A 144,179-nucleotide genomic window follows, 5' to 3' on the forward strand; every position below is an offset into this window, starting at 1 on the left:
CACTCTCTACCCTCATCTTACCAGACGTAGCTGTCCTGTCCTGCCGATGAATGGAAAACCCAGCCAGCTATATATTATCCATGTCGTCGTTCAGCCACGACTCGGTGAAACAAGATATTACCATTTTTAATGTCCAGTTGGTCGGATAGTCTCGAACGGAGATCATCCAGTTTATTCTCCAGTGATTGCACGTTGGCCAATAGAACAGATGGTAGAGGCGGGTTACCCACTCGCCGAGGAATTCTCACAAGGCACCCCGATCTCCGCCCCCTGTATTTCCCTATTTACTTCACGCGAATGACGGGGATTTGGGCCTGGTCTAGGAGAAGAAGTATATCCTTCGCGTCGGACTCATTGAAGAAAAATATCTTTGTCCAGTTCAAGGTGAGTAATCGCTGTTCTGATATCCAGAAGTTATTTTCGGTCATAAGAGACGGTAGCAGCAACAGTATATACTAAATAAGTAACAAATAATGCGAAAAAACACACAAAATAGCCCAGTTGGCCATTCACCACAGATCTACTGCTACAAGGAGTTCCAGTGCAGAGCATACCAGAAGACTGGACATTTGGAGAGGACCTGTCGGGGGAGAGCACCGACAGCAGCAGCAGCAGCTAACAGTTCACTTCCAAAGCAATGTTCTAAAACAGCGCACCCTAATCCAGTGAAGGGGACAGGCTACTTGATGACAGATCAAAATGAGGATACAGAACTTCTACTGCCGGAAGGGAACAGCATAGCCAAAAATAACCAGCCAGGAAGGGACTTTGGAATTTTCACTGTGTGTAGTGATCATGAGTACTGCGACTGTACATGGTCATGGTGAGTTGTAACGGGATAACAATGGAGGTAGATACTGGGGCAGCCATGTGTATTATCTCAGAGAAGCTGTTCAACAGCAGGTTTAAAAAGTGTAAACGACAGCCATGTGATGTTTTTAGAAAATACTCAGCTCAGGCTATTCAGTTGTTGGGAAACTGGAGGTTGTTGGGTGTGGGCATCAGGTGTTACCACTAACGCTACTGGTGTCAAAGGGAAACTGGATTCAGCACTTCAAACTAGACTGGTCAAGAGTGAACTATGTGTCATTCCCAGTTGAGCAGCTATGTGAAAAATATGCTGAGGTGTTTCGTGGTGAAATGGGTGTGGTAAAGGGAGTTAAAGCAAAAATCCAATTGTCAGAAAAAGCTGTGCCAAAGTTCTGTAAGGCTAGACCAGTGCCTTATGCACTCACAGAGGGGGTAGACAAACATCTGACAGAGCTAGAAAAACTAAGATTAATCACGCCCATTGAATACAGTGAATGGGTAGCACCTATAGTGTGTTTTCCCAAGACCATCAGGGATGTCAGAATATGTCATGACTATAAGGTGACTGTCAATACATGGGTAGATGTTGTTCAGTATCCCCTACCCAAGACCTAGATCTTACACAGGCTTACCAGCAGGTGGAGGTTGATCAGGAGTCAAAACTTTTCTTGACTACAAACACGCAGAAGGGTTTGTATTGGATGAACAGATTGCCTTATGGGATATCTAGTGCTCCTGCTATTTTCCAGCGCATCATGGACCAGGTTTTACAGGGTTTACCTGGGGTGGTGTGTTTTCTGGACAACATTATCATGGGAAAATCAGCAGTGGATCACTGGCAGAACGTAGAAGCAGTGTTTAAATAGGCTGCAGGAGCGTGGGTTAAAAGTAAACAGGAACAAGTGTGCATTTTTTCAGTCAAGTGTCACTTAGATCACAGGATAGATGAGCAGGGTCTGCACCAGGTGCAAGATAAGACAGAGACCATAGCTAAGGCTCCAGTGCTAACCAATGTGACAGAGCTCAGAGCATAACTAGCTATGCTTACCTACTATGGCAAGTTCATGGGGAATCTCTCCACTCTCACAAAAGCTATGACAGAGTTCTTACAGAAAGATAAACCTTGGCCTCCCGAGTAGTGCAGTGGTCTAAGGCACTGCATGACCTTCACCTCTCCCAAGCCTGTTTGGGAATTGCAGCAATGAGATAAGATCGTAATCACTAAAATTGGGGAGAACACTTGAAAAAAGAAAAAGAAAAGAAAGATAAACCTTGGGTGTGGTCAGAATAATGTCAGCAGATATTTGAGAAAAGTAAGACGCTGCTGTCTTCCTCTTTAGTGTTAGTACACTATGACCCACACTTGTCTGTAGTTTTGGCTTGTGATGCGCACCTTATGGGGTCGGTGCCATCATCGCTCATATGATGCCAGACGGTAGTGAAAGACCAATTGCATATGCTTCACGCACAATCAACAAGACAGAGGTGAAGTATGCTCAAATAGAGAAGGAGGCTCTTGGAATCGTATTTGGGGTGATGAAGTTCCATGATTACCTCTATGGTCGCAAGTTTACATTACTGACAGACTATCGGCCTCTTGTAAAAACACTTGGACCAAAAACAGGAGTACCAGCCATAGCAGCAGCTAGACTACAGAGGTGGGTGCTTATATTGGCTGCATATCAGTATGACATAGAGTACAAGTCTTCTCAGCAACATGCAACTGGGTTGTCTAGGCTCCCTATGACAGAGCAGGGCTCAGAGAGCAATCCAAACTACAGTGTCATTTTTGGATGTACTACCTATTTCAACTAAAGACATAGCCCGGGAAATGACCACAGACCAGGTCCTAGCTAAGGTGGAGCACTTCACGGTTACAGCGTGGCCTAACAACATTACAGACTCATAAATAAAGCCTTTTTGGGTAAGAAGGGATGAGCTCACAGTGGAAAGTGACTGCGTATTATGGGGCATGAGAGCTGTAGTGCCAGCGACTTTACAGAGTAATGAAGGAGTTACATGAGAACCACTGAGAAATGGTAAAAATGAAAGCTCTTGCAAGAAGCCATTCCATTTTTGTTGGCCCAGGTTAGACTTAGAGGACATGGTAAAGAGTTGTCAGATGTGTCCGTTTAATAGACATATGCCAAAAGCTGCACCAGTGCATCCTTGGAAATGGCCTGAGAACCACTGGCAGCGCATTCATATAGATTTCACACAAAAGGGGAAATTCCTAGTAGTGATAGATGCATACTCTCCCTGACCAGAAGTAAAGTGTATTGGTAATACTTCAGCTACAGCCACTGTAGAGGCAGAGAGAGAAATGGGTACCTGGGGTGATGAAAAAGGTACTTGGTCCTATAACTTATCTTGTGCAGATTAAGGGGAAACTGTCTCAGAAACATGATCAAGTGATTGTGCAACATCATTGAAAGACGAATGTGTCAGATTGGAACATCTCTGGTTGGGACTGGGACATTGCAACTGTGCCAGACAAACATTCGGAGCCATAGATTGTGCCAGGCCTTGAGCCTGAGTGCCCAGACCTTAGTGAGAGGCCTAAGAGGTTGAGAAGGCCTCCTGAGAGATTGACCCTGTAACCAGGAGAGTGATCCTGCAACATTCTAAATGGGTTGTAGAATTGTTATTGTTAGACAGATGAAGTTCAATAAAAATGTTGTTTTTGTGTTAAAGGGAAGTTGAGCGTTTCTGGGGAGGAGTGTGGTGTATTGGAAACATTATTATTCAGAATAAATGATCATATTAATTCCAAAGAGCGTTATGGTTTGAATGAACAAATAGTCATTGGGTTACTGCCCCTCAAAGAGTGTGATTGGTTAATAAGGGGCAAGGGAGTCACCTGGGAAGGCAGAAGCAGCAAAGAGTGATGGCTAGTTGTGTTACCTGTGTGAATGTGAAATAAACATATGCGTTGTTTTACAAATTAGCAAAGCCTTGGAGTCATCAGTAAAGAACCTAGCACCTAAGATGCAACAGCCATTGATAAAATGCAATTGTGTTCATTGTCCATAGCTCATGCCTACCCCCATACTATAACCCCATGCCACCATGGGGCACTCTGTTGATGTCAGCAAACCACTCGTCCACACAATGACAGACATGTGGTCTGAGGTTCTGAGGCCGGTTGGACGTACTGCCAAATTCTCTAAAATGACGTTGGATGCGGCTTAGGGTAAAGAAATTAACATTCACTTCTCTGGCAACAGTTCTGGTGGACATCCTTGCAGTCGGCATGCCAATTGCATGTTCCCTCAAAACTTGAGACATCTGTAGCATTGTGTTGTGTTACAAAACTGCACATTTTAGAGTGGCCTTTTATTATCCCCAGCACAAGGTTCAGTCGTGTAATGATCACTATGTTTAACTAATCCGTTTCTTGATATGCCACACATGTCATGTGGATGGATTATCTTGGCAAAGGAGAAATGCTTACTAACAGGGATATACAAAAAATTGTGCACAAAATTTGATAGAAATAAGCATGTTGTGCGTATGAAACGTTTATGGGTTGTTTTATTTCAGCTCATCAAACATGGGACAACATTTTACAAGTTTTGTTCATATTTTTGTTCAGTGTAGTTCTGAAATAACCAACCTAACGACTTGGAATGGGCAGGGCAGGCCACGGTGTGTCATTTGTTTATTACAAGATTATGGAATTGTCAATCCCCTGAAGCATTCTTACATTTGAGGTCTGTAATAAGCACACTCTTGGCAGCAGGTGTCCATCATGGTAACCCAGGGGGCTGAGAGACAACATCCTTCACAGGTGCTCAGACACTCATATCAAGAAATGTCAAGTTTAATGCAGACCACCAAAGGTTGATATCAGCACATGGCAAACTGCACTTATTGGAAAATAATATCCAGATAACCTCATTGAAATAAATTACGCATTTCTCTTGTGGTACTTTTCAGTCACCATATACAATGGTCAGCGGCCTTACCACCCTTTATTCCTCTGCTGACTTTTATTTGAAGCAATCCTGGACGTTTAGATGATACCAAGACCAGATGCTGTGGGAAGTAGTGCTGGAGGGCTAGAAGGGCATAACTAATGATGTATATAAACCCTGGTATACTTTAAGGGCTTGTAAGTAAGCATTTCATGGTAAAGTCTACACTTGTTGTATTCTGCGCATGTGGCAAATAAAGTTTGATTTTATCTGATTTGAGATAAAGGAGAGAAGTTGCAGAGGAGAAAGGACAGAAGAGACAGGAGAGGAGTGATGGAGAGGAGAGGAGCGATAGAGACAGAGGACATAATTTAACATCCTTATGACTTTGCCCAATGACGGATGAGATCCACACCAATATATATGTAGATATCCGACAGTATGGGTGATGTCATTTTATGTAATGGATGGGAAGGTTTTCTGTAAGGTTTTATAAACTAGACAATGCATACAATGTCTTCTAAAGCCTGATGACATCCAAGTTGTTACATAGGCCACAATGTCACAGCGCATGTGTTTTGTATGCATTGTCTATTTAAAAACATTATGGCAAACCATACAGCATGTAAAACGTCCTGATGCAATGTGTGTACTGACTCAAACCGTATGAGACTGCATTGTGCAGGAGATGAGGCCTCCTTTGACCTGAGCGTTGTCATTAGCCCCGTGCTGAAGGAGGGCAGCCTCTCCTTCCAGCAGGTCCTGGATGCCCGTGTCTTCCTCCTGTTGCCGTCAAAGTTCTTCTTGGTGGGGATACACACAGACAGATAGATGTGTCATTAAAATGTATGAGAAGAATTTTACGTAAAAAGTCATCATTATACATATTGCACAGTAGGCTACTGATTCTTTAAAAAAGTTGTCACACTCTAATGAAGGAATTAGAAAATTCCATCCCTGTTTACTTGAGTAGCTAGTGGAGTGTGAAGGGTTGTCTTTCTTGAAGCTAAAGGTGCAGTAGTGGTGGCAGCATTGCTTCAGGGGTCAGGAGACTGGAACACACAGGAGGACCTCAGGTAAGTGGCATGTGAACATAAACAGTAGATGACACTCACGTATGGAAAAAAGTATAGAGAAAAAAACTCCCCTCTTGCAGGGCCCACGTGTGGGTGGTGTCCTGCCATTGTCTCTGTTGCCTCCATTCTTATTGCAGATAAGATTCCAGCCAATTACAGGACAAAAGGTGGGTAGGGCTGCCACACTGCATCCAAGTCAGGTCACCTGAATATAATGAAAGCTACCAAAACACAGCACACCCAGTGGCAAACAATAACATTAACACTGGAGCAGTATTCATAATTCATAGTTCAATTCACAGTCAATGTCCAATAACTACTCACTCTGTCATGTTGAATAGTTATGTTGCAGCTGTGACAGTCCCACCTAGATCCATACACTAAGTAGTCCTGCAGAAGGGAGAGGGAAAGGGCATTTGAAATAAATTATAAATTGGTTTGAAGCCCACTCACCACATCAAGGCACAGGCCACAAGTGGGTTGTTAGTGGACAATGTTAGTTAAGAACATAGACGCGGTAAAGAGATCAATGGAACGTAGGATTCAGTCATTGGCGCACATTCAACAAATCAAATGTGACAACGTGGATATTAGTTTTCTCCTCTAATTTTTAACATGTTTCCAGTTTGTCTCCTACTGACCTCAAGTTATGCTTGAGTGTTCTGGGAGATTCCATCACAGTGTAGTTCTGTTCAGGAACATAAGGAGGTGTCCTGCACGGCATAACCATGATAGATAAAGTCTGACACCATACCTTCCTCAGATACATCTACATTTTTGTCATTTAGCAGAGACTCTTATCCAGAGCATGCATTATAATTATTTTTGTTTTTTTCTCCGTACTGGTCCCCTGTGGGAATCGAACCCACAACCCTGGCGTTGCAAGGGTCATGCTCTACCAACTAGGGCCTTGTGACCACTTTTGTAGATGAGCTGGGAAGGAGAAAATGATGGGCACAGCAGTACGGGAGAGGCCGACTCTTCCCATGTCATCACGGAGAAAACACTCATCTTCAAAGTTATGGGCGCAGAGTTGAGTTTTCTACCCACTGCTGCAGCTTTGGCCCGCAATGAAACAGAAACCTGTGGAAAAAGATGATGTATTTAATAGTAGGCTAGAAAAGGAAGTTGCATAGCAGTTTCTCTTTATACTAAACATCTCACAAAGGCCAGCAAATTAAACAGATAGTGAAATGGTTAACAGTACACTTAACAAAAATATAAACGCAACATGTAATGTGTTAGTCCCATGTTTCATAAGCTGAAATAAAAGATACCAGAAATTTGCCAAATGCACAAAAATGCATTTCTCTCAAATTGTGGGCACAAATTTCAAATCAAATCAAATTTTATTGGTCACATACACATGGTTAGCATATGTTAATGCGAGTGTAGCGAAATGCTTGTGCTTCTAGTTCCGACCATGCAGTAATATCTAACAAGTAATCTAACAATTTCACAACAACTACGTTATACACACAAGTGTAAAGGAATGAATAAGAATATGTACATAAAAATATATGGATGAGCGATGGCCGAACGGCATAGGCAGGATGCAGTAGATGGTATAGAGTACAGTGTATACATATGAGATGAGTAATGTAGGGTATGTAAACATTATATAAACTGGCATTGTTTAAAGTGACTAGTGATACATTTATTACATCCAATTTTTTATTATTAAAGTGGCTAGAGATTTGAGTCAGTATGTTGGCAGCAGCCACTCAATGTTAGTGATGGCTGTTTAACAGTCTGATGGCCTTGAGATAGAAGCTGTTTTTCAGTCTCTTGGTCCCAGCTTTGATGCACCTGTACTGACCTCACCTTCTGGATGATAGCCGGGTGAACAGGCAGTGGCTCGGGTGGTTGTTGTCCTTGATGATCTTCTTGGCCTTCCTGTGACATCGGGTGGTTTAGGTGTCTTGGAGGGCAGGTAGTTTGCCCCCGGTGATGCATTGTGCAGACCTCACTACCCCTTGGAGAGCCTTGCGGTTGTGGGAGGAGCAGTTGCCGTACCAGGCGGTGATACAGCCCGACAGGATGCTCTCGATTGTGCATCTGTAAAAGTTGGTGAGTGTTTTTGGTGACAAGCCAAATTTCTTCAGCCTACTGAGGTTGAAGAGATGCTTTTGCGCCTTCTTCACCACGCTGTCTGTGTGGGTAGACTATTTCAGTTTGTCCGTGATGTGTACACTGAGGAACTTATATCTTTCCACCTTCTCCACTACTGTGCCATCGATGTGGATAGGGGGGTGCTCCCTCTGCTCTTTCCTGAAGTCCACGATCATCTCCTTTTTTTTGTTGAAATTGAGTGTGAGGTTCTTTTCCTGACACCACACTCCGAGGGCCCTCACCTCCTCCCTGTAGGCCGTCTCGTTGTTGTTGGTAATCAAGCCTACCACTGTGGAGTCGTCTGCAAACTTGATGATTGAGTTGGAGGCATGCATGGCCACGCAGTCATGGGTGAAGCGGGAGTACAGGAGAGGACTGAGAACGCACCCTTGTGGGGCCCGGGTGTTGAGGATCAGCGAGGTGGAGATGTTGTTTCCTACGCTCACCACCTGGGGGGCGGCCCGTCAGAAAGTCCAGGACCCAGTTGCACAGGGCGGGGTCGAGACCCAGGGTCTCGAGTTTAATGACGAGTTTGGATGGTATTGTGGCGTTAAATGCTGAGCTGTAGTCGATGAACAGCGTTCTTACATAGGTATTCCTCTTGTCCAGATGGGTTAGGGCAGTGTGGATGCGATTGCGTCGTCTGTGGACCTATTGGGGCGGTAAGCAAATTGGAGTGGGTCTAGGGTGTCAGGTAGGGTTGAGGTGATATGATCCTTGACTAGTCTCTCAAAGCACTTCATGATGACGGAAGTGAGTGCTACGGCGCGATAGTCATTCAGCTCAGTTACTTTAGCTTTCTTGGGAACAGGAACAATGGTGGCCCTTTTGAAGCATGTGGGAACAGCAGACTGGGATAGGGATTGATTAAATTTGTCCATAAACACACCAGACAGCTGGTATGCGCATGCTCTGAGGACGCGGCTAGGGATGCCATCTGGTCCGGCAGCCTTGCGAGGGTTAACACATTTAACTTTTTAGTTACAGGGGGCAGTATTCGGAAATTCAGATGAATGACGTGCCCAGATTAAACTGCCTGCTACTCGGGCCCAGAAGGTAGGATATGCATATTATTAGTAGATTTGGATAGAGAACACTCTGAAGTTTCTAAAATTGAATATTATCGAAGATATATGTTAAAAACATCCTAAGGGTTGACTGTAAACATCGTTTGACATGTTTCTACGAACGGTAATGGAACTATTTGACTTTTCGTCTAAGGTTTTGCGCTTGCGCATTATGCCTTTGGATTAGTGATCTGAACGCGCGAACAAAGCGGAGGTATTTGGACATAAATATGTAGTTTATCGAACAAAACAAACATTTCTTGTGGAAGTGGGAGTCCTGGGAGTGCATTCCGACGAAGATCAACAAAGGTAAGTGAAGATTTATAATACTATTTCTGAGTTTAGTTGACTCCAGAACTTGGCGGGTAACTGTATAGCTTGCTTTGATGGCTGAGCTCTGTACTCAGAATATTGAACAAAACGTTCACCGGACGTTTTGGGAGGCAAAACATTTCTGAACATCACGTGCCAATGTAAAATGGGGTTTATGGATGTAAATATGAACTTTCTCAAACAAAACATACATTTATTGTGTAACATTGAGTCCTGGGAGTGTCATCTGATGAAGATCATCAAAGGTTAGTGATTCATTTTAGCTGTATTTCTGGTTTTTGTGACACCTCTCCTTGCTTGGAAAATGGCTGTGTGGTTTTTCTTGTTTAGGCACTGTCCTAACATAATCTAATGTTATGCTTTCGCCATAAAGCCTTTTTGAAATCGGACAATGTGGTTGGATTAACGAGAAGATTATCTTTAAAATGGGTTATAATAGTTGTATGTTTGAGAAATTTGAATTATTAGCATCCCACATGTCCCAGAGAGGTTAAATGTTTTACTCACGTTGGCTGCGGTGAAGGAGAGTCCACAGGTTTTGGTAGCGGGCCGTGTCGGTGGCACTGTATTGTCCTCAAAGCGAGCAAAGAAGTTGTTTAGTTTGTCTGGGAGCAAGACATCGGGGTCCGCGACGGGGCTGGTTTTCTTTTTGTAGTCTGTGATTCACTGTAGGCCCTGCCACATTCCTCTTGTGTCTGAGCCGTTGAATTGCGACTCTACTTTGTCTCTATACTGACGCTTAGCTTGTTTGATTGCCTTGCGGAGGGAATAGCTACACTGTTTGTATTCGGTCATGTTTCTGGTCACCTTGCCCTGATTAAAAGCAGTGGTTCGCACTTTCAGTTTTGCGGGAATGTTGCCATCAATATTGTTCTCACTTTATATAAACAACATTGGTAATGATGTCAGATATTGTAAATTCCATTTATATGCAGATGACACAGTGATGTACTCTATTGCTCCAACAGCGGACCAAGCTTTAATGCAGTTGGAGTCTGATTTTAGGATACTACAGGGGTCTCTTTTACAGATTAAACTTGTTGTAAACGCTTAGAAAACAAATGTCATATTTTTTTCTAGGTCTAAACTCTCAGTTAGAAACACTTTTGTAATCACTAGCTTGGATGGTACTCAAATCAAACAGGTCTCTGCATATAAATATTGAGGGGTATGGTTAGATGATAGGCTTTCTTTTAAAAAACATGTTACTGAATTGGGAAAAAAGCTCAAATTCAAGATAGGGTTCCTTTACAGAAACAGGGCTTGTCTGTCCTCCGTAAGTAGAAAACAAATTGTGCAGGCTACTTTTATGTCCGTTTTAGATTATGGTCATATTATCTATATGCATGCATCGGCAAACACATTAAAACCACTGGATGCTATTTACCATTGTGCACTCAGGTTTATCATGGGTGATAGTTACAAAACTCATCACTGTATCTTATATCAACCTGTGGGTTGGGCCTCTCTATCTGTGAGGCGAGAGCAACATGCTCTCTTGTTTATTTATAAAGCACTTCTTTTAAAATTACCTCCTTATATATCATCATTAATTTCCATTAATTTCCATATACTAATTTTAAAACCAGATCACAGATGTGGATTACATTAGAGAATCCTGCGGTCTCCACAGAGTTGGGTAGGACTGCCTTCAGTTCCTTTGCACCTTATTTATGGAACAAACTGCAGATCCAACTGAAGTTAGACACTCTGGTGTCCCTTGCCCATTTCAAAAATGTTATGGAGGATCAATATGATGTTGTCTGTGATTGTTTCTGTTGAATTGTGTCTTTGTTGTATGTTTGAAATGTTCTTGTCTGTATGCCTAAAACTGTACATGTCAACATTGTTTACACAAGGCACAGCCGTAAAAGAGATCCAGGTCTCAGTCTGTTTTCCCTGTTAAAATAAAGATTTATAAAAAATAAAATGTTTATATTTATTTATTTTTATTTATTTTTTATCCACGGTTTATGGTTGGAGAAAGTTTTAATAGTCGCTGTTGGTACTACATCACCGATGCACTTGCTAATAAACTCGCTCACCGAATCAGCGTATACATCAATGTTGTTGTTCGAAGCTATCCGGAACATATCCCAGTCCACGTGATGGAAGCAATCTTGAAGCGTGGAATCAGATTGGTCGGACCAGCATTGAACAGACCTGAGCACGAGCGTTTCTGTTTTAGTTTCTGTCTATAGGCTGCGAGCAACAAAATGGAGTCATGGTCAGATTTGCCGAAAGTAAGGCGAGGGATGGCTTTGTATGCGTCGCGGAAGTTAGAGCAACAATGATCCAGATATTTCCCAGCCCCGGTCGCGCATTCGATATGCTGATAAAATTTAGGGAGCCTTGTTTTCAGATTAGCCTTGTTAAAATCCCCAACTACAATAAATGCAACCTCAGGATATGTGGTTTCCAGTTTGCATAGAGTCCAATGAAGTTCTTTCAGGGCCATCGAGGTGTCTGCTTGGGGGGGATGTACACAACTGTGATTTTAATCGAAGATAATTCTCTTGGTAGATAATGCAGTCGGCATTTGATTGTAAAGAATTCTAGGTCAGGTGAACAAAAGGCCTTGAGTTCCTGTATGTTGTTATGATCACAGCACGACTCGTTAATCATAAGGCATACACCCCTGCCCTTCTTCTTACCATAGAGATGTTTGTTTCTGTCTGTGCGATGCGTGAAGAAACCAGGTGGCTGTACCGACTCTGATAACGTATCCCGAGTGAGCCATGTTTCCGTGAAACATGGTGTCTCTGATGTCTCTCTGGAAGGCAACCATTGCTCTGATTTCGTCCACCTTGTTGTCAAGAGACTGAACGTTGGCTAGTAGTATACTCAGGAGCAGTGGACGATGTGCCTATCTATGACCAGAAGACCGCTCCGTCTGCCCCTTCTGCGGTGCCATTGTTTTGGGTCGCCTGCTGGGATCCGATCCATTGTCCTGGGTGGTGGACCAAACAGAGGATCCACTTCGGGAAAGTCGTATTTTTGGTCGTAATGTTGGTAAGTTGACGTTGCTCTTATATCCAATAGTTCCTCCTGGCTATATGTAATAGACTTAAGATTTCCTGGGGTAACAGTGTAAGAAATAATACATAAAAAACAAAATACTGCATAGTTTCCTAAGAACGCGAAGCGAGGCGGTCATCTCTGTCAGCGCCGGAATTTGTTTACATCCCTGTAAGTGAGTATTTCCCCTCTGTCAAGATAATCCATCAACCTGACGGGTGTGGCATATCAAGAAGCTGATTAAACAGCATGATCATTACACAGGTGCAGCAGAGGAATAAAGGGCAGTATGGCCGCTGACCATTTATTTCCATGGGATTATCTGGAAGTTCTTTTCCAATAAGTGCAGTTTGCCATGTGCTGATATCAACCTTTGGTGGTCTGCATTAAACTTGACATTTCTTGATATGAGTGTCTGAGCATCTGTGAAGGATGTCCTCTTTCCACCCCCTGGGTTACCATGACGGCAGCCAGGCTGACTGGCCACCTGCTGCCAAGAGTGTGCTTATTACACGGAACCCAAACCGGCTGCGCACGTGCGCCATCGTGCATAAATGTATTTTGTCCCCCATACCAAACGCGATCACTACACGCAGGTTAAAATATCAAAACAAACTCTGAGCCAATGACATTAATTTGGGGACAGGTCAAAAAGCATTAAACATTTATGGCAATTTAGCTAGTTAGCGTGCACTTGTTAGCTAATTTGTCCTATTTAGCTAGCTTGCTGTTGCTAGCTAATTTGTCCTGAGATATAAACATTGAGTTGTTATTTTACCTGAAATGCACAAGGTCCTCTACTCCGCCAATTCATCCACACATAAAACGGTCAACCGAATCGTTTCTAGTCATCGCTCTTCCTTCCAGGCTTTTCTTCTCTTGACTTTATATTGCGATTGGCAACTTTCATAAATTAGGTGCATTGACCTCGTTCGTCTTTCAGTCACCCACGTGGGTATAACCAATGAGGATATGGCACGTGGGTACCTGCTTCTATAAACCAATGAGGAGATGGGAGAGGCAGGACTTGCAGCGTGATCTGCGTCAGAAATAGAACTGATTTCTATTTTAGCCCTTGGCAACGCAGACACTCGTTGGCGCGTGCGAGCAGTGTGGGTGCAATAATAGAATAACATAGATTTCTAAAATTATTTTGCAACGCTCGGTGTGGTCAGCCTGTTACAGACCTCTAATGTAGGAATGCTACAGGGGACTGACTATTCCATAACCTTGTAATGAACAAATGAAACACCGTGGCCTGCCCTGTCAATTCCAGGTCGTTATGTTGGTTATTTCAGAACTATACTGAACACAATATAAACACAACATGTAAAGTGTTGGTCCCATGTTTCATGAGCTGAAATAAAAGATTGCAGAAAGGTTTCATATGCAAACATTTTTGTTTACATCCCTGTTATTAAGCATTTTTCCTTTGCCAAGATAATCCATCCAACTGACATGTGTGGCATATCAAGAAGCTGATTAATTAAACATAATGATCATTACACAGGTGCACCTTGTGCTGGGGCCAATAACAGGTCACTCTAAAATGTGCCGTTTTGTCACACAACACAATGCCACAGATGTCTCAAGTTTTGAGGGAGCATGCAATTGGCATGCTGACTGCAGGAATGTACACCAGGGCTGTTGCCAGAGAATGTAATGTTAATTTCTCTACCATAAGCCACTTCCAATGTTGTTTTAGAGAATTTAGCACTACGTTCAACCGGTATCACAACCGCAGGCCATGTGTATGGCTTCGTGTGGGTGAGCATTTTTTTTTATGTCAATGTTGTGAACAGAGTGCCCAATGGTGGCGGTGGGGTTATGGTATGGGCAGGGACAAACTATGGACAACGAATACAATTGCATTTTATCGATGGCAGTTTGAATGCAAAGAGATACCGTAATGAGATTCTGAGGCCTATTGTTGTGCCATTAATCCGCTGTCATCTCATGTCATGTTTCAGCATGATAAAGCACGGCTCCATGTCGCAAAGATCTGTACACAATTCCTGGAAGCTGAAAATGTCCCAGTTTTTCCATGGCCTGCATACTCACCAGACATGTCACTCAGTGAGCATGACTGGAATGCTCTTGATCGACGTGTACAACAGAGTATTCCAGTTCCCGCCAATATCCAGCAACTTGAAGAGGATTGGGACAACATTCCACAGGCCACAATCAACAGCCTGATCAACTCTATACGAAAGAGATGTGTCATGCTGCATGAGGCAAATGGAGGTCACACCAGATACTGACTGGTTTTCTGATCCACGGTACGGTATCTGCGAGCCCCACCCTGATCAAAGTTGCCCTCTTCATTTCAGCCTGTGAGACATTTTTGAAATTTATGAAATATTATTATATTTGAGTTACTATTTTTGCCTAAAATTACTCATTCCATGATATACAAACAACCTCCAATAGATGGCACTGTAGCCTAGCTGTAACCAGGGCCTCAGACTGAAACGACAGTGTGTCTGCCTGCTTGGAAAAAATGAATCTACCATGGAGTAAACTGACAAACGTCACAACAGATGGATCCCCAACTCTAACCGCTAAGAACAATGGGCTACTAAAAAGATTACAAGACAAAGTAAAATATGAATGCCCGGACTCGGAGGAAATAATATTTTTCCATTTTATCATTCATCAGGAAGCCCTGTGTAAAAGTGTGTTGAAGCTCGAAAATGTTGTCAAAGTTGTCGTGAAAGTTGATAATATTATACAGGCAAGGGGGCTTAACCATGGTCAATTCATTCATCTGCTCAATGACACAGAAACCAGGACTTGTTATATATCTAAAATGTGTGCTGGCTAAGCCTGGGAATATTGGTATGAGAGGGGAGATTGGTACGTTCCTGGATACGGTTGGTAAATCTGACGACTTCTCCGAGTTACAAGACGCAGAATGGCTGGTCAACTTGGCTTTCGGTGTGGACATACTGCGACATCTGAACGATCTAAACGTGAAGCGCCAGGGAAAGGGTGTTTTTGTGCATTAACTATATTCCAACGTGAAAGGGTTCAAGGTCAAACATATGTTGTTCTCCAGACAAATCAGCAACAGGTCTCTCGCTCATTTCCCGACACTGGCAGCACTGAAAATCTCCACACCGCGGTGCTACACTGACATACAGTAGCACATTGAGCGACTTGCGTGCTAAATTCTCCCGCCGCTTCTCAGACTTTGGCAAGATTGAGACTGAGCTGGAGCTTGTATCATGCCCCCTGTCTTTTGACAGCGAGAAAGCACCACTAGACACACAACTAGAGCTCATCGACATTTTGTGGCTAACTGAATGAAACAGTTTCCCAAAATGAAAAATAAAATTTGTGCGTGAACAAACTTTCTCCATCATGAACTTCAACAAATCATGTCACAGGTCAAATTTAACAAATTACCACTTGTAAGCTGTTCTGAGGATCTCTACGTAAAAATACAAAAATTACACTTTGATGCTCTTTCCAAGAGAGGTGGACAGACCCATTCCTCACATTAAGACCGTAATCACCAAGAGTGGGGTAGGCCAGGCTTATGTTTTCTTTCCGTGTTTTCAATAGTTTTAGGCTATGTTTCACACCCTGATCTGTTTCACCTGTCTTTGTGCTTGTCTCCGCCCCCCTCCAGGTGTCACACATCTTCCCCGTTATCCCCAGTGTACTTATACCTGTGTTCTCTGTTTGTCTGTTGCCAATTGGTTTTGTTTCGGCAAGCCTATCAGCGGTTTTCCTGTGCGTCTGTCTTTCTCTAGTTCCTGTTTTCTAGCTTTCCCGGTTTTGACCGTTCTGCCTGCCCTGACCCTGAGTCTGCCTGCCGTTCTGTACCTTGTCACACCCGCTAGTTCAGGATGATGGGAGACACCGTTTCTGGGTTACAAATTTGCAAAATATTTTAGAGCAGTTTTTCATGCACATAGTCAAAAATCTTTTTTTCTGCCGCTATTTCAGCATGAAACCGTTTCTGGGTTACATCACCGTTTCTGGGTTACGAAATAGAAACATATTTTTGAGCAGTTTTTCATGCATATGGCTGAAAATAATATTTTAGGCCTTATCCAGCATGCAGCTAGTTCAGCATGACGGGAGACATCGTTTCTGGGTTAGGAATTTGAAATATATTTTTGAAAAGTTTTTCATAAATATGGACAAATCATTTTTATACCCTGTCCAGCATGCCGCTAGTTCAGCATGACGTGAGACACCGTTTCTGGGATACGAATTTGAAACATATTTACATTTGTTATTCATAAATATTACCAAATCGTTTTTTAGGCCCTATCCAGCATGCCGCTAGTTCAGCATGACGGGAGACACCATTTCTGCATGATGAATTTAAAAAATATTTTGAGCGGTTTTTCATGGACATTAACAATTTTTTTAGGGCCTATCCAGCATGCTGCATGACAGGAGATACCATTTCTGGGTTACGAATTTGAAACATATTTTTGAGCAGTTTTTCATGCACATTAACAATTTTTTTAGGGCCTATCCAGCATGCTGCATGACAGGAGATACCGTTTCTGGGATACGAATTTGAAACATATGATCATTTGTTATTCATAAATATTACCAAATCGTTTTTTAGGCCCTATCCAGCATGCTGCTAGTTCAGCATGATGGGAGACACCGTTTCTGGGTTATGAATTTGAAACATCTGTTTGAACAGCGTTTCATGCACTTGGCCAGATTAATTTTTTTAGGCCCTATCCAGCATGCTGCATGACAGGAGATACCGTTTCTGGGTTACGAATTTGAAACATATTTTAAGCATTTATTCATGGAAATGGCCCCCCAAATTTTGGGGGCGTATCCAGCTAGTTCAGCATGACGGGAGACAGCATTTAAGGGTTACGAATTAGATTTTTTTTTTTGCCATTTTTTATTAAACCGGAGCCATGGAGAAAAGAGGGAGAGAGAGAGAGAGAGAGAGACAAAAAGCAAGCAGCTGTAGGCTATTAGGGAGCAGAAGACGCTAGGTGTGTGTGTATGGGTGAGTAAGACACGGGATGCTCAGAGCACCATGAGCCTCAGAGAAGGCATGGAGGGAGAGACTGCAACCACTGTTATCTCTCGCTAGACTAATTTCTTGCTAGTTATTTATCAATACCATCAATTTTTTTTGACTATATCAAACAGAGAGAAGCTAGCTAACTAGGCTAATTGAGACTAGCCATAACATTACTGCACTTCTCACTGTCCTACAGTTTGCCTACACATAACACTCAGATTATAGCGTAAATAGCAGCCTACCTATTTTTTGGTCATTGTAGCCTTTCTTTCTCATTTCACTTTTAATTCTGTCATTTTAATACCATATTCCATTGATTAGATATCCCCTAACTTTATTGCTACACAAGCATAGCAGCAATGCAATTCTCTCTCTCTGCTGGAAATGCAAGGTTTGCATCATGCAGCCCTTATGTTTTGAAGACATTCCCAGGTTTATAGGCCTATCACAACTAAATAAATATTGGATTTTATTGGGATGGCTATACTGCATGGATTTATTAAATATTTTAAATTGTAAATGTTCCAAAGTTGCGCTAAACATGTTTATGTTAATTAACGGTCAATAACCTTGAGACCGGCAGTCCTAAATATTTCAAAAATCCTTTAGTAAACCTTAAACCTCAACTAAATGTTGTAATGAATAATGTGGAAATTGAGCACGATAAGGAGACTAAACTGCTTGGTTTGTAAACTGTCATGGTCAAAAGATATTGTTGCAATGGTAGCTAAAATGGGTGACACCGATGATGTTTCATGTGAACATGAAGCCAATCCAGTGGTCTGAAAATTGGTGGGAGCTATGCTCCGTCTGCCCTGTTTGAATATTGTCTGTAGACCCCTTAAAAGCTCACACAGACACACAAACAGAGAGTGGAAATATTTTTATTATTTTTATATACTGACCAGTTTATTAGGTACACCACCCAGTTCACAAAAATGGATCGCTGCTACAGACAGTGGCTTGCTATATAAAGCAGGCAGACAGGCATCAAGGTATTCAGTTACTGTTCGATTGAAAGTTAGAAAAGAGAAAACAAGTGACCTAAGCAACTTTGAGCGTAGTATGATCGTCGGTGCCAGGCACGCCGTATCCAGTATGTTGGAAACATCCACCCTCCTGGGCTTTTCATGCACAATGTCTAGGGTTTACCGAGAATGGTGTGACAAACAAAAAACATCCAGTCAGCGGCAGTCCTGTGGGCAAAAACAGCTCGTTGATGAGAGAGGTCGAAGGAGAACGGCAACAATCATGCAAGCTAAAAGGCTGGCCACAAACAGACAAATAATGGCATCTCGGAATGCACAACTCGTTGATCCTTGTCGCGGATGGGCTGACGCAGCAGACGACCACACCGGGTTCCACTCCTATCAGCTAAAAACAAGAAGAAGCGGCTACAATAGGCAGGCGATCACCAACACTGGACAATTGAGGAGTGGAAAAACATGGTCCAATGAATCCCAGTTCCTTTTGCATCATGCTGATAGCAGAGGCAGGATTTGGCGTAAGCAGCATGAGTCCTTGCATCCGTCCTGCCTGGTGTCAACAGTACAGGCTGGTGGCAGTGGTGTACTGGTGTGGGGAATGTTTTCCTGGCACATGTTAACCTAATTTTATTACCTTGTGCAATACTCCCCTCATAAAAAATACAGTTTGACAAAACAAACCATACAACTAATATCTATGCCAAACTCACTGAAGGCCAGCATCCCGGAGTCGCCTCTTCACTGTTGACGTTGAGACTGGTGTTTTGCAGGTACTATTTAATGAAGCTGCTAGTTGAGGACTTGTGAGGCGTCTCTTTCTCAAACTAGACACTAATGTAATTGTTCTCTTGCTCAGTTGTGCACCGGGGCCTCCCACTCCTCTTTCTATTCTGGTTAGGGACAGTTTGCGCTGTTCTGTGAAGGGAGTAGCACACAGAGAAGTACCAGATCTTCAGTTTCTTGGCAATTTCTCGCATGGAATAGCCTTCATTTTTCAGAACAAGAATAGACTGATGAGTTTCAGAAAAGTCTTTGTTTCTGACCATTTTGCACCTGTAATCGAACCGACAAATGCTGATGCTCCAGATACTCAACTAGTCTAAAGAAGGCCAGTTGTATTGCTTCTTTAACAGAACAACAGTTTTCAGCTGTGCTAACATAATTGCAAAATGATTTTCTAATGATCAATTAGCATTTTAAAATAATAAACTTGGATTAGCTAACACAACGTACCATTGGAACACAGGAGTGATGGTTGCTGTTAATGGGCCTCTGTACGCCTATGTAGATATTCCATAAAAAATCTTCAGTTTCCAGCTACAATAGTCATTTACATCATTAACAATGTCTACAATGTATTTCTGATCAATTTGGTGTTATTTTAATGGACAAAAAATGTGCTTTTCTTTCAAAAACAAGGACATTTCTAAGTGACCCCAAACTTTTGAACGGTAGTATATCTCTACTACTCATACGATTCCTCTCAGGATCCCTCCCCCTTGACCCATCTTGCTCAACTTTCTTCACTGCCTCAACATATGACACCCTCTGCGCTACTCTAACCCTGGTAACCTCAACCTGCCTCTCTTGCACAGGACATTAACAATTTCTACACTGTATTTCTGATCAATTTTGTTATTTTAATCAACCAAAAATTTGCTTTTCTTTCAAAAACAAGGACATTTCTAAGTGACCCCAAACGTTTGAACAGTAATGTATATGCTTCAGTAAGATTGGCTTTTTAACGTTCATAGTAATGGTTATCAACTGTACTGCAGGGATGAAACGTAAGTCGCACAAAATAGAGGTTGTGGTGGCAGCTGCAGAGAAGTATTTGGGTGTACGAGATTTGATGTTTGAAGTGTTACAGGGTGTGTTGAGTGGTGGTGTTCCATTCTTTAGATAGAGTTAGATGGTAGGCTATTTGTTGATTTATTTTCCTTTTTTCAAGTAAAGTATAAATCAAATAACATTTTATTGGTCACATATTTAGGAGATGTTATTGCGGGTGTAGAGAAATGCCTGTGTTCCTAGCTCCAATCGTGTAGTAGTATCCAACAATTCACAACAATACACAAATCTAAAAAGTAAAAGAATGTAATTAAGAAATATATAAATATTAGGACGAGTACTGTTGGAGTGGCATTGACTAAAATACAGTAGAATAGAATACAGAACATACATATGAGTAAAGCAGTATGTAAACATTATTAAAGTGACTCGTGTTCCATTATTAAAGTGGCCAGTGATTCCATGTCTATGTATATAGGGCAGCAGCCTCTAAGGTGCAGGGTTGAGTAACGGTGGTAGCCAGCTAGTGATGGCTATTTAACAGTCTGATGGCCTTGAGATAGAAGCTTTTAGTCTCTCTGTCCCAGCTTTGACGCACCTGTACTGACTTCGCCTTCTGGATGACTATGCATAGTCACTTCGCTCCCCACATACTTGTACAGATTACCTCAACTAGCCTGTACCCCTGCACACTAACTCGGTACCGGTGCCCCCTGTATATAGCCTCGTTATTGTTATTCTTATTGTGTTACATTTTATTATGACTTTTTTATTTTAGCCTACTTGGTAAATATTTTCTTCTTCTTGAACTGCACTGTTGGTTAAGGGCTTGTAAGTAAGCATTTCACGGTAAAGTCTACACTTGTTGTATTCGGCGCATGTGGTGTCATGACGTTGGCCTGTGGGTAAGGTTTATGACCCCCCCCCCCCCCTCCCCCCATAAATACCTTTCTCCCTTCCCCTGACCCTACTGAAGGACTTGAATAGCCTGTGTTAAATATAGAGTCTGGGAACATCAAACAAATGGGGAAAAGGAACCATATTTTGGTAATAAAACCAGTTGGAAATATGCTTGGGAACGTAATGAGTATGTATGTAAGGTTCGGTTGTCATCTGAGACATTATGATTGATGACAGGACGACATAAACTGTACCTGAGAAAGTATACACCCTCTAGTTATCAGAGTAACATGGAATTGTTATGCAATTGAAATGTTTGATATTGAAATTGTTTGTTAGGAGATGAAATGTAATTTTAGCTTCCAAATGAGAGATTTGGGTTTTCATAAGGAAAGTGCCCTGCTTGATCAGTGGCCCACCCCTGTGAAGAGGAGGGGTTATAAACGATGAAACGCATCCTTCCCCCCTCTCCACTATATAAGCCTTTGACGAAAAGATAACCACGTTGTTCCAGCACGTGAGGTCTGCAGCCTCTACGTTAGAAGGACACACATGTCAAGGACAGAACTAAGCCAACCTCGGCGTGAGCTTTGGTGGCGAATGGTATGAACTTTGAGCTTATTCACTACAGAAGTGATACTTCCTAGCCGTTGAGTTAGCAGTGGCCGCTGTAGACGGGGGCTAGGAAAGGACGGACGACGGATCCAGTCTAACAGACGGACGAAGATACCACCACGTATCCAATTTACCACCAGAGACATTCTTCCGAGTTTACAGGAAGATCTGTTGGCCAACCCGGCCAGCATCTACGACCAATCTACCGAAGCGCAGCTCAGAGTAGATATTTATTGCATTTTCCTTTTCCAAATGGGCGGTAATTTAGAATGCATAAGATAATGTATTTACGATAGCATAGCTGCTGTTTCTTTCTTCCTAAATCTTCCCGCTCTTTCATTCAAGCCCAACCCCCTTTCCTTTGTGTAACCAGGTTCCGTCCACCGGGACGTTTTCTGTATGACATCATTTGTATTCTGTGTATATGTAATTCTGTGTGATTAGTTTAGGTATTTAGTAAATAAATAATTAAACCCAATTTTGTATTGCTGATTCAACTTGTTAGCCAGGGTTCGTGAAGATAGCCAAGAATTTACAACTTTCATTATGAGACTGAAAATAAGATAAGGGTTAATATTGACTGCTATCGATGTAAAATATTACGAAGTATTTTAAGAGTTTATTCGGAAGATAACGGCTCTATAAACGTTCTTCCGTGGTGCCCCGACTTTCTAGTTAATTACATTTACATGATTAGCTTAATCAGGTAATATTAATTACAGAGACATTTTTATAAGTTAGCATGTCATATCACTTAATCCGGCATAGCCAAAGACACGACAGTGGCAAATAAAGTTTGATTTGATAGTGGGGTGAATAGGCCGTGGCTTGAGAGTTTGATGTCTTTGATAAATTATACTCCAGTCTAGTTGGCAGTAATGCAAAATGTATGGGATGCCAACCGCCAATAATCCTCATCGACGACGACAAATTCAGTTAGGTCCCTTCCAGTTTTGTTTGCTCCCGTTTAAGAAACGTTTTGCAACAGAATCGGCGTAATGAATAGGCTACGCCAGTTATTTTGGTTTCTGCATTTCACATTCAGCACACAAGAGCAGGCTGTAGTAGTATATACATTGCTTGAAAAGTGTACAAGCGATTGTAGGCCTATTCTATCTACAAGAGCTAAAGAGGAATTATTAGAAATAATACTGCAGAAAATAGCTTATCGGCCTACCCAATTATTTTACACAGTGAAATATATAAAAAAATTTAATCTGATTGATATGAAATGACATGCAGCCTAGGATAAACATATCGCTCGAAAACGGAGAACAATTCGTAGGCATAGTCTACACATAGTCCAGCCATCCTCATGGACTGTTGTCCTCCTCATTCGGTAGCAACTCCTCCAACACCTGTTTTAATACATTCACTTTTCTTCACATTGAGAAACCATCTCCTTTCGACTCCAAAATTCCATGTAACTTTTTTTCCCGAGCTGTGGTCCTTGCGTAATTGTTTAACTCTATGCTTGTTGTTGTGATAAACCAGTTTTTTTGTGATTTTAAGACAAAACAATTACAAAAAAATGACTTCAGGTCGGAATCATGCCAGTAAAATTCAGGTCAGAAAGTCGGAGCTCGAGAAAGATGCCAGAGTTTCCGACTTTGAATTCCAAGTTGGATGACCATTCAAAATGATTTTCGCAGTTGCGCATTTTTTACCCGAGTTCCCACTTGTTTTGAATGCACATAAGTCCGAGATTTCCAAGTTCTCAGTTGTTTTGAATTGCTGCATTTCTACCACTGTTCTTGTTGCGCACTAGCTCCCTATATCTTCACGACAAGCGCTATTTGATTGGCCAGATACTCTACACGCCAAGAACAAAGAGGGACTGATCGAACAGCCAATGAAAAAGTAAAATTCAAAATGCTGACAAATACTGACATTTAATCAATTACAAATTGCATGGCCATCCCTTGGACAAAAACATCATAAATACTAAACCCTCCCCCTGAATGAAATTTAAAAACCATGACCCTGCCCCATTTTCCTCCAGGTAACAATCTCTGTACATTTTGACTGGTCCCTTAAACCAGGGTTTCCCAAACTCAGTCCTGCCCTGCCCCCCCCCCCTATCAAAATGAGTATCCCCAAAATTTGGTAGGGAAAACTGTACCAAGAGATGACCTACCTTTTCACAATGTAGTTACAATACAATATGTTAAATACACAGTCGAGATCCTTTATTAAAGGCTTTACATTTGTCAGTCCATTTTGTAGACTAAGCAAGGCCTAGTATCAATTCAGACGGCGAAATTTAAAGGCCACATTTGCAGAGACTGCATTCACGGCAAATGTTGCATACATCGGCTCAATCGGAAATCATAATTATCGCACGATAATGTGGATCTTCTGTTGTCCGGATTTAATCTAGCCCAAGTGTGGCAATGCCCCTCTTGTCCCTATGAAAGGGTCAACCCAGTAAAGTTTTCCACAGACTGCTGGGGCATGCTTGGCATTTAAATGCATTAAAGGTATTCATGGAAACAACTGTCATTTAACACATAGCGCTTTGTTCAAGTTAATGCAGCTTACTTGGCTCTGATTAGATATCAGTGTCATGCTCTACAGAAGTAAAGTGAGCGAGTAGTGTCTGTAAAACATTAACATTGTCCCATTTGACCTATGTTGTTACCTGACATACTGTATTCATTCCTCTGAAACTTTTTTCTTAGCTATCAGTTCTACACAAATACAGTGGTATCACATTCTACAATAGCAACATATCAGTACTACTGAATATAAGTTTGCTATATCCAAATCGATGAAATAGCTGCAAAGCATAAATTGCTTAATCCCAGGAATCCCAGGACCCTGGGAATATTTTGGCAAGAAAAACAAGCAGACCAGAAGTGAAATCAAAATGTCAAGCTGACACCCAAGAATGGTGAAACACAGACTGAAAAAGATGGGATTACCAACATATCTACAGTACCCCGTGCTTCATGAGTCAACATTAGTCTTTATTATTATTGTAAATCAGACTCAACTCTCCAAAAGTTCCCTGGCCAACCCAACTCTTTGGAAGCATGGTCTGGGCAGAGGCGGGAGGGGTTCCACTGGTTACACTCAAGTTTAAAAGACATGTCATCCACTCAATCATCTCAAAACTTTCATAGGTCTGCATTAAAATGTTGACTATCTCACAGGTTCTCTTCAATCTGAAGCTACCAGACTTGAAGTAGCATACATTTTGATTAAAATAAGTGATTGGTTATCATCATAATTTAGATACATGTGTAAATAGGAGAATGCACCACAGACTTAATAGTGGGGGTGATTTTTTTTATGGGATTCACTGGCATAGTCACGAGCTAATGGTTCAAAATGAATAAAAAACAGTGAGAGTAATAATACTTAATATAAAAAGGTTGATATCGTGTAATATTTTTCGGTAAAAAACAACGAATTTGCCAGCAAATAATGAGGTTAAGAGCCAACGGAAAAGCAAGGACAAAAACTATGACAAAGATACACACATACACATTCTCTCATAGAAACCATACACTCTCACGTACACATAGACACTTCCTGGATGAGGGATGACAGCTTCCTGTGTGGAAGGACTCGGTGATGTGGCACGCTGTGAATGGCCATGGGGGGACTCAAGGTCGAATAATGGTTGATTGAACATAGCCCCATATCCCTCTCTTCCATCCAATCTGTCTTTCTCCCTCCCTCTGTCTGTCTAGTCTTCTCCTGCTTTCATTCCTCTGACAGATCCCTCATTCCGCATCTGAAAAAAGCAGAGGAAAAACCATACATTATATCCCTGCAACATGTAAAAATGCATCCAATCACACATTTTCCAGACATTCCACGAAAGAAACATACATTTTTGTTAAAATATGATTTTAAGCCATAGCAAAACACATTTAGTGTACAGTCTTGTATGACAACTACTGCAAGAGGGGCTAGGGTCAACTTGTCGTATCCGGTGTGCCGTGTGATCGTAAGCATGCTCCCAGCAATTCCCCTCTTTTCTCTCTCTGTCTCCCCTTCCCGGAGGGCCTGAGACCCTAGGACGGCAGCTGACGACACCCTGGCCCGATAATTGCTGGCTGTGCCTGTCCCCAGTCCACCTGGTCGTGCTGCCAATCCTGTGCTGTTGATCTGACAGCAGTTGTGGACTGCCTGGCCTGACTACACTGGACATGCTCGTAAGGTAGCCTTGCGAGGTGGCAAGTACAGTAGCATAGTGGTTAGAGATGCAAGCCAGCAACAGGAGGGTTGCCAGTTCTAATCCCAGGTCCGATGGGAAAAATCGGTCAGGAAGTGAGCTGTTAACCAGGGGGTTGTTGGTATCAAATCCTAGATGATGTCATTGTGCCCTTGAGCAAGACACTTAGGACTCTATTCAATCCACATCGCAGAAGTTTATCTTTACAGTGTGATTGCCTTTAAATTTCAATGTTTCTGCTTTAGAGGAGACTGCATTCACGGTAAATGCTGCATATGTCGGCTCAATCGGAAATTCCCTTTAAAATTATATTGCGGAATGTGTAACGCTTCAGCTTTACAGATTGAATAGAGCCCTTTGTATTTATTATGGAACCCCATTAGCTGCTGCCAAGGCAGCTACTCTTCCTGGGGTCCGGCAAAATTAAAGCAGGTATACAATTTTAAAAACATTACATTCATACATTACATTCATAACAGATTTCACAACACACTAAGTGTGTGCCCTAAGGCCCCTACTCCACTACCACATATCTACAACACAAAATCCATGTGTACGTGTGTATGTTATCGTGTGTGTATGCATGTGTTTCACAGTCCCCGCTGTTCCATAAGGTGTATTTTTATTTTATCTGCTTCTACTGCTTGCATCAGTTACCTGATGTGGAATAGAGTTCCATGTAGTCATGGCTCCATGTAGTACTGTGCGCCTCCCATAGTCTGTTTTGGACATGGGGACTGTGAAGAGACCTCTGATGGCATGTCTTGTGGGGTATGCACGGGTGTCTGAGCTGTGTGCCAGTAGTCAATACCTCTCACAAATACAAGTAGCGATGAAGTCAATCTCTCCTCCACTTTGAGCCAGGAGAGATTGACATGCATATTATTAATGTTTGCGCTCTGTGTGAATCCAAGGGCCAGCCGTGCTGCCATGTTCTGAGCCAATTGAGTTGTGGCATCTGACCACACAACTCAACAGTAGCCTAGATGCGACAAAACTAGAGCCTGTAGGACCTGCCTTGTTGATAGTGCTGTTAAGGTGGTAGAGCAGCACTTTATTATGGACAGACTTCTCCCCATCTTAGCTACTGTTGTGTCAATATGTTTTGACCATGACAGTTTACAATCCAGGCTTACTCCAAGCAGTTGTCACCTCAACTTGCTCAATTTCCACATTATTTATTACAAGATTTAGTGAATGATTTGTCCCAAATACAATGCTTTTAGTTTTAGAAATATTTTAGGACTAACTTATTCCTTGCCCCCCATTCTGAAACTAACTCCAGCTCTTTGTTAAGTGTTACAGTCATTTCAGTCGCTTAAGTAGCTGACATTTATAGTTTTATTTATTTATTTTACCTTTATTTAACTAGGCAAGCCAGTTAAGAACAAATCCTTATTTTCAATGACGGCCTAGGAACAGTGGGTTAACTACCTTGTTCAGGTGCAGAACAACAGATTTTTACCTTGTCACCTCTGGGATTCTATCTATTCCATACTCACTTTACGGAATTCAAAATTACAATTCCCTTAACCCCCTACAACAACTACTCAATGAGCTCTGTAGTATTGCAGCCCCCTGCTCCGTACCTCTTGTCTTTCGGAGGGGTTAGAATAACAATTGGACAAAAAATGTATCTGAGCCACCCCCCCAACTCATGCTGCTACCTGGTCCCGGACCCCCTGCTGATCGAGCTCACCTGGTCGTGCTGCCTCCCTCCTGGCAGTGTTCAGGGATCTACACTAACTTTTTCCATGGGTGGCTCCAGCACATGATTTGGTGGGACCATTATTTCATTTTTGACCTGGCCTGTGTCCCATAATGTGCCTGCTTTCCAGGCTAATAATGACTAGACATCTTTTAAATTAGCATGTCCTTGTGTTACATTCATTTGGACATGATTGTGGGCTACAGGAAAAGGAGGACCGAGCATGCCCCCATTCTCATCGACGGGGCTGTAGTGGAGCAGGTTGAGAGCTTCAAGTCCCTTGGTGTCCACAAGTTCCTTGGTGTCCACATCACCAACAAACTAACATGGTCCAAGCACACCAAGACAATTGTGAAGAGGGCACGACAAAACCGATTCCCCCTCAGGAGACTGAAAAGATTTGGCATGGGTCCACAGATCCTCAAAAGGTTCTACAGCTGCACCATCAAGAGCATCCTGACTGGTTGCATCACTGCCTGGTATGGCAACTGGTCGGCCTCCGACCGCAAGGCACTACAGAGGGTAGTGCGTACGGCCCAGTACATCACTGGGGCCAAGCTTCCTGCCATCCAGGACCTCTATACCAGGCTGTGTCAGAGGAAGGCCCTAAAAATTGTCAAAGACTCCAGCCACCCTAGTTATAGACTGTTCTCTCTGCTACCGCACGGCAAGCAGTACCGGAGCGCCAAGTCTAGGTCCAAAAGGCTTCTAAACAGCTTCTACCCACAAGACTACTGAACATCTAATCAAATGGCTACCCAGACTATGTGCATTGCCCCCCCCCCCCCCCCCGCCCCTCTTTTACGCTGCTGCTACTCTCTGTTATTATCTATGCATAGTCACTTTAATTACTCTACCTACATGTACATATTACCTCGACTAACCGGTGCCCCCGCACATTAACTCTGTACCGGTACCCCTTGTATATAGCCTCGCTATTGTTATTTTACTGCTGCGCTTTAATTATTTGTTACTTTTATTTCTTTTTTATGTATTTTTCTTAAAACTGCAGTTGGTTAAGGGCTTGTAAGTAAGCATTTCACTGTAAGGTCTACAACACCTGTTGTATTCGGCGCATGTGACAAAGAAAACATTCGATTTGATAGACTTAAAATTAAAGGGCAAGATGTATTTACTGCAGATTACTGCTAAATCCATTAGAGGGTAAAAAACAAAACTTGATACCAAAACAATATCACATTAAAAAAAATATTTTTGTTGTTGTTGAAAAATACAACATTGGATGTTCTAAGTCCACAAAAATGCTTATACCAGATCAGGGGACCATTTTTCTTAGGTCTGGAATACATTTGTTTTGTGTAATTACCGTTTAACTCAGGTGCACTCCAGCCAGACAGTTGTGTTTGGCTAGTAGTGTTTCTGTAGCCATAGGCAGTATGTGATTTCAAGTTCAGGGAAGCAAATTTCCCCCATAAAAAGGCTTATTCCTACTGTGATGTGTAGTTTGGATTGTCATAATTTAGGCTTATAATATAACTCAATTACAGAAAAGATTGTTCAATGTGTGGCTTAGCGCATTGTGGTGTAGAAGCCTAGGCTATATCAGATACGTTTCTTGGCATTTTATAAACACAATTCATGCAATTCCTAGAGTTGTCATGATACCAGTATCGCAATAATACGATACCTGATTTTCCATGAAAAAACTAACAAAAAAAACAAAGCAGACTTAACTCTTTTGTCTTATATATAAAAAAAGACTTTATGTAAGATATTGTATGCTATAGCTTGGAAATGAAAACAAATGTGATCCTGGGAGACAACATAAGGCTGCTTGTGGCTTCCCTGTGGCTCAGTTGGTAGAGCATGGTGTTTGCAACGCCAGGGTTGTGGGTTCGATTCCCGGAAATAATAATGTATGAAATGTATGCATTCACTACTGTAAGTCGCTCTGGATAAGAGTGTCTGCTAAATGACTAAAATGTAAATGCTTGTTTCCAACATTTGGACTGTTTTCCTCAGGAAATGTAGTCTGCTTCATGTTTTGTTTCCTTGCCAAGATACCTCTGACTATCGCAATACTGGTATCGAGACAACCCTCATTTACTCTACTACACTTTACATGACTGGAGACACAAAAATTACAGGGTTGCCTACTCTGCTGACAGTGTTAGACAGACAAATAAAAACGTTGTCTAGGCCTATGAGAAGCGAAGACACAAATAGCCTACAATATTACATCCATTTAACTTAAAGGAAATGTTTGTCCAAAAACAAGCTTTCAAGTGGCACTGATCCAACAATGATAAAGAGTTAATATGTGCACTCACCATATGGCCAACGGTCTCCGCTGGTGCCAATAAAATAGGCTACACTGTTCAATCAATTAAGCTGAGCATTTTGATAACTATAAAAGACAGATTAAAGTATTTTCATTTCATCTCTTTACACCAATAGCCATTTGCTTTCCAAACTATGACGAAATATTGCAATATGCCTTGGTTGGGCCTCTACTTTTCACTGACAGTCGCAACTCAACAATCATATGTAGTATTTGCCGCTGTAGTGACGTGACTATCATTAATGTGATGACTTATCAAAACAATGAACTATGTTTAATTATTACGTGATTAAATTAATCATGAAATAATCACAGAAATACACAGTATAGGTTGAATTGATTACTAACATAATGCAATGAAAAGTCCCTAGTGGACTAACCTGATATGATGGCTTGTTACAGAATGAAAAGGGAGGGGCATGTAAGGAGAGGGAGAGAGAGTGTCAACTTATTGTACATACATGTGGAAGCTATGCTCATGGGAATATGAATACTTTGCACATGAACGACCACTCATTTGAAAAGAATTGCAACATAAATATTTTTTACACGTGTATGTCTGTCATCTCTCTGTTGAAATCGCCCGGTCCGTCTGTGGAAACCAGAAGTCTCTGGTTTGTCCAACAGAGGTCACCATGTCCTTTGTAGTTTCAGCTTCTTGGTCTCGGAGTGTCTGTCAGAATGGATCCTCCAGAGGTTTATCATGCGGTGTTCAGAGAGGCTTGTTACAATAGATCCTTTAGAGGTATCTATGGTGGTAAAAGGAAATTGTTTGTCTATCGTCTTCGGTCTAGTTTCCTATGCTATCAGTACTTAAACAGCTGCAGACTGAATGTTCCTGTGTAGTCTTCATCTTCTTCACCCCTGAGAGCTTCAGAGGGTCTTACCATTTTCTGGTCTTGTATTTTTTAACCACTTCATAAAGTGTGGACCAAATCCTCACGTTCTCTGGTTTCAATGGTTGATTATCCAGGGTACAGCTAGGACCACTTTCCACACCGGCAGCAACCCGGCATGTTTTGGTCTAATGTAAATTTAATTAGCAGTCCTTTTATGCCCTCGCCTTGGAGGGCGGTTCCATCATGTTGCCACAATGTCTGTGCCGTGGTTACTGACTTGGCAAAAGTCTATATGAAAAAGAATTCTCATTTAGAAGGCTACAATCACATTTCATCTTCTCACAAATTGTTTCATATTTAATCATACGTTTTTATAAAATTTAGATGTAACTGACATACATTGTGAAAGCTCTTAAAGTTACAATGTTTCCGTTATAAAGTCTTTAATGATATCACCAAACAGTAAATGATCTGATAAGATTGTTCTTTAAGTCCCTCCCAACCATTTCCCATGTTCTTTGTGTTTTCCCACTTTTGGATGTTGGCGTTTTGGCAGGAAGAATCTCCTTGTAACAAAAGGGTTCTTTTCCCTCAATACTGCATGGCCAGGGAGAGAAAGTCCCTGCAAGGTATTTACGACCGTCATAAAACTGGCCAACTCCCCCAGGAGAGGGGGGTCTTGAAACCTTTGGTTAGCCGGCACTTTTTATCTCTATCCAAGAGGGCAAGTCATGACACCGTGCTCGCTGCCCAAATTGCGGGCCCTCCGACTGTTGGCAATGACATTTTAAAAAATCCACAGCAATTTTCTTAAAGAAGCTGAAGCATGCTTGTTGGTGTAGAAGCCTATTTTGAATGATTTTCTTTTTTTTGTATAGGCAGGAGTAGACTAATTAGGCTACATCATTTTGGAAATTTTATTCAATTTACTTTAGGGGAAGCTTAGCTTATGGAAGCGGTGCCTATGTCTGTAGTGCACTTGTGATTGAGTTCTTAAAACAAATGGCCACTAGATGCAAATAATCATGATTCGGCCAGGTAGGCATAGGCTACTTTTTAATTGCCTTTCCATCTACCCAAAGTTAGTTAGGCTATCATTAGCATCGCTAATGGCTACACAAAGCGGTAGACCAGTAGAGGCTCCACAGAGGAGGAAGGGGAGGACCATCCTCATAAAATTTCATGAACATAAAAATTGTAAAACATTTAAAAAGTTATCCTTTTTAGAGAAAACTATATTAAATATAATCACGTCACCAAATAACTGATTAAAACACTATTTTGCAAAGAAGGTCCACAGTAGCCTCAACAGCACTCTGTAGGGTAGTACCATGGTGTAGCCGGAGGACAGCTAGCTTCCGTCCTCCTCTGGGTACATTGACTTCAATACAAAACCTAGGAGGCTCATGGTTCTCATCCCCTTCCATAGACTTACACAGTAATTATGACAACTTCCGGAGGACGTTCTCCAGCCTATCAGAGCTCTTACAGCATGAACTGAAATGTTGTCCACCCAATCAAAGGATCAGATAATTAATCTGGTACTGAAAGCATAAACTACAGCTAGGTAGAACTGCAGTGTATAACATTTGGTGAGTAGATGACTCAAAGAGAAAAAATAAAATAGTTGAACAGTTCTGAAGAAATTAATTTCTTCCAAAATGAAGGAGAAGCAAGAGTGTCTTTTCTTCAATCAAATGTATTTATAAAGCCCTTTTTACATCAGCCGATGTCACAAAGTGCTGTACAGAAACCCAGCCTAAAACCCCAAACAGCAAGCAATGCAGAAAAACTCCCTAGAAAGGACGGAACCTAGGAAGAAACCTAGAGAGAAACCAGACTGAGGGGTGGCCAGTCCTCTTCTGGCTGTGCCGGGTGGAGATTATAATAGTACATGGCCAAGATGTTCAAACGTTCATAGAAGACCAGCTGGGTCAGAAAATAATAACCACAGTGGTTGTAGAGGGTGCAACAGGTCAGCACCTCAGGATTAAATGTCAGTTGGCTTTTCATAGCCGATCATCCAGAGTTAGAGACAGCAGGTGCGGTAGAGAGAGTCCAAAACAGCAGGTCTGGGACAAGGTAGCACTTCCGGTGTTTAACTTTCACTTACTTAGTTAGCAAATGCAGCTAGCTAGTTTAGCCTACTGAAACACCCTGCTCAAACAAAGGGATGCTATTTTAGCTAGGTGGCTATGACTTTCCAACAACACTGGCACTCTTCCAAGTCAAGGTAAGCTTTTGGTATTACTAAATTATTGCCACCGGGGCCCGGCGGTGTAACTGCTTACACTAACATTACTGCATGATTGTAGCTGGTTTACAAACACATTAGTTATATTAGCCAGTGGTATAAAGTATTTAAAATACTTTAAAGTACTACTTTAGTTTTTTGGGGTATCTGTACTTTACTATTTATATTTTTTTACTACTTTTACTTCTCTACATTCCATAAGAAAATATTGTACTTTTTACACCATACATTTTCCTTGACACCCAAAATTACACATTACATTACATTACACACACTTTGTGTTTAAATTATGTCAGTGTTGTAATGTCCCTGGCTTTCTGCAATAATATATATATTTTTTTTATAAATAAATAAAAATGGTGCCATCTAGTTTGAAATTATTTATACTTAAGTATATTTTAAATCAAATACTTTTAGACTTACTCAAGTAGGATTTTACAGGGTGACTTTCACTTGAGTTATTTTCTATTAAAAAGGTATCTTTACTTTTACTCAAGTATGACAGTTGGGTACTTTATCCACCACTGCTATTAGCTATGCTGACTATGACGTTACTTTAGCTAATATGGTGACAACGACGTAGGCTGTGTGTAGAGGTTTGGCTTGGGAAAGGTTTTTCGCCTGGTCACATAAGACTGTGGCGGTCACTAAATTGTCAGCCGGTGATTGTCAAGCAAATAACGGTTGGTCTCACACTTCAAGATGGCCACCATTGTTCCTGTACCCAAGGTGGCACAGGTAACTGAACGTAATGACTATCACCCCGCAGCACTCACCTCTGTCATCATGAAGTGCTTTGAGAGACTAGTCAAGGATCATATCACCTCTAACTTACCTGCCACCCTACACCCACTTCAATTTGCTTATCACCCCAATAGATGCAATCGCCATCACTCTGCCCTATCCCATCTGGACAAGAATGCTGTTTATTGACTATAGCTCAGCAATCAACACCATAGTACCATCCAAGCTCATCATTAAGCTTGAGGCCCTGGAACTGAATCCCGCCCTGTGCAACTGGGTCCTGGACATCCTGACGGGCCGCCCCCAGGTGGTGAAGGTAGGAAACATCACCTCCACTGATCCTCACCATTGGGGCCCCACAATGGTGGGTGCTCAGCCCCCTCCCGTACTCCCCGTTCACCCATGACTGTGTGGACAAGCACGCCTCCAACTCCATCATCAAGTTTGCAGACGACACTACAGTGGTAGGCTTGATTACCGACGAGACAGCCTACAAGGAGGAGGTGAAGGCTCTGGGAGTGTGGTGCCTGGAAAACAACCTCCCACTCAATGTCAACAAAAGGAGATGATTGTGGACTTCAGGAAACAGCAGAGCGTGCACCCCCCATCTACGTCAACGGGACCGCAGTGAAAAAGGTGGAAAGCTTCAAGTTCTTTGGCGTACACATCACTGACAAACTGAAATGGACCACCCACACAGACAATGTGGTGAAGAAGGCGCAAAAGAGCCTCATCAATCTCAGGAGGCTGAAGAAATGTGGCTTGGCACCGAAAACCCACAAACTGTAACAGCTGCACAATTAAAAGCATCCTGTCGGGCTGCCTGGTACGGCAACTGCACCGACCGCAACCGCAAGGCTCTCCAGAGGGTGGTGTGGTATGCCTAACGCATTAACGGGGGCAAACTACCTGCCCTCCAAGACACCTACAGCACCCAATGTTTTTGGAAGGCCAAAAAGATCATCAAGGACATCAACCACCTGAGCCACTGCCTCTTCACCCCACTATCATCCAGAAGGAGAGGTCAGTACAGGTGCAGCAAAGCTGGGACAGAGAATCTGAAAAACAGCTTCCATCTTAAGGCCATCCGACTGTTAACCTCTCTAGGGTAGGGGGCAGTATTTGCATGGCCGGATAAAAACGTACCCGATTTAATCTGGTTATTACTACTGCCCAGAAACTAGAATATGCATATAATTGTTTGATTTGGATAGAAAACACACTAAAGTTTATAAAACTGTTTGAATGGTGTCTGTGAGTATAACAGAACTCATATGGCAGGCAAAAACCTGAGAAGATTCCTTACAGGAAGTGCCCTCTCTGACCATTTCTTGGCCTTCTACACTCTCTTTATTGAAAACTGAGGATCTCTGCTGTAACGTGACACTTCCTATGGCTCCCATAGGCTCTCAGAAGGCGGCAGAACGTTGAATGATGACTTTGCAGGCCATGGCTGAAAAACAGTAGCGCATTTGGATAGTGGTCGATCAGAGAACAATGAGACTGGGGCGCGCGTGCACGAGAAGAGTCCATTTTAGATTTTTAGTCTTTGAACGAAAACAGGGTTTCCCGGTCGGAATATTATCGCTTTTTTACGAAAAAATTGCATAAAAATTGATTTTAAACAGCGGTTGACATGCTTCGAAGTACGGTAATGGAATATTTAGATTTTTTTTGTCATGAAACGCGCCGGGCGCGTCACCCTTTGGATAGTGTCTTGAACGCACGAACAAAACCGAGGATATTTGAACATAACTATGGATTATTTTGAACCAAACCAACATTTGTTATTGAAGTAGAAGTCCTGGGAGTGCATTCTGACGAAGAACAGCAAAGGTAATCCAATTTTTCTTATAGTAAATCTGAGTTTGGTGAGTGCCAAACTTGGTGGGTGTCAAAATAGCTAGCCCGTGATGGCGAGCTATCTACTCAGAATATTGCAAAATGTGCTTTTGCCGAAAAGCTATTTTAAAATCGGACATAGCGATTGCATAAAGGAGTTCTGTATCTATAATTCTTAAAATAATTATGTTTTTTGTGAACGTTTATCGTGAGTAATTTAGTAAATTCACCAGAAGTTTGCGGTGGGTATGCTAGTTCTGAACGTCACATGCTAATGTAAAAAGCTGTTTTTTGATATAAATATGAACTTGATTGAACAAAACATGCATGTATTGTATAACATAATGTCCTAGGAGTGTCATCTGATTAAGATCATCAAAGGTTAGTGCTGCGTTTAGCTGTGGTTTGGGTTTATGTGACATTATATGCTAGCTTGAAAAATGGGTGTCTGATTATTTCTGGCTGGATACTCTGCTGACATAATCTAATGTTTTGCTTTCGTTGTAAAGCCTTTTTGAAATCTGAAAGTGTGGTTAGATTAACGAGAGTCTTGTCTTTAAAATGGTGTAAAATAGTCATATGTTTGAGAAATTGAAGTAATAGCATTTCTAAGGTATTTGAATATCGATTTCTTCCCACATACCCTAGAGAGGTTAAACAGCTTGGAAAATTACAGAAAATGTCATGGCTTTAGAAGCTTCTGATAGGCTAATTGACACCATCTGAGTCAATTGCAGGTGTACCTGTGGATGTATTTCAAGGCCAACCTTCAAACTCAGTGCCTCTTCTTGACATCATGGGAAAATCAAAAAAATTCAGCCAAGACCTCAGAAAAATAATTGTAGACCTCCACAAGTCTGGTTCATCCTTGGGATCAATTTCCAAACACCTGAAGGTACCATGTTCATCTGTACAAACAATAGTACGCAAGTATAAACACCATGGGACCACGCAGCCGCCATACCGCTCAGGAAGGAGATGCGTTCTGTCTCCTAGAGATGAACGTATTTGCTGCAAAAAGAGCAAATCAATCCCAGAACAACAGCAAAGGACCTTGTGAAGATACTGGAGGAAACAGGTACAGAAGTATCTATATCCACAGTAAAATGAGTCCTATATTGACGTAACCTGAAAGGCCGCTCAGCAAGGAAGAAGCCACTGCTCCAAAACCGCCATAAAAAAGCCAGACTACGGTTTGCAACTGCACATGGGGACAAAGATCATACTTTTGGGAGAAATGTCCTCTGGTCTGATGAAACAAAAATAGAAATGTTTGGCCATAATGACCATCGTTATTTTTGGAGGAAAAGGGGAGGCTTGCAAGCCGAAGAACACCATCCCAACCGTGAAGCACAGGGGTGGCAGCATCATGTTGTGGGGTGCTTTGCTGCAGGAGGGACTGGTGCACTTCACAAAATAGATGGCATCATGAGGCAGGACAATTATGTGGATATATTGAAGCAACATCTCAAGACATCAGTCAGGAAGTTAAAGCTTGGTCGCAAATGGGTCTTCCATATGGACAATGACCCCAAGCATACTTCCAAAGTTGTGTCAAAATGGCTTAAGGACAACGAAGTCAAGGTATTGGAGTGGCCATCACAAAGCCCTGACCTCAATCCCATAGAAATTTGGGGGCAGAACTGAAAAAGTGTGTGTGAGCAAGGAGGCCTACAAACCTGACTCAGTTACACCAGCTCTGTAAGGAGGAATGGGCCAAAATTCACCCAACTTATTGTGGGAAGCTTGTGGAAGGCTACCCAAAACATTTGACCCAAATTAAACAATTTAAAGGCAATGTTACAAAATACTAATTAAAGCTGAAATAAAAGCTGAACTCACTCTCCTATTATTCTGACATTTCACATTCTTAAAATAAAGTTGTGATCCTAACTGACCTAAGACAGGGACTTTTTACTTGGATTAAATGTCAGGAATTGTGAAAAACTGATTTTAAATGTATTTGGCTAAGGTGTATGTAAACTTCCGACTTCAACTGTATCTACAGTACTAAATCCAGGTGTATGTATAGTGCATATGTTATCGTGTGTGTGTGCCAATGTTTGTGTTGCTTCACAGTCCCTGCTGTTCCATAAGGTGTTTTTTTTTATCTAATTTTACTGCTTGCTTCAGGTACTTGATGTGGAATAGAGTTCCATGTAGTCATGGGGTTTAAATGTATTTGGCTAAGGTGTATGTAAACTTCCGAATTCAACTGTATATCGTCTTAATTCATTCCTAATTAGATGTGTGTATTGGGTATATGATGTGTAATTTGTTAGATATTAGTTCTTAGATATTACTGCACTGTCGGAGCTAGAAGCACAAGCATTTCGCTACACCAACAATAACATCTGCTAATCACGTGTTGTGACCAATAAAATTTGATAATTGACCTTTAATTAACAAAACACATTTAGCATCTCTTGGCTTCCACAAAAAAAGGTCTAATAAATCCATGTAATATAGCCTACACAATAAATCCATTATTTCTTTTAGACAGTTTTAAAGAAGCAGGATATGAAGAAAATGTAGTCTATTTCAGGAGAAAAGAATAGCATACTCTGAGTTGTCCTTACGTTTGGTCCTGATGTGGCTATGCCAAATGGCTGTGGGCTACATTTGCTAAATAAACTCCACTGACCAAAGCTGAATAAAATATGAATCATTATCTCCAAACGATTTGAGTGCGCACATGCGGCTATTCTGTGTTGAGCGGTTAACAAATAAATAGTTACTCTTATGCTTAATTTAGACTTATTAATGTAACTTTAGTTCCTCAAACGTTGGGCTATATGTTCTGATTTTTAATACATTTTAAGGTTGTATGATGAGACTAATGATGATTTCAAAAAAGTCGCTTGAAAGGCGTGAGCTCTGCTTTGTTTTCTGTGCAGGCTGTGCACACTCCAATAGTCTGTCATTCACAATTTGACAAGCACTTCACAATGAGTCGAATTTCACGGCGACATCCCCTTTGTGGCTGTAATGCACCCTAAAAAAACAAATCCATGCGTTTTGCAGCCCGGAGTGCTACTTGTCCCCTTCTCCCTGAGTGTGCTACGAAATCCGAAGCGTCTCTCAGTCACACGGCTCTCCGTCACGTGATCTGGTCTTTCTCATAGACTACAAGTTAAGATCGACACATCGGGAACACAACTGCGTGCATACTTATCCAATTTTGAGGTGCATATTGAAGATATTGGAAGAACTTTCCACATTTACTTTTCGTCAGCGAACAAGAGGAGTAGGCCGAACGAACAGCAAAAGCACTAGCCTATGTCAATCTACTATCCCCCATAGTACAAAGGTCAACCTATTCTATTCTGTGCAAGAACTAAATATTCCATCCCCAGGTGTGGGATGCAATAGATCTCAAATGAATACAACCACCAGCATCAAAAAAACTGTTTCATGCAATGTGGCTGACGCAACAGATGAGAACGTTTATCTTAAAACGTTGATAAAATATGAGGCTACTTCTTCACATTTTACGCTCAGCAATGCGCACATGGAAGTAGGCTATAAGCGCAAATGTTTCATTAGCGGGGGATTTTTTTTTTTTTTATATCTAAAGTGACCCCAAATGCAATTATGCATGTAGTGCTTTTATTATAAAGGTGCATTTTAGTGGTGAAAATTATCTTCCTCCAAACTTGAAACTCACACGCTGCTCATATATGTCAGTTAGGCTCTACACCCCTTGTAAAGTGGATTAATTAACCTGTTAGGGATAGGGGGCAGTATTTGCACGGCCGGATAAAAAACGTACCCGATTTAATCTGGTTACTACTCCTGCCCAGTAACTAGAATATGCATATAATTGTTTGATTTGGATAGAGAACACCCTAACGTTTCTAAAACTGTTTGAATGGTGTCTGTGAGTATAACAGAACTCATATGGCAGTCAAAACCCTGAAACAAATCCTGACAGGAAACTGAAATCTGATGTGTGGATATCAGTTCAAACATTTGCCATTGAAATCATTTAGCACTTCCTATGGCTTCCACTAGATGTCCCCAGTCTTTACAAAGTGGTTTTAGTCTTCTATGGTAGTAACTGACCCAAAGAGAGGCTGTTGATATTGGTCACAGGGGATGGGCCATTACCATTGTGACGTCGGCGCCCATGGCTACTCTCCCTTTTCGAAACGTTTTGAAAAACAATGCAACCGTCCCAATGGAATATTATTGAAGCCCTGGTTGAAAAAGCCCCTAAAGATTTATGTTATACATGTTTGAACGAACTTAAATATATATTTTTTTGCTCATTCCTGACGACAAGTCAGACGCACACGGTACATTTTCACTAGCCTTCGGAGCGCGCTAACACTATTGGGACATACATTTTTAACTTTTTTGAACAAAACTACATTTGTTATGGACCTGGGATTCCTAGAAGTGCCTTCTGATAAAGATAATCAAAGGTAAGGGATTATTTACAATAGTATTTTTGATGGTTGATCGTTCCAAGATGGCTCCAACATTTATAGCCTAGACTTTTTTTCTGGGCATACCACGTCGTTTATTGCAAAGTGTGATTTCCCAGTAAAGTTATTTTTAAATCTGGCAAAGCGATGGCATTCAAGACATGTTAATCTATAAGTCTTTGAATGACAATATTACATTTTAACAATGTTTTCGAATAGTAATTTTGTAAATTGTAGCGCTAATTCACCAGAAGCATTTGAGGGAAAAGATTTTCTGAACATCATGCGCCGATGTAAAATGCTGTTTTTATATATAAATATGAAATTTATCGAACAAAAAAATGCATGTGTTGTGTAACATGATGTCCTAGGAGTGTCATCTGATGAATGTTGTCAAAGGTTAGTGCTGCATTTAGCTGTGTTTTGGGTATTTGTGATGCATGCTAGTTGCTTTGAAAATGGCTGTGTGATTATTTCTGGCTGGGTACTCTGCTGACATAATCTAATGTTTTGTTTTTGCTGTAAAGCCTTTTTGAAATCGGACAACGTGGTTTGATTCAGGAGAGGTGTATCTATAAAACGGTGTAAAATAGTCAAATGTTTGAGAAATTGAAGTTATAGCATTTATGAGGTTTTGCATTTAGCGCGACGCGATTCCACTGGCTGTTGATTAGGGTGGGACGCCCAGACAGGTTAATGTGCTTAATTTTAAGGAGTTATTTGGCCACTTTAGTTGTGATACAAACCTCAATAAATCATATAGGCCTATGGTCACACACGTGGTGTGTGACTATGATTCGAACAAGTCACAAAAAAAGGCATTGTTTCTTATGCTGGGCATCATTCAAAAGTGATTATAATTCACAAGTGACAGGCTAATATTGTCAACCATCAGACTTTTCTTGATTTAATCTTGTCTTTACATAAACTAAATAATATGTGTGAAATTTGTTTTGATTTAGAATGGACCATTATCATGCACCTGTATCGAAACAGGGGCAGCTGGAAAAAAATATCATCTATGCACTTAAATAGCGTTTGGAGGATGCATTTCCCCGTGGCAGCCAGGTAGGCTATACTCCTGTTGGAAATATAAGAAATGTGCTTAATATTAGGAAAGTTGAGAAATAAATTTAGTAGGCCTAGCCTATAGAAAACTGATGGGATCCTCTTTTTATTAGTGGCCATCACTCGGTTTTCTCCCACAATTGCATAGCCTATAGAAATGTTACGCAACATGACCTCATGGGCTCTCATGAAGTGTTTGATTAGATTTTCCATTTCATTGATGTCAGAGTGATTAGAGGGACATTAGAGTGCTGAGTACCAGGCAGTTAGCAAGTTTGGCAGGCTACTAATGACAAGCAGCAGCATCAGCGCTTGGAAAAGCCTAATTACTGTGACTAAACGGTCATGTGGAATTTGACAGCCTTCATGACCAGTGACCGCTGGTGTTGCGGTAATACGGTCACCGCAACAGCCCTAGTTATATACAGCTGATGTGTTGTGCATTGAAGTCCACAAGCGAAGAGAAGGAATATAACGTGGCCGTTATGAGTGAACTCTGTTTACGCGCGATCAGGGGTGTATACATTCTGCCGATTCTGTTGAAAAACATTTCTTCAAAAGAAAGTAAACGGAACAAAACGGGGATAAACATACCTGAATTTGTCCAATAGAAACTTGTTTGCAACTGTTGGACTAATGATTACACCCCATATCAGCTAGATGCAGGCAAATGTGTGCAAGGCGGTATTGAATGTCACGGTTGGTCACCTCAAATTTGTCTCTCGAACTGTATATTTCTACGTTTTAAACTTTCATTCATAGGCTAGGTTGTAACAACCTCATGATGGGAAAATGTAAGTATCATGTAGTAGCCTAAACCTATCGCTGTTACATTGAACTGGGTGAATGGAATATGAATGAGAGTCATCCAATAAGCTGTAATAGGAATAAGGCCATGGTCATGAAAATAAAATCATCCTCCCTCATCTTAAACAGCACTGTCCGCCACTGTGGTAGACATATAGGCCCCACGTGCACCGCACACACAGAGACGGGCATTCCAGTGGCGTTGTTGCCTCTGGAAAGATAGTTTATTTTTGGTCAATTGCAAATTACTGTTTCAATAAATCATTAAAAAAAGCAAATTGTGAGCCAAAAACTAACGTGATTAGGTCAAAACATTTTTAAAATTAATAGAAAAATCAATCAATCACTCGCACCCTTGAGACCAATAAAAACTGTGTCGCACTGCCAAGTCAAACAGCTGCAAATGTGACTGATTGGTCGCAGTATCAAACCCTGATGTTTGACATTTGCCAGAAAGAGCTTCCCTCTCTAAAATGGTTAAAGCAACAACAACAAAAATCCAATGACTGGTTTGTATAAACCTGCTCTGCCTCTATGACCTCAATGTTGCAATTTACAAATGCTATTATCCTTGTCCCATAGAGTGAATAGTGTCCTGACAAGACAGCAACTTCTCTGAGTAAGGAAAAATCATGCATCAGCGATATGTAAAGTGCATTCATAAAGTATTCAGACCCCTTTACTTTTTCTACATTTTGTTACGTTACAGCCTTATTCTAAAATGTATTAAAATAGTTGTTTTTTCTCAATCTACACACAATACCCCATAATGACAAAGCAAAAACTTGTTTAGACATTTTTGAAAATGTATAAAAATCCCGAAATATGACATTTACATAAGAATTCAGACCCTTTACTGAAGCACCTTTAGCAGCAATTACAGCATTGAGCCTTCTTGGGTATGACGCTACAAGCTTGGCACACTGGTATATGGGGAGTTTCTCCCATTGTCCTCTGCAGATCCTCTCAAGATCTGTCATGTTGGATGGGGAGAGTCGCTGCAAAGCTATTTTCAGGTCTCTCCAGAGATTTTTATTTATTTTATTTCACCTTTATTTAACCAGGCAGGCTAGTTGACAATAAGTTTCCATTTGCAACTGCGACCTGGCCAAGATAAAGCATAGCAATTCGACACATACAACAACAGAGTTACACATGGAATAAACAAAACATAGCCAGCCGTAGAGAAATGCTTATTGAGGCTAGTGTTTCCTAGCCTCAGAGCAGTGGGCAGCTGGGAGGTGCTGCTCTTATTCTCCATGGACTTTACAGTGTCCCAGAACTTTTTTTTAGTTAGTACTACAGGATGCAAATTTCTGTTTGAAAAAGCTAGCCTTAGCTTTTCTAACGGCCTGTGTATATTTGTTCCTATCTTCCCTGAAAAGTTCCATATCACGGGGGCTAATCGATGCTAATGGAGAATGCCACAGGATGTTTTTGTGCTGGTCAAGGGCAAACAGGTCTGGAGTGAACCAAGGACTATATCTATTTCTAGTTCTACATTTTTTGAGTGGGCCATGCTTATTTAAGATGGTGAGGAAGGCACTTTTAAAGAATAGCCAGGCATTATCTACTGACGGGATGAGGTCAATGTCATTCCAGGATACCTCGGCCAGGTCGATTAGAAAGGCCTGCTCGCAGAAGTGTTTTAGGGAGCGTTTGACAGTGATGAGGGGTGGTCGTTTGGTCGCAGACCCATTACGGATGCAGGCAATGAGGCAGTGATCGCTGAGATCTTGATTGAAAACAGCAGAGATGTATTTGGAGGGCGAGTTAGTTAGGATGACATCTGTAAGGGTCCCCATGTTTACGGACTTGGGGTTGTACCTGGTAAATTCATTGATAATTTGTGTGAGATTGAGGGCATCAAGTGTTAAGCATGTCCCAGTTTAGGTCACCTCGTAGCACAAGCTCAGATGATAGTTGGGGGGCAATCAATTCACATATGGTATCGAGGGCACAGCTGGGGGCAGAGCGAGGTCTATAGCAAGCGGCAACAGTGAATGACTTGTTTCTGGAAAGGTGAATTTTTAGAAGTAGAAGCTCGAATTGTTTGGGTACAGACTTGGATAGTAATACAGAACTCTGCAGGCTATCTTTGCAGTAGATTGCAACACCGCCACCTTTGGCAGTTCTATCTTGGCGGAAAATGTTATAGTTAGCGATGGAGATTTCACGGTTTTTGGTGGTTTTCTTAAGCAAGGATTCACACATGGCTAAGACATCCGGGTTGGCAGAGTGTGCTAAAGCAGTGAGTAAAACAAACTTGGGGAGTAGGCTTCTAATGTTAACATGCATGAAACCAAGGCTTTTACGGTTACAGAAGTCAACAAATTAGAGCACCAGGGGAGTGGGAGTGGAGCTAGGCACTGCAGGACCTGGATTAACTTCCACATCACCAGAGGAACAGAGGAGAAGTAGGATAAGGGTACGGCTAAAGGCTATACGAACTGGCCATCTTGCACGTTCGGGACAGAGAGTAAAAGGAGCAGGTTTCTGGGCACGATAGCATAGATTCAAGGCATAGTGTACAGACAAAGGTAAGGTAGGATGTGAGTACATTGGAGGTAAACCTAGGCATTGAGTAATGATTAGAGAGATATAGTCTCTAGAGACGTTTAAACCAGGTGATGTCATCGCATATGTAGGAGGTGGAACAACATGGTTGGTTAAGGCATATTGAGCAGGGCTAGAGGCTCTACAGTGAAATAAGACAGTAATCACTAACCAGGACAGTAATGGACGAGGCATATTGATATTAGAGAGAGGCATGCGTAGCCAAGTGAACAGATGGCCGATCAGGTTCAAGTCCAGGCTCTGGCTGGGCCACTCAAGGACATTGAGACTTGTCACAAAGACACCCCTGCGTTGTCTTGGCTGTATGCTTAGGTTTGTTGTCGTGTTGGAAGGTGAACCTTCGCCCCTAGTCTGAGGTCCTAAGCGCTCTAGAGCAGGTTTTTAATCAAGGATCTCTCTGTACTTTGCTCTGTTCATCTTTGCCTCGAAGAAATAGTCTGGACAAAAATCTGGTTGCTAATTCTTTTTTGATGCTAAGCAATCAAAGAATGCTTGCAATGAAGGCTGGCTAACATTCTTGTCACTTGCTAGCTAACAAGCTGTCGACAGCAAACAAAGATGTAAAACTCTCCAGCTGAAATGACAGCAAACTATCTGCATCTGTTTGTTTTAGCCGTTTTCTATTGACATCTCTTTGGATATAGACAGTGCATTTGGAATGTATTCAGCCACCTTGACTTTCTCCACATTTTGTTACGTTACAGCCTTATTGTAAAATGAATTAAATATATATGTTTTTTTCCTCATTAATCTACACATAATACCCCACAATGACAAAGCGAACAGTTTATTTCATTTTGGCAAATGTATTAAAAATAAAAGGTGTGCCTTACTTACATAAGTATTCAGAACCTTTGCTATGAGACTTGAGATTGAGCTCAGGTGCATCCTGTTTCCATTGATCATCCTTGAGATGTTTCTACAATTTGATTGGAGTCCACCTGTGGTAAATTCAAATGATTGGACATGATTTGGAAAGGCACACACCTGTCTATATAAGGTCCCACAGTTGACTGTGCATGTCAGAGCAAAAACCAAGCCATGAGGTCGAAGGAATTGTCCGTAGAGCTCCAAGACACAATTGTCTCGAGGCACAAATCTGGGGAAGGGTACCAAAACATTCTGCAGAATTGAAGGTCCACAAGAACACAGTGGCCTCCATCATTCTTAAATGGAAGAAGTTTGGAACCACCAAGACTCTTCCTAGAGCTGGCTGCCCAGCCAAACTAAGCAATCGAGGGAGAAGGGCTTTGGTCAGGGTGGTGACTGACAGAGCTCCAGAGTTCCTCTGTGGAGATGAGAGAACCTTCCAGAAAGACAACCAATCTCTGCAGCCCTTTATGGAAGAGTGGCCACATGGAAGCCACTCCTCAGTAAAAGGCACATGACAGCCCGCTTGGAGTTTGCCAAAAGGCACCTAAAGAAGGGAAAGGGGGATACCTAGTCTGTTGTCCAACTGAAAGTATTGAACTGAAATGTGTCTTCCGCATTTAACTGAACCCCTCAATCAGAGGAGCGGGGGCTGCCTTAATCGACATCCACGTCTTCAGCGCCAGGGGAACAGTGGGTTAACTGCCTTGCTCAGGGGCAGAACGACAGATTTTTACCTTGTCAGCTCGGGGATTCGATCCAGCAACCTTCCGTTTACTGGCTCAACGCTCTAATCACTAGGCTACCTGCCAGACCATGAGAAACAAGATTCTCTGCTCTGATGAATTCAAGATTTAACTTTTTGGCCTGAATACCATGTGTCACATCTGGAGGAAACCTGGCACCATCCCTACGGTGAAGCATGGTGGTGGCAGTATCATGCCTGCGGGGATGTTTTTCAGTGGCAGGGACTGGGACACTAGGCAGGATCGAGGCAAAGATGAACAGAGCAAAGTAGAAAGAGATTCTTGATGAAAACCTGCTCCAGAGTGCTCAGGACCTCAGACTGGGGCGAAGGTTCTCCTTCCAACAGGACAACGCAGGAGAGGCTTCAGGACAAGTCTCTGAATGTCCTTGAGTGGCTCAGCCAGAGCCCGGACTTGAACCTGACAGAACAACTCTGGAGATACCTGAAAATAGCTGAGAAGCGACACTCCCCATCCAACCTGACAGAGCTTGAGAGGATCTGCAGAGAATAGGAGAAACTCCCTAAATACAGGCGTGTCAAGCTGATAGCGTCATACCTCCCCCCGCCCCCTCCTCCCTCTCTGCGGATGACTTTGTCAACCATTTTGAAAAGAAGGTCGACGACATCCGATCCTTGTTTGTTAAGTCAAATGACACCGCTGGTCCTGCTCACATTGCCCTACCCTATGCTTTGACCTCTTTCTCCCCTCTCTCTCCAGATGAAATCTAGCGACTTGTGACGGCCGGCCACCCAACAACCTGCCCGCTTGACCCTATCCCCTCCTCTCTTCTCCAGACCATTTCCGGAGACCATCTCCCTTACCTCACCTCGCTCATCAACTCATCCTTGACCGCTGGCTACGTCCCTTCCGTCTTCAAGAGAGCGAGAGTTGCACCCCTTCTCAAAAAACCTACACTCGATCCCTCCGATGTCAACAACTACAGACCAGTATCCCTTCTTTCTTTTCTCTCCAAAACTCTTGAGCGTGCCGTCCTTGGCCAGCTCTCTTGCTATCTCTCTCAGAATGACCTTCTTGATCCAAATCAGTCAGGTTTCAAGACTGGTCATTCAACTGAGACTGCTCTTCTCTGTGTCACGGAGGCTCTCCGCACTGCTAAAGCTAACTCTCTCTCCTCTGCTCTCATCCTTCTAGACCTATCTGCTGCCTTTGATACTGTGAACCATCAGATCCTGCTCTCCACCCTCTCCGAGTTGGGCATCTCCGGTGCGGCTCACTCTTGGATTGCGTCCTACCTGACAGGTCGCTCCTACCAGGTGGCGTGGCGAGAATCCGTCTCCGCACCACGTGCTCTCACCACTGGTGTCCCCCAGGGCTCAGTTCTAGGCCCTCTCCTATTCTCGCTATACACCAAGTCACTTGACTCTGTCATATCCTCACATGGTCTCTCCTATCATTGCTATGCAGACGACACACAATTAATCTTCTCCTTTCCCCCTTCTGATAACCAGGTGGCGAATCGCATCTCTGTATGTCTGGCAGATATATCAGTGTGGATGACGGATCCCCACCTCAAGCTGAACCTCGGCAAGATGGAGCTGCTCTTCTTCCCGGGGAAGGACTGTCCGTTCCATGATCTCGCCATCACGGTTGACAACTCCATTGTGTTCTCCTCCCAGAGTGCTAAGAGCCTTGGCGTGAACCTGGACAACACCCTGTCGTTCTCCGCTAACATCAAGGTGGTGACCCGATCCTGTAGGTTCATGCTCTACAACATTCGCAGAGTACGACCCTGCCTTACACAGGAAGCGGCGCAGGTCCTAATCCAGGCACTTGTCATCTCCCGTCTGGATTACTGCAACTCGCTGTTGGCGGGGCTCCCTGCCTGTGCCATTAAACCCCTACAACTCATCCAGAACGCCGCAGCCCGTCTGGTGTTCAACCTTCCCAAGTTCTCTCACGTCACCCCGCTCCTCCGCACACTCCACTGGCTTCCAGTTGAAGCTCGCATCTGCTACAAGACCATCGTTCTTGCCTACGGAGCTGTGAGGGGAACGGCACCTCTGTACCTTCAGGCTCTGATCAGTCCCTACACCCAAAGAAGGGCACTGCGTTCATCCACCTCTGGCCTGCTCGCCTCCCTACCTCTGCGGAAGCACAGTTCCCGCTCAGCCCAGTCAAAACTGTTCGCTGCTCTGGCACCCCAATGGTGGAACAAGCTCCCTCACGACGCCAGGACAGCGGAGTCAATCACCACCTTCCGGAGACACCTGAAACCCAACCTCTTTAAGGAATACCTGGGATAGGATTAAATAATCCTTCTAACCCTCCCCCCCCCAAAAAGATATAGATGTACTATTGTAAAGTGGTTGTTCCACTGGATATCATAAGGTGAATGCACCAATTTGTAAGTCGCTCTGGATAAGAGCGTCTGCTAAATGACGTAAATGTAAGACTCGAGGTTGTAATCACTGTCAAAGGTGCTTCAACAAAGTACTTTGTAAAGGGTGTGAAATGTAATTATGATATTTCCGTTTTAATAAACTTTCAAAAATATCAACCTGTTTTTGCTTTGTCATTATGGGGTACTGTGTGTAGATTGATGGGGGAAAAAAACAATTTAATCAATTTTAGAATAAGGCTGTTAGGTAACAAAATGTGGAAAAAGTCAAGGGGTCTGAATACTTTCTGAATGCACTGTGTATTTTTTGTCACACAACTATTTTTTAAGTGAGATTTCCAATGCACTTTTTGTCTCAATATGGTTATGTATGTGCCATTTACAAGAGTAAAGGTATCAATGAGTAGAACTCCTCTAAAGTAAATAGTACCGCTCCTTTTTCACAAGTGCATTAACACCAAATTGAACACAATTGGAGACTGTACAGGTAATAGTAAGGACTGTTTAGCAGGCAGAAAATGGTGCCCAATATTCATTCAATATAAGGGTTTATGAATGCATACCTGGTCCAGCTCTCTCTGTGTCTCCTCCTCCATCCGGCGGATGTCATCCATGGTTAGGTTCACCCAACGGTCTAGCCAGCAGAAGAGCTGCCGATGAAAATTAGTGAAGAGGCGCTTCTCTTGCTGCTCCAGGAGGGGGAGGGATGGAGGGCAGAAGAGGGGATATGAGAGGTTGGTGAGAGAGAGGTATATATTCTTATGGAACTCTTTTTCTAATTGCCATTGCAGTGATCTTAAAGTGACTAGGTACAAACCAGCCTAATGATGACCTTTTACCCTATTGTCTTCACCTGTCAAGTTCTTTCCAATCAGTGCAGATGAAAGGGAGGAGACAATGAGAGGATGTGATTTTAAACAATCGAGAGAGCTTAGAGCAGGGGTTCTCAACCTTTCTTACACAAGCAAGGCCCCACATTAGAATTTTCTTATTGACCAATCCTAAATCTAGTAGGGCATGTCAATCTGCTTTACATATATATAAAAAAAGATAATTGGAATGTACTACCACAAAGAGATCATGCAGGACAATTGATTTTTTGGTTGGGATCTTTGAGGGCTCTCTCTCTGGTAGGGATATGCATTTTACAGTAGATCAGAACCAGTTCAAGTGAAACGGTACCTAAAACAAATATAAAAACAGATTTAAATATATGTTGTTCTTGAAGAAAAAACTGAATTATTCAAGTAAAACTCTCACTGCCTGACTAAGTGGATGGTTATATAGACTGGAGCAGTTACTCTGAAAATCCTAACATGTCTTTCTATTGTGAATACGTGTTTGTCATACATTTTTGACAATTCATACAAATTGCTTTTAAACCCAAACCCAGCCAGAAGTTGGCTCTTAATCCAATTCTGAGACATTCACCTGCATTTATCTTGCTCCATGTTATACCAGCACTGATGTATGTGCCATTTGGAATGTTGAGTGAAATACTGTTTTATCACATACATTGTCAATTTGAACAATTTAACACATTAACACATTTGGAAAATGTTTGTATTGTACAGCAGTATACAATAAAACCCTCCTCCCCCTGTTGAGAACCAAACAACTACTGAAGAGTAGAGCAGAGGTGTAAATGTGGATACCTTTCCTTAACCATGTGACTTTTTTTGTGGTATTTAGGCAGTGACATGGTCAAATAAAATCACAGAAAGGAGTTTTGGGTTACTGCTATCATGTAGACTCACCTCACACAGATAGATGGTTTGAGTTAATATACACTCTAAACTACAATACAGGATCATCAGAATTAAACAATAAATACATGCGTATACACATACAGTGGGGGAAAAAAGTATTTGATCCCCTGCTGATTTTGTACGTTTGCCTACTTACAAAGAAATGATCAGTCTATAATTTTAATGGTAGGTTTATTTTAACAGTGAGAGACAGAATAACAACAACAAAAAATCCAGAAAAAAGCATGTCAAAAATGTTATAAAATGATTTGCATTTTAATGAGGGAAATAAGTATTTGACCCCTCTGCAAAACATGACTTAGTACTTGGTGGCAAAACCCTTGTTGGCAATCACAGAGGTCAGACGTTTCTTATAGTTGGCCACCAGGTTTGCACACATCTCAGGAGGGATTTTGTCCCACTCCTCTTTGCAGATCTTCTCCAAGTCATTAAGGTTTCGAGGCTGACGTTTGGCAATTCGAACCTTCAGCTCACTCCACAGATTTATGGGATTAAGGTCTGGAGACTGGCTAGGCCACTCCAGGACCTTAATGTGCTTCTTCTTGAGCCACTCCTTTGTTGCCTTGGCCGTGTGTTTTGGGTCATTGTCATGCTGGAATACCCATCCATGACCCATTTTCAATGCCCTGGCTGAGGGAAGGAGGTTCTCACCCAAGATTTGACAGTACATGGCCCCGTCAAATGACGCGGTGAAGTTTTCCTCTCCCCTTAGCAGAAAAACACCCCCAAAGCATAATGTTTCCACCTCCATGTTGGACGGTGGAGATGGTGTTCTTGGGGTCATAGGCAGCACTCCTCCTCCAAACACGGCGAGTTGAATTGATGCCAAAGAGCTCCATTTTGGTCTCATCTGACCACAACACTATCACCAGTTGTCCTCTGAATCATTCAGATGTTCATTGGCAAACTTCAGACGGGCATGTATATGTATTCTTGAGCAGGGGGACCTTGCGGGCGCTGCAGGATTTCAGTCCTTCACGGCGTAGTGTGTTACCAATTGTTTTCTTGGTGACTATGGTCCCAGCTGCCTTGAGATCATTGACAAGATCCTCCCGTGTAGTTCTGGGCTGATTCCTCACCGTTCTCATGATCATTGCAACCCCACGAGGTGAGATCTTGCATGGAGCCCCAGGCCGAGGGATATTGACAGATCTTTTGTGTTTCTTCCATTTGCAAATAATCGCACCAAATGTTGTCACCTTCTCGCCAAGCAGCTTGGTGAGAAGGTGACAACATTTGGTGCGATTATTCTGCTATAGCCAATAGAAACGCATTGAATAACACATTTGTACATGACAAAACATACCAATCAAAAATAAATCAGATGGAATCAGGGGGAACATTTTCGTTTTTTAGACCCATGTTTGGTCACATTATTTGTTACACTTTTTACCCCACATTGTGCCTTTTTACAGCCTGGTACTGGGTTACCTTTATACGACTCCCTTGAAGCTTGTGTGCATCGCAGAGCAACACAACCGACACCTTCGTGTTCATGAGTCTCCCCTTACGCTATTGGTGACAGTCGGTTTTGTGAGAAGACCTCTTCAAAATGATGACGTCTGCGACAGAATTCAGAGGACTGCCGTAAAGCTCTTGGTTATAGATGTGGCCATAAGCCAAAATCCATTGGCGGATGGTGTTGGTACTATTTGAGTATTTAAAACCTTAGTTATCTGAATTATTCGTTTTAACTTAGATTGGCTTACCCCTGCCTCAGACCATTTTAAGAATATTTGTCTTGACTTTAACCTGACTCAACTGATTGCAAAACCCGCACGGATGAATGTAAAGAAATCCAGCAAACGCCTCACTGATTGGGGGCTATCTGTCAGAATTAGGTCAAAAGTACTTTTCCAGCGGTGTCTTTGCTAATTATCCCAGTGATCACTGTCCTATAAAAACAGGTCCGGTCCTTCGTTAAATTGCAGAAAACAAATTATTCAGTCAACACTCATTCCGGTTATTGGCTATGGCAATATCATCTATATACAAATGCAGCTGCCACTGTATTGAAGCCATTGGATGCAGTTGATCATAGCGCATTGCGCTTTATTACAGGCGATAAGTTCAGTACACATCATTGGATTTTGTATCAGAAAGTAGTCTGGCTCCCTTTCAAGTCTTGTAGATCGATGTTTTGCATTATTTTTGTTTATAAAGCCCTCAGGCATAAACTTCCGCTATACCTTACCTCATTCTAAACCTTCAGACGTACAAGTTACCAGACCCGGATTCAGGGATGTCTAACCCTGGAAATCTTTTCAATCTCCATTGAGTAAGGTAAATCTGCTTTTCATTTTTTTGTGCCTCATGTGGAATGATCTCCAAAACTCCCTAAAGTTGGTGCCTCTATGTCAATTCAGGCAGATGTTACAGGACCTGTTTACTCAAGGATGTGTTTGATTCATATGATTGTGTTTTACTTTTCATGTTTGCGTTTCATGTATTGTGTCATTTTATGTGTATAGTGTTGGAATGGGCTAAATTTGAACATTGAGATATTAAATGAATGATAGGAAGTGAAAGAGACTTGGTTTTATGTCAGAAGTTAATGGTTCTCTGAAGAAAGACAGATGGCTTCGGAATGTGTTGGGTGGACGAGAGGAGAGCAATGTGTGAAACAGGGGAGACATCTGGACATCTGTGAATTAGATGAAGGAGGGGTTGAGGTCAGGAGGGGAGGACAGATTCTCTTAAGGGAGTAATAAAGGTGTGGTATCCTGTTACCCTCTTTACTCTCTTCCTGTAGAACCATAAAATGTAAGGATTGGAGAGAAGGAGGAGAGTTTTAAGTGGAGGTATATAACTGTGATGGTGAGAATTGTTTTGCTGTCTGAATACAGCTGTACAGAACCTTTGGGGAGAATTAAACTTGGTTAAAGCTTATCTAGTGTCCATGAGTTATTTACTCAAAAAATAAGAACCTAACAATAGTGTAATTGTTGTTTATCGATGTGTTCTTGCAGGGCTCATCTGCAAAAGAGACTGTGGTCCCAGCATGACTCCCTGGCTAAATAAAGGTTAAATATATACCACCAGTGACCAACATTTTCAGTCGCAATTTGCTTTCATCTCATGTAATGATTTTCATGATATTGATCATTCTAAGCTAACTTTAATACGCAAAAGTTGCAATGTAAAAGCTAAGGTTCAGATAGTAGCTAACATTAGCATTCAGCTAACTAGTAGTTAATAATATATGCTGTTAGAAGGATGCAGAAATGATTTTGTTTAGCTTGCTACCTAGCAATGTGTAATACAAATAACACTGATAACTTTACTGTATTAGGCTAATCCTACTGATGAAGCTTATGTTGTTAGCTAGCTAGCAGTAGCTGATGCGTGATATTGTTTTGTAATTGAGTTTACGGATGAGAAAATAAACCCTTTAATTGTCTGCACATGAGTTTCAGGTTCCTTGGTTTTCCCCATCACCAACAAACTATCATGGTCCAAACACACCAAGACAGTTGTGAAGAGGGCACGACAACACCTTTACCCCCTTAGGAAACTGAAAAGATTTGGCATGGGTCCCCAGATCCTCAAAAAGTTATACAGCTGCACCATCGAGAGCATCCTGACCGGTTGCATCACCGCCTAGTATGGAAACTGCTCGGCAAATGACCTTAAGACGCTACAGAGGGTACTGTGTACGGCCCAGTACATCAATGGGGCCAAGCTTCCTGACATCCAGGACCTATATACTAGGCAGAGGAAGGCCCACCCGGACTATTTACATTGACACACCGCCCTTTGTTTTTACACTGCTGCTACTCGCTGTTTATTATCTATGCATAGTCACTTTACAAACACCGCACATTATATGGCGCCGGAACGGATGGGCTCATAACCAACCGTGCTATTTCGCATTGTTTGTACATAATTTTGCTGCTACCGTATTGTTATTTTACTGCTGCTCTTTAATTATTTTATAAATGATTTTTTGTGGTATTTTTCTTAAAACTGCATTGTTGGTTAAGGGCTTGTAAGTAAGCATTTCACTGTTATATTCGGTGCATGTGACAAATACAATTTGATTGACTCAGCACCAGTGCCCCCATGTATATAGCCTCGTTATTGTTATGTAAATGTGTTGTGTTACTTTTTGATTGATTCGATTTTTTTACCTTAGGTCATTTAATAAATATTTTATTAACTCCATTTCTTGAACTGCATTGTTGGTTAAGGGCTTGTAAGTAAGCATTTCAGGGTAAGGTTATACCTGTTGTATTCGGCGCATGTGACAAATAAAATTTGATTTGCTTGTGAATTGTTGCATTATTGAGGAGTGAAATATGGTTTAGTTGCATTATTAAACAGTGTAAAAACGTTTAACATTAAAAAAGTTGTTGGCAAAAGTGGCGCAGTGGTCTAAGGCACTGCGTAGCGTGTGCCACTAGAGATCCTGGTTCGATTCCAGGCTATGTCACAGCCGACCGGGAGACCCATGTGGCGGCGCACAATTGGCCCAGCATCGTCCAGGTTAGGGGAGGGTTAGGCTTGCAGGGATGTTCTTGTCTCATCGCGCACTAGCTACTCCTGTGGCGGGCCAGGCGCAATGCACGCCGACACAGTCGCCAGGTGTATGGTGTTTCCTCCAACACATTAGTGCGGCTGGCTTCCGAGTTAAGCAGGCATTGTGTCAAGAAGCAGCGTAGCTTGGCTGGGTTGTGTTTCGGAGGACGCAGGGGTCTCGACATTGGCTTCTCCCGAGTCCGTATGGGAGTTGCAGAGATGGGACAAGACTGACTACCAATTGGGGAGAAAAAGGTGTAAAAAAAATTACATGTAAAAAAAATAAATAAATACAAAATAAAAACAAACAAGTTGTGAGCAAAGTTCAATAGTTTGTTAAATGCATGCTTACTGGCTACTGTGATGTTCACTGTAAATTTCAGCTGCGCAGCAAGAATCTTGTGTTGCCAAGCCACATCCAAAGGTAATAAAAGGTTGTAATTTCAATAGAAAAGTTTAAAATCTGGGGATCTGCAAAGAAGACGGTGCAGCAACAAGTCTAGTGAATGTAATGATGCTCTTAGCTCTTCTAAGCTCTTACCTTGTGAATAAAGTTCTCCACTCGTCCCTGCAGCCCCCACCAGCGGAAATGCACCGTTACAAGCTTATAGGCAGTCATATAGGGACAGTTACTGTTGTGGAGCTCCTTCTACACAGTAAAAGAGAGAGTGAATAGACAAACAAGGGGGGGAATGAGAGGCAAAGGATACCCAGAATTAACATGTAAATCACTTTTCTATTCAAAGCTAGATTGGGAAAACAAATACACTCCTTTTACTTTGAAAATGTCACACTGCCTTTATGATACATAAAATCGATGGTAAAATATGGTAAATTAAAACAGAACAAGTGTAATTTGAGACATGCCTTCCATCCTGGTCCCAGGGGTCCTCTTCCAGTTTTCTCAGAATGGAAGATGGCTGGGTCTTCCTCTGGCTTATAGTCCTACATATGAAAACAGAGAAAAAGTATTTCATATGTATACATTTTACAGATAGACTACAGTATGCATAGAATAAGGAATTAGACAAGAACCTTCTTATGGTATAAAAAGTAAAACATTTTGGTCAGGGAGTTAAACAATTATTTAGAAGTATTTATCTGCACTGTATGTTTATTAGCTAGCCAGCCAGTTTTAGAAGAATGATTCCATTCCTATTAATCCTTAAGAGTCTATTGACACACCCATGTTACCTAAGTAACATAAAACAAGTCCCATCAAAATCCTTCAGTTTATGCTAGAGATATTTGTTTTTCGCATGCGCTACGTCTCAATCCATCGCATCAGCCTATGTCGGCCTTCCGCATCTGCGGTGGAAGATGGCCAACCTATAGCGGTGTTTGTCAGACCATGGGTCTTCTGACAAAATCATCTGTAGCTTCCAAACAGTCTACAAACTAAACTACGTCCACTCTATGGAAAGATGAGACCCCTTCAAGCCCCACGGAACTCGTCTGAAGGTAACCCATACAAATAAATGGAAATATGAAGGTAGTTTAAGTGCGAACAAAAATAATGGGGTTAAATGTGTGCAAAAAGATATAAGAAAGCTCAGGAAATATTACATCTCCTAGATATAGGACAGACACTTTAAAACCATATGATTTATTTTTTGACTGTCTTCTTGCCATTTATGAATGTGTTATTCAATGTGCTTCTATGGACTACAGTAGTAAAGGCCAAATTCATAATTTTTGTTATACCTAAAAGGGTCCTAAAAGTCTAGATCAAATAGCTAAATGATCCATGGTATGAATAGGGCTGTTATGGGTCATGACCGCAGTCAAATTCCGCATGACAATTTTCTCATGGCTTCTGGAAGGAAATGCTGTCGGAATGCTCAACAGATGTCGCTCATTCAGCCGACAAACTTTCAACCGGTTCTCCCCATTAAGCAACGAGTCGGAGTCAGAGGCCGAGCCTTCTCTGGACTCTCCTCCACAAGTTACGGGGTCTGAGCCGCCAAGCCTCCCACCATTAGCTCTGACAAATTGAAAACCCTAGTCCTTAGCGACTCCATTACCCGCAGTATCAGACTTAAAAAGAATCCTCCAGCGATCATATACTGTTTACCAGGGGGCAGGGCTACCAACGTAAAGGCTAATCTGAAGATGGTGCTGGCTAATACCCCGACTACACCGAACGCGTTGCAAAATAAATTTAGGAATATGTTATTAAATTATAGCGCGCGCCAACGAGCGTCTGCGTTGCCAAGGGCTAAAATAGAAGTAATTCCTATTTCTGACGCAGATCGTGCTGCAAGTCCTGCCTCTCCCATCTCCTCATTGGTTTATAGAAGCAGACGAACTGTTTTGCCGGTTGTCGTGGTAATACTATGAAAGTGTAGATGCCAATCATCATATAAGTTCAAAGATGAAAAGGCCTGGAAGGAGGAGAGACGACTAGAAACGATTCGGTTGACCGTTTTATGTGTGGATTAATTGTCGGAGTAGAGGACCGTGTGCATTTCAGGTAAAATAACAACTCAATGTTTATATCCCAGGACAAATTAGCTAGCAACAGCAAGCTAGCTAAATTGGACAAATTAGCTAGCAAGTGCAAGCTAACTAGCCATACATGTTTAATGCTTTTCGACCTGTCCCCAAATGAATGTCATTGGTTTAGAGTTTGTTTTGTCGCGATCGTGTTTGTTGTAGGGGGACAAAATAAATGTATGCACGATGGCGCACGCACAGCCCGTTTGGGTTCCGTGTAAGGCTAAAACTGGTGAATGTACCGAGTATAGGGATATTGTTATCCACGTCGGCACCAACGATGTTAGGATGAAACAGTCAGATGTCACCAAGCGCAACATAGCTTCTGCGTGTAAATCAGCTAGAAAGATGTGTTGGCATCGAGTAATTGTCTCTGGCCCCCTCCCAGTTAGGGGGAGTGATGAGCTCTACAGCTGAGTCTCACAACTCAATCGCTGGTTGAAAACTCTTTTCTGCCCCTCCCAAAAGATAGAATTTGTAGATAATTGTCCCTCTTTCTGGGACTCACCCACAAACAAGACCAAGCCTGGCCTGCTGAGGAGTGACGGACTCCATCCTAGCTGGAGGGGTGCTCTCATCTATGAACAGACAGGGCTCTAACTCCTCTAGCTCCACAATGAGATAGCCAGCCTGTCAGCTTAGTGGAGTCTGTCACTAGCAGTCAGTGTAGTCAGCTCAGCTATCCCCATTGAGACCGTGTCTGTTCCTCGATCAAGGTTGGGCAAAACTAAACATGGCGGTGTTCGCTTTAGCAATATCACAGGAATAAAAGACCTCCTCCATTCCTGGCATTATTGAAAGAGATTGTGATATCTCACATCTCAAAACAGGGCCAATAATGTTAGATCCCTCACTTCCAAGGAAGTTATAGTCAATGAACTAATCACTGATCATAATCTTGATGTGATTGGCCTGACTGAAACATGGCTTAAGGCTGATGAATTTACTGTGTTAAATGAGGCCTCTCCTCCTGGTTAAACTAGTGACCATATCCCCCACGCATCCCGCAAAGGCGGAGTTGTTTGCGATAGCAAATTTCAATTTACAAAAAATATTATTTTCATCTTTTGAGCTTCTAGTCATGACATCTATGCAGCCTACTCAATCACTTTTTATAGCTACTGTTTACAGGTGTCCTGGGATGTACACAGCATTCCTCACCGAGTTCCCTGAATTCCTAAATTGGACCTTGTAGTCATGGCAGAAAATATTGACATTTTTGGTGACTTTAATATTCACATGGAAAAGTCCATAGACCCACTCCAAAAGGCTTTTGGAGGCATCATCAACTCAGTGGGTTTTGTCCAACATGTCTCTGGACCTACTTACTGCCACAGTCATACTCTGGACCCAGTTTTGTCCCGTGGAATAAATATTGTGGATCTTAATGTTTTATCTCATAATCCTAGACTATCGGACCACCAATTTATTACGTTGGCAATCGCAACAAATAATCTGCCTAAACCCCAACCAAGGCTCATCAAAAGCCATGCTATAAATTCCCAGACAACCCAAGGATTCCTAGATGCCCTTCCAGACTCCCTCGACCTACCCAGGGACATCGGATAACAAAAATCAGTTAACCACCTGAGGAACTAAATGTAAACTTGCGTAATACCCTAGATGCAGTCGCACCCCTAAAAACATTTGTCATAAGAAACTAGCTCCCTGGTATACAGAAAATTCCCAGGCCTGAAACAAAACTTGCAGAAAATTTTAACAGAAACGGCGCTCTCCCAAACTACCAATTTTCAGACTAGCTTGGAAAGACAGTACCGTGCAATATCGAAGAGCCCTCACTGCGGCTCGATCATCCTATTTTTCCAACTTAATTGAGGAGAATAAGAACAATCGAAAATGTATTTTTAATACTGTCGCAAAGCTAACTAAAAAGCAATCCCCAAGAGAGGATGGCTTTCACTTCAGCAGTGATAAATTCATGAACTTCTTTGACAAAAAGATCATGATCATTAGAATACAAATTACAGACTCCTCTTTAAATCTGTGCATTTCTCCAAAGCTCAGTTTTCCTGAATCTGCACAACACTGCCAGGACCTAGGATCAAGTTAAATAAAAAACTATTCGGTCTCTCTCGAATCTCCCATGCCTCTCAATTTTTTTTGAAAAAGCTGTTGCGCAGCAACTCCGTGCCTCCCTGAAGACAAACAATATATGAAACGCTTCAGTCTGGTTTTAGACCCCATCATAGCACTGAGACTGCACTCGTGAAGGTGGTAAATTACATTTTAATGGTGTCAGACCAAGGCTCTACATCTGTCCTTGTGCTCCTAGACCTTAGTGCAGCTTTTGACACCATCGATCACAACATTCTTTTGAGAGATTGGAAACCCAGATTGGTCTACACGGACAAGTTCTGGCCTGGTTTAGATCTTATCTGTCAGAAAGATATCAGTTTGTCTCTGTGGATGGGTTGTCCTCTGACAAATCAACTGTAAGTTTCGGTGTTCCTTAAGGTTCTGTTTTAGGACTACTACTGTTTCACTATATATATTTTACCTCTTGGTGATGTCAACCGGAAACATAATGTTAACTTTCACTGCTGTGCGGACGATACACAGCTGTACATTTCGATGAAACATGGTGAAGCACCAAAATTGCCCTCCCTGGAAGCCTGTGTTTCAGACATAAGGAAGTGGATGGCGGCAAATGTTTTACTTTTAATCTCGGACAAAACAGAGATGCTAGTTCTAGGTCCTAAGAAACAAGAGATTTTCTGTTGGATCTGACAATCTTGATGGTTGTACTGTCTCAAATAAAACTATGAAGGACCTCGGCGTTACTCTGGACCCTGATCTCTCTTTTGATGAACATATCAAGACTATTTCAAGGACAGCTTTTTCCATCTTCGTAACATTGCAAAAATCTGAAACTTTGTCCAAAAATGATGCAGAAAAGTTAATCCATGCTTTTGTCACTTCTAGATTAGACTACTGCAATGATCTACTTTCCAGCTACCCGGATAAAGCACTAAATAAACTTCAGTTAGTGCTAAACACGACTGCTAGAATTTTGACTAGAACCAAAAGAATTTATCATATTACTCCAGTGCTAGCCTCTCAATACTGGCTTCCTGTAAAGGCTAGGGCTGATTAAGGTTTTACTGCTAACCTACAAAGCATTACATGGACTTGCTCCTACCTATCTCTCCGATTTGGTCCTGCCGTACATACTTACACGTAGGCTACGAACACGAAACGAAGGCCTCATTGTCCCTAGAATTTCTAAGCAAACAGCTGGAGGCAGGGCTTTCTCCTATAGAGCTACATTTTTATGGAATGGTCTGCCTATCCATGTGAGAAACACAGACTCGGTCTCAACCTTTAAGTTCTGTGATCCAGTGTGGCTCAGTTGGTAGAGCATGGTGTTTGCAACGCCAGGGTTGTGGGTTCGATTCCCACGGGGGACCAGTAAGGGGAGAAAAAAAAGAAAACGTATGAAATGTATGCTTTCACTGCTGTAAGTCGCTCTGGATAAGAGCGTCTGCTAAATGACTAAAATGTAAAATGTAAATCTTTATTGAAGACTCATCTCTTCAGTAGGTCCTATGATTGAGTGCAGTCTGGCCCAGGGGTGTGAAGGTGAACGGAAAGCCTGGCCGGTTCCCCTCTCTCCACCAGGATTCTCTGCCTCTAACCCTATTACAGGGGCTGAGTCACAAGCTTATTGGTGCTCTTCCATCCTGTCCCTAGGAGGGTGTGTCACTTGAGTGGGTTGAGTCACTGACATGACCTTCCTCTCCGGGTTTGGCGCCCCCCTCGGTTTCGTGCCGCGGGGGAGAGCTTCGTGGCCTACACTCAGCCTCGTCTCTGGGTAGTAAGTTGGTGGTTGAAGATATCCCTGTAGTGGTGTGAGGGCCGTGCTTTGGCAGAGTGGGTGGGGTTATATCCTGCCTGGTTGGCCCTGTCCGGGGGTATCGTCAGATGGGGCCACAGTGTCTCCTAACCCCTCCTGTCTCAGCCTCCAGTATTTATGCTGCAATAGCTTGTGTCGGTGGGCTAGGGTCAGTCTTAAGTCTGGAGTATTTCTCCTGTACTATCAAGTGTCCTGTGTGAATTTAAGTATGCTCCCTCTAATATATTCTCTCTCCCCCTCTCTCTCCTCCCGGAGGACCTGAGCCCTGGGACCATGCCTCAGGACTACCTGGCCTGATGAACCCTTGCTGTCCCTAGTCCACCTGGTCATACTGCTGCTCCAGTTTCAACTGTTCTGCCTGTGGCTACCCTGATCTGTTCACCGGACATGCTACCTTGTCCGGACCTGCTGTTTCGACTCTCTCTCTACCGCACCTGCTGTCTCTAAATCTGAAAGCTCGGCTATGAAAAGGCAATTTCCTGAGGTGCTGACCTGCTACACCCTCTACAACAACTGTGATAATAATAATAATAATAATAATACCACCCTGCTGGTCATCTATGAACGTTTGAACATCCTGGCCATGTATTGCTATAATCTCAACCCGGCACAGCCAGAAGAGGACTGGCCACCCCTCAGTCGGGTTCCTCTCCAAGTTTCTTCCTAGATTCCTGCCTTTCTAGGGAGTTTTTTCCTAGCCAAGAGTGTGCAAAGCTGTCATCAAGGCAAAGGGTGGCTACTTTGAAGAATCTCAAATATAAAAAATACTTCGATTTGTTTAACACTTTTTTGGTTACTACATGATTCCATATCTGTTATTTCATAGTTTTGATGTCTTCACTATCATTCTACAATGTAGAAAATATTAAAAATAAAGAAAAACCCTTGAATGAGTAGGTTTTCTTAAACTTTTGACCGGTAGTGTATATTATTCGTAGCTGTCTATTTACCGCCACAAACTGATGCTGGCACTAATACAGCTCGTTGAGTGCGGTCTAAGGCCATAAGCAAACAAGAAAATGCACCTCCTGAAGCAGCGCTCCTAGTGGCCTCGGACTTTAATGCAGGCAAACCTAATTTCTACCAGCATGTCATATATTCAACCAAAGAGAAAAAAAATAACTAACCTCTAACTTTACTCCACACACAGAGATGCATACAAAGCTCTCTCTCACCCTCCATTTGGCAAATCTGACCATAATTCTATCCTACTGATTCCTGTTTACAAGCAAAAACGAAAGCAGGAAAGTAATTTGTTACTTTATTTGATTGTATTACGTTAGTTTATTTAGTAAATATTTTCTGAACTCTATTTCTTGAACTGCATCGTTGGTTAAGGGAATGTAAGTAAGCATTTCAGGGTAAGGTCTGTGACAAATAAAAATGTGATTTAAACGTCCTTGAGTGGCCCAGCCAGAGCCCGGACTTGAACCCGATCTAATATCTCTGTAGAGACCTGCAAATAGTTGTGCAGCAAAGCATCCCATCAAACCTGACAGAGCTTGAGAGGATCTGCAAATACAGGTGTGCCAAGCTTGTAGCGCCATACCTAAGAATTGAGGCTGTAATCGCTGCCAAAGGTGCTTCAACAAAGTACTGAGTAAAGGGTCTGAATACTTATGTAAATGTGTTTTTTTTATTTATTTTTTTAAACATTTTTAGTCATTTAGCAGATGCTCTTATCCAGAGCGACTTACAGTAGAGAATGCATACATTTCATAATTTTTTTCTCCGTACTGGTCCCCCGTGGGTCTTATTTCACTATCGCATCCCACAACTGTCCCAGAATATGTTTAGAATAATTACTTCTCGCACAGAACAGGTAAACTTTTGTACTATGGGAGATAGTAGATTGACATAGGCAGACAATGACATATGTCATTTTACTATCCCTCATAGTGCAAAAGTTGATAGCGTAGTGCTTCTGCTGTTCTTTAGGCTTACTCATCTTGTTGGCTGACGAAAAGTAAATGTTCTTCCAATATCTTCAACATGCACCTCGGAATTGAATAAGGACACGTGCAGTTGCGTCCATGATGTGTCAGTCTTCACTTGTAGTCTGTGAGAAAGACCCAATCACGTGACAGGCATTGGTTACTAAGAATTGAGCTATCTGAAAGAGCCATGTGAGTGAAAGGTGCTTCGGAGCACACAGCCAGGAGAAGGGAACTATAATTATTATATTCAGCCCAAGGGCACAATGGCCACTGGCTGCAAAAGGCATGAATTTTTTTTATAGGGGGCAGTACGGCCACACAAAAAGGATGCCATCGTGAAATTCGAGGCATTATCAAGTGCTTGTCAAATTGTGAATGAGAGACTGAAGTGTGTGCAGCCTGCGCAAATAAAGAGCCATGACTGTGACTTTTTTCAAATCATCATTAGTCACATCATGCAGCTTTATAATGTATTAAAATTCCAAACATATAGCCCAAAGTTTTTAGCACAACTAAAGTTGCATAAATAAGCATTTAGGCAGACCTGTTTCTTTGTTAACTGTACACAATGTGTGCACTCCCTCAAATCCTTTGGAAAAAATATATTTCCATTTTATTCAGCTATGTTCAATTGTATTCTTCATACTATAACATAATGCCACAGAATTCAAAGCAAATCTTATCTTCTAAATGAACTAATGAAGCCCACAGCCATATGGCATAGCCAGATCAGGGCCTAACATAAGGACAACTCAGTATGCTATTCGGTTCTTCTGAAATAGACTACATTTTCTTCATATCATGTTTCTTTAGACCCGTCTAAAATAAATTGATTTATTGTGATGGTGTAGGCTATAGATGCTAAATGTGTTTATGTAAATTAACAGTCAATTACCGTGAGACCGGCAGTTATTGGCTTGACAATCTCCGGCTGACAGAATTTCATGACCGCCACAGCCCTAGGTATGAACAGCTTAAAATAATTCAATTTGTTAGCGTATGGTTTCCTATGCGTTGTTGAGTTCAGCTTTCTACTTCACAGGAGAGCCATTTGAATGTAAACTTTATTTTAATCTAAATGTGTTTTTTTTTTGCCAGAAATGCCTTCTCGAACATATGAACTTTTATGTGTCTGAATAACAAACTTGTATGCCATCTGTAAATACGAACACATTTTTTTTTGGTAAACCATTTCGGGTCCATTCGTAAATTCAGTCTGGCTATGTACTCCGCTTTCAGAGCACTCTCGACTGAGTTTGCCAGAGCACAGAATAACTGATGAATTTACGAACGCTCAACACCCGTTGAATATGGCCGATGTCAGTAAACGTCGGCAAAAATGCGTAATTAAATTGTTGCCAGCAGCACAGTTAAGTGTCACCAACACTCTGGATAACATGAAATAGGCTGACCAGTGGGGTGTTCTCTCATTATGTGTCTGTTAGTAGCTAGCAAGCTAACCAATGTTCGCTTGGGTGCTTGACAGCCGTTGTGAGGTCATCGGCCAGAGCGTCTGGTGTGCGCTCTGAACGCAAAACGCTCAGAATTTACGAACGGACAATCTGACAGCACAGTTGCAGTCACCAACACTCTGGATAACATAACAGCCGAACCAGCTCTGCTAGGCTATTTATGCATAAAATGTCTAGAAAACCAGTATAAACTGTATTTATGATATGACTACTGTCGTGGAAAATTGCAAGATTTTTATAATGCTTGTATTGCATTAGAATGGTTGTTTTATTCGACAGAATAGAGTACTCTGTCAACTATTGTGTGTGTGTTTTACTGAGGATGGGCCTCTATGAGATAGCACTGACAGAGGAGATTTGCGATGTCTTTGGGTAATAAAGCATTCCAGAGAACATGAGCTAATGGTTCTGTTCTATACCGTACCAGGGTGAGACGGTTCCAGTTTGGAGTAGGAGGACCAGACACTAGTCTATACAATGAAAACGGTTGACACAGCAGTTGCTGTCTGCTATGTTTTATAGATAACTTTCATACAAATCTTAACCTTGTGACCATTCTATGTATCTGTTGTTCGTCATGTACGTTGAGAGGGGTGTATCTTGGCTATAAAAGATCTTTGTACTTTTGTGTTGTCACTTTCAATGGTTCATTAGAGATAGTGCATCATTGAAAGTCAAGTGCTTTTGCAAAGCTCTTATTATTAAAGATGTAGTTTAAGTATAACTCTGACTGGTGTGTGAAGTTTGTCTCTCTCCTCATTTGGTAATGCAGAAATTAGCCACCACACTATGTTAGGTTGACTAAGTCTATTACACAATTTCTGATCACATGCCTTACTTTTATTTGCATCACCTATGCATCTACTGCCATTCATTCCAATAAGACTGGTTTGGATTTCTCCCTGACCACAATGGCTGCCATTTTCAACTCATTTCCAGGGGCATTTTGTTGCCCTCGTCATTGAAAATGTTTCATGAATTTTATAGGGCATTTTTGCCCTGAGCCCTGGTCAAATTCCTGACCTGGATCAGCGGATATAGTCAGGTTCAAAAGCATTGGCACCCTTGATAAAGATGAGCAAGACTATAAAATAAATACTGAACTATATTGTATGCCCAAAGAAAAGATTAAATAATATAATTTTATACCAATACAATTGCTCTGATAAATATATTACTTGTTAGACTGTTTTTTTTCCTCAAAAAGGGGTAAAAATTATTTGCACCTGCCTCGAGTGGCGCAGCGGTCTAAGGCACTGCATTGCAGTTACTACAGACCCGGGTTCATTCCCGGGCTGTGCCACAACCGGCCGTGGTCGGGAGTCCTATAGCACAATTAGCCCAGCGTCGTACGGGTTAGGTGACGTGTCGGCCGGTGGGGATTTACTTGGTTCATCGCTTCAGCGTCTCCTTGTGGTGGGCTGGGTGCTTGCAGGCTGACCCCGGTCGCCAGATAAACTGTGTTTCCTCCGACACATTGGTGCAGCTGGCTTCCAGGTTAAGCTGGCTAATGTTAAGGAGAGCGGTTAGGCGGGTCATGTTTTGGAGGACGCATGACCCGTCGCCTCTCCCATGCCCATTGGGGACTTGCAGCGATGAGACAAGATCGAAAATTGGGGAGAAGGGGGTAAAGAAACAAAAAGAAAATTTAAAACATTTAAACATTAGCAATATCTCACCTTTCGATGACAATGAGCATTTTATTAAAATGTTTGAGATTAGAGAACACTTTGGAAGGAATCCAAGATCATTCATCCATACAGAATCTTTTCAGTTACTTGATATCCTTTGTCTGTGCTTACGGACTGCCCTCCTCAATTCAAGGTAAAGGTTTTCAATGGTGTTCAAGTCCAGAGACTGAGATAGCCATTGCAAAATAATTGATTTTCTTATGCTCAATAAACCATTTGTGGATTTTGATGCGTGCTTGGGGTTATCGTCTTGCTGGAAGATCCATTTGAGGCCAAGTTTTTGCCTCCTGGAAGAGGCAACCAGGTTTTTGGTTAAAATGTCCAGAGGGCTATTCCACATATGTAGCTAGATGTATCCAGGCTAGCTTCAGTTAGCTCCACATTCCAGCTCAGGCTTCATCCATACGACGATGGTGGATAAGAATAATGGCGCCGGAGGAGATGGCTGCCGTTTTACAACCCCCTAACCAATTGTGCTATTGTGGTGTTTTTTCGCATTATTTGTAACTTATTTAACCTCTATGGGCTAGGTGGGACGCTTGCGTCCCACCTACGTAACAGCCACTGCCAGCCTGTGGCGCGATTTTCAAAACCTTAAAAATCCTATTACTTCAATTTCTCAAACATATGACTATTTTACAGCCATTTAAAGACAAGACTCTCGTTAATCTAACCACACTGTCCGATTTCAAAAAGGCTTTACAACGAAAGCAAAACATTAGATTATGTCAGCAGAGTACCAAGCCAGAAATAATCAGACACCCATTTTTCAAGCCAGCATATAATGTCACCAAAACCCAGAAGACAGCTAAATGCAGCACTCACCTTTGATGATCTTCATCAGATGACAACCCTAGGACATTATGTTATACAATACATGCATGTATTGCAAAATGTGCTTTCACCAAAAAGCTATTTTAAAATCGGACATATCGAGTGCATAGAGGAGGTCTGTATCTATAATTCTTAAAATAATTGTTATGCTTTTTGTGAACGTTTATCGTGAGTAATTTAGTAAAATGTTAGCGAATTCCCCGGAAGTTTGCGGGGGGTATGCTAGTTCTGAACGTCACATGCTAATGTAAAAAGCTGGTTTTTGATATAAATATGAACTTGATTGAACAAAACATGCATGTATTGTATAACATAATGTCCTAGGGTTGTCATCTGATGAAGATCAAAGGTTAGTGCTGCATTTAGCTGTGGTTTGGGTTTATGTAACATTATATGCTAGCTTGAAAAATGGGTGTCTGATTATTTCTGGCTGGGTACTCTGCTGACAAAATCTAATGTTTTGCTTTCGTTGTAAAGCCTTTTTGAAATCGGACAGTGTGGTTAGATTAACGAGAGTCTTGTCTTTAAAATGGTGTAAAATAGTCATATGTTTGAAAAATTGAAGTTTTTGCATTTGAGGTTTTTGAATAACGCGCCACGGGATTACACTGGCTGTTACGTAGGTGGGACGATTTGGTGCCACCTACCCTAGAGAGGTTAACTTCCTGACCGATGTCTTGAGATGTTGCTTCAATATATCCACATAAATGTCGTTCCTCATGATGCCATCTATTTTGTGAAGTGCACCAGTCCCTCCTGCAGCAAAGCACACCCAGAACATGATGCTGCCACCCCCCTGCTTCACGGTTGGGATGGTGTTTTTCGGGGTGCACGCCTCCCCCTTATCCGCCAAACATAACGATGGTCATTATGGCCAAACAGTTCTATTTTTGTTTCATCAGACCAGATGACATTTCTCCCAAAAGTATGATGTTTGTCCCCATGTGCATTTGCAAACCGTAGTCTGGCTTTTTTTAATGGCGGTTTTGGAGCGGTGGCTTCTTCCTTGCTGAGCGGCCTTCCAGGTTATGTCGATATAGGATTCATTTTACTGTGGAGATAGATACTTTTGTACCCGTTTCTTCCAGCATCTTCACAAGGTCCTTTGCTGTTGTTCTGGGATTGATTTGCACTTTTTGCAGCAAATACGTTCATCTCTAGGAGACAGACGTGTCTCCTTCCTGAGCGGTATGACGGCTGCATGGTCCCATGGTGTTTATACTTGCGTACTATTGTTTGTACAGAGGAACGTGGTACCTTCATGCGTTTGGAAATTGCTTCCAAGGATGAACCAGACTTGTGGAGGTCAACATTCTTTTTTTTCTGAGGTCTTGGCTGATTTCTTTTGATTTTCCCATGATGTTAAGCAAATAGGCACTGAGTTTGAAGGTAGGCCTTGAATTACATCCACAGGTACACCTCCAATTGACTCAGATGATGTCAATTAGCCTATCAGAAGCTTCTAAAGCCATGACATAATTTTCTGGAATTTTCCAAGCTGTTTAAAGGCACAGTCAACTTAGTGTATATGTAAACTTCTGACCCACTGGAATTGTGATACAATGAATTATAAGTGAAATAATCTGTCTGTAAACAATTGTTGGAAAAATAACTTGTGTCATGCTCAAAGTAGATGTCCTAACCGACTTGACAAAACTATAGTTTGTTAACAAGAAATTTGTGGAGTGGTTGCAAAATTTGTTTTAATGACCCCAACCTAAGTGTATGTAAACTTCCGACTTCAACTGTATAAACCCAGTACAAAAAATGTGTACGTGTGTGTATATGCTTTTGTGTGTGTGTGTGTGTGTATTAGAGGTCGACCGATTAATCGGAATGGCCGATTAATTAGGGCCGATTTCAAGTTTTCATAACAATCGGAAATAGGTATTTTTGGACGCCGATTTGGCCGATTAATTTTTTTAGACCTTTATTTAACTAGGCAAGTCAGTTAAGAACACATTCTCATTTTCAATGACGGCCTAGGAACGGTGGGTTAACTGCCTTGTTCAGGGGCAGAACGACAGATTTTTACCTTGTCAGCTCAGGGATTCAATCTTGCAACCTTACGGTTAACTAGTCCAACGCTCTAACCACCTGCTTTACATTGCACTCCACGAGGTTACGCGAATGCAGTAAGAAGCTAAGGTAAGTTGCTAGCTAGCATTAAACATCTTATAAAAAACAATCAATCAATCATAATCACTAGCTAACTACACATGGTTGATGATATTACTAGTTTATCTAGCCTGTCCTGCGTTGCATATAATCGCTTCGGTACACGTTGCTCCAACCATAAACATCAATGCCTTTCTTAAAATCAATACACAAGTATATATTTTTAAACCTGCATATTTAGTTAATATTGCCTGCTAACATGAATTTCTTTTAACTAGGGAAAATGTGTCACTTCTCTTGCAAACAGAGTCAGGGTATATGCAGCAGTTTGGGCCACCTGGCTTGTTGCGAACTGTGAAGACTATTTCTTCCTAACAAAGACAGCCTACTTCGCCAAACGGGGATGATTTAACAAAAGCGCATTTGCGAAAAAAGCACAATCGTTGCATAACTGTACCTAACCATAAACATCAATGCCTTAAAATCAATACACGGAAGTATATACTTTTAAACCTGCATATTTAGCTAAATGAAATCCAGGTTAGCAGGCAATATTAACCAGGTGAAATTGTGTCATTTTGCGTTCATTGCACGCAGTCAGGGTATATGCAACACTTTGGGTAATTTGTCAGAATTTTACGTAATTATGACATAACACTGAAGGTTGTGCAATGTAACAGGAATAACGTTTTGTTTTCGAGATGATAGTTTCCGGATTCGACCATATTAATGACCTAAGGCTCGTGTTTCTGTGTGTTATTATGTTATAATTAAGTCTATGATTTGATAGAGCAGTCTGACTGAGCGATGGTAGGCAGCAGCAGGCTCGTAAGCATTCATTCAAAATAGCACTTTTGTGCGTTTTGCCAGTAGCCCTTCACAATGCATTGCGCTGTTTATGACTTCAAGCCTATCAACTCCCAAGATTAGGCTGGTGTAACCCATGTGAAATGGCTAGTTAGTTAGCCGGGTGCGCGCTAATAGCGTTTCAAACGTCACTCGCTCTGAGACTTGGAGTAGTTTTTTCCCTTCCTCTACATGGGTAACGCTGCTTCGAGGGTGGTTCGAGTCCTGGTTCGAGCCCAGGTAGGAGCGAGGAGAGGGACGGAAGCTATACTGTTACACTGGCAATACTAAAGTGCCTACAAGAACATCCAATAGTCAAAGGTATATGAAATACAAATCGTATAGAGAGAAATAGTCCTATAATTCCTATAATAACTACAACCTAAAACATCTTACCTGGGAATATTGAAGACTCATGTTAAAAGGAACCACCAGCTTTCATATGTTCTCATGTTCTGAGCAAGGGACTTAAACGTTAGCTTTTTTACATGGCACATATTGCACTTTTACTTTCTTCTCCAACACTTTGTTTTTGCATTATTTAAACCAAATTGAACATGTTTCATTATTTATTTGAGGCGAAATTGATTTTATTGATGTATTATATTAAGTTAAAATAAGTGTTCATTCAGTATTGTTGTAATTGTCATTATTACAACAACAACAAAAACGGCCGATTAATCAGCCTTTTTTGGTCCTCCAATAATCGGTATCGGCGTTGAAAAAAATCATAAAATCGGTCGACCTCTAGTGTGTATGCACCTATGTTTGTGTTGCTTCACAGACCCTGCTGTTCCATAAGGTGTTTTTTAAATCTAATTGTACTGCTTGCATGAGTTACTTGATGTGGAATACAGTTCCATGCAGTCATGGCTCTATTAAGTACTGTGTGCCTTTCATAGTCAGTTCTGGACTTGGGGACTGTGAAAAGACCTCGTGGTATGTCTTGAGTGAACATGGAGTATAGGAGGTGACTCAGCATGCATCCCTGAGGGGCCCCCGTGCCTGGGTGGTAAGGGTAGGCAACAACACATCTGCTACACTGATGCGCTACACGGGGGCCCCTGAGGGGTGCATGCTCGGTCCCCTCCTGTACTCCCTGTTCACTCACGACTCCAACACCATCATTAAGTTTGCCGATGACACAACAGCAGTAGGCCTGATCACTGACAACGATGAGACAGCCTATAGTGAGGAGGTCAGAGACCTGGCCGTGTGGTGCCAGGACAACAACCTCCCCCTAAACGTGATCAAGACAAAAGATATGATTGTCGACTACAGGAAAAGGAGGAAAGAGCACGCCCCCGTTCTCATCGACAGGGCAGTAGTGGAGCAGGTTGAGAGCTTCAAGTTCCTTGATGTCCACATCACCAACAAACTATCATGGTCCAAGCACACCAAGACAGTCGTGAAGAGGGCACGACAAAGCCTATTCCCCTCAGGAGACTGAAAAGATTTGACATGGGTCCTCAGATCCTCAAAAAGTTCTACAACTTGGATTGCGTCCTACCTGACAGGTCGCTCCTACCAGGTGGCGTGGCGAGAATCTGTCTCCGCACCACGTGCTCTCACCACTGGTGTCCCCCAGGGCTCTGTTCTTGGCCCACTCCTATTCTCGCTATACACCAAGTCACTTGGCTCTGTCATATCCTCACATGGTCTCTCATATCATTGCTATGCAGATGACACACAATTAATCTTCTCCTTTCCCCCTTCTGACAACCAGGTGGCGAATCGCATCTCTGCATGTCTGGCAGACATATCAGTGTGGATGACGGATCACCACCTCAAGCTGAACCTCGGCAAGACGGAGCTGCTCTTCCTCCCGGGGAAGGACTGCCCGTTCCATGATCTCGCCATCACGGTTGACAACTCCCTTGTGTCCTCCTCCCAGAGTGCTAAGAGCCTTGGCGTGACCCTGGACAACACCCTGTCGTTCTCCACCAACATCAAGGCGGTGACCCGATCCTGTAGGTTCATGCTCTACAACATTCGCAGAGTACGACCCTGCCTCACACAGGAAGCGGCGCAGGTCCTAATCCAGGCACTTGTCATCTCCCGTCTGGATTACTGCAACTCGCTGTTGGCTGGGCTCCCTGCCTGTGCCATTAAACCCCTACAACTCATTCAGAACGCCGCAGCCCGTCTGGTGTTCAACCTTCCCAAGTTCTCTCACGTCACCCCGCTCCTCCGCTCTCTCCACTGGCTTCCAGTCGAAGCTCGCATCCGCTACAAGACCATGGTGCTTGCCTACGGAGCTGTGAGGGGAACGGCACCTCCGTACCTTCAGGCTCTGATCAGGCCCTACACCCAAACAAGGGCACTGCGTTCATCCACCTCTGGCCTGCTCGCCTCCCTACCTCTGAGGAAGCACAGTTCCCGCTCAGCCCAGTCAAAACTGTTCGCTGCTCTGGCACCCCAATGGTGGAACAAGCTCCCTCACGACGCCAGGACAGCGGAGTCAATCACCACCTTCCGGAGACACCTGAAACCCCACCTCTTCAAGGAATACCTGGGATAGGATAAGGCCATACAAACGCTCCACACCGCGTGGCCGCTGCCACTCTAACCTGGTGGTCCCAGCGCGCACGACCCACGTGGAGTTCCAGGTCTCCGGCAGCCTCTGGAACTGCCGGTCTGCGGCCAACAAGGCTGAGTTCATCTCAGCCTATGCTACCCTCCAGTCCCTAGACTTCCTGGCGCTGACGGAAACATGGATTACCACAGATAACACTGCTACTCCTACTGCTCTCTCCTCGTCTGACTACGTGTTCTCGCATACCCCTAGAGCATCGAGCCAGCGGGGTGGTGGCACTGGAATCCTCATCTCTCCCAAGTGGACATTCTCTCTTTCTCCCCTGACCCATCTGTCTATCTCCTCATTTGAATTCCATGCTGTCACAGTTACCAGCCCTTTCAAGCTTAACATCCTTATCATTTATCGCCCTCCAGGTTCCCTTGGAGAGTTCATCAATGAGCTTGACGCCTTGATAAGTTCTTTTCCTGAGGATGGCTCACCTCTCACAGTTCTGGGTGACTTTAACCTCCCCACGTCTACCTTCGACTCATTCCTCTCTGCCTCCTTCTTTCCACTCCTCTCTTCTTTCGACCTCACCCTCTCACCTTCCCCCCCTACTCACAAGGCAGGCAATACGCTTGACCTCATCTTTACTAGATGCTGTTCTTCCACTAATCTCATTGCAACTCCCCTCCAAGTCTCCGACCACTACCTTGTATCCTTTTCCCTCTCGCTCTCATCCAACACTTCTCACTCTGCCCCTACTCGGATGGTATTGCGCCGTCCCAACCTTCGCTCTCTCTCTCCCGCTACTCTCTCCTCTTCCATCCTATCATCTCTTCCCTCTGCTCAAACCTTCTCCAACCTATCTCCTGATTCTGTCTCCTCAACCCTCCTCTCCTCCCCCTCTGCATCCTTTGATTTCCTCTGTCCCCTATCCTCCAGGCCGGCTCGGTCCTCCCCTCCTGCTCCGTGGCTCGACGACTCACTGCGAGCTCACAGAACAGGGCTCCGGGCAGCCGAGCGGAAATGGAGGAAAACTCGCCTCCCTGCGGACCTGGCATCCTTTCACTCCCTCCTCTCTACATTTTCCTCTTCTGTCTCTGCTGCTAAAGCCACTTTCTACCACTCTAAACTCCAAGCATCTGCCTCTAACCCTAGGAAGCTCTTTGCTACCTTCTCCTCCCTCCTGAATCCTCCTCCCCCTCCTCCCCCCCCCTCCTCCCTCTCTGCGGATGACTTCGTCAACCATTTTGAAAAGAAGGTTGACGACATCCGATCCTCGTTTGCTAAGTCAAACGACACTGCTGGTCCTGCCCTACCCTGTGCTTTGACCTCTTTCTCCCCTCTCTCTCCAGATGAAATCTCGCGTCTTGTGACGGCCGGCCGCCCAACAACCTGCCCACTTGACCCTATCCCCTCCTCTCTTCTCCAGACCATTTCCGGAGACCTTCTCCCCTACCTCACCTCGCTCATCAACTCATCCTTGACCGCTGGCTACGTCCCTTCCGTCTTCAAGAGAGCGTGAGTTGCACCCCTTCTGAAAAAACCTACACTCGATCCCTCCGATGTCAACAACTACAGACCAGTATCCCTTCTTTCCTTTCTCTCCAAAACTCTTGAACGTGCCGTCCTTGGCCAGCTCTCTTGCTATCTCTCTCAGAATGACCTTCTTGATCCTAATCAGTCAGGTTTCAAGACTGGGCATTCAACTGAGACTGCTCTTCTCTGTGTCACGGAGGCTCTCCGCACTGCTAAAGCTAACTCTCTCTCCTCTGCTCTCATCCTTCTAGACCTATCTGCTGCCTTTGATACCGTGAACCATCAGATCCTCCTCTCCACCCTCTCCGAGCTGGGCATCTCCGGCGCCGCCCACGCTTGGATTGCGTCCTACCTGACAGGTCGCTCCTACCAGGTGGCGAATCGCATCTCTGCATGTCTGGCAGACATATCAGTGTGGATGACGGATCACCACCTCAAGCTGAACCTCGGCAAGACGGAGCTGCTCTTCCACCCGGGGAAGGACTGCCCGTTCCATGATCTCGCCATCACGGTTGACAACTCCCTTGTGTCCTCCTCCCAGAGTGCTAAGAGCCTTGGCGTGACCCTGGACAACACCCTGTCGTTCTCCACCAACATCAAGGCGGTGACCCGATCCTGTAGGTTCATGCTCTACAACATTCGCAGAGTACGACCCTGCCTCACACAGGAAGCGGCGCAGGTCCTAATCCAGGCACTTGTCATCCCCCGTCTGGATTATTGCAACTCGCTGTTGGCTGGGCTCCCTGCCTGTGCCATTAAACCCCTACAACTCATCCAGAATGCCGCAGCCCGTCTGGTGTTCAACCTTCCCAAGTTCTCTCACGTCACCCCGCTCCTCCGCTCTCTCCACTGGCTTCCAGTCGAAGCTCGCATCCGCTACAAGACCATGGTGCTTGCCTACGGAGCTGTGAGGGGAACGGCACCTCCGTACCTTCAGGCTCTGATCAGGCCCTACACCCAAACAAGGGCACTCCGTTCATCCACCTCTGGCCTGCTCGCCTCCCTACCTCTGAGGAAGCACAGTTCCCGCTCAGCCCAGTCAAAACTGTTCGCTGCTCTGGCACCCCAATGGTGGAACAAGCTCCCTCACGACGCCAGGACAGCGGAGTCAATCACCACCTTCCGGAGACACCTGAAACCCCACCTCTTCAAGGAATACCTGGGATAGGATAAAGTAATCCCCCTTAAAGATTTAGATGCACTATTGTAAAGTGGTTGTTCCACTGGATATTATAAGGTGAATGCACCAATTTGTAAGTCGCTCTGGATAAGAGCGTCTGCTAAATGACTTAAATGTAAATGTTAAATGTAAATGTACAACTGCACCATGGTGAGCATCACTGGAGCCAAGCTTCCAGCCATCCAGGACCTCTATACCAGTTGCTGTCAGAGGATGGCCCTAAAAATGGTCAAAGACTCCAGCCACCATAGACTGTTCTCTCTGCTACCAAGCGGTACCGCTCGCCAAGTCTAGGTCCAAAATGCTTCTTAACAGCTTCTATCCCCAAGCCATAAGACTCCTGAACAGCTAATCAAATGGCTACGCAGACTATTTGCATTGCCCCCCCCCCCCCTTTTACACTGTTGCTACTCTGTTTATCATCTATGCATAGTCACTTTAACTCTACCAACATGTACATATTGCCTCAATTATCTCGACTAACCAGAGTCCCCACACATTGTACCAGTACCCCTGTATATAGCCTTACTATTGTTATGTTACAGCTGCGCTTGAATTATTTGTTTTATTTTTTACATAACCAACAATGCAGTTAAGAAAAATAAGTGTTAAGGGCTTGTAAGTAGGCATTTCACTAAGGTCTACCTACACCTGTTGTATTCGGCGCATGTGACAAATAACATTTGATATTGCACGTCCGCCTGTGGCTTGTAACTGCGCGTGCAGTTAGCAAGTGGCTAGTCAAAAACACTTCATTGAGGCAATGCTGAAACATCAATCCAGGTTTGAGCGAGTGACAACTTCTCTTTCATGTTGATTTCGGCAAAAAAAAAAATTGTATCTAGCAAATTCAGCAGGCTATGATGTGAAAAAGGCTATTAGAAGTGTCATCTTCCTTTTATTACTTATCGTTATTGGCTTATCAATGCACATGGCACTTTTTTCCTCCCACTCCTATAGATAAAATCATTTTAGAATGTCATAGAAGTTTTACTGTGCGTGAACTTTGAAATGTATCCTGTCATTACTATGTAATTTGATATAAAAAAAAGAATGTACACAAAAAACTAAAAAAATCCCAAAATAAATACATTCAGTCATCTTCAAATTAAGGGGATGATGACGCAATGTTTATGAGAGTGAGGGATTCTGATCAGTGTCGCAGCTCAGACACTTCATTCAGGATAAATGGAATTAACCTGCCCCGGAGCAGGTTAGTTCTGAAGCATTCGTTGCCATAGAAATGTACCTGGCTAAAAGGTGAGCCACTTTTGTGGTACCAGTTACCCCGAATTTTGTATTTGGATTTATTAAGGATCCCCATTAGCTCATCACAATCCCCGCTGTTTGGTGCACAAATTTGTTTACATTCCTGTTAGTGAGCATTTCTCCTTTGCCAAAATAATCCATCCACTTGACCGGTGTGGCATATCAAGAAGCTGATTAAACAGCATGATCATTACACAGGTGCACCTTGTGCTGGGGACAATAAAAGGCCCTTCTAAAATGTGTACTTTGGTTACACCACACATTGTAGTGCTGACTGCAGGATGTCCACCTCAGCTGTTGCCAGATAATTGAATGTTAATTTCTCTACCATAAGCCACCTCCGTCGTTTTAGAGAATTTGGCAATACGTCCAACCGGCCGCACAACCGTAGACCACGTGCATGGCGTTGTGTGGGCGAGCGGTTTGCTTATGTAAATGTTGTGAACAGAGTGCCCCATGGTGGGGTTATGGTATGGGCAGGCATAAGCTATGGACAACAAACACAATCGCATTTTATCGATCGCAATTTGAATGCACAGAGATACCGTGACGAGATCCTGAGACCTATTGTCATGTCATTCATCCGCCTCCATCACCTTATGTTTCAGCATGATATTGCACTTCAGTGCACTTCAGTGCATGTCACTTCAGTGCAGCTTTTGACATCATCGATCATAGTCTGCTGCTGGAAAAACTTGTGTTATGGATTTACACCCCTTGCTATAATGTGGATAAAGAGTTACCTGTCTAACAGAACACAGAGGGTATTCCTCAAACATAATCCAGGAAGAATGCGGAATTCCCCAGGGTAGCTGTTTAGGCTCCTTGCTTTTTTCAATCTTTACTAACGACATGCCACTGGCTTTGAGTAAGGCCAGTGTGTCTATGTATGCGGATGCCTCAACACTATACACGTCAGCTACCATAGCGACTGAAATGACTGCAACACTTAAAAAAAGAGCTGCAGTTAGTTTCGGAATGGGTAGCAAGGAATAAGCTAGTCCTAAATATTTCCAAAACTAAAAGCATTGTATTTGGGACAAATAATTCACTAAACCTTAAACTATGTCTCGTAATGAATGATGTGGAAAGTGAGCAAGTTGAGGTGACTAAATTGCTTGGAGTAACCCTGGATTGTAAACTGTCATGGTCAAAACATATTGATACAACAGTAGCTAAGATGGGGAGAAGTCTGTCCATAATAAAGCGCTGCTCTGCCTTAACACTATCAACAAGACAGGTCCTACAGGCCGTGGTTTTGTCACACCTAGACTACTGTTCAGTAGTGTGGTCAGGTGCCACAAAGAGGGATTTGGGAAAATTGCAGTTGGCTCAGAACAGGGCAGCACGGCTGGCCCTTAAAAGTACACAGGGAGCTAACATTAATAACATTCATGTCAATCTCTCATGACTCAAAGTGGAAGAGAGATTGACTTCCTCATTACTTGTTTTTGTAAGAGGTGTTGACAAACTGAATGTAACGAACTCATGAATATAAGCTCCCCGCCCACATAGACCGTTCCTTTAGGCTTCCAGATAGTTTGAGATTAAATAAAATGGTCTTTAAATTATGAGTATTTTAATAGCGTAAAAATATTATGGCAACGTTATGGTCATTCAAAGACTATTTTTATTTGGGAAATATGATGACTGTGCGGGACCTTAAACAAGGCCCACAGGAACAGTGGAAGCAAAATAGCCCCAACACATCAAAGATCCACTAGCATATTTTACAGTAGGTATGGGGTTCTTTTCTGCTTATGAATTCTTATTTTGATGACATACCCACCACTGGTTTGCATGGTCAAAGAGCTCTATTTTCATGTCATCCAACAAATGAAAAAACCTGGTGTTTGCTTAAATGGCATTGGCAATTGGATTGGAACCGGTGCTATGGTCAGATCACATGACAATAGACCTCTTTGGACCCGCACACCAGTGGTGGGTTTGGTGTTAAAATAAGGATGCATAAGCAGAAAAGAACCCTATACCTACTGTAAAATTTGGTGGTGGATCTTTGATGTTGTTATGGGGCTATTTTGCTTCCACTGGTCTTGGGGCACTTGTTAAGGTCAATGGCATCATGAACTTTACCCAGTACCAGGACATTTTAGCCAAAAACCTGGTTGCCTCTGCCAAGATGCTGAAACTCTGACAAATGTGGATCTTCCAGCAAGACAATAACCCCAAGCACACATCAAAATCTACAAAAATGGTCTCACAGTCCCCGGACTTGACAACGGCAGGGCCGGTGTTATGGATTTTACTGAGTTACAGCCTTAGGGCTCAAAGTGGAGGAGAGATTGACTTCATCACTTCTTGTTTTTGTAAGAAGTGTTGACAAGCTGAATGCACCGAGGTGTCTGTTTAAAATACTAGCACAACTCGAATACGCATGCATACACCACAAGACATGCGACCAGAGGTCTCTTCACAATCCAAGAACAGACTATGGGAGGCGCACAGTACTACATAGAACCATGACTACATGGAACTCTAATCCACATCAGGTAAACTGATGCGAGCAGTAGAATCAGATTTTTTTTTAAAAACATCTTATGGAACAGCGGGGACTGTGAAGAGACACGCACACACACACACACACACACACACACACACACACACACACACACACACACACACACACACACACACACACACACACACACACACACACACACACACACACACACACACACACGCTAGCCCATGCACTATACACACACGTACATTGTAATATTGTTGTATGGTGGCATTATACATTTTGTATTATAGATATGTAGTGGAGTAATAATGCTATATGATGTACTGTTCTAGTTTTTGCTTTATGTGTAATGTGTGTGCCTTAATGTGTTTGGACCCCAGGAAGAGTAGCTGCTGCCATTGCAGCAGCTAACGGGAATCCCTAATAAATAGAAAAACAAATGTAACCTAATTTTTTAAGTGATTTGTTTGACAATCAGGTGAAAACATCATGACTGGCTGAGTTCATGCAACATTAAAAAAGGTAATACATTTTTACAGTACATTTTTTTATTCCATATCTACTATAAAAAGCATTTAAAAAATGAGGTCCATTGAAGAAAATGCACCCCCCTATGTAAATCAAAGGCCCATCCAAATGATTAGTTATGGCGCTGGCCCTGAACCCCATTGAAAACTTGTGTTTGCATTGAAGAGGACAATCCATAAGCGCAGACGAAGTATATCAAGGATCTGGAAAGATATTGTATGGATGGTCTAAGATCACTCACATTTCTTTTCTTTTTTTAAGGATCAGTGCCGTTGTCCTCGCAAGGTTAGGTAGAAAGGTATTTAAAAACCGGGGTGCCAATAATTTCAACCCTTATATTTTTTCCCCAAAAAATATTACTTGTTAAACAAAATCTCTTTATCTGAGCAACAGAATAGGTACAAAATAATAATTATTTATTTGATAGTCTTTTTTGCACATCTTTATCAAATGAGCCAATAATTTTATACCTGAGTGTACACTACCGGTCAAAAGTTTTAGAACACCTACTCATTCAAGTTTTTAAAAAAAAATCTACATTGTAGAATAATGGTGAAGACAGCAAAACTATGAAATAACACATATGGAATCATGTAGTAACCAAAAAAATGGTTAAAAAAAACAAGATATATTTGAGATTCTTTAAAGTAGCCACCCTTTGCCATGATGACAACTTTGCACACTCTTGGCATTCTCTCAACAAGTTTCATGAGGTAGTCACCTGGAATGCATTTCAGTTAACAGGTGTGCCTGTTAATTTGTGGAATTTCTTACCTTCTTAATGCATTTGAGCCAATCAGTTGTGTTGTGACAAGGTAGGGGGTATACAGAAGATAGCCCTCTTTTGGTAAAAGACCAAGCCCTATTTGGTAAAAGACCAAGTCTATATTATGGCAAGAACAGCTCAAATAAGCAAAGAGAAATGACAGTCCATTACTTTAAGACATGAAGGTCAGTCAATACGGAACATTTCAAGAATTTTGAAAGTTTCTCAAAGTGCAGTCGCAAAAACCATCAAGCGCTATGATGAAACTGGCTCTCATGAGGCCCGCCACAAGAATGGAAGACCCAGAGTTACCTCTGCTGCAGAGGATACGTTCATTAGTTACCAGCCTCAGAAATTGCAGCCCAAATAAATGCTTCAGAGTTCAAGTAACAGACATATCAACTGTTCAGAGTAGACTGTGTGAATCAGGCCTCCATGGTCGAATTCTTGCAAAGAAACCACTACTAAAAGGACACCATTAAGAACAAAACTTGCTTGGGCCAAGAAACACGAGCAATGGACATTAGACCGATGGAAAATTTGTCCTTTGGTCTGGAGTCCAAATTTGAGATTTTTGGTTCTAACCGCCGTGTCTTCGTGAGATACGGTATGGGTGAACGGATGATCTCCGCATGTGTATTTCCCCCCGTAAAGCATAGAGGAGGTGTTTTGGTGAGGGGGTGCTTTGCTGGTGACACTGTGATTTATTTAGAATTCAAGGCACACTTAACCAGCATGGCTACCAAAGCATTCTGCAGCGATACATCATCCCATCTCTGCTTGCACTTAGTGGGACTATCATTTGTTTTTCAACAGGACAATGACCCAACAGACCTCCAGGCTGTGTAAGGGCTATTTTACCAAGAAGGAGAGTGATGGAGTGCTGCATCAGATGGCCTGGTCTCCACAATCCCCCGACTTAGTCGGACCGCAGAGTGAAGGAAAAGCAGTCAACAAGTGGTCAGCATGTGGGAACTCCTGGAAAAGCATTCCAGGTGAAACTGGTTGAGAGAATGCCAAGAGTGTGCAAAGCTGTCATCAAGGCAAAGGTTGGCTATTTGAAGAATCTTTGTTTAACACCGTTTTGCTTACTACATGATTCCATAGTTTTGATGTCCTCACGATTATTCTACAATGTAAAAAATATAAAAAATAAAGAAAAACCTTTGAATGAGTCAGTGTTCTAAACTTTTGACCAGTAGTGTATATAGCCCTTACACACGATCTTGACTTTCAACAGCAAGGTCTGAAACAAAGCTCCAGGACAAGAATTTCAGAGGAGCAGAAGGCCGTTTAGTCGTGATAACCCTGAAAAAAAGCAACTGTTAAAGCCAAGTTTGCTACTATGCACTCAAATGGTAAGACAAAGTGCCCCTGACACATGAATATTGCACCTCTGCTGGTGTTCAAACGAGACATTCTTCAGTTTAATTGTGCTGCCCAAACTCAGTTTCCACTTCCATCAACTAGGGATGTAAAACAACTGTTTACTGTTGGGTGATTATCTTCATCTCACTTTAGCCTAAACGAAATGACACAATTTTTTTTAATGATACCTAAACTTAAATTTGTCTCATCTTTACTGTTGATTGACTTACAGGTACAAGAAGAAGGGCTTTGAATGTGGATGGGTTTTCATAAAAAAGATCCACATATGAAATATAAATATTTTATACATTTGACAGCAGCTCTCAGGTTTAAGATCCCTGCAGCTATACATTGTTCATTTACAAAATCATGACATCAAAAACAAACAGAACAAGAGATGTGATGTTTTTGGGGTGAGATTAGGTAAGACAGTGGTCCTATCCTCATTATGTAATTTTCAACAATTAAGGAATGCACTTAATTTCTAAAAGTTACAAATCAGCAACAGGACATTTTATGGTTTTAAAAATCAATTTTCAACAGAAATAATTCATTTTCTCTAGAGGGGGTCTCTAAAAGGAACTTACCACATCATCAACTTGTGATCGGTCAGCGATGTCAATTGGAACAACCTCAGCCTCCTCCCATTCCTCTGGGGAAAGACCATGGGGCTTCAAAGAGAAAGTGAGGGGGACTTATACTGTTAACACGTTTCCACTGGTGTAATAACAGATTAGGAAAAAAAAGTGACATTACATGTACCTTGATAAATGCAACATAGTTTATTAGCTCTGCATAAATTCATGCAGAATATATTGGTAAAGGCATTGCAAATCGAGAAGATTCTGAATTTCAGATTGATATTTAGTTTTATTATTGCCCAATCCCAATACTGTGTTAAGTCCGCATTAGTGTAATAATTACTGGAAAAAAATATGTTGAGAAATTCTCACATTTTCTGTGGTCCCCATGTCTAGTTTGTGCCAGGTCTCAATCTTAATGAAAAAGTCATCCTTCATGTATTCATTCTGCGAAAAGAAAAATAAGTAAAAATGTCTGCATAATGTATACACGCACACTGTAAACAAAAATAAGGTCTTATAAATGAAAAACACTTACGGTCACAACTGCATGATCCCAGATTTAGAGCAAGACGAACAAGGTAGATAGGGGAAAAAGGGGAAAAAGAGAAAAGAAATAGGAAGATAGGTGATAATAGAACATTAAGGATGTTCCTACTAAAACGTTACCACCACAGTATAATTAGCCACACGTACAAATCCAAGCTATAAATCAAATACAAGTTATTTTTAAAGCTAGATACACCAAAGTTGGTGCACATATTCTTACTATATTGCTGTGCTTCTAAAAATCAAGTTAGATTGGATCGTGCCCATCTCTCCCATTTATTTGGGATTGAGGTTTACAGCGGGATCTAAACTCAGCAAAAAAGAAATGTCCCTTTTTCAGGACCCTGTCTTTCAAAGAATTCGTAGAAATCCAAATAACTTCACAGATCTTCATAGTAAAGGGTTTAAACACTGTTTCCCATGCTTGTTCAATGAACCATGAACAATTAATGAACATGCACCTGTCAAACGGTCGTTAAGACACTAACAGCTTACAGACGGTAGGCAATTAAGGTCACAGTTATGAAAACCTAGGACACTAAAGAGGCCCCTCTACTGACTCTGAAAAACATCAAAAGAAAGATGCCCAGGGTCTCTGCTCATCTGCGTGAACATGCCTAAGGCATGCTGCAAACAGGCATGAGGACTGCAGATGTAGCCAGGGCAATAAATTGCAATGTCCGTACTGCGAGACCCCTAAGACAGCGCTACAGGGAGACAGGACGGACAGCTGATCGTCCTCGCAGTGGCAGACCACGTGTAACAACACCTGCACAGGATCGGGATATCCGAATATCACACCTGCGGGACAGGTACAGGATGGCCTCAACAACTGCCCGAGTTACACCAGGAACGCACAATCCCTCCATCAGTGCTCAGACTGTCCGCAATAGGCTGAGAGAGGCTGGACTGAGGGCTTTTAGGCCTGTTGTAAGGCAGGTCCTCACCAGACCTCACCGGCAACAACGTCGCCTATGGGCACAAACCCACCGTCGCTGGACCAGACAGGACTGGCAAAAAGTGCTCTTCACTGACGAGTTGCGGTTGTGTCTCACCGGGGGTGATGGTCGGATTCGCGTTTATCGCCAAAGGAATGAGCGTTACACCAAGGCCTGAACTCTGGAGCGGGATTGATTTGTAGGTGGAGGGTCCGTCATGGTCTGGGGCAGTGTGTTACAGCATCATCGGACTGAGCTTGTGGTCATTGCAGGCAATCTCAACGCTGTGCATTACAGGGAAGACATCCTCCTCCCTCATGTGGTACCCTTCCTGCAGGCTCATCCTGACATGACCCTCCAGCATGACAATGCCACCAGCCATACTGCTCGTTCTGTGCGTGATTTCCTGCAAGACAGGTATGTCAGTGTTCTGCCATGGCCAGCGAAGAGCCCGGATCTCAATCCCATTGAGCACGTCTGGGACCTGTTGGATCGGAGGGTGAGGGCTAGGGCCATTCCCCGACAGAAATGTCCGGGAACTTGCAGGTGCCTTGGTGGAAGAGTGGGGTAACATTTCACAGCAAGAACTGGAAAATCTGGTGCAGTCCATGAGGAGGAGATGCACTGTAGTACTTAATGCAGCTGGTGGCCACACCAGATACTGACTGTTACTTCTGATTTTGACCCCTCCCCCCTTTGTTCAGGGATACATTATTCCATTTGTTAGTCACATGTCTGTGGAACTTGTTCAGTTTATGTCTCAGTTGTTGAATCTTATGTTCATACAAATATTTACACATGTTAAGTTTGCTGAAAATAAATGCAGTTGACAGTGAAAGGATGTTTCTTTTTTTGCTGAGTTTAGATAACAGTATGTAGGTAGTAATTCAAAAATCATGTTAAACACTATTATTGCACACAGGGTGAGTCCATGCCACTTATTATGGGACTTGTTAAGCACATTTTTACTCCTGAACTTATTTAGGCTTGCCATAACAAAGGTGTTGTATACTTATTGACACATGACATTTCAGCTTTTCATTTAATTAATTTGTTTAAAAAAATCCACTTATACATTACGGGGTATTGTGTGAAGGCCAGTGACAATCAATTTTAAATACAGGCTATAACAACAAAATGTGGAGAAAGTTGAGGTGTGTGAACACTTTCTGAAGGCACTGCATAAGCTAACTCACTACAGCCCGTTCCTCATCAGACTGTCACTGCTCCATCATGTGTGTGCCACACAGACACTTTAGTCCTGCATCGGGTCGGATACCCACGGTTCCCCGCGGGTGATCAGCAAAAAAAAGAATCCACTGGTTAGTGGAATGAAAACATTATTTACACCCGTGGGTCAGCTCGCAGTTCAGAACAATTACATTGCGGGCCGAAAACATTTTAAATCAAGATAATGAACCTTAAAAACCTAGGAGCTTGATGTACTTCCTTTCTGTGAGCGGCAAGGCAGACATAAGGCTATTAGCCACACACGCATTGAGTTTGTGTGGAGCTGGGAACTGTCACTTATTTATGTGATGCTAAAACTTTTTATTTTGGCCACGCAGAGAGCTTATGGTCCCTCTTCCCACGTGAGAATACGACACATTGCCAAGTTTACTTTCCCTGAATAGCCTAGCTCACATGACAATTGCTAACATAGGCCGAAATAGTGAAATAAAAAGGTTATAAGGGAATATAGGCTACAACATTGTGGAAACAGGTGCTACGCGAGTGAAATCCCCAGTTTGGAAGGACAACAACACGGTAGATGGAGACAGCCTGCACAAAGTGCAAGCAGGTAGGCCTATTTGTTTTGATAATTAAGTTAATTATTACATTCATTCAGGCTTTCGTTCATTAGACCATATAGTGTAAACTACACCTGCATATAGTGTAAACTACACCGTGCTTCTACACCTGCATTGCTTGCTGTTTGGGGTTTTAGGCTGGGTTTCTGTACAGCACTTTGAGATATCAGCTGATATAAGAAGGGCTATATAAATAAATTTGATTTGATCTGATTTAAACCGGTTCATCTGGTAAAAGTTTGAGTAGTGTAAATAAATATAGCCTATTTTCGCAGACTATATTAGATTTATTCAAGTTTGAATTAAGCCTAAACTACTTGATTATCTAAACAATATTGAATGTAAGGGTAGGCCTATTGTTTTGTTATGTCAATTATAGGCTTTCATTAGGTAAGAAGGCTAATTAGAAGGCTATTTTTCTCAAAGTGATTTGAGTGATGCATCACATTGTGAAAAGATTGTTCTTAATTCATGGCATGGTTTCCTTTTATGCAAATGTTGAATAGACAGGCAGACAAGTTTATTCAAGCAAGAAAGAAGAATAGTAGTAATAATTATTATTATAATAAAGCCTACTACTCTGGAGTCATATAAACAATTAAACAAATTGATGTTATATGAAGGGTAACGGATCAGCTCTCGGAATAATTCTATGGGTCAGGTTGCGAATAAAAATCTGTCCCGATGTCTGGTATCGGGCTCGGAATTGATGTGGCCGGCGTGGAACAGGCGCAACTCCAAAACACTGACCAGTGCAGGACTCCAACATACACACCTGTTCCACGCTGAAGCTCCACCATAAGGAATACTAGAAAATATCTGCCTGCACTTAGCCTCTGCCCAGGCTTTCAAAAACATTATGCTTAGTCATGATTCGTCCAGTTGGTGCATTCGATTTTGAGCTATAGAAAAACTTTTGTTAAAGCAGTTTGTTTTTCACACATTTTTGGGGTTACGATACCATCCTATATCACAATGTTTTATGCTAATAATCACAATAGGACAACGGTTGATGTTGCCCATACCTATAGATGACTGTTTTTTTTCGAGAAGAAGTTGTGACCACAGAATCAGGGAAAACCAGATGCTATGAATATTATTCACGAGATAACTTGAGCTGGAAACTCAATCAAACCACACACACACACACACACACACACACACACACACACACACACACACACAAACGAGTCCTGAACACTCACTGGTGCGACAATAGGGGTAGGCATTCCAAGCTTTCTCGTGGAAGACAAGGGCTCCCTCTGGAGCAAACATCTGGATGAAACTGGGTACCTTGCTGTAAGAGTGAGAGGATAGAATGGATTCATTCATGCAACAAAAACAGTTATGAGTTATTGTTTAAATGTCCTCCATGTAGGGTTCTTATACTTTCAACACAGGTGGAAGGAATCAACACAATCAGTAAATAAATTAAAATATGGTCGCTAATAGTAAAAGTAATTGAAAGTTCTACATACTCAACTAGCTAGCTACCCTCTGACTGAAGCCATTTTCCAGTGACAATGGTATGTTCTGTATTGGGATTTCCATCAAACCATTTTTATGCAAAGTTCTCTTGTACCCAAAAACTTACTTGAACTGCAAAGCATGTATTGGGGACCAGCGTTTATCACCGTTTGAGGTGTGGAAAGCCCAGCTCACCCTTTTATGATATGGTTTTCTAGGTCTACAAGTTGACAAAAAAAGCTACTCATAATAGGTTGTGTTCAATACACTGCAACTGTTACAAATGGGGGGGAAGTGATCAGTTCTCTCTGGCTACAGATTTGCATTTTGACAGACAGGCAGACAGGCAAAATGTATGATTACACTTTAACCCGGCGCTTAGTAGAGACCGGTTATTTATTTATTTTTATAAAATGAGAAAAAATATGCCCGGCACTTGACATGGTTGGATAGAATTAGAGTACCGTAATTCCCGGACTATTGAGCGCACCTGAATATAAGCCGCAACCACTGAATTAAAAAAATATATATTATTTTGAACATAAATAAGCCGCACGTCTATAAGCCGCAACACCTCGGCCGTCTGCTCTCTGTGTGTTGACCCAGCCTTCGAGCTCATTTTCTAGTTCCGGCCATCTGCTTTTCTTCTCTCTGAAAGCTTTAGTTGACTTTTTGCATTGAGTCAATTCCTCACGCTGCTGTTTCCAACGTCTTATCATCGACTCATTAAGACCAAGCTCCCGTGCAGCAGCTCTATTTCCTTTTCCAACAACCAGATCAATCACCTTCAACTTGAAAGCTGCATCATATGCATTTCTCCGTGCCTTTGCCATGATGAGGGTGACAAAATGACTACCGTAATCAGAATGATGGGAAGTTTGAGAGCGCTCGATTTAATCTAAACAGTAAACAAAAAAGTTTTTGACCTTAACCCGTTTGGCAATTTCATTGGTCTAATGAAAGCTTCATGCCGCCAAAAAAACTGAGCACGCCACAGAATGTGTTTTTTTGGGGAAAAAAAATTGAAAGCGGGAAAAATCCATATATTAGCCGCGTCATTGTTTAAGCCGCGAGGTTCAAAGCGTGGGAAAAAAGTTGCAGTTTATAGTCCGGAAATTACAGTAGGCCTAATAATCACATGGATGATGTTAAGCCAAGTGATATACAGATAAGTGTTTCTTTATTTTGGCAGTTGAGTAAATGAGGGATACAAAAGTATATTGAAAGCAGGCGCTTCCACACAGGTGTGGTTCCTGAGTCAATTAAACAATTAACATCTCATTATGATTAGGGTCATGTATTAAAATGCCCAGTTGCCCATTATTTTTGGCAACCATGGCTATAAGAGATCTCTGTGACTTTAAAAGAGGGGTCTCAAAGGAGCATAGGGGGTTTAAAGGGTGTGTGTGTCTAAGTCACCAGATCCTAACCCAATTTAACTTTTAGCCTGCGATAGAGTTTTTCTACCAATATCAAAATACCAAATGATATAATTTCTCCAGGAATAATGGTGTTGCATCCGTCCTATAGAGTTCCAGACACTTGTAGAATCTATGCAAGGAGCAATGAAGCTGTTTTGGCGGCTCGTGGTGGCCAAATGCCCTATTAAGACACATTTTGTTGGCGTTTCCTTTATTTTGGCAGTTACCTGTATATAACGTGCATGATGCAGTGGAAATTGTGATCTATATACACTGCTCAAAAAAATAAAGGGAACACTAAAATAACACATCCTAGATCTGAATGAATGAAATAATCTTATTAAATACTTTTTTCTTTACATAGTTGAATGTGCTGACAACAAAATCACACAAAAAATAATCAATGGAAATCCAATTTATCAACCCATGGAGGTCTGGATTTGGAGTCACACTCAAAATTAAAGTGGAAAACCACACTACAGGCTGATCCAACTTTGATGTAATGTCCATAAAACAAGTCAAAATGAGGCTCAGTAGTGTGTGTGGCCTCCACGTGCCTGTATGACCTCCGTACAACGCCTGGGCATGCTCCTGATGAGGTGGCGGATGGTCTCCTGAGGGATCTCCTCCCAGACCTGGACTAAAGCATCCGCCAACTCCTGGACAGTCTGTGGTGCAACGTGGCGTTGGTGGATGGAGCGAGACATGATGCCCCAGATGTGCTCAATTGGATTCGGGTCTGGGGAACGGGCGGGCCAGTCCATAGCATCAATGCCTTCCTCTTGCAGGAACTGCTGACACACTCCAGCCACATTGTCTTGCATTAGGAGGAACCCAGGGCCAACCGCACCAGCATATGGTCTCACAAGGGGTCTGAGGATCTCATCTCGGTACCTAATGGCAGTCAGGCTACCTCTGGTGAGCACATGGAGGGCTGTGCGGCCCCCCCAAAGAAATGCCACCCCACACCATGACTGACCCACTGCCAAACCGGTCATGCTGGAGGATGTTGCAGGCAGTAGAACGTTCTCCACGGCGTCTCCAGACTCTGTCACGTCTGTCACATGTGCTCAGTGTGAACCTGCTTTCATCTGTGAAGAGCACAGGGCGCCAGTGGAGAATTTGCCAATCTTGGTGTTCTCTGGCAAATGCCAAACGTCCTGCACGGTGTTGGGCTGTAAGCACAACCCCCACCTGTGGACGTCATACCACCCTCATGGAGTCTGTTTCTGACCGTTTGAGCAGACACATGCACATTTGTGGCCTGCTGGAGGTCATTTTGCAGGGCTCTGGCAGTGCTCCTCCTGCTCCTCCTTGCACAAAGGCGGAGGTAGCGGTCCTGCTGCTGGGTTGTTGCCCTCCTACGGCCTCCTCCACATCTCCTGATGTACTGGCCTGTCTCCTGGTAGCGCCTCCATGCTCTGGACACTACGCTGACAGACACAGCAAACCTTCTTGCCACAGCTCGCATTGATGTGCCATCCTGGATGAGCTGCACTACCTGAGCCACTTGTGTGGGTTGTAGACTCCGTCTCATGCTACCACTAAAGTGAAAGCACCGCCAGCATTCAAAAGTGACCAAAACATCAGCCAGGAAGCATAGGAACTGAGAAGTGGTCTGTGGTTACAACCTGCAGAACCACTCCTTTATTGGGGGTGTCTTGCTAATTGCCTATAATTTCCACCTGTTGTCTATTCCATTTGCACAAAAGCATGTGAAATTTATTGTCAATCAGTGTTGCTTCCTAAGTGGACAGTTTGATTTCACAGAAGTGTGATTGATTTGGAGTTACATTGTGTTGTTTAAGTGTTCCCTTTATTTTTTTTGAGCAGTATATTTTAATGGAATTAGCAAAGTAAATTTAGAGTCATGTGGTCCTTTGTTGTGTTGGCCTACCAGTGAAGAAAAGCTGAATCAATTACAGAGCTTGGTCATTTCCAATAAGTAGTATGGGTGGGGCTCTGTCTGAGTTTGTTTGAAACATGATATGGTGGTTACCACTATTATATATCCCTTAACCATACTCTCATCATGTACACTTTCCACTTCCAATCTGTGAAATGTTGGCTAGAGAGATATCGGAGTGGGCACGTTTAACCATTTATTAGAAAACGTTCACATGTACGCTTTACAATCATTCAACAAGTGTATTGAAACCTAATTAATCTTAAAAATTATAAAATGTTCAATTCCAATACCCTATTTCACTAGTCTAGAACGTCAACTACTTCTAAACAAATATATTTTGTAAATTACCCTGCTAGCTTAGATTATCCAAAATGATCATTGTACAATGCCAAAACTGAACTGTTTCACTCCATTTTTGTTGCTCTGATTGTAAAAATGCATAGGTTAGCCTAATGTTTTCTTGCTCACCTAATAGGAAAATGTTAATACAGATTGCTACGCTTCCAAAAAAAGAAAATACATGAAATGCCTACCTGTTGAGTAGTATTTACCTCCCTAGCAGAATGCATCTCGCAGCGGTTTTTCCACTTTGAAGTAGGCTAATAGTGAAGTTGGCTCATTGCATGTAGTAGAAAAAAAGGACAGCAAATGTGTAGGCTAGATCCACCAGATGTATTTACCTGTGTATGTGGTAGATCTTGTGCGTGTATTGGCCTTTCTCTCCATCCTTTTCATATGGTTCATTTCGAAGCACTTCAATACCCTCTCCTCCTCCAGTGTTATTCTTGCTAGCCTCAGCAACAGAGAACAGCTGGCCGACCTGGTACTGTAAATGAGTGAAGACGTTACATAAGTATGTATGTGTAGCTAATGTAGCCAGCCTCCCACCAGCTTAATCAGTTCACAGCATGAGAAATAAAGACACGGAAGTTGGTATTCGATGTGGTAGATGCTGAATTACACTGAACAAAAATGCAACATGCAACAATTTCAAAGATTTTACTGAGTTAGAGTGAACAAGTTAACTGAAATACATTCATTAGGCCCTAATCTATGGATTTCACATGACTGGGAATACAGATATGCATCAGTTGGTCACAGATACCTTAACAAAAAGGTTGGGTTGTGGATCAGAAAACAAGTCAGTATCTGGTATGACCAGCATTTGCTTCATGCAGCGCAACATCTCCTTACTTAACCCTATTTTTTATTGCAGTGTCATGTACACGTTTAAAGTTGCGTACCAATAAAACATTTTTACAAATGTAAAAAAAGACTAGCCTGCTGGGCTTACTGAGTCGAAAGGAACATTAGTCTGAGCTATTTAGGAGGGATATCACACCTGGCACAAATTGTCGATCTGTTTTTCCTGCTGAGGGGTGCCCTATACCTGTGCCCCAGAGGGGAGTAGTTCAAAGTCCGGGTACAGGGGGTGGCTTGGGTCTAAAATGATTTTGTGAGCCTTGGAGGGCCCTGACCTTAAAGATCTCATCCAGGCCTGCCTGTTTGACTCCAAGTACCTTGCTTGCTGTGGTGATAATCCTTCTCAGCATATTTCTCTGGTTGACACTGGCATTGCCAAACCAACAAACAATACAAAAACTTAAAATACTCTCAATGAAAGATTTGTAAAACAGAGATTTGTAAAGATTAGTAAAATCTCCTTCGCTTAGGGCTCTATTTTTGGCTGCCATACGCACATTAGTTTGCAATTACATTATGTACAAACTCATTTTCAGCTCTAATGTAAATGCCCCACAGTGCAAGGTAAATGCACCTGTCTAACAACAGCTCACTTGCACTGTCGTGGGAGGGGGCAATATTTGAGATGTGTCCTTAAAAACATGAGCAAAAGTGACAATTTCATGCAGCACTAATGGGAAGTTAAGACTCACAAAAAGCAGGTCTTAGCAGTAATGCAGTTGATGACGGCATGGATTTTGAGAGCAGAAGTGCAGCCTATCCAGCCGTGAAGCAGAGCGAGTGCCCATTGGAGATCAAAATCAAATCAAATGTATTGTTCACATACACATATTTAGCAATGTTACTGCGGGTGCAGCAAAATGCTTGTGTCCCTAGCTCCAACAGTGCAGTAGTATCTAACAATTCACAACACACAAATCTAAATGTAAAAGAATGGAATTAAGAAATATCTCAATATTAGGAGGCGCAATGTCTTAGTGGCAGAAGAATACAGTATGAGTAAAGACGCATGTAAACATTAAAAGTGACTAGTGTTCCATTATTAAAGTGGATTTTATGCAGGTGAATCTCACATTTAGAACTATTGGATTCCCCCCCCCCCCCCATTTCATTTAATTAAGAACCAAGCATAGCCTACCCTCCCCTTAATCAAGGCTGGTTTAGCAGCATCATAAAGGTGTCTTTTTATCCTGGTCATTAGCCAACTAGCAAACTCATTTTACCGAGCGTGCTTTGAAATATTTGGAGGTTTTTGTCCTCATGCGTTTTCATTATTCAAAATTGACATACCTGCATACTTCATTTAGCTTGTTTGAGCAGGCTTTCCATCCCCATTTTCAAAGATGGCCCCTCGTCCGATTACCAAAGATACGCACGCTCCTCCGAACTATTCAAACCTCAAAGGCAATGATACAATTGACAGGAGCCTAGTTTGTATATAGACGTATGAATGTAATGCATAAAGACATTTAGGCCAACGTGTTCACCCATGCCATGGAAGGAGACAAGAGATTTATGATATCATGCTTCTGACCCGATCCTAATTAGAAATAGTGTTGGTTTAAAAAAATTCTTACGAATCTTCACCATCCATGGGTTTATTGTGATAAAGTAGGCTGCTACATGGCTCGAATGCAATGCAATTTCATCTGCTATTTCTGGAGTGCAAATATTAAATCGGTAAGATGGTTCCATAATGTTTATAAACATTACATTTGCGAGTAGTACAACGGTGAGTGGACATGTCCCCTTTATATTGGCTCTTTATCCTGCTACTGTGAGAAAAGGGAGACATTACACTGCCTGTAAATGTATTTAGACGTATCCTACTTAAAACATGCAATTTAGTTTTCATTCGAATTATACAGTCTTTTTAGGCTTTATCAATAGCCTAGTGAATTTAAATCTTGCTTATTGACTACATTTGGCATGTCCATGTCCAGACTGCAATTAACAGTAGGCCTAGACCCTATATCAGTGAAAATGCCATAGCCTATTTAACAATGTATGTCCATTCTGAAGCAATGCAATTAGAACTACAGCTGAAGTCGGAAGTTTACATAAACCTTAGCCAACTATATTTAAACTAAATTTTTCACAATTCCTGACATATAATCCCAGTAAAAATTCCGTCTTAGGATCACCACTTTATTTTAAGAATGTGAAACGTCCAAATAATAGTAGAGAGAATGATTTATTTCAGCTTTTATTTCTTTCATCACATTCCCAGTGGGATAGAAGTTTAAATACTCTCAATTAGTATTTGGTAGCATTGCCTTTAAAATAGTTTAAATTGGGTCAAATGTCTTCAGTAGCCTTCCACAAGCTTCCCACAATAAGTTGGGTGAATTGTGGCCCATTCCTCCTGACAGAGCTGGTGTAACTGAGTCAGGATTGTAGGCCGCCTTGCTCGCACACACTTTTTCAGTTTTGCCACTCCAATACCTTGACTATGTTGTCCTTAAGCCATTTTGACACAACTTTGGAAGTATGCTTGGGGTCATTGTCCATTTGGAAGACCCATTTGCAACCAAGCTTTAACTTCCTGACGTCTTGAGATGTTGCTTCAGTATATCCTCATAATTTTCCACCCTCATGATGCCATCTATTTTGTGAAGTGCACCAGTCCCTCCTGCAGTAAAGCACCCCCACAACATGATGCTGCCACCCCAGTGCTTCACGTTGGGATGATGTTCTTCGGCTTGCAAGCCTCCCCCGTTTCCCTCCAAACATAACGATGGTCAATATGGCCAAACAGTTCTATTTTTGTTTCTCCAAAAAGTACGATCTTTGTCCCCATGTGCAGTTGCAAACCGTAGTCTGGCTTTTTTATGCTGGTTTTGGAGCAGTGGCTTCTTCCTTGCTGAGCGACCTTTCAGTTTGTCGATATAGGACTCGTTTTACTGTGGATATAGATACTTCTGTACCTGTTTCCTCCAGCATTTTCACAAGGTCCTTTGCTGTTGTTCTGGGATTGATTTGCACTTTTCGCAACAAAGTCATCTCCAGGAGACAGAACGAGTCTCCTTCCTGAGCGGTATGACGGCTGCGTGGGCCCATAGTGTTTATACTTGCGTACTATTCTTTGTACAGATGAACGTGGTACCTTCAGGTGTTTGGAGATTGCTCCCAAGGATGAACCAGACTTGTGGAGGTCTACAATTTTTTTTCTGAGGACCTGGCTCATTTCCCCATGATGTGAATTATAAGTTAAATAATCTGTCTAAACAATTGTTGGAAAAAATGACGTGTCATGCACAAAGTAGATGTCCTAACCGACTTGCCAAAAATATAGTTTGTTAACAAGAAATTTATGGAGTGGTTGAAAAACGAGTTTTAATGACTCCAACCTAAGTGTATGTAAACTTCCGGCTTCAACTGTATAATAGAGATTCTAGAAACCATCAGCCAATCACACACACACTACATCAAAGCGGAGCAGTCATGAATGACCGATAGCCTTTGTCTTATGTAAGTTGATTGCAGCCTTAAGGTGGAGTGCTGCATTAGTCAGTCCATGTAAACTTCTGACTTCAACTGTATGTGGACTGCAACCAAGTTCAACATATTTTGCAAATATGGAGGAGGCTATTTAACAAACTAGGCTACAATGAACTAACATTCAAATTGGAGTTGAAGACAACGCAATACATAAAAGATCGTAAACATACAACTTGAAACAACCACATATGTGACTCACCACCTGGATTCGGTCTTATGTAGCAAAATTTGAAATTGTATTTTTTACATTGGATAAAAGTAGAGTCAGAGCTGCAAAATGGTATATCATACACTTTAATAATGTTTACATATCTTGCATTACTCATCTCATATGTATATAGTGTATTTTATACCATCTACTGCATCTTGACGATGCCACTCAGTCATTGCTCTTCCATATATTTATGTACAGATGAAGTCGAAAGTTTACATACACTTAGGTTGGAGTCATTAAAACTCGTTTTTCAACCACTCCACAAATTTCTTGTTAATAAATTAATAGTTTTGGCAAGTCAGTTAGGACATCTACTTTGTGCATGACAAGTAATTTTTCCAACAATTGTTAACAGAAAGATTATTTCACTTATAATTCACTGTGTCACAATTCCAGTGGGTCAGAAGTTTACATACACTAAGTTGACTGTGCCTTTAAACAGCTTGGAAAATTCCAGAAAATGATGTCATTGCTTTAGAAACTTCTGATCGGCGAATTTACATCATCTGAGTCAATTGTAGGTGTACCTTGTTGATGTATTTCAAGGCCTACCTTCAAATTCAGTGCCTCTTTGCGTGACATCATGGGAAAATCAAAAGAAATCAACCACAACCTCAGAAAAAAAATTGTAGATCTCCACAAGTCTGGTTCATCCTTGGGAGCAATTTCCAAACGCCTGAAGGTACCACGTTCATCTGTACAAACAATAGTACGTAAGTATAAACACCATGGGACCACGCAGCCGCCATACCGCTCAGGAAGGAGGTGCGTTCTGTCTCCTAGAGATGAACATACATTGGTGCGAAAAGTGCAAATCAATCCCAGAACAGCAAAGGACCTTGTGAAGATGCTGGAGGAAACAGGTATGAAAGTATCTATATCCACAGTAAAACGAGTCCCATATTGACATAAACTGAAAGGCCGCTCAGCAAGGAAGAAGCCACTGCTCCAAAACCGCCATAAAAAAAGCCAGACTACGGTTTGCAACTGCACATGGGGACAAAGACCGTACTTTTTGGAGAAATGTCCTCTGGTCTGATGAAACAAAAATACAACTGTTTGGCCATAATGACCATCGTTATGATTCGAGGAAAAATGGGTAGGCTTGCAAGCCGAAGAATACCATCCCAACCGTGAAGCACTGGGGTGGCAGCATCATGTTGTGGGGGTGCTTTGCACTTCATAAAATAGATGGCATCATGAGGCAGGAAAATTATGTGGATATATTGAAGCAACATCTCAAGACATCATTCAGGAAGTTAAAGCTTGGTCGCAAATGGGTCTTCCAAATGGACAATGACCCCAAGCATACTTCCAAAGTTGTGTCAAAATGGCTTAAGGACAACATAGTCAAGGTATTGGAATGGCCATCACAAAGTCCTGACCTCAATCCTATAGAAAATGTGTGGGCAGAACTGAAAAGCGTGTGCGAGCTTATTATTGTGGGAAGCTTGTGCAAGGCTACCCGAAACATTTGACCCAAGTTAAAGAATTTAAAAGGCAATGCTACCAAATATTAATTGAGTGTATATAAACTTCTGACCCACAGGGAATGTGATGAAAGAAACAAAAGCTGAAATAAATCACTCTACTATTATTCTGATTTTAAACGCATTTGGCTAATGTGTATGTAAACTTCCGACTTCAACTGTACATATTCTTATTCCATTCCTTTACTTACTTTTTGCGTATTGGGTAGTTGTTGTGGAATTGTTAGAATACTTGTTAGATATTACTGCTCTGTCAGAACTAGAAGCACAAGCATTTTGCTACACTCACAATAACATCTGCCAAACATGTATGTGACCAATGGGAAAGTAATTCTGCTTTTAAAGTTGATCAACTTGTAAACTAACTTTTGGAGAAAACGGCCTTTGAATGTTTCGTATCTTGTGAAGAGCTTTTTGTCTACACCCATTCAGCATCGTTCACACCCTCTTAAGCTTTAGCCCCACCCATCTCATTTCGCCCGCGGAGCGCACACTTCATGCTCTGGCCGATGATCGGATAACATGAAAACAGCCTAACCAGCTCTGCTGGCAACAATTTCATTACGCTTTTTTTGCAGACGTTTACTGACACCGGCCATATTCAATGGGTGTTGTACACACGTCACGTAACTTTCGCTAATGAGCCAGCCAGCTAACCTTAGCTTAAACAACAATGAACAGTGCCAACAATGCCACAGTGCTGGAAGCTAACCAACCAGGTTCAATGTTAGCTAGCTAACATTAGGCTCTCATTAGCTAGCTAACAGTACACTTTAGCTTGAAATGAAACCACTGTCAAAATTAGAAGTGTAATATCTGAAAATGTAGCTAGCTAACGTTAGACTATCTTACCTGTATTACATCATCATGCATGATGGACGCGTCATCCTGTCAGGAATGCCATACCACGGTTGCCCTTAGTTTGAAGATGTAATCCGGAGACAGGTGTTCTCTCCATCTCTTTAACTATCATACTAATTCCACTGATTTCAAAACTTGATCCTCCAGAAAGTGGAGAGCAACACTTCCACTACAAAATAAAAAAAATGAAAAGCCACATTCGACAGGATTACCAACACAGACTGACGAGCTCAAATATACAGAAGCCTTCTAAATGGCAGACCAATCCAAATGCATCTCTTAGCATGTCCAGCGACTCATTATCTCAGCCAATCATGGCTAGTGGGAAGGTTCCTACCTTTTTCTGTGGCTTAACGAACAAGGCTTGTAATTTAACAATTTTATTCGTATTTACAGATGGCATGCAAGTTTGTTATTTAGACACGTGAAAGTTCACATGTTCGAGAAGGCATTTCTGACCACAAAAAAAAAAACACATTGATAAAACATTTTATTACGTTCAAACGGCTCTCCTGTGAAGTCGTGACTTGCGACATATGGCTAGTTTCCTGAATTGGGTCACATATTTAGCCAAGGAGCACATTCTGATTGGCGAGTGAGGGGCAAGCCTCGACACACCCAAAACTGGTTTATTCATCAAAACCCAGCCCTATCAAATCAAATTGTATTGGTCACATACACATGATTAGCAGATGTTATTGTGAGTGTAGCTTAATTCTTGTGCTTCTAGTTCCGACAGTGCAGCAATATCTAACAAGTAATCTAAGCATAGTTTCCTAAGGACTAGAAGCAAGGTGACCCTCTCTGTCGGCGACATCTTGGTAATTCGCGCCACTGCCAGCAACTTCGCAGGTGAAAATAGCAAAACTATTTAACCCCCCCAAACCTACAGCGCTACCGCTTAGATTTACCACTGCATTAGGTTTGTTAAAATAGAGGCCATAGAGTTCATCAGGCTGTTTGTGGCCTGTGGAATGTTCTTCCACTCTTCAATTGCTGTGTGAAGATGCTGGATATTGGCAGGAACTGGAACACGCTGTCGTACACGGCAATCCAGAGCATCCCAAACATGCTCAAAGGGTGACATGTCTGGTGAGTATACAGGCCATTGAAGAACTGGGACATTTTAAGCTTCTAGGAATTGTGTAGAGATCCTTGCGACATGGGGCTGTGTATTATCATGTTGAAACATTAGGTGATTGTGGTGGATAAATAGCATGACAACGGCCCTCAGGATCTCGTCACGGTGTCTGTGCATTCAAATTGCCATCGATAAAATGCAATTGTGTTCATTGTCCGTAGCTTATGCCTGCCCATACCATAACCCCACTGCCACCATGGGGCACTCTGTTCACAACGTTGACATTAGTAAATCACTCGCCCACACGATGTCATCTGCCCAGTACAGTTGAAACCGGGATTCATCCATGAAGAGTACACTTCACCAGCATGCCAGTGGCCATCGAAAGTGAGCATTTGCCCACTGAAGTCGATTATGACGCCAAACTGCAGTCAGGTCAAGACCCTGGCTAGGACGACGAGCATGCAGATGAGATTCCCTGAGACGTTTTCTGACAGTTTGTGCATAAAATTCTTTGGTTGTGCAAACCCACAGTTTCATCAGCTATCCAGGTGGCTGGTCTCAGACGACCCCGCAGGTGAAGAAGATGGATGCGGAGGTCCTGGGCTGGCATGGTTACACGTGGTCTGCGGTTGTGAGGCCAGTTGGACGTACTGCCAAATTCTCTTAAACATTGGAGGCGACTTATGGTAGAGAAATTAACATTTAATTCTGTTGGACATTCGTGCAGTCAGCATGCCAAATGCTCGCTCCCTCAACATCTGTGGCCTTGTGTTGTGTGACAAAACTGCATCTTTTAGAGGCTTTTTATTGTTCCCAGCACAAGGTGCACCTGTATAATTGTCATGCTGTTTAATGAGATTCTTGATATGCCACACCTGTCAGGTGGATGGATTATCTTGGCAAAGTTGAAATGCTCACTAACAGGGATCTAAACAAATATGTGCAGAAATTTGCGAGAGAACTTTTTGTACATATGGAAACATTTTGGGATCTTATTTCAGCTCATGAAACATGGACCCAACACTTCACATGTTGCAGTTATATTTTTGTTCAGTTAATGTGTTTGGCTAAACGAATAATTTAAACCATGCTCTTACCTCTTCAACTGAACAGGGCAACAGCACTTGGCTATCAAGAGATGGAGGATAAAGAAAGAGGGGCATACAAGTCAATACAATTGGCTAAGTAGTTATTGTGTTAACATTAACAGAGTTTACTCAACTCCACGATATGTTGAGTAAAGTCGGCTATGCGGACCATAGTATGGTATCATCAGCTCCTGCTATGGTAGATTACGTTAGCATCGCCGCTAGCTAGAACAACCAAGGAGAGGTTCGAAATTGGCTATCCGTAGAGCCGCTATCGCGTTAGCTATCAAGAGACAGTGGCTAGCTAACGTTAGCTATATTTCTGCACTAAGTAACGTCAGCTAGCTAGCCATCACCGATCATTCAACATTTCTGAAAACCTGTCAACGGCTCAAGGAGTGCCACATTGTAGTGATATCTAGCTAGGTATGTCCCACAATTGCGAGTTACATTAACTAGTCTAATAGACTGCCAGTATTATCGAACATTGACATAGCTTAACTAACTAGCTGAAGCTGGGAGGCTACACTAGTAGCTAGCAAGCCGCTAACGTTACCTCTAACCAAATCACTGCTTCAAATTCCTCCTTGCATTAGCTATGTTATGCATTAAATAACACATTTTTATATATTGTACTAACGATTAAGAGTCATGATGGACGCTATGATATAAAAAGAATTAGCGTACATAATGTACTTACTATTCCTTTATGAGTACCATCCCGAACGTGGACTGAACTGCTTCTTCTTTAAATTTGTATTTGCGGATCACAACTAAGGCGCATATACCGCCCCCTACAGTACTGTATGGCTCCTTGTACATCGCCGTGGGCCGCACAATGGCTCGCTTGTGGGCGTACTGGCAGCGTATAGCAACTTTTCGATTGTGCGTAAAGAATTCAGCATAACACGTTTGTATGAAGGTCTGGTTATTAAATGGGTAAATAGTCTAATCCATATTCACAGATAACGTTGAAGTAATATGCTCTAAACCGCTCTGGTGACAAACAAACTTTGCTGCCCTGTTTCCAATCGTCCTCATGGCTGGGTGAACCTATTCAAGTAAGTAAATACTTTTCAAAAATGTTAAAACAAACTATGTATTATTAGTTAACTAGCTACAATGCAGGCTAACTCAAATGAGCTAGCTAGCTTAATCCTAGTAAAAAATATCCTGTCTTAGGTCAGTTAGGATCACTTTATTTTAAGAATGTGAAATGTCAGAATAATAGTAGAGAGAATTATTTATTTCAGCTTTTATTACTTTCATCACATTCCCAGTGGTTCAGAAGTTTACATACACTCAATTAGTATTTCGTAGCATTGCCTTTAGATTGTTTAACTTGGGTCAAACGTTTCGTGTAGCCTTCCACAAGCTTCCCACAATAAGTTGGGTGAATTTTGGCCCATTCCTCCTGACAGAGCTGGTGTAACTGAGTCAGGTTTGTAGGCCGCCTTGCTCGCACACACTTTTTCAGTTCTGCCCACACATTTTCTATAGGATTGAGGTCAGGGCTTTGTGATGGCCAATCCAATACCTTGATTTTGTTGTCCTTAAGCCATTTTGCCACAACTTTGGAAGTATGCTTGTGGTCATTGTTCATTTGGAAGACCCATTTGCGACCAAGCTTTAACTTCCTGACTGGTGTCTTGAGATGTTGCTTCAATACATCCACATAATTTTCCTGCCTCATGATGCCATCTATTTTGTGAAGTGCACCAGTCCCTCCTGCAGCAAAGCACCCCCACAACATCAAATCAAATGTATTTATATAGCCCTTCTTACATCAGCTGATATCACAAAGTGCTGTACAGAAACCCAGCCTAAAACCCCAAACAGCAAGCAATGCAGGTGTAGAAGCACGGTGGCTAGGAAAAACTCCCTAGAAAGGCCAAAACCTAGGAAGAAACCTAGAGAGGAACCAGGCTATGAGGGGTGGCCAGTCCTCTTCTGGCTGTGCCGGGTGGAGATTATAACAGCACATGGCCTAGATGTTCAAATGTTCATAAATGACCAGCATTGTCAAATAATAATAATCATAGTAGTTGTCGAGGGTGCAACAAGTCAGTAACACAAGAGTAAGTGTCAGTTGGCTTTTTCATAGCTGATCTTTGAGAGTATCTCTACCGCTCCTGCTGTCTCTAGAGAGTTGAAAACAGCAGGTCTGGGACAGGTAGCACGTCCGGTGAATAGGTCAGGGTTCCAGCAGGTCTGGGACAACAGGTCTGGGACAGGTAGCACGTCCGGCGAACAGGTCAGGGTTCCATAGCTGCAGGCAGAACAGTTGGAACTGGAGCAGCAGCACGGCCAGGTGAACTGGGGACAGCAAGGAGTCATCAAGCCAGGTAGTCCTGAGGAATGGTCCTAGGGCTCAGGTCCTCCGAGAGAGAGAAAGAAAGAGAAAGAGAGAATTAGAGAGAGCATATTTAAATTCACACAGGACACCGGAAAAGACAAGAGAAATACATGATGCTGCCACCCCCATGCTTCACGGTTGGGATGGTGTTCTTCGGCTTGCAAGCATCCCCAGTTTTCCTCCAAACATAACGATGGTCATTATGGCCAAACAGTTCTATTTTTGTTTCATCAGACCAGAGGAAAGTACGATCTTTGTCCCCATGTGCAGTTGCAAACTGTAGTCTGGCTTTTTTATGGCAGTTATGGAGCAGTGGCTATTTTCTTGCTGAGCGGGCTTTCAGGTTATGTCGATATAGGACTCGTTTTACTGTGGATATAGATACTTTTGTACCTGTTTCCTCCAGCATCTTCACAAGGTCCTTTGCTGTTGTTCTGGGATTTATTTGCACTTTTTGCACCAAAGTGCGTTCATCTCTTGGAGACAGAACACGTCTCCTTCCTGAGCTGTATGACTGCTGCGTGGTCCCATGGTGTTTATACTTGCGTACTATTGTTTGTACAGATGAACGTGGTACCTTCAGGCATTTGGAAATTGCTTCCAAGGATGAGCCAGACTTGTGGAGGTCTACAATTTTGTTTCTGAGGTCTTGGCTGATTTCTTTTGATTTTCCCATGATGTCAAGAAAAGAGGCACTGAGTTTGAAGGTAGGCCTTGAAATACATCCACAGGTACACCGCCAATTGACTCAAATGATGTCAGTTAGCCTATCAGAAGCTTCTAAAGCCATGACATCATTTTCTGGAATTTTCCAAGCTGTTTAAAGGCACATTCAACTTAGTGTATGTAAACTTCGGACCCACTGGAATTGTGATACAGTGAATTATAAGTGAAATAATCTGTCTGTAAACAATTGTGGGAAAATTACATGCACAAAGTAGATGTCCTAACCAACTTACCAAAACAAAAGTTAACAAGAAATTTGTGGAGTGGTTGAAAGACAAGTTTTCATGACTCCAACCTAAGTGTATGTAAACTTCCGACTTCAACTGTAACTTCATATTAGCTAGCTATCTTGATGTATTTATTACTGTAAAAAAACTAACTCCAAATGCATTTGTAGGTAGCTAGCTAACAGCCATGGAGGAGGGTGAAAGGATAGCAGCCCCATCTGCCAGTGAGAGAGTAGGCTATGCTAGAGAGGCAGGTACTTTCATGTAGTTCCTGTCCCTAGAAGTGAGGATGGAGAAAATAGCGACATAATATTCAGTGTGGTGTAATTTGACTAATGAAGTCTGTTTCTTGTGAGGTTTTCTGTCCTCAGATAAAGAGAGCTATGAAAGCCAGTCTACATATGAAGAGGTCCCAATGAAGAGCAGTGGTTCTCAGTCCTGGGGACTCAAAGGGGTGCACATTTTTGTTTTTACCTTAGCACTGCACAGCTGATTCAAATGATCAACTCATGATCAAGCTTCAAGTGGTATTTATGTATTCATTTGTGATGCTATCCTTGATATGATCCTGTTCTTGTCACGTGTGTTATTGAACATGTGTGCCCATGCATCTTTCAATTCAATGATGTGATGTAAAAGTCTAACAATTGTTTTCCATATTCCAACAGATACCTTGTAACTGGAGATTCCTTCAAAACGATTGCCTACAGTTAACGTGTAGGGCACTGCAAGGTTGGGTGACCAGGGCCATCTGGGACTGCCTCCTGGAGGAATTCAGGTGTGTGAAGGCTAACTTTGTTCTACATAACTTCATGAGGATGGACACGAGGACCAGGAGGGGATCTGCAGCTCACTGCCGTGTGCCAGAGGAGAAGTCTGCAGCGCTGCACGATGTTTCAAGGATGGGGTCCAACAATGCAGCAAGAGAGTCAAGCCGTGTGCTGGAGATCTTCACCTCCTACTTCTTCGAAGAGGGTGCTGTTCCCTGGCAACACCATAGACTACACTATGCACAACCAAAGACTCTTTTAACCTGATATGGATAGGGGGCAGTATTTTCACGGCCGGTTGAAAAAACGTACCCGATTTTAACTGGTTACTACTCTTGCCCAGAAACGAGAATATGCATAATATTAGTAGATTTGGATAGAAAACACTCTGAAGTTTCTAAAACTATTTGAATGGTGTCTGTGAGTATAACAGAACTCATATGGCAGGCAAAAACCTGAGAAAAAGTCAACCAGAAAGTGTAGGATCTGAGAAATGTAGTTCTTCTTTCTAGTCCCTTTCGAAACTACAGTATCTGTGCTGTTACGTTGCACTTTCTAAGGCTTCCATTGGCTGTCTAAAGCCTTCAGAAAGTGGATTGAGCCTTCTCCTGTCTCTACGCAGAGTATAGGAGCTCAGTTACTGAGTGGTCTGCCTGAGGACAAAGAGATTGGATATGCGCGTTCCCGCGAGGACGGTGTTTTTTCTTTTCCTCCTTGAATGAATACACTATTGTCGGGTTAGAATATTATCGCAATTTTACGTTAAAAATACCATAAAAATTGATTTTAACCTGTTTGGGATAGGGGGCAGTATTTTCACAGCCGGATAAAAAACATAACCGATTGAATCTGGTTACTACTCCTGCCCAGAAACTAGAATATGCACATAATTAGTAGATTTGGATAGAAAACACTCTAAAGTTTCTAAAACTGTTTGAATGGTGTCTGAGAGTATAACAGAACTCATATGGCAGGCCAAAACCTGAGAAGATTCCATACAGGTAGTGCCCTGTCTGACAATTTGTTTTCCTTCTGTTGCATCTCTATCGAAAATACAGCATCTGTGCTGTAACGTGACATTTTCTAAGGCTTCCATTGGCTCTCAGAAGGCGCCAGAAAGTGGAATGAGGTGTCTGATGTCTCTGGGCGAAGAACAGCAGGAGATTTTGTTACTGGTCAGCCTGGGAACAGTGACACTGGAGATGCGCGTTCATGAGAATTCTCAATTTTTTTCTTGCAGCCTTTGAATGAATACAACGTCGCCCGGTTGAATATTATCGCTATTTTACGAGAAAAATAGCATAAAAAAATTGATTTTAAACAGCGTTTGACATGCTTCGAAGTACGGTAATGGAATATTTTGACATTTTTTTGTCACGAAATGTGCTCGCGCGTCACCCTTCGGATTGTGACAAAACGGAGCGATTTCAATATAACTATGGATTATTTGGAACCAAAACAGCATTTGTTGTTGAAGTAGAAGTCCTGGGAGTGCATTCTGACGAAGAACAGCAAAGGTAATCCAATTTTTCGAATAGTAAATCTGAGTTTAGTGAGCACCAAACTTGGTGGGTGTCAAATTAGCTAGCCTGTGATGGCCGAGCTATCTACTCTGAATATTGCAAAATGTGCTTTCGCCGAAAAGCTATTTTAAAATCTGACACCGCAATTGCATAAAGGAGTTCTGTATCTATAATTCGTAAAATAATTGTTATGTATTTTGTGAACGTTTATCGTGAGTAATGTAGTAAATTCACCGGAAGTTTGCGGTGGGTATGCTAGTTCTGAACATCACATGCTAATGTAAAAAGCTGTTTTTTGATATAAATATGAACTTGATTGAACAAAACATGCATGTATTGTATAACATAATGTCCTAGGAGTGTCATCTGATGAAGATCATCAAAGGTTAGTGCTGCATTTAGCTGTGGTTTTGGTTTTTGTGACATAAATGCTTGCTTTGAAAATGGCTGTGTGATTATTTTTGGCAGGGTACTCTCCTGACATAATCTAATGTTTTGCTTTCGCTGTAAAGCCTTTTTGAAATCGGACAATGTGGTTAGATTAAATAGAGACTCTTGTCTTTAAAATGGTGTAAAATAGTCATATGTTTGAGAAATTTAAGTTATAGCATTTTTAAGGTATTTGTATTTCGCGCCACGCTCTACCATTGGATAATATGAGGCGTTAAAAGGTTAATATATGTCCCTAAAAGGTTAACCTGTCTGGGAACCTGGGACGCTTGCGTCCCACCCTAGTCAACAGCCAGTGGAATCGCGTTGCGCGAAATACATATACCTCAAATGCTATAACTTCAATTTTTCAAATATATGACTATTTTACACCATTTTATAGATGCACCTCTCCTGAATCGAACCACGTTGTCCGATTTCAAAAAGGCTTTACAGCAAAAGCAAAAGATTAGATTATGTTAGGAGAGTACCCAGCCCAAAATAATCACACTGCCATTTTCAAAGCAACTAGTATGCATCACAAAAACCAAAAACACAGCTAAATGCAGCACTAACCTTTGACAATCTTCATCAGATGACACTCCTAGGACATCATGTTACACAATACATGCATTTGTTCGATAAAGTTCATATTTATATATAAAAACAGCATTTTACATCGGCGCGTGACGTTCAGAAAATATTTTCCCTCAAATGCTTCCGGTGATCAGCGCTACAATTTACAAAATTACTATTCGAAAACATTGTTAAAATGTAATATTGTCATTCAAAGAATTATAGATTAACATCTCGTGAATGCAACCGCATTGCCAGATTTAAAAATAACTTTACTGGGAAATCACACTTTGCAATAAACGAGGTGCTATGCTCAGAAAAATAGGCTAGGCGATACAGGTTAGCGCCATCTTGGAACCATCTAAAATCAAATATACTGTTGTAAATATTCCCTTTATCTTTGATTATCTTCATCAGATGGCACTTCCAGGAATCCCAGGTCCACAACAAATGTAGTTTGTTCGAAAAAGTTAATAATTTATGTCCCAATAGATCCTTCTTGTTAGCGCGTTCCGAAGGCTACTCATAATGTACGAGGCGCACGGGACTTGTCGTCACGAATGTGCAAAAAATATATATTTACGTTTGTTCAAACATGTCAAACGTTGTATAACATCAATCTTTAGGGCCTTTTTCAATCAGTGCTTCAATAATATTCAAGGCGGACGATTGCATTGTCTTACTAAACGTTTCGTAATGAAAGGTTACCCATGGGCGCCCGTGTCATAGTAGTAATGGCCCTCCCCCTATGACCAACTTTCCAAGCCTCTCTTTCGGTCAGTTTTTACCGGAGAAGACTCAAACCACTTTGTAAAGACTGTTGACATCTAGTGGAAGCCTTAGGAAGTGCTAAATGAATCCTAACTCACGGTGTGTTTCATAGGCAAAGTGTTGAAGGTGATTCCACAAATCAGATTTCCACTTCCTGCATGGAATCTTCTCAGGTTTTGTCCTGCCATATGAGTTCTGTTATTCTCACAGACACCATTCAAACAGTTTTAGAAACTTTAGAGTGTTTTCTATCCAAATCTACTAATTATATGCATATTCTAGTTACTGGGCAGGAGTAGTAACCAGATTAAATCGGGTCCGTTTTTCTATCCGGCCGTGTAAATACTGCCCCCTAGCCCCAACAGGTTATTAAACAGTGTTTGACATGCTTCTAAGTACGGTAATGGAACATTTTGACTTTTTGTGTCTCGAATTGCGCTCGCGCGTTACCCTTTGGACAGTGACCTGAACGCACGAACAAAACGGAGGTATTTGGACATAACTATGGATTATTTCGAACAAAAACAACATTTCTTGTGGAAGTAGCAGTCCTGGGAGTGCATTCTGATGAAGATCAGCAAAGTTAATACAATATTTCTAATACTAATTCTGAGTTTAGGTTGCCCCGAACTTGGCGGGTGTCTGAATAGCTCACCGTGATGTACTCAGAATATTGAAAAATGTGCTTTTGCCGAAAAGCTATTTTAAAATCTGACACAGCGATTGCATTAAGGAGTTCTGTATCTATAATTCTTAAAATAATTGTTATGTATTTTGTCAACGTTTATGATGAGTATTTTTGTAAATTCACCAGAAGTTTTTGGTGGGAATACATTTTCTGAACATCACGCGCCAATGTAAAAAGCTGTTTTTGGATATAAATATGAACTTGATTGAACAAAACATACATGTATTGTATAACATAATGTCCTAGGAGTGTCATCTGATGAAGATCAAAGGTTAGTGCTTCATTTAGCTATTTTTGGGGTTTTATTGACATATATGCTTGCTTGGAAAATGGCTGTGTGGTTATTTTGGTCTATGTACTCTCCTAACATAATCTAATGTTTTGCTTTCGCTGTAAAGCCTTTTTGAAATCGGACAACGTGGTTGGATTCAGGAGAGGTTTAACTTTCAAATGGTGTAAAATAGTCTTATGTTTGAACAATTGAAATTATAGCATTTTTGAGGTTTTTGTATTTCGCGCCATGCGATCCCATTGGCTGTTGGCTAGGGGTTCCGCTGGCGGAATGGGGTTCCGCTAGCGGAACGCCTAGATGTAAGAGGTTTTAAAAGCCATTCGCATTGCAATAAGAGTATTCTTCCATTTACTTAGCTATGTCAACTGCAGTTATTAAATTCCCAGTTTCTCTCCCTTTTGATTTCTACTTTTCAGGTGAGGGTGCTGTTTAGGTAAGGGTGTGATGTCTGTACAAAAACAACAGGCTCTTTTAAGAGTCATGCATATTGAAAAATGTAGACACCCTATGACCCAGACCTACACACTTGTGTATCAATCTGATTGATGGAGTGTGTTGTGCAGTAAGCAGGCGCAGGTGTATTACTGTGACTCCTTCCACTTTCAAAGAATAGGCAAGAGGACCAACCTTGGAGAATAGTAAGAGATTTCATTATTTATATTTACACTACCTTTCAAAAGTTTGGGGTCACTTAGGCATTTCCTTGTTTTTGAAAGAAAAGCATTTTTTTTTGTCCATTTAAAATATCATAAAATTGATCAGAAATACAGTGTAGACATTGTTAATGTTGTAAATGACTATTGTAGCTGGAAATGGCAGATTTCTTTTAATGGAATATCTACATAGGCGTACAGAGGCCCATTATCAGCAACCATCACTCCTGTGTTCCAATGGCACGTTGAGTTTGCTAATCCAAGTTTATCATTTTAAAAGGCAAATTTATCATTAGAAAATGATTTTGCAATTATGTTAGCACTGCTGAAAAATGTTATACCGATTTAAAGAAGCAATACATCTCACCTTCTTTAGACATGTTGAGTATCTGGAGCATCAGCATTTGTGGGTTTGATTACATGCTCAAAATGGCCAGAAACAAAGACCTTTCTTCTGAAACTCTTCAGTCTATTCTTGTTCTGAGAAAGGAAGGCTATTCCATGCGAGAAATTATCAAGTAACTGAAGATTTCGTACAACGCTGTGTACTACTCCCTTCACCGAACATAGCAAACTGTCTCTGACCAAATCAAATTTTATTGGTCACATACACATGGTTAGCAGATGTTAAGATAGATAGAACTGCCAAAGGGGGCGGTGTTGCAATTTACTGCAAAGATGTTCTGTATTACTATCCAAGTCTGTACCCAAACAATTCGAGCTTCTACTTATAAAAATTCACCTTTCCAGAAACAAGTCTCTCACTGTTGCCGCTTGCTATAGACCTCCCTCTGCCCCCAGCTGTGCCCTCGATACCATATGTGAATTGATTGCCCCCCAACTATCTTCTGAGCTTGTGCTACGAGGTGACCTAAACTGGGACATGCTTAACACCCCGGCCATCCTACAATCTGAGCTTGATGCCCTCAATCTCACAAATGATCAATGAACCTACCAGGTACAACCCCAAATCCGTAAACCCGGGCACCCTCATAGATGTCATCCTAACTAACTCGCCCTCCAAATACACCTCTTCTGTTTTCAATCAAGATCTCAGCGATCACTGCCTCATTGCCTGCATCCATAATGGATCTGTGACCAAACGACCACCCCTCATCACTGTCAAACGCTCCCTAAAACACTTCTGCGAGCAGGCCTTTCTAATCGACCTGGCCGGGGTATCCTGGAATGACATTGACCTCATCCCGTCAGTAGATGATGCCTGGCTATTCTTTAAAAGTGCCTTCCTCACCATCTTAAATAAGCATGCCCCACTCAAAATGTAGAACTAGGAATAGATATAGTCCTTGGTTCACTCCAGACCTGTCAGCCCTTGACCAGCACAAAAACATCCTGTGGCGTTCTGCATTAGCATCGAATAGCCCCCGTGATATGCAACTTTTCAGGGAAGTTAGGAACAAATATACACAGGCAGTTAGAAAAGCTAAGGCTAGCTTTTTCAAACAGAAATTTGCATCCTGTAGTACTAACTCAAAAAAGTTCTGGGACACTAAAGTCCATGGAGAATAAGAGCACCTCCTCCCAGCTGCCCACTGCTCTGAGGCTAGGAAACACTGTTACCACCGATAAATCCACTATAATTGAGAATTTCAATAAGCATTTCTCTACAGCTGGCCATGCTTTCCACCTGGCTACCCCTACCCCGGTCAACTGCCCGGCACCCTCCACAGCAACCCGCCAAAGCCCCCACCATTTCTCCTTCACCCAAATCCAGATAGCTGATGTTCTGAAAGAGCTGCAAAATCTGGACCCATACAAATCAGCCGGGCAAGACAATCTGGACCCTCTCTTTCTAAAATGATTTGCCGAAATTGTTGCAGCCCCTATTACTAGCCTGGTCAACTTCTCTTTCATATCGTCTGAGATTCCCAAAGATTGGAAAGCTGCCGCGGTCATCCCCCTCTTCAAAGGGGGTGACACTCTAGACCCAAACTGCTACAGCCCTATATCTATCCTACCCTGTCTTTCTAAGGTCTTCGAAAGCCAAGTTAACAAACAGATTACCGACCATTTCGAATCCCACCGTACCTTCTTCGCTATGCAATCTGGTTTCAGAGCTGGTCATGGGTGCACCTTCAGCCACGCTCAAGGTCCTAAACGACATCATAACCGCCATCGATAAGAGGCATTACTGTGCAGCCGTATTCATTGACCTGGCCAAGGCTTTCGACTCTGTCAATCACCACATTCTTATTGTCAGACTCGACAGCCTTGGTTTCTCAAATGATTGCCTCGCCTGGGTTCACCAACTACTTCTCAGAGTTCAGTGTGTCAAATCGGAGGGCCTGTGGTCCGGACCTCTGGCAGTCTCTATGGGTGTGCCACAGGGTTCAATTCTCTGGCCGACTCTCTTCTCTGTATACATCCATGATGTTGCTCTTGCTGCTGGTGATTCTCTGATCCACCTCTACGCAGACGACACCATTCTGTATACTTCTGGCCCCTCTTTGGACACTGTGTTAACTAACCTCCAGACGAGCTTCAATGCCATACAACACTCCTTCTGTGGCCTCCAACTGCTCTTAAGTTCTCTGGGCTAGGTGGGACGTGACCGTCCCACACTATTCAACAGTCAGTGAAATAGCATGGCGCGAAATACAAAACAGCAAAAATCTCATAATTTCATTTTCTCAAACAGTCAACTACTTTACACCATTTTAAAGATAAAACTCTCGTTAATCTAACCATATTGTCCGATTTCAAAAAGGCTTTACGGTGAAAGCATAAAATTAGATTATGTTAGGACATAAACTTCACAAGAAAATCCACACAGCCATTTTCCAAGCAAGGACATGCATCATAAAAACCAAAAGTACAGCTAAAATATTCACTAACCTTTGATGATTGTCATCAGATAGCACTCATAGGACTTCATGTTATATAATACATGCATGTTTTGCTCGATAAAGTTCATATTTATATACAAAAACAGCATTTTACATTGACGCGTGATGTTCATAAAATGTATTCCCACCAAAACCTGAATGTGAATGTGCACATCAATTTACAAAAATACTCATCATAAACGTTGATAAAATTTACAACAGTTATTGAAAGAATTATAGATACACTGCTCCTTGACGCAACCGCTTTGTCAGATTTCAAAGTAACTTTACGGAGAAAGCACATTTTTCAATATTCTGAGTACAGAGCTCAGCCATCGAAGCAAGCTATACAGCTACCCGACAAGTTCTGGCATCAACAAAACTCTAAATTAGTATTATAAATATTCTCTTACCTTTGCTGATCTTCATCAGAATGCACTCCGAGGACTCCTACTTCCACATGAAATGTTATTTTTGTTTGAAATACTCCATATTTATGTCCAAATACCTCCATTTTGTTGGTGAGTTCAGATCACAATCCAAAGGCGCATAACGCACGAGCGCAGTACCAGAGACAAAAAAGTAAAATAGTTCCATTACCGTTTGTAGAAACATGTCAAACGTTGTTTACAATCAATCTTTAGGGTATCTTTTACTTAAAAATGCGATAATATTCCAACCGGACAATAGCGTATTCATTCCAGGAGAAAAAGAAGGAGGGGCTCGCCAAACGTCCCCGCGCAGTAAACAACTCACTGGTCCCAGGCAGTCCACTCATTGACTGAGCTACTATTTTCTGCCCAGTAACAGGATAAGGATGAAAAAACTTTCTGAAGGCTGTTGACAGCCAATGGAAGCCTTAGGAAGTGCAACGTGACCCCACAGACACTAGTTTCGATTGGGATTCAAAATAACTACAATTCTCAGATCTCCCACTTCCTGGTTGGATTTTTCTCAGATTTTTCCCTGCCATATACGTTCTGTTATACACAGACATCATTCAAACAGTTTTAGAAACTTCAGAGTGTTTTCTATCCAAATATACTAATAATATGCATATATTTGACTCTGAGCCCGAGTATTAGGCAGTTTACTCTTGGCACGCTTTTCATCCGAAATCAAAAATACTGCCCCCTATACCTTGACAGGTTAAATGCAGGTAAAACTAAATGCATGCTATTCAATCGATCACTGCCCGCACCTGCTCGCCCGTCCAGCAGCACTACTCTGGGTGGCTCTGACTTAGAATACGTGGACAACTACAAATACCTGGGTGTCTGGTTAGACTATAAACTCTCCTTCCAGACTCACATTAAGCATCTCCAATCCAAAATTAAATCTAGAATCGGCTTCCTATATCGCAACAAAGCATCCTTCACTCATGTTGCCAAACACACCCTCGTAAAACTGACCATCCTTTCGATCCTCGACTTCGGTGATGTCATCTATAAAATAGCCTCCAACACTCTCCTCAACAAACTGGATGCAGTCTATCACAGTGCCATCCGTTTTGTCACCAAAGCCCCATACACTACCCACCATTGCGACCTGTACGCTCTCGTTGGTTGGCCCTTGCTTCATACTCGTCGCCAAACCCACTGGCTACAGGTTATCTACAAGTCTCTGCTAGGTAAAGCCCCACCTTATCTCAGCTCACTGGTCACCATAGCAGCACCCACTCGTAGCATGCGCTCCAGCAGGTATATCTCACTGGTCACCCCCAAAGCCAATTCCTCCTTTGGTCGCCTTTCCTTCCAGTTCTCTGCTGCCAATGACTGGAACGAACTGCAAAAATCTCTGAAGCTGGAGACTCATATCTCCCTCACTAGCTTTAAGCACCAGCTGTCAGAGCAGCTCACCGATCACTGCACCTGTACATAGATGGGCTGTTTACAGATGGGCTATCTACCTACCTCATCCCCATACTCTATTTATTTATTTTTTTATTTATCTTGCTCCTTTGCACCCCAGTATCTCTACTTGCACATTCATCTTCTGCACATCTACCATTCCAGTGTTTATTTGCTATATTGTAATTACTTCGCCACCATGGCCTATTGATTGCCTTAACTTACCTAATTTGCACTCACTGTATATAGACTTTTTGTTTTCTTTTGTTCTACTGTATTATTGACTGTATGTTTTGTTTATTCCATGTGTAACTCTGTGTTGTTGTATGTGTCGAATTGCTACTCTTTATCTTGGCCAGGTCGCAGTTGCGAATGAGAACTTGTTCTCAACTAGCCTACCTGGTTAAATAAGGGTGAAATAAAAAATAAATGAATAAAAAGTGAATGCGAGTGTAGCGAAATGCTTGTGCTTCTAGTTCCGACCAGGCAGTAATATCTAACAATTTCGCAACAACTACGTTATACACACAAGTGTAAAGGAATTAATAAGAATATGTACAAATAAATATATGGATGAGCGATGGCCGAACGGCATAGGCAAGCTGCAGTAGATGGTATTGAGTACAGTATATACATATGAGATGAGTATTGTAGGGTATGTAAACATTATATAAAGTGTCATTTTTTAAAGTGACTAGTGATACATTTATTACATCCAATTTTTAATTATTAAAGTGGCTAGAGATTTGAGTCAGTATGTTGGCAGCAGCCACTCAATGTTAGTGATGGCTTTTTAACAGTCTGATCGCCTTGAGATAGAAGCTGTTTTTCAGTCTCTCGGTCACAGCTTTAATTCACCTGTACTGACCTCGCCTTCTGGATGATAGCGGGGTGAACAGGCAGTGGCTCGTGTGGTTGTTGTCCTTGATGATCTTTTTGGCCTTCCTGTGACATCAAGTGGTGTAAGTGTCCTGGAGGGCAGGTAGTTTGCCCCTGTTGATGTGTTGTGCAGACCTCACTACCCTCTGGAAAGCCTTACGGTTGTGGTTGGAGCAGTTGCTGTACCAGGCGGTGATACAGTCCGACAGGATGCTCTCGAATGTGCATCTGTAAAAGTTTCAGTGTTTTTGGTGACAAGACACCACGCTGTCTGTGTGGGTGGACCATTTCAGTTTGTCCGTGATGTGTACGCCAAGGAACTTAAAACTTTCCACCTTCTCCACTACTGTCCCGTCGATGTGGATAGGGGGGTGCTCCCTCTGCTGTTTCCTGAAGTCCACGATCATCTCCTTTGTTTTGTTGACGTTGAGTGTGAGGTTATTTTCCTGACACCACACTCCGAGGGCCCTCACCTCCTCCCTGTAGGCCGTTTCGCCGTTGTTGGTAATCAAGCCTACCACTATTGTGTCGTCTGCAAACTTGATGATTGAGTTGGAGGCGTGTATGGCCACGCAGTCATGGGTGAACAGGGAGTACAGGAGAGGGCTGAGAACGCACCCTTGTGGGGCCCCAGTGTTGAGGATCAGCGGGGTGGAGATGTTGTTTCCTACCCTCACCACTTGTGGGCGGCCCGTCAAAGTCCAGGACCCAGTTGCACAGGGCAGGGTCGAGACCCAGAGTTTGGTACTATGGTGTTAAATGCTGAGCTGTAGTCGATGAACATCATTCTTACATAGATATTCCTCTTGTCCAGATGGGTTAGGGCAGTGTGCAGTGTGATTGCGTCGTCTCTGGACCTATTGGGCCGGTAATCAAATTGGAGTGAGTCTATGGTGTCAGGTAGAGTGGAGGTGATATGATCCTTGACTAGTCTCTCAAAGCACTTCATGATGATGGAAGTGAGTGCTCCATGGCGAAAGAGGAGTGGGAGGCCCCGGTGCACAACTGAGCAAGAGGACAAGTACATTAGAGTGTCTAGTTTGAGAAACAGGCGCCTCACAAGTCCTCAACTGGCAGCTTCATTAAATAGTACCCGCAAAACACCAGTCTCAACATCAACAGTGAAGAGGCGACTCCGGCATGCTGGCCTTCTCCAGATACAATGGGAAAGAAATTCTACTTTGAAAGTTGATAAACTCGTAACCCCACTTTTGAGAAAATGGCCTTTGAATGTTTCAGTAAACCTACTGTAGAACTCTTTTTTTGTCTGCACCCATTCAGCGTCTTTCACACCCTCTTAAGCCTTAGCCCCACCCATCTATTTGAGGATTCACATGAGGCCATGTGGTAAACACACACTATATCAAATAAAAGTTTGTCACATGCACAGGATACAGAATGTATAAACGGTACAGTGAAGTGGTTACTTGCAATATCAAAAACAGAAAGTGTCCAAATAAAAATGTCATAATTATTAAATGACGCTTACCCGACACACTTGTCTAAATTGATGGGTCATGTGAAGGAAATGCTATAACCACCCCCCAGCCACATCTAGTCAAGTGGATGGGTCACTATTGTCTAGACAATAAAATAGATGGCCGTAATCACCCCCAGACACACCTGGCAAATTTGATGGGTCATGTAATAATCCTAGACTCTTGCATACATGGATGAATGCTTCACGGCAGACTGGAACCATTTAATTCCATTTTGTTTGTAGCTGCATCTTGTTTGGCAGCGTTGTGTCAGATCACTCCAGTTCACACTGACCGTGGAGTGTGCAGAAAGTATCCCATTACTTTTTCCAACTGTTGATAGTGTCTGCTAAATTCAGGGCATCAATGTTGTTGAAAAAATTAGCAAAACTTTTGTAGTTTGATTGCTAACGTTATATCTTTCAAAAACAGCATGGTAGAAAGGATTGTCAACACATACTGAAAAGTTTGTGTTATAGACTGAAGCATGGCAGACCAATCCAAAGTCATCTCCCGGCGAGTCCAGCCCATCCATTATCTCAGCCTGGCTACCGGGAACGTTCCTGTCTTTTCCGAAGCTAAACCAACTAGGCTTATAATTTAACAATTTGATTTGTATTTATGGATGGAAAACAAGTTTGTTATTAAGGCACATGAAAGTTCACATGATCCAGAAGGCATTTCTGCCAAAAAACGCATTCAAATAATAAATGTTTCCATTCAAATGCCGCTCCTGTGAAGTAGTGACGTGCAACATCATTCTCATTTATGCACCCCGATATCATGGTTCAGCAACAAATTGAACATTACACCTGGCAGGAAAGGTGCAGCGCCCATCATTGTTTGCTCAATAACCCACATTTTTTGTTGTTAACATTGTTATCAGGAAATATTCCAAAGTCATGGAAATCAGCTCTAGTTGTTGTCCTTTTTGTTTGTCACAGTTTACCATGAGGTGTAAAAAATTACCAAAGAAAATTTGGAGCTAATACTTAAGTAGTTTTCTGACCTGACACTTTTTTGCTGTTACTTGAGTAGTTTCTTAAAAGGGATATTTTTACTTAAGTAAATTACAATCTAATTTACAGTACTTTTACTTAAGTACAAACTTTCAGTACTCTAGCCACCTCTGCAAATGATAGTGCCTTCGGAAAGTATTCAGACACCTTGACTTTCTCCACATTTTGTTACGTTTCAGCTTTATTGTAAAATGCATTAAATTGTACATTGTACTGTCTACATTCGGTTTGTTGTTTAAATTAAAAGCTTATCATTAAATCGATTTTAATCCGAACTAAAGTTTTGTTGCTAAGGATTCCACGACACGGTTAGCCTTTACGGCTGGGACTGCAAGTTTGTGTTCCTTTTTTTTGCGTGGATTCCGCGAGTGCTAGCTGGCTGTACTACAGACACCTGTCGTCATCGTGGGAAAGACTCATTGTTATCTTTTCGTAAAACAACTGGTTGCAGTAAAGAGCCAATCTGGGTACTAAGGAGTTCCTGAGGGAAATCGACAAGTACCAACAGCTTTATGCTATGGAGGAACAACATACTCCTTCATGGAAAGATCCGACCACCTCACAAAATAACTTTAACCCGACAAAAAAAAGAAAAACAGATTCATCTACAGACACGGACGATTTACTTACCATTGAGGTAGAGGCTAGTGCTCTGGCTGGAATCCATGCAACACTGGAAAAGTTGTGTGAAGAGGTAGCAGGGCTGAGGGGGAGTTTGGACTTCAGCCAGAGTGAAATTCTCACGGTCCAAAGAGAAAACAAGACACTCACAGCCAAGGTAAAAATCCACGATTCCAACATGGATTGTCTACTCAGGGAAAACAGGGTAATGGAGTCACTACTAGACATACAAAGTTGTAGCATGCATGAAAAACTACTTTTTTTCTGGGATTCCTGAGGATGCATCCAATAATCCAGAGGGTGCGATCAGAGAATTCATCAAATCTGCCTTGAAACTTCCTATAGAGACTGTAAACAAGGTGGCTTTCCACCGAGTACACAGACTTGGAGCTCGGAGCGACAAGACCAAGGGTCCCCGACCGATCATCGCAAAATTTGAACACTACCAACAAAAGGAGATGATCAAAAGCAGAGGAAGGGAGCTTAAAGGGACCACACTTGGTCTCAATGACCAATTTCCAAGGGAGATAAACGAACGTCATAAGAGACTGTATCTGGTACAAAGACAACAAAGGAAGGATGGTAGGCGTGCCTTTATCATTGTGGACAACTCTTTATAGATGGACAGCTATTCCAAGACCGCTCCATAACACCGTGGCTGTACTAAATTCTACAGGGACTTCAGGTTACGAAAAAAAGAAGGTATGGGAACTGTAAAATGATCTGAACATCATGAAGTGGATATGAATACTCAATTACATGCTTGCTTACACATATGGAATTATACATACACACACACACACCTGATCTCGCTCTTTCTCTCTTCTCTTCTCTCTGTTGTCGAGAATTGTTTTATAATTTAATGTGTTTGTTTATCTTTATGTATTTGTTTATATATGTTTACAACAAGCAAGGGGAAGATATCAGAATAGGGGCATTGGGGAATAACATTGTATGGAATACATTTGTACTGTAGTGAAGCCGTCTCTAGAGTAATGCAAGGTCTCTTTCATGATCATGTGACACGTCAATTGCTATGGAAATGTTGGGATGTGTTTTTCAATTATGTTAAGGTAATTATGACGCAACTATGATGGTGATACGATATGGATTACAATTATCATCATGAATATCAAGGCTATACGCACTACATGTTACACATATAGACACTCAACCATGCAAATTGACAGAGTTATTATTTATTTGGACATCACAGATTATAGTCTTACTCTTATACAGACATCGTACACACTCACTATATCACATCCAATATCATACACATCAACCTACTCAGATTTGCTACACACATATCTTGTCTCAATTTTCTAACATCTGTGGCATTGGCTCACATGCAAACAGACAAGGGAATAAAACAAATATTGCTAGAACCTATTTCTTGAATTCTAAATATCAGACATTTGAAAGCTCTAGTTTTGACCTTCATAATACCTCTGATGGCAGTAACTTTACAAGCACTAATTATGGTCAATTTAGACTGAGAATAGTATCTAGTTATGGTAAGGGGTGAAATAAGTATAGCCAGTTATAATTGTAATGGTTTAGCAGATAAAAAGAAAAGATCAGTCTTTACATGGCTAAAAGAAAAGGAATATAACATATACTGTTTACAGGAAACTCACTCTACATCCTTAGATTAATTTGCGTGGGAAAAGGAATGGGGTGGTGAAATAATTTTCTGTCATGGACAAAGGAACTCAAAGGGTGTGATGATATTAATTAACAGATTTTTTTTTATCTGAATGTGCAAATAGTCAGGAATGATTCGCAAGGAAGGTGGATCCCTTTGAATATGAAAGTGGATGAAAAAGAGATTTGGCTCATTTAATTTTTATGGTCCAAATCAGGATGATCCACACTTCTTCGAAAACATTTATACCAATTTATTGAACTTACAGGCAACAAACTATCTTATCATTATGGTAGGAGACTATAACACAGTGTTAAGTACCTCAATGGACCGTAAAGGTAATCACTCTACAAACTATCATCACCGTGCCCTTAAGGAAATCTCAAATATTATGGACACATTAGAAATAGTGGATATTTGGAGACTAAAAAACCCCGACCTAGTGAGATATACATGGAGGAGACTTAGTCAAGCTAGTCGTCTTGACTACTTTCTTGTCTCTTTCTCTCTTGCATCAAAGGTTAAAAAAGTTTTAATAGGAGACAGAATGCGATCGGATCATCATCTAATTGGCATTCACATAACTCTTATAGATTTTCCACGTGGACGGGGATATTGGAAATTTAATCAAGGTTTAATGGAGGACAACTTATTTTTAACTAAGACAAAATAATTTATAACTGAATTTTTCCAGTATAATATAGGTTCAGCAAATCCCCTTATTGTTTTGGATACCTTTAAATGCACCTTCAGGGGTCATTCAATTCAATATTCAAAAAAGCCGTTTCTGGCTAAAGAGACAAGACTAACAAGGGAAATCCATGAACTAATAGTACAGGTAGATAACAATAAAAACGATACTACAGAGATACAAAATAAGTTAGAGGAAAAACAAGAACTTGAGGAACTTATTCAAGAACGATCTAATGTAATCTATTACAAAAATAAAGCAAACTGGATGGAATATGGAGAAAAATGCACAAAATTCTTCCTGAATCCAATACAGGAACGCTAACAAAAAGAATTTGCAGAAACTCGTTACTGAAGACGGAGTCATCTATGATTCTCCGAATGATATTTTAAAAGAGGAAGCTAATTATTTTAGGCAGATGTTCTCTTTTCTGTCTCATCCTTTCCCACTGAAAGAAGATTATGGTAAGGAATTCTTTCCAAATAATATAAAAAAATTGAAAATATGTACAGAAAGATCAGTGCGAAGGCCAAATTACAGAGGAAGAACTTTTTGAGGCTATTAAATCCTTTCAGTCTGGAAAAACCCCAGGGCTTGATGGCATACCGGTAGAGGTATATCAAGTCTTTTTTGATATACTAAAAGCTCCATTGTTAGATTGTTTTAACTACTCCTATAGAAATGGTAGTCTGTCAGGTACTCAGCAGGAAGGTCTGATTTCTCTATTATTAAAACAAGACCCAGATGGCAAATATAAAGACTCAGTCTATCTAAAAAACTGGAGGCCCCTTACACTTCAATGTTGTGATGCAAAAATACTAGCAAAATGCATAGCACTCAGAATTAAAAGGGTTTTACCAGGTATTGTTCATCCTGATCAGACAGGTTTTTTACATGGAAGATACATTGGAGATAATATACGCCAACTACTAGAAATAATGGGACATAATGAAACATATAAGAAGCCAGGAATGGTATTTGTAGCGGATTTTGAAAAGGCATTTGATAAAGTAAGACTGGATTTTATTTATAAATGCCTGGATTTTTTCAAGTTCAGTAATTCTCTTATAAAATGTGTAAAAATAATGTATAGCAACTCCAGGTGTAAAATAGTAAATAATGGCTACTTCTCAGAGTTTTTAATTGTCAAGAGGAGTTAAACAAGGGTGTCCACTGTCACCATATCTATTTGTTATGGCCATCGAAATGCTAGCTATTAAAATCAGATCCAATAACAACATTAGAGGATTAGAAATAAAAGGCTTAAAAACATGTATGCCGATGACTCAAGTTTTATATTAAGTCCGCAAGCTAGATCCCTGCAATGTCTCATTAAAGATCTAGATAACTTTTCTGTACTCTCTGGACTAAAACCTAATTATGATAAGTGTACAATATTACGTATTGGATCATTAAAAAATACAACTTTGACATTACCCTGCAGTTTACCTGATGGTGAAGTAGACATACTTGGTATTCATATCACAAAAGATATAAATAAGCTCTCCACAATGAATTTCAATAGAAAACTTGTAAAAATATACAAGATCCTGCAACCATGGAGATGTAAATTTTATTTTTATTTTATTTCACCTTTATTTAACCAGGTAGGCAAGTTGAGAACAAGTTCTCATTTACAACTGCGACCTGGCCGAGATAAAGCAAAGCAGTTCGACACATAACAACACAGAGTTACATATGGAGTAAAACAAACATACAGTAGAAAAATAAGTCTATATACAGTGTGAGCAAATGAGGTGAGAGAAGGGAGGTAAAGGCAATAAATAGGCCATGGTGGCGAAGTAAATACAATATAGCAATTTAAACAATGGAATGGCAGATTTGACAGTAGATGAGTGTGCAAAGTAGAAATACTGGGGTGCAAAGGAGCAAAATAAATAAATACAGTAGGGGAAGAGGTAGTTGTTTGGGCTATTTATAGATGGGCTATGTACAGGTGCAGTGATCTGTGAGCTGCTCTGACAGCTGGTGCTTAAAGCTAGTGAGGGAAAAATTGCCCTGATTAACTCCTTAGTCATATCTCAGTTTACGCACTTACTTATGGCGCTGCCTGCTCCTGATGATTCGTTTTTCAAATCATATGAGCATAAAATATTTCGCTTTATCTGGGATGCTAAACCAGACAAAATAAAACGTGCCTATCTATATAATGAAAATGAATTGGGTGGTTGATATTATTAAATATAAAAGCACTAAAACGTCTCTCTAAAAGCTTCACTCATTCAAAAGTTTTATTTGAACCCTAAATGGTTCTCAAGTAGATAGTTTAAAAATGTCCTTTTTGCCTTTGTGCAGATTGCCATGTCTCATTTTCTATTAATTGAAAATGATACTTTTTTCAAAGTATCTCTTTTTCAAACAAGTATTGCAGAGCTGGCTACAATTTCAATTTCATCCCCCTGAAAAGATATTACAAATATTATGGCTGAACTCAAATGTGCTGGTTGATAAAATACCTGTATTTATGGGAAAGATGTTTGAAAAGTGTATTTTGTTCTTAAATTATATTGTCAATTGGAATGGTAGAGTTACAGTGAGGGGAAAAAAGTATTTGATCCCCTGCTGATTTTGTACGTTTGCCCACTGACAAAGAAATGATCAGTCTATAATTTTAATGGTAGGTTTATTTGAACACTGAGAGACAGAATAACAACAAATAAATCCAGAAAAACGCATGTCAAAAATGTTATAAATTGTTTTGCATTTTAATGAGGGAAATAGTATTTGACCCCTCTGCAAAACATGACTTAGTACTTGGTGGCAAAACCCTTGTTGGCAATCACAGAAGTCAGACGTTTCTTGTAGTTGGCCACCAGGTTTGCACATATCTCAGGATGGATTTTGTCCCACTCCTCTTTGCAGATCTTCTCCAAGTCATTAAGGTTTTGAGGCTGACGTTTGGCAACTCGAACCTTCAGCTCCCTCCATAGATTGTCTATGGGATTAAGGTCTGGAGACTGGCTAGGCCACTCCAGGACCTTAATGTGCTTCTTCTTGAGCCACTCCTTTGTTGCCTTGGCCGTGTGTTTTGGGTCATTGTCATGCTGGAATACCCATCCACGACCCATTTTCAATGCCCTGGCTGAAGGAGGTTCTCACCCAAGATTTGACGGTACGTGGCCCCGTCCATCGTCCCTTTGATGCTGTGAAGTTTCTCTCCCCTTAGCAGAAAAACACCCCCAAAGCATAATGTTTTCACCTCCATGTTTGATGGTGGGGATGGTGTTCTTGGGGTCATAGGCAGCATTCCTCCACCAAACACGGCGAGTTGAGTTGATGCCAAAGAGCTCCATTTTGGTCTCATCTGACCACAACGCTTTCACCCAGTTGTCCTTTGAATCATTCAGATGTTCATTGGCAAACTTCAGACGGGCATGTATATGTGCTTTCTTGAGCAGGGGGACCTTGCGGGCGCTGCAGGATTTCAGTCCTTCACGGCGTAGTGTGTTACCAATTGTTTTCTTGGTGACTATGGTCCCAGCTGTCTTGAGATCATTGACAAGATCCTCCCGTGTAGTTCTGGGCTGATTCCTCACCGTTCTCATGATCATTGCAACTCCACGAGGTGAGATCTTGCATGGAGCCCCAGGCCGAGGGAGATTAACAGTTTTTTTTGTGTTTCTTCCATTTGCAAATAATTGCACCAACTGTTGTCACCTTCTCACCAAGCTGCTTGGCGATGGTCTTGTAGCCCATTCCAGCCTTGTGTAGGTCTACAATCTTGTCCCTGACATCCTTGGAGAGCTCTTTGGTCTTGGCCATGGTGGAGAGTTTGGAATCTGATTGATTGATTGCTTCTGTGGACAGGTGTCTTTTTATACAGGTAACAAACTGAGATTAGGAGCACTCCCTTTAAGAGTGTGCTCCTAATCCCAGCTCGTTACCTGTATAAAAGACACCTGGGAGCCAGAAATCTTTCTGATTGAGAGGGGGTCAAATACTTATTTCCCTCATTAAAATGCAAATCAATTTATAACATTTTTGACATGTGTTTTTCTAGATTTTTTTGTTGTTATTCTGTCTCTCACTGTTCAAATAAACCTACCATTAAAATTATAGACTGATCATTTCTTTGTCAGTGGGCAAACGTACAAAATCAGCAGGGGATCAAATACTTTTTTCCCTCACTGCATGTCCTTCATGGAGTTATCAGAATTGTATGGAAAGGTCTGCTCAATCCAAGAGTACAACCAATTGATTACAGCATTGCCCCAAAAATGGAGGAGACGGGTGGCAGGGATGGCAGAGGAGGTAGGGAAGGATACAGAATCAATAGATTCATTTTGGTATTGCCCTCAGGTAGCCTGTTTCTGGTCTCAGGTTCAGGAATGGCTGAAAATGCACAGCATTGATCTAAAATTGACCCTAGAAATAGTACTGTAGAGGAGATCTGGAGAGACCGGGTCAGTCAATTACTAATATACTATTACTCTTAGTAAAAGTATTTATCTTCAACTCGCAATCTGTGGATTCTACTCGATTAGATAGATTGAAATTGAACATTAAACATCACAGTATAGTTGAAATATATCTGTTGCGTAGAAACCCGAAGTGGGTGGCCAGCAGAGATAGATGGGATGGGCTGAGGGAAGCTGAGGGTTGGTATGTGGAATTGGAGACAAGTGGGAGTGGAGTTGATGTGCAAGAGATAGAATGATGGTCAAAGATAAAAGTAAAAAAAGAAAAAAAGTCTAAATAAATCATAATAAAAAGTAAATTTGAATGACTAAGTGGCAGTGTTTTTACAACTAATGCCGGTTTGCCTGAGGCTGACGCTGTGCAGGTGTTTGTACACATGCATATGTACCAGTGTAGGTTCCGTCCCTCTCTTCGCCCCAACCCGGGCTCGAACCAGGGACCCTTGCACACATCAACAACTGACACCCACCGAAGCATCGTTGCACATATACACACTCTCATTCAAATAAACACATAGACTTGAAGTCGGAAGTTTACATACACCCAAGCCAAATACATTTAAACTCAGTTTTTCACAATTCCTGACATTTAATCCTAGTACAAATTCCCTGTTTTAGGTCAGTTAGGATCACCACTTTATTTTAAGAATGTGAAATGTCAGAATACTAGTAGAGAGAATTATTTATTTTAGCTTTTATTTGTTTCATCACATTCCCTGTGGGTCAGAAGTTTACATACACTCAATTAGTATTTGGTAGCATTGCCTTTAAATTCTTCAATGTGAATTTTGGCCCATTCCTCCTAACAGAGCTGGTGTAACTGAGTCTGGTTTGTAGGCCTTCTTGCTCGCACACACGTTTTCAGTTCTGCCTACACATTTTCTATAGGATTTAGGTCAGGTCTTTATGATGGCCACTCCGAATCCTTTAATTTGTTGTCCTTAAAACCTGTTGGGGCTCGGGGGCAGTATTGAGAAATTTTGAAAAAAATATGTGCCCATTTTTACCTGCCTCCTACACCAACTCAGAAGCTAGGATATGCATATTATTAACACATTCGGATAGAAAACACTGAATTTTCTAAAACAGTTTGAATGGTGTCTGTAAGTATAACGAAACTCATATTGCAGGCAAAAACCTGTGAAAAATAGATTAAAAAAAATGTGAATTTTGTGACTGTACTATTTAGTGTCATTGTTTTATAGATACCATAGTGAGAAAGGATTCATTTCGCAACACCTACGGCTTCCACTAGATGTCAACGATCTTTATAAAGTTGTTTGAAGCGTCTATGATAAACAGAGAGCAAATTAGAATGCAAGGAAGTTGACATGTCATCACTTCATTTTTTTGCGCCTGCGCATAAATCTGAGAAGCGTGAGTTTGTCATCTATTGTTTATCTAGACATAGGATAGGTTGTGTGAAAATATTACTGATGTTTAATGTTAAAAATGGACCAAAAGATTAATGCTAAACAACGTTTGACATGTTTGAACGAACGTAAATAGATTATTTACTAGTTTTTTTTAGCTTTTCGGCGTAATTTTACACCCCCCCCACCACGTTTTGTGGGAGCATAATGAACGCTAACTACTTGGTGTTATTTGGACATAAATTATGAACTTTGTCAAAAGAAACCACATTTGTTCCGGACCTGGGATTCCTGGCAGTGCCTTCTGATGGAGATAATCAAAGGTAAGGGGATATTTACAATGTTATTATCGATATTAGATGATGCTAACTGTATAGCATAGCTTATTGTTCTTAGCATAGCACCCCGTTTATTGCAAAATGTGATTTCCCAGTAAAGTTATTTTGAGATCTGGCCATTCGGTAGCAATTACGAGATGATAATATATTATTCTTTGAATGACAATATTATAATTTACCAATGTTTTCGAATAGTAATTTTGTTATGTTCACCGGAAGCATTTCAGAGAAGAAAAAAATCTGAATTTCACGCTACTGTAAAATGCTGTTTTTGGATATAAATATGAACTTGATGGAACAAAAAATGCATGTATTGTATAACATAATGTCCTAGGAGTGTCATCTGATGGAGATTGACAAAGGTTAGTGCATAATTCTAGCTGGTTTCTGCTTTTGGTGACGCCTGACCTTGAATTGAAAATGGATGTTTGTACTTTTGTGGCTATGTACTGTCCTAACATAATCTAACTTTATGCTTTTGCCGTAAAGCCTCTTTGAAAATCGAACAATGTGGTTAGATTAAGGAGATGTTTATCTTTTAAATTGTGTAAAATAGTTGATTGTTTGAGAAATTGAAATTATTCGATTTTTGATGTTTTGAATTTCCAGCCTTGTTAGCAACCCCGACTCGGGGTTCATTGCTAACCTGTAGCCCCAACAGGTTAAGCCATTTTGCCACAACTTTGGAAGTATGTTTGGGACTATTGTCGATTTGAAAGACCCATTTGCGACCAAGCTTTAACTTCCTGACTGATGTCTTGAGATGTTGCTTCAATATATCCACAGAATTTTCCTGCCTCATGATGCCATCTATTTTGTGAAGTGCACCAGTCCCTCCTGCAGCAAAGCACCCCCACAACATGATGCTGCCACCCCCGTGCTTCACGGTTGGGATGGTGTTCTTCTGCTTGCAAACCTCTCCCTTTTTCCTCCAAACATAACGATGGTCATTATGGCCAAACAGTTCTATTTTTGTTTCACCAGACCAGAGGACATTTCTCCAAAAAGTACAATCTTTGTCCCCATGTGCAGTTGCAAACCGTAGTCTGGCTTTTTTATGACGGTTTTGGAGAAGTGGCTTTTTCCTTGCTGAGCGGCCTTTCAGGTTATGTCGATATAGGACTCGTTTTACTGTGCATATAGATACTTTTGTACCTGTTTCCTCCAGCATCTTCACAAGATCCTTTGCTGTTGTTCTGGGATTGATTTGCACTTTTCTAGGAGACAGAACGCATCTCCTTCCTGAGCGGTATGACGGCTGCATGGTCCCATGGTGTTTGTACAGATGAACGTGGTACCTTCAGGCGTTTGAAAATTGTTCAAGGATGATCCAGACTTGCGGAGGTCTACAATTTTTTTTTTTAGGTCTTATCTGATTTTTTTTATTTTTTATTCCCCATGATGTCAAGCAACGAGGCACTGAGTTTGAGGGAAGGCTTTGAAATACATCCACAGGTACACCTCCAATTGACTCAAATTATGTCAATTAGCCTATCAGAAGCTTCTAAAGCGATGACATCGTTTTCTGGAATTTTCCAAGCTGTTTAAAGGCACAGTCAACTTAGTGTGTCAACTTCTGACCCACTGGAATTGTGATACAGTGAATTATAAGTGAAATAATCTGTCTGTAAACAATTCTTTGAAAAATGACTTGTGTCATGCACAAAGTAGATGTCCTAACCGACTTGCCAAAACTATAGTTTGTTACAAGAAATTTGTGGAGTGGTTGAAAAACGAGTTTTGATGACTCCAACCTAAGTGTATGTACACTTCCGACTTCAACTGTACAAGAACACACACATACATGTAATAGTGCCATACATGCACACAAACATGTACAGCTGGCATTGCTGTTATAATTTTAATTGTCCTTGATGTCCTTTCTTTTAAATTTATTATTTATTTTTGACATTTTTGCATTGTTGTTTGCTGTTTTCTTCTGTCTTTTCCTTTTCTCTCTTTAGTTCATTCTCTTGGTTTTTGGTGTATTGGGGTGTTCTTGGGGGTGGGGAATGGAAGTAATTGTATTTTTTATTACATTTTTTCTTCCTGGGGGGGACTGTGTTAGGGGTCTCGAATGGTTGAGGGACAGCTATTGGGGAACTGTGGGGGGGATCTTGGAGGGTTTGGGTTCACGTTTTCTGTCCTGGTGGTAGATCGGTCAACATGCCCTTGAGCAGGGCATTGACCCTGGATGCTTCTTTGTGTCGCTCTGAATGGGAATCTGTTGGATAACTGGTATGATGTAGTCATTGAGCAGCTTCACTGCAAGTATATTGTATGTTTCGAATATTCAATAAATAATTACAAAATATATGTTTTTTCCCCTCTTCAATCTACACACAATACCCCATAATGACAGGGCAAAAATGGGTTTTTATACATTTTAGCAAATCTTTTACGAAATAAAAAACTTTCTCACATGTACATACACTACGGGTCAAAAGTTTTAGAACATTACTCATTGAAGGGTTTTTCTTTATTTGAACTATTTTCTACATTGTAGAATAATTGTGAAGACATCAAAACTATGAAATAATACTTATGGAATCATGTAGTGACAAAAAAATGTTAAACAAATCAAAAAATATTTTATATTTGACATTCTTCAAATAGCCACCCTTTGCCTTGATGACAGCTTTGCACACTCTTGGCATTCTCTCAAATAACTTCACCTGGAATGCTTTTTCAACATGTCTTGAAGGAGTTCCCACATATAATAAGCACTTGTTGGATGCTTTTCCTTCATTCTGCGGTCTGACTCATCCCAAGCCACAGACCTTCATGTCTTAAAGTAATGGACTGTCGTTTCTCGTTGCTGATTTGAGCTGTTCTAGCCATGATATGGACTTGGTCTTTTACCAAGTAGGGCTATCTTTAGTATAACCCACTACCTTGTCACAACACAACACAACTGATTTGCTCAAATGCATTAAGAAGAAAATAAATTCCAGAAATTAACTTTTATTAACAAGACACACCTATTTTATGGTCTGGGTTATGTAATGAGGAGCAACCAGACGCTGCACTTGACACATTTATGAAATGGCTTATTACTAATAAACACGCAACCCATTAAGAAAATGACTTTAAAAACTGTTAAATCCCCTTGGATTGATGAGGAATTGAAAAATGGTATGGTTGAGAGGGATGAGGCAAAAGGTATGGCAAATAAGTCTGGCAGCCCAACTGATTGCCAAACGTACTGCAAATTAAGAAATCATGTGACTAAGCTAAAAAAAAATATATATACTATGAAACAAAGATTAAAGAATGATAGTAAAATGCTTTGGAGCACCTTAAATGAAATTGAGGAAAAAAGCCAACTCTGCTCCATCATTCATTGAATCAGATGTCTCATTTATCACAAAAGCCACTGATATTGCCAACTACTTTAATGACGTTTTCATTGGCAAGATAAGCAAACTTAGGGATGACATGCCAGCAACAAACGCTGACACTACACATCCAAGTATATCGGACCAAATTATCAAAGACAAGAATTGTACTTTTGAATTCCGTAAAGTCAGTGTGGAAGAGGTGAAAAAAGAATTGTTGTCTATCAACAATGACAAGCCGTCTGACAATCTGGATGGAAAATTACTGAGGATAATAACGGACGATATTGCCACTCCTATTTGCCACATCTTCAATTTAAGCCTACTAGAAAGTGTGTGCCCTCAGGCATGGAGGGAAACTAAAGTCATTCCGCTACCCAAGAATAGTAAAGCCCCGTTACTGACTCAAATAGCCAACCAATCAGCCTGTTACCAACCCTTAGTAAACTTCTGGAAAAAATGGTGTTTGACCAGATACAATGCTATTTCACAGTAAACAAATTGACAAAAGACTTTCAGCATTCATATAGAGAAGGACACTCAACAAGCACAACACTTACACAAATGACTGATGATTGGCTGAAAGAAAATTATGATAAAATGATTGTGGGGGCTGTCTTGTTAGACTTCAGTGCAGCCTTTGACATTATCGACCAGTCTGCTGCTGAAAAAACTTTTGTGTTATGCTTTACACCCCTTGCTATAATGTGGATAAAGAGTTACTTGTCTAACAGAACACAGACGGTGTTCTTTACTTGAAGCCTCTCCAACAAAATCCAGGTAGAATCAGGAATTCCCCAGGGCAGCTGTTTAGGCCCCTTGCTTTTTTCAATATTTACTAACGACATGCCACGGGCTTTGAGATGCGGATGAATCAACACTATAGACGTCAGCTACTACAGTGACTGAAATGACTGCAACACTTAACCTGTTAGGGCTAGGGGGTAGTATTGACACGGCCGGATAAAAAAACGTACCCGATTTAATCTGGTTACTACTCCTGCCCAGTAACTAGAATATGCATATAATTATTGGCTTTGGATAGAAAACACCCTAAAGTTTCTAAAACTGTTTGAATGGTGTCTGTGAGTATAACAGAACTCATATGGCAGGCAAAAACCTGAGAAGATTCCTTACAGGAAGTGCCCTCTCTGACAAGATCTTGTTCTTCTTGTCTCTGTTTATGAAGACTGAGGATCTTTGCTGTAATGTGACACTTCCTACGGCTCCCATAGGCTCTCAGAACCCGGGAAAAAGCTCAATGATATCGAGGCAGCCCCAGGCTGAAACACATTTGCGCGTTTGGGCTTAGGCGCGTGCACGAGTCGACTCCATGCTTTATTTTCTTTCGTCTTTTTACCTAAACGCAGATTCCCGGTCGGAATATTATCGCTTTTATACGAGAAAAATTGCATAAAAATTGATTTTAAACAGCGGTTGACATGCTTCGAAGTACGGTAATGGAATATTTAGAAATGTTTTGTCACGAAATGCGCCATGCTCGTTACCCTTCTTTACCCTTTCGGATAGTGTCTTGAACGCACGAACAAAACGCCGCTGTTTGGATATAACTATGGATTATTTGGGACCAAACCAACATTTGTTATTGAAGTAGAAGTCCTGGGAGTGCATTCTGACGAAGAACACCAAAGGTAATCAAACTTTTCTAATAGAAATCGGAGTTTGGTGAAGGCTAAACTTGCTGGATGTCTAAATAGCTAGCCCTGTGATGCCGGGCTATCTACTTAGAATATTGCAAAATGTGCTTTCACCGAAAAGCTATTTTAAAATCGGACATATCGAGTGCATAGAGGAGTTCTGTATCTATAATTCTTAAAATAATTGTTGTGCTTTTTGTGAACGTTTATCCTGAGTAATTTAGTACATTTTTAGTAAATTCACCGGAAGTTTGCGGGGGGGGTATGCTAGTTCTGAACGTCACATGCTAATGTAAAAAGCTGGTTTTTGATATAAATATGAACTTGATTGAACAAAACATGCATGTATTGTATAACATAATGTCCTAAGATTGTCATCTGATGAAGATCATCAAAGGTTAGTGCTGCATTTAGCTGTCTTCTGGGTTTTTGTGACATTATATGCTAGCTTGAAAAATGGGTGTCTGATTATTTCTGGCTGGGTACTCTGCTGACATAATCTAATGTTTTGCTTTCGTTGTAAAGCCTTTTTGAAATCGGACAGTGTGGTTAGATTAACGAGAGTCTTGTCTTTAAAATGGTGTAAAATAGTCATATGTTTGAGAAATTGAAGTAATAGCATTTCTAAGGTATTTGAATAACGCGCCACGGGATTTCACTGGCTGTTACGTAGGTGGGACGAAATCGTCCCACTGGCCCTAGAGAAGTTAACAAAGAGCTGCAGTTAGTTTCGGAATGGGTGGCAAGGAATAAGTTAGCCCTAAATATTTCCAAAACTAAAAGCATTGTATTTGGGACAAATAATTCACTAAACCCTAAACCTCAACATCTCGTAATGAATGATGTGGAAAGTGAGCAAGTTGAGGTGACTAAACTGCTTGGAGTAACCCAGGATTGTAAACTGTCATGGTCAAAACATATTGTTACAACAGTAGCTAAGATGGGTAGAAGTCTGTCCATAATAAAGTGCTGCTCTGCCTTCTTAATAGCACTATCAACAAGGCTGGTCCTACAGGTTCTAGTTTTGTCGCACCTAGACTACTGTTCAGTAGTGTGGTCCGGTGCCACAAAGAGGAACTTAGGAAAATTGCAGTTGGCTCAAAACAGGGCAGCACGGCTGGCCCTTAAAAGTACACGGAGAGCTAACATTAATGACATGCCAATCAATCTCTCATGGCTCAAAGTGGACAAGAGATTGACTTCCTCATTACTTGTTTTTGTAAGAGGTGTTGACAAGCTGAAGGTACCGAGCTCTCTGTTTAAAATACTTGCGCACAGCTCGGACACCCATGCATACCCCACAAGACATGCCACCAAAAGTCTCTTCACAGTCCCCAAGTCCAGAACAGATTATGGGAGGCGCACAGTACTACATAGAGCCATGACTACATGGAACTCTATTCCACATCTGTTAACTGATGCAACCAGTAGAATCAGATTTAAAAAGCAGGTAAACCTTATGAAACAGCAGGGACTGTGAAGTAACACCAACATAGGCACAGACACATGCTTCCACACACATAACATACACACTATACACACACGCACAAATGGATTTTGCATTGTAGATACAGTATGTGGTAGTGGAGTATGGGCCTGAGGGCACACACTAAGTGTGTTGTCAATTCTGTAATGAATGTATTGTAATGTCTTTAAAATTGTATAATTGCCTTCCTTTTGCCGGAACCCGGGAAGAGTAGTTGCTGCCTTGGCAGCTAATGGGGATACATAATAAATACAAATACACCTGTTAACTTCTATGGGCTACGTGGGACGCAAGCGTCCCACCTGCGGTACACAGTCAGTGAAATATCAGGGCGGCAAAATCAAAAACAACAAAATGTCATAATTCAACTTTCTCAAACATACACTTCTCCTTGATGTAACCACATTGTCCGATTTCAAAAAGGCTTTACAGCAAAAGCAAAACATTAGATTATGTCAGGAGAGTACCCAGCCCAAAATAATCACACAGCCATTTTCAAAGCAAGCATTTATGTCACAAAAACCCAACCACAGCTAAATGCATCACTAACCTTTGATGATCTTCATCAGATGACACTCCTAGGACATTATGTTACACAATACAAGCATGTTTTGTTCAATCAAGTTCATATTTATATAAAAAAACAGCTTTTTACATTAGCATGTGATGTTCAGAACTAGCATACCCACCGAAAACTTCCGGTGAATTTACTAAATTACTCATCATAAACGTTGACAAAATACATAACAATTATTTTAAGAATTATAGATACAGAACTCCTTTATGCAAACGCGGTGTCAGATTTTAAAATAGCTTTTCGGCGAAAGCACATTTTGCAATATTCTGAGTACATAGCTCAGCCATCCCGGCTAGCTAATTTGACACCCACCAAGTTTGGGGCAACCTAAACTCAGAATTACTATTAGAAAAATTGGATTACCTTTGCTGTTTTTCGTCAGAATGCACTCCCAGGACATCTACTTCAACAACAATTGTTGTTTTGGTTCCAAATAATCCATAGTTATATCCAAATACCTCCGTTTTGTTCGTGCGTTCAGGTCACTATCCGAAGGGTAATGCGCGAGCGCATTTCGTGACAAAAAAATTCAAAATATTCCATTACCGTACTTAGAAGCATGTCAAACACTGTTTAAAATCAATTTTTATGCTATTTTTTTCCGTAAAATTGCGATAATATTCCAACCGGGCAACGTTGTATTCATTCAAAGAGTGAAAGAAAAAAAAATGGTGAGGTCTCGTGAATGCGCACTGTCCCCAGGCAGTCCACTTACAAACTCTGCTGCTGTACTTTACCCAGAGACAGGAGACGCGTCATTCCGCTTTCTAAAGGCTTTAGAGAGCCAAGGGAAGCCTTAGAAAGTGTCACGTAACAGCACAGATGCTGTAATTTCGATAGAGATGCAACAGAAGGACTACAAATTGTCAGACAGGCCACTTCCTGCCTGGAATCTTCTCAGGTTTTGGCCTGCCATATGGGTTCTGTTATACTCACAGACACCATTCAAACAGTTTTAGAAACTTTAGAGTGTTTTCTATCCAAATCTACTAATTATATGTATATTCTAGTTTCTGGGCAAGAGTAGTAACCATATTAAATTGGGTACGTTTTTTATCCGGCCGTGAAAATACTGCCCCCTATCTCAAACAGGTTAATTGAAATGCATTCCAGGTGACTACCTCATGAAGCTGGTTGAGAGAATGACAAGAGTGTGCAAAGCTGTCATCAAGGCAAAGGGTGGCTACTTTGACTAATCTCAAATATAAAATATATTTTGATTTGTTTAACACTTTTTTGGTTACTACATGATTCCATGTGTGTTATTTCATAGTTTTAAGGTCTTCACTATTCTGCAATGTAGAAAATAGTAAAAATTTAAGAAAAACCCTTAAATGAGTAGGTGCTCTAAAACTTGTGACCAGTAGTGTAAGTATTCAGACCCTTTTACTCAGTACTTTGTTGAAGCACCTTTGGCAGCTATTACAGCATCGAGTATTCTTAGATATGACTCTACAAGCTTGGCACACCTGTATTTGGGGAGTTTCTCCCATTCTTCTCTGCAGATCCTCTCTAGTTCTCCGCAGCTATTTTCAGGTCTCTCCAGAGATGTTAGATCGGGTTCAAGTCCGGGCTCTTGCTGGGCCACTCAAGGACATTCAGAGACTTTTCCCGAAGGCACTCCTATGTTGTCCTGGTTGTGTGCTTAGGGTCGTTGTCCTGTTGGAAGGTGAACCTTTGCCCCAATCTGAGGTCCTGAGCACTCTGGAGCAGATTTTCATCTGTACTTTGCTCCGGTCATCTTAGCCTCAATCCAGACTAGTCTCCCAGTCCCTGCTGCTGAAAAACATCCCCACAGCATGATACTGCCACCACCATACTTCAACGTATGGATGGTGCCAGGTTTCCTCCAGACCTGACGCTTGGCATTCAGGTATCATCAGAACAGATGATCTTGTTTTTCATGGACTGAGAATCCTTTATGTGCCTTTTGGCAAACTTCAAGCGGGCTGTCATGTGCCTTTTACTGAGGAGTGGCTTCCGTCTGGCCAATCGATCATAAAGGCCTGATTGGTGGAGTGCTGCAGAGATGGTTGTCTTTCTGGAAGTTTCTCCCATCTCCACAGAGGAACTCTGGAGCTCTGTCAAAGTGACCATCAGGTTCTTGGTCACCTCCCTGACCAAGGTCCTTCTATTTAAGAATGATGTAGGCCACTGTGTTCTTGGGGACCTTCAGTGCTGCAAAACATTTTTGGTACCCTTCCCCAGATCTGTGGCTCGACACAATCCTGTCTCGGAGCTCTACAGACAATTCCTTCGACCCTATGGCTTGGATTTTGCTCTGACATGCACTGTCAACTGTGGGACCTTACATAGACAGGTTTGTGCCTTTCCAAATCATGTCCAATCAATTGAATTTACCACAGGTGGACTACATTCAAGTTGTAGAATCATCTCAAGGATGATCAATGGAAACAGGATGCACCTGAGCTCAATTTTGAGTCTCATAGCAAAGGGTCTGAATACCTACGTAAACAAGGTATTTCTGTTTTTTATTTTTAATACATTTGAAAACAAAAAATTATAATGTTTTCGCTTGGTCATTATGGGATATTTTGTGTAGATTGCCGAGGATCTTTTTTCTCAAATCCATTTTAGAATAAGGCAGTAATGCAACAAAATATGGAAAAAGTCAAGGAGTTTGAACACTCTCTAAAGGCATGTGGGAGAGCATCCACACTGGAGGAATTTATTTCTGTCAATCCTTAAGTGTAGCCTCCAAAATGTAGCCTATTGGAATATAATGAAACAACAAGGGGCCTACTGCAACCAGATTAATCTGGTTGCACTAGATTAATCACCAGCTGATGTCTCGTTAAACCATCAATATGCGCTAAATTCACCCGCACATCTGATCTCAGTTGCAACCGTTATTGGAGATCAGTGCATTCGATAAGTATTCAGACCTTCACTTGTTCCACATTTTGTTACGTTACAGCCTTATTCTAAAACTGACTTTTTAAAATCCTCATCAATCTACACACAATAGACAAAGTGAAAACAGGTTTTTAGAAATACATTATTTACAGAAGTTGTCACGTCCTGACCAGCAGATGGAGCTAGTGTTTTAGTTTTGGTCAGGACGTGGCATGTTTGTGTTGGGTATGTTTGTATTGTTGATTGGGACTTCCAATTGAAGGCAGGTGTGTTGAGTTGCCTTTGATTGGAAATCCTATATAGGTGTGTGTTTTTTTGGGGTGGTTGTGGGTGGTTGTACTTGCACTGCGTTTTGTATGCCTGTAAGACTGTCACTGTTGTGTTTATTGTTTATTCAGTGGATACTTTACTCTTTTTTTTGAAAATTAAAATATGAGTATCCATATTCCCGCTGCGCCTTGGTCCTCTTCTCTACATGACAACTTCTGTGACAGAAGTATTCAGACTCTTTGCTATGAGATTCAATATAGAGCTCAAGTGCATCCTGTTTCCATTGATCATCCTTGAGATGTTTCTACAACTTCATTGGAGTCCACCAGTAGTAAATTAAATTGATTGGATATGATTTGGAAAGGCACACACCTGCCTTTTTAAGGTTCCACAGTTGACAGTGCATGTCAGAGCAAAAACCAAGCCATGAGGTTGAAGGAATTGTCCGTAGAGCTCCGAGACAGGATTGTGTCGAGGCACAGATCTGGGGTTGGGTACCAAAACATTTCTGCATTATTGAAGGTCCCCAAGAACACAGCGGCCTCCATCATTCTTAAATGGAAGAATCAGGCTAGAAGGGCCTTGGTCAGGGAGGTGACCAAGAACCCGATGGTCACTCTGACAGAGCTCCAGAGTTCCTCTGTGGAGATGGAAGAACTTTCCAGAAGAAGGAGAACCATCTCTGCAGCACTCCACCAATCAGGCCTTTATGGTAGAGTGGCCAGACGGAAGCCACTCCTCAGTAAAAGGCACATGACAGCCTGCTTGGAGTTTGCCAAAATGCACCTAAATAGACTCTGACCATGAGAAACAGGATTCTCTGTTCTGATGAAACCAATATTGGACGCTTTGGCCTGAATGCCAAGTGTCACATCTGGAGGAAACCTAGCACCATCCCTACGGTGAAGCATGGTGGTGGCAGCATCATGCTGTGGGGATGTTTTTCAGCGGCAGGGACTGGGAGACTAGTCAGGATCAAGGGAAAGATGAACGGAGTAGAGAGATCCTTGATGAAAAGCTGCTCCAGAGTGCTCAGTACCTCAGACTGGGGTGAAGTTTCACCTTCCAACAGGACAACAACCCTAAGCACACAGCCAAGACAATGCAGGAGTGGCTTCGGGACAAGTCTCTGAATGTTCTTGAGTGGCCCAGCCAGAGCCCGGACTTGAATCCAATCAAACATCTCTGGAGAGACTTGAAAATAGCTGTGGCAGCGACGCTCTCCATCCAACCTACAGAGCTTGAGAGGATCAGCAGAGAAGAATGGGAGAAACTCTCCAAATACAGGTGTGCCAAGCTTGTAGCGTCATACCCAAGAAGCCTACTCAGTACTTTGTTGAAGCACCTTTGGCAGCGATTACAGCCCCGAAAGACCCTACCATTCTTCGCCCCACTTATGTAAATGTGATATTTCAGTTTTTTACACATTTGCAAAAATGTCTAATCCTGTTTTTGCTCTGTCATTTTGGGGTATTGTGTGTAGATTGAGTGATGTATGTTTGTAATCAATTTTAGAATAAAGCTGTAACGTAACAAAATGTGGAAAAAGTCAACAGGTCTGAATATTTTCAGAATACACTATATAATGATGAGATGCTCATGTCTCAGCTGTCATGACTGTCCTGTGAGGATCCGAATGGGTCAGATCAGCTTGGCAATGGATGACAGTAACCAGACCTTCTTTCACCCATGCAAGAGGGGAGGAGGGTGCTGATGCCTGGTTGACAGCTCACACCCTGTTGTAAATTAAAGGAAAGGAGATCTAAGGTTTCCCTCTCCAGTATTAACCAAAGGAATATACTTTGTTACAGACTTTTCCCGCCGAAACTCTAACATGTTCAAAAGTGAATACTGGAACAATGGTCAGTGGTGAGAGTTAGAAAGTTTTTATTTTGTGATGTCATTAAGTGTTAAAGGAAATACTGTAACTTGAAAAGTATATACAGTACATGTACGAAGTTTCCAGTAGTATATGATTTTAGGAGCCATAAGAGAATTTGTCTTTTATAAACTTTGCATAGTAAGTAGCCACAACCTGAATGAGGTCAGAGAGCGTGTCAGCCTGACAGAACCGTCATAAATAGATTATAATCGTTGTTGCAGCTTCCAACATCTCAAAACCCCAATTTATTTTATAAGAATAATGAGCAAGCTATCAGAGGGGGTGGCCTCCATTCCCACGCTAATTAGTGAACCCTCGCCAATAGAAAGATTGATCGCTGACCTCAGCAGCTATATAAACCCAAACTATGCCATAAGCGAAAAAACTGCAGAAATTGCGAAAGACGCGCTCCAACATAGACCATCAGGCGTAGGACTTGTAAAGGTTCTCTCCAGTTTAGCCCTGATATATGGCCGCCAGCAGAGATTGACATCGGTCCAGTACCGCAGCACACAGCAGAAGCACGAGCAAGAAACTGTTGAAATGAAGGGAGAGGTGGAGCGAACCGGGAAACTAATGACAAAAGCAGAAATGGGAAAAATACTGCTAACCGTGGAACTGCGTTTGAAAACTGAAAAATTAAAAGTAATGGCAAAAACTTATGACGACAACAATCTCAGCTCTGTAGATGTTGCTGCGAAGAGACAGAATCAATAGATCATTTATTCTGGTATTGCCCCTATGTAGCTTGTTTCTGGTCACAGGTTCAGGAATGGTTAAAAAATCATAACATTCACTTAAAATTTACCTTACAAATAGCAGTGTTGGGCGACTTGGAAAACCATAGTCAGTCAATAAATAATATAATAATACTCGTAGGAAAGATTTTCATCTTTAGCTCACAATCTGTGGATAATATACGATTAGAAAGGTAATTTCATTTTTACAGCACAATTGAAAAATATATAGCACATGGAAACCGAACGAGGGTGGTGTAACGGCTGTCGTAGGAGAGAGAGGACCAAGGCGCAGCGAGTTGCTTGCTCATCATATTAATTTATTAAATAAATGTGAACACGGGAAAAACAATAAACAAAAGAACGACAGACGACAGTTTCGCAGGCTAAATAACTAGCAGTGCAAAAGACAACTACCCACAATTAACAACCCCAAACACATACCTATATATAGGACTCTCAATCAGAGGAAAATAGAAACACCTGCCTCCAATTGAGAGTCCACACCCAAACCTAAACAAAGAAAAACTAAACTAGACAGAACGTAGAAAATACAACCTAGAACATACCCAACACCCAGAACTAACAAATCACACACCCTAAACACAACCAACCACCCCAAACCAACCAAAACAAATACCCTCTGCCACGTCCTGACCAAACTACAATACAAATAATACCTAAACTGGTCAGGACGTGACAGGTGATCTATGGTGATAGGTGGGATGGGCTGAGAGTGGCTGAGGGTTGGGATTAAAGAACTTATGTTTGGTAATGTATTATTGTTATGTGACTGTTTTATATAAATGTATGTATATTGTATGTATATGTAGCAGAAAAGCTGTAAAAAAAAACAACTAATTTGTCCTCCGAAGAGGGGGGTGGTGGAGAGGTTAATAATACAAATATAAAATATATTTTTTTTTAATTATGACGACGAACGAGCACATTCTCTTCAACAAAATCGTCTTCTACAGGAACAACTCGATTTAGCCAAAAATAAATACGACGAAGTCCACGCCAAACTAGATAAATCTGACGAGTTATCTACAAACAGGGGCGCGCAACTTGATAACATGCATGCAGTTTTGATGAACGTTACTCAAAGCAATAATGTTCTAGTCCAAATGCTGCAGACCAAAGACAATCAGTAAATGAACACAATGACAAAGTTGGATGACAAAACAGTGGAACTCATTGAGGTCGCTGACCAAGTGATTGATGAGAGAATCCAGGTGAGGAAGATGAGAAATTATCTCTACGCAAGCGGAGGAAATCTCCTCACTGAATCTCTCGCTCCGCACTCAAGACCTCTACCTGCAAACCATGACAGATAAGTATGAGGCCGAACAGAGCAACTGCGACACTCACGTGTCTAAAATAAGTACTCTAAGCACCCAAGTGGACTCTGCTATGCAGCAGAATACCACCCTTAAATACCATCTGGAGGAATTTCAAAACAGTCACACGTTACAGCGTGACAAAGCAACCAAGCTCACAACCGAAGCTTGGTACACAACAGAGTGAAGACGACAGAAGGTTTCAGACTTTACCTCTAAGGTGTCCCTAGGTCTTCTCCTCTTGGCCATTCAGCAAAGAGTAATATGGCAGCTCCTCGCCAACAAAGCCAAAGCTTGGCTTCTCCTCTTGGCCTTTCGGGCCACAATTCCCCACAGGATGAAGCCAACTTGTCACGCCCTGACCTGAGAGAGACGTTTTTTTTCTCTAGGTTGTTAGGTCAGGGTGTGGGGTGGGCATTCTATGGTTTATATTTCTTTGTGTTGAGCCGAGTATGGTTCCTAATCAGAGGCAGCTGTCTATCGTTGTCTCTGATTAGGAATCATACTTAGGCAGCCCTTTTTTCCACCTTTAGTTGTGGGATCTTGTTTTTGTGTAGCTGCCTGTGAGCAGCCAAGAACGTTACCTTCTGTATTGTTTTTGGTGAGATTCATATTTATTAAACATGTGGAACTCTAAGTACGCTGCGCCTTGGTCTACTCCTTTTGACGATCGTGACACAACCCTCTCCACGCACTTGGCACAGAATGCCTTGACAAAATCGTCAAAAACTCCTGCACCTTTGACCCCTTTCCAGGGAAGCCAAACAACACGCACGTTCTTAGCAGACACAGAAGACGTCTTGGATGGCTACCCGAACGCTACGGGTACTGACAGGCTTTACCTGTTGAAGCGAATGTCGAATAGATACGTGACAAGTTTAGTACGTCTACAACAGCAACACGTGCAAAACGTGTATAAAATGTGCAAAAGATATATACTGACTGTAGAAGCCTAAGTGTTATTGTTTATTAGTTTACTCCAATTGGGGGAAGGGTGGTAGGGTTTGCGGGGAATAATAAAGGTATATTCAAAAAAAAGTATGTATGTCTATATAGGTATGTGAATGTATATATGTATGCATATGTGAATGTATATGGATATATACTGCTCAAGAAAATAAAGGGAACACTTAAACAACACATCCTAGATCTGAATGAAAGAAATAATCTTATTAAATACTTTTTCTTTACATAGTTGAATGTGCTGACAACAAAATCACACAAAAATAATCAATGGAAATCCAATTTATCAACCCATGGAGGTCTGGATTTGGAGTCACACTCAAAATTAAAGTGGAAAACAACACTACAGGCTGATCCAACTTTGATGTAATGTCCTTAAAACAAGTCAAAATGAGGCTCAGTAGTGTGTGTGGCCTCCACGTGCCTGTATGACCTCCCTACAACGCCTGGGCATGCTCCTGATGAGGTGGAGGATGGTCTCCTGAGGGATCTCCTCCCAGACCTGGACTAAAGCATCCGTCAACTCCTGGACAGTCTGTGGTGCAACGTGGCGTTGGTGGATGGAGCGAGACATGATGTCCCAGATGTGCTCAATTGGATTCAGGTCTGGGGAACGGGCGGGCCAGTCCATAGCATCAATGCCTTCCACTTGCAGGAACTGCTGACACACTCCAGCCACATGAGGTCTAGCATTGTCTTGCATTAGGAGGAACCCAGGGCCAACCGCACCAGCATATGGTCTCACAAGGGGTCTGAGGATCTCATCTCGGTACCTAATGGCAGTCAGGCTACCTCTGGTGAGCACATGGAGGGCTGTGCGGCCCCCCCAAAAAATGCCACCCCACACCATGACTGACCCACCGCCAAACCGGTCATGTTGGAGGATGTTGCAGGCAGCAGAACGTTCTCCACGGCGTCTCCAGACTCTGTCACGTCTGTCACATGCTTAGTGTGAACCTGCTTTCATCTGTGAAGAGCACAGGGCGCCAGTGGCGAATTTGCCAATCTTGGTGTTCTCTGGCAAATCCCAAACGTCCTGCACGGTGTTGGGCTGTAAGCACAACCCCCACCTGTGGACGTCGGGCCCTCATACCACCCTCATGGAGTCTGTTTCTGACCGTTTGAGCAGACACATGCACATTTGTGGCCTGCTGGAGGTCATTTTGCAGGGCTCTGGCAGTGCTCCTCCTGCTCCTCCTTGCACAAAGGCGGAGGTAGCGGTCCTGCTGCTGGGTTGTTGCTCTCCTACGGCCTCCTCCACGTCTCCTGATGTACTGGCCTGTCTCCTGGTAGCGCCTCCATGCTCTGGACACTACGCTGACAGACACAGTAAACCTTCTTGCCACAGCTCGCATTGATGTGCCATCCTGGATGAGCTGCACTACCTGAGCCACTTGTGTGGGTTGTAGACTCCGTCTCATGCTACCACTAAAGTGAAAGCACCGCCAGCATTCAAAAGTGACCAAAACATCAGCCAGGAAGCATAGGAACTGAGAAGTGGTCTGTGGTCCCCACCTGCAGAACCACTCCTTTATTGGGGGTGTCTTGCTAATTGCCTATAATTTCCACCTGTTGTCTATTCCATTTGCACAACAGCATGTGAAATTTATTGTCAATCAGTGTTGCTTCCTAAGTGGACAGTTTGATTTCACAGAAGTGTGATTGACTTGGAGTTACATTGTGTTGTTTAAGTGTTCCCTTTATTTTTTTGAGCAGTGAATATATTTACAAAAAAATATATATGGGGGATTGGAAATGATACAGACAATTACATTGATCGAAGCCACAATATTTTTGCAATATTAAGCTGATCCACCCCTTAAAATAGAAAGAAGAAAAAATATATATATATAAAAACACGTGCATAACGTCTACGCGAAACTTGCCATGGTTTTGAAAATAGAATTCAGTGGTTCTGCAACTCGCAACCACAACAGCTCGCTGGCTAACACTGTCAAACAAGCTCGGAATGTACACCCACAAGCATACTATCATAGGCTTCGTTCAGCTTACTTTGGCCTACTCACTGAAACAGCTATTTTTTATATTTTTTTATATTTTTTATTTGACCTTTATTTAACCAGGTAAGCTAGTTGAGAACAAGTTCTCAATTACAACTGCAACCTGGCCAAGATAAAGCAAAGCAGTGCGACACAAAGAACAACACAGAGTTACACATGGAATAAACAAGCGTACAGTCAATAACACATACAAAAAAGAAAGTCAATATACAGTGTGTGCAAATGGCGTGAGGAGGTAAGGCAATAAATAGGCCATAGTAGCGAAGTAATTACAATTTAGCAAATTATTACTGGAGTGATAGATGAGCAGATGGTGATGTGCAAGTAGAAATACTGTTGTGCAAAAGAGCAGAAAAGTAAATAAAAACAATATGGGGATGAGGTAGGTAGATTGGATGGGCTATTTACAGATGGGCTATGTACAGCTGCAGCGATAGGTTAGCTGCTCAGATAGCTGATGTTTAAAGTTAGTGAGGGAAATATAAGTCTCCAGCTTCAGCGATTTTTGCAATTCGTTCCAGTCATTGGCAGCAGAGAACTGGAAGCAAAGGTGGCCAAAGGAGGTGTTGGCTTTGGAGATGACCAGTGAGGTATAACTGCTGGAGCGAGTGCGACGGGTGGGTGTTGTTATCGTGACCAATGAGCTGAGATAAGGCGGAGCTTTACCTAGCATAGACTTATAGATGACCTGGAGCCAGTGGGTCTGGCGACGAATATGTAGCGAGGGCCAGCCGACTAGAGCATACAGGTTGCAGTGGTGGGTGGTATAGGGGCTTTGGTGCCAAAACGGATGGCACTGTGATAAACTGCATCCAGTTTGCTGAGTAGAGTATTGGAAGCTATTTTGTAAATGACATCGCCAAAGTCGAGGATCGGTAGGATGGTCAGTTTTACGAGGGTATGTTTGGTGGCGTGAGTGAAGGAGGCTTTGTTGCGAAATAGGAAGCCAATTTTAGATTTACTTTTGGATTGGAGATGTTTAATATGAGTCTGGAAGGTGAGTTTACAGTCTAGCCAGACACCTAGGTATTTGTAGTAGTCCGCATATTCTAAGTCAGAACCGTCCAGAGTAGTGATGCTGGTCGGGTGGGCGGGTGCGGGCAGCGAATGGTTGAAAAGCATGCATTTGGTTTTA

The 144,179-nt window shown here is 41.8% G+C and overlaps 2 protein-coding genes across 2 annotated transcripts; one reads left to right on the forward strand and one right to left on the reverse strand.

Annotated features, from left to right (window-relative positions):
* Positions 1–24,587: 24,587 nt before the first annotated feature.
* On the reverse strand, positions 24,588–100,539 carry pitpnbl (phosphatidylinositol transfer protein, beta, like). The gene is made up of 11 exons (XM_014192145.2): positions 100,403–100,539; positions 99,712–99,742; positions 90,942–91,087; positions 86,670–86,761; positions 82,705–82,712; positions 82,539–82,613; positions 82,173–82,256; positions 55,529–55,606; positions 55,203–55,310; positions 48,938–49,060; positions 24,588–25,381 (listed from the first exon to the last, which is right to left on the reverse strand). Exons 1-11 carry the CDS (start codon positions 100,522–100,524, stop codon positions 25,334–25,336), a joined length of 915 nt encoding a protein of 304 aa, XP_014047620.2. The 5' UTR covers positions 100,525–100,539; the 3' UTR covers positions 24,588–25,333.
* LOC145877582 (uncharacterized) lies at positions 71,429–73,015 on the forward strand. Its single transcript, XM_082973547.1, has 2 exons — positions 71,429–71,460; positions 71,656–73,015. The coding sequence occupies exon 2, from the start codon at positions 71,701–71,703 to the stop codon at positions 72,448–72,450; it is 750 nt and encodes a 249-aa protein (XP_082829673.1). The 5' UTR covers positions 71,429–71,460; positions 71,656–71,700; the 3' UTR covers positions 72,451–73,015.
* Positions 100,540–144,179: the final 43,640 nt, after the last annotated feature.

The sequence above is a fragment of the Salmo salar genome, chromosome 03 (genome assembly GCF_965601325.2).
Source record: "Salmo salar chromosome 03, fSalSal1, whole genome shotgun sequence".
NCBI lineage: Eukaryota > Metazoa > Chordata > Actinopteri > Salmoniformes > Salmonidae > Salmo > Salmo salar.

Excerpts from the sequence above, each read along its gene's own strand:
- LOC145877582 (XM_082973547.1), top strand. The coding sequence starts at position 71,701 with ATGACGGATCACCACCTCAAGCTGAACCTCGGCAAGACGGAGCTGCTC.
- pitpnbl (XM_014192145.2), bottom strand. The coding sequence starts at position 100,524 with ATGTACAAGGAGCCATACAGTACTGTAGGGGGCGGTATATGCGCCTTA. Across the intron at positions 82,257-82,538 it reads ACATGGGGACCACAGAAAAT|CCCCATGGTCTTTCCCCAGA; the intron begins GTGAGAATTTCT and ends TTCTCTTTGAAG. Across the intron at positions 55,607-82,172 it reads GATCACAAGTTGATGATGTG|GACTATAAGCCAGAGGAAGA; the intron begins GTAAGTTCCTTT and ends TTTCATATGTAG.